Below are 131410 nucleotides of genomic sequence, written 5' to 3'. Positions count from 1 at the left end.
AAAATGTTTTGACCAATCGTGGAGGCTGATTGCAGAAATTGGAATTAAAGCAGTTTGGAATCATTTTACGTTATAGCACCCCAGGGTCACCGCACGTGCGCCGGTGACGTCACGCTGTGACGTTGCCGGTGCGGTGTGAGGTACCCCAGGAGAGGTGTATTAGAACGCACTTGCAAGTTTTACATCTTTCATCACGAAATGTGAATTAGCACGAAGGTCTTGCAAATTTTACAGTAGCACCGAAAGCCCGCTATGAATGAAGGTGAGAAACCAGTGTTGCGTCCCGGGTAGGGCGCATTCTTTGGGTGTTTCCCCTGATGCCATCCCCGTCATCAGCGATCGCCTACCTGGCGACAGTGCCCGACACCGACCATGACAAGCTGACCGTCGCGGAGATGCCACTGATTGATGCGAGGGGCCAACTTCGCAGTTGCGGCAAATGCGAGGGCGAGGGTGCAACATTAGAGGCGCAGTTCTGTGAACAATAGGACCCCTATGATTGGCCGCACCAAGGTCATCAGATTCCCTAGTCGGCTCAACTAGGAAAGACGACTGTTTTATAAGCGGACACCTTGGGTGCAGTGGTGTGTCCTGGTGTGTTATATATATGATATGTGCTCAGACATGTAATGAGCTGAGACATTCAAAGTTCTCTCCCATGGAGTGGGCTTCCATCTCTGGAGCCACTGTGAATACGAGTATGTAGAATAAACCCCTTTTTCTCTCGCTTCTACTCCCGGACGTACTCATCCCTGTGGATGAAGGAACACCGGCCCAAACGCTACCCCGAGTCCCAACACCAGCGAGAAACACACATGCAAGAAAATAAGTAATAGTGGATGTATAAACTGTATGCGCGCAGCTGGATAGATGTACCGATGAAAATAATATTAAGCACTATTACCTCCGCATTTCACTTTGTCACTTGATATTTAACTATTTAATGGAATCTTGCGACATTTAACTCTTTGTTAGCATAATATTCTTTTTAACGATGCCTCAGCTGCCATGACAGCGAGGACAACCCGCATGTGTTGGTGGTTTCTGGCAGTTGATATGACGAGATGTGCTGTTCACTGTGATTGGTTGCGTGATTTCTCACAGTTGACCGCTTAGAGAACAAATATGCTGAAGTTTTACAGTCATCACTAAACGAGACCCGCCGTGGTTGCTTAGTGGTTATGGTGTTGGGCTGCTAAGCACGAGGTCGCGGGATCGAATCCCGGCCACGGTGGCCGCATTTCGATGGGGGCGAAATGCAGAAAACACCCGTGTGCTTAGATTTAGGTGCACGTTAAAGAACCCCAGGTGGTATAAATTAATTCGGAGTCCCGCACTACGGCGTGCCTCGTAATCAGATGGTGGTTTTGGTACGTAAAACACCATAATTTTTTTTTGTCTTCACTGAACGTAAGCACAAGAAAAATCCGAGGACACCTAAGCACTGATGAGTTGTGAATGCAAAAGCATTAAACGCCGCTGATCGGTCCTTCGAGTTATGAACTCCTCGCGGGCAAGCGAACGCTTTGAGACGCTTGGCGCGTTTTGATTTGGCCTTACCGAGGCGCAGTTAGAACGCAGCTTGCACGGAAAAGGCACGCGCGGATAACACGGGCTTCCGAGAGCGATGGTAACGTGGCGTCCTCACGCAGCAGCAGGTGCCCCTTTCGCCCGTTCTGCTCCGTCGAGGCGCGAGCTGGTGACGTGGCGCCGCAGCCAATGGGAACTCCGTCGAGGCGCGCTCGTGACGTGGCGTTGCATCCAACATGAATTTAGGTGTCGTTTCGCTGTTCCAGACTAGAGTTATTGTACAGGCTCCCGTACGAGAGCCGAAACGTCTCGTTTGTTTCCTTTAAATGTTTTAATTCCGTGGTCGGTGTCCGCTTTTCTTTGACCCTCTCTCTGAAGTGAGATTTAGGCTACGTGACTCCAGAAGCTGCACATCCTTTTATTTCTTATAATTAAGAGTAAGCAGCAGAGAACACGGAGTTCTTACCTCTCAGAGACACGTACACAGCGTCGTGGTAACGTCGGTACCTATTCGCCCCCCAAAACGACGCCATTAACAAGTGCGGGCACCGAAGCTTTTGGCACACTCAGTGGTGTATAGTACTTCTTCGTATAAACTTTGAAGTCAGTTTCCTTTGTATGCACTATAATTAGTAATTATTATGTTGCATTGAACTTAAGACCGTAAAAATATTACATTACAACGATATGGTTTCAATAAAATGTCACAGAAACTCTTTCAAGGCAACATATGTTTAATTCCTGACGCTCTCGGAACGTATCTTGCATCAACTCTTTTGTTAATGAACCTGCCAACGAACATTTTCATTGCCCAATCGGGAATCTGGAAAGCACAAAAGTCCAGTTACCCAAATAACAACTTGAGGAGCCAATTGGACACGCCAATTGGTTTCCCCGAACCCAATAGGGACAATCCAACTGGTTTACACAAGTCGGATTGGTTTTCACTTAAACCATTTGATATCCATTCGGAGTCAAATGAAAAACCCAAAGGGATCCAAAGGTCTGGACAGGCAGAATTCCCAGCGGGAGCGCTGCGAAAGCTCCGACTACTCCCTCAATATGCAAATTGTGTTTAAAGCATGAACGAAAGTTTATAAATCCGACTTCCTTCTTTTTGCAGGGTGTTGCGTCAGTTGATCATGCGCGTAGTTAGGGTGCGGCATGTTCTCGGCACAAACAAAAAGCTGCTGCGAATACTCATCCTCCCGTTGCGCAGCAGGAATCAGCTGTGACGAATGTATGTGTTGATGCCACCTCTTTATTTTGTCAGAATTAGTTATTTATTGGACTAACACGCATGCAATAGCGCGTATGCCACATATGCATGTGCGCGAATAATAATTAATAAAATTAACATGTACCCGGGGGCAACGGTGCCCATATGTCACGTATGCTCAAATAAATATTATGCACGCTCTTCCTTTTCATAATTTACTGATAAAATTGACAGTCACTTTAGCATACGCCAAAGAGGGTGTAGGCGAAAGCCTGCGCGCCCAACAAACATTAATAAAATTACTTGAGATTCTCGTTAGAATGCGTTGTTACTTCTTATTGTTTTTCCCGGCCAAAGGTTGGAAAAAGGTTGTTTTCCCGACCAAAGGTTGGTTCGACTGCCTTAATTTGCGTCACCTTAATTAACTGTGCCTTAATTAACCTCGCCCTAATTAAACTAAAGGTCTAGGGTGCGACTCCCACCAAAGGTCGTGGGTTCGAGTGCTTTAATTAACTCTATATCAAATAACTGTGCCTTAATTAACTTCGCCTTAACGCCAAAGGTCGTGGGTTCGAGTGCTTTAATTAACTCTATATTAAATAACTGTGCCTTAATTAACTTCGCCTTAACGCCAAAGGTGGTGGATTCGACTGCCACATAAGCTGAGGGTTAGACTCTCACCGAAGGTCGTGGGTTCGAGTGCCTGAATTAACTCTATCTTAATTAACACGATGACGACGGTGACCCACGCACTATCAAAATTATTGCGTAAGCGTTGTTTGCTTGACCCGCGCACCAGCAGAATTGTTGCGCGAGCGCTGCTTGCTTACTCATAGAAGACGAGAAGACACGGGGCTTTTAACGCTGTAATAAATGGAGAAAGAACAACGGTACGTCGAGAAGACAATAGCGACTCCGCCTGTGAGCTCGGATAAGCCACTGGGCGCAGCCGAAACCTGCAGCCCAAGCTTCAAGATAAGGCGACGGCAGTGCAACCGCAACTTCAGCGTTCTCACAGCCACTATGACGTATTTACAGCTCCTGCAATCACTTTCGATCAGCGTTTGCAGTGCAAGGATGAGCTCATTTACCCCAAAATCTAAGAAAAAAGATTTGCGCTTACCGCTTCTCCGTCCTTGCTCAGATTTCGCAGAAATATCGCATTTTATGGTCCATATCGTTCAGTGTAACACTTGGCCCTGTTACTTGCCTGGCTTTTTTACAACCAAACTTTGAAGTTGTGTTTGGTGGCGTCCCTCGCAGTATATAACGTTTAAAACATGGCGGCTACGTCATTACCCGTCCAGAACTCCCGAGCGTGGTCTATTTCCCCCATGCACTCCTTAAGTTTCGTCAAATCAGCTGTCGTGCACCTTAAACTGCGGTGCGTATTTTCTTGCTAATTTGTGTCGCGCTGTCTTGCATCTTCATTGTCGCGTTTCCCTTACTTAAAGGCTCTGCTGTGCTTTTTTTCATTTTGAGAGAAATAAATAGCATTAGGCTGCATCCTAAACGCCGAAGTAGTCGCCTTTCCTTAAGATTTATGTACACGTCGTTATGCTGTTTTGACGCGCCTGTTGAGTTCTTGCCGGTCTGCTGAGAGGCCGAAGACTTTGAGCAGAACGACAGCGCCGACTGGGGCCTTTGAGAACGCTGGGAGCCGTCGAAGCACTGCGCAAGCGTCGGCGATAGAGCCGACAGGGCGGCGAGCGCTCCCGCAGACGAATCCCCAGACCACGTCAGCCGGGGCGGCCCGCCCACCGCCGCGCTCGGCGTAACTTTCCCGCGAAAATAGCGAAAGTGAAACAATAGGCCGGCACGGCCCCCGGCTCGCTAGTCCATCCTTGGGCACAAAAAGGGACGATTTTTTTCCCCATGGGGAAGCCGTCGCTGCAGATCCTGCACGCTCGATCGCCTGCACATGTTTGCGGGGGCGAGTTTAGCGTACGCTATACCATTTCGTACGCTATAAAACAGCGGGTCGTCACTGCGCATGCGAAGAACGCTATACGACCTATAGCGTATAGCGTACGCACGCTATTTCTCATACTTAGCGTTACCGTCTTTGCGTGGCTCGCGTAGTTTACGTAAAACATGGCGGCGGTCCCCGCTGCCCACTTCGAATTGAATTTGGCGTGGCTTTTGTAGAATTCGCTTCGTTCGTAGAAAATGACTGCGTAAACGGCTTTCGCTTAGTCTCAGGCCGCTTCGACGACAGTGTATTATGAATAACTTTGTGGAGTTTTCGAGATCGCTTCTCGTTTCAAGCCTAACGAGGGAAACTCAGCGCCACCTAACGGTCTGTCTATGTCTTTCTATGTCTGTGGTTCCAGAAGACGTCCCCAAACGCGACGAATCGGCGTCAGAAGTGTGGCTTGGTAGCCAGCACACGTTTGTAAGGCGAAATGTTTCCTCGTTCATAGGCATATCTACCGGGGGCGTATCTACCGGGTCATATGTCCACTCCCCCCCCCCCCCCCCCCCCACACACACACACACACACTTTTGAAAACGGGCCCTTTCGGCGACACGCTGGAAAGTCCAACAAAACTACAGCCGAAGCACATTTTTTTTCCTTAATAGAGCGGCCACCTAAGTAATGCTTTTTGTAGCGTTAGCTACACTGGCCTAGCCAAGCCCGTTTCGCGCGGCACATCAAGAGCAGTGCTGCGCATGCGCAAGGATCAGTGATGTCACACGGCTTGCGCACCGGAGCCACCGGAGCCGGCACCTCTCGCGCACTCCGCCGCCGCCGCGCGCGACTCACCGCCGCCGGTCTGCGCATTCCAGAGGAGTGACGTCGTAGCCGTGGTAGACGCACTGGCGCCGGCGCGCGCTCGCTGTGCAGTCGCCGTCTGACACTGCGCTGGAGCCGCTGCGCTTCTGACAGGCGTTTGTCAGTGTGGTATAGCCATGGAGAAGGAGAGCGCAAATGCTGCTCAACAGCGCAGAAGAACGGAGAAGCTTGCTCATCGGATCCCGAAGTAGTTGCCTGGCAATTAGCGGTTGAGCGTAGGAGACAACCAGGAAAGCTAAGAATAATCAGCTGAACCTTTGCTAACGCTACGTATATCCTGGCATAGCCGAGCTAAGCCACTGCAACTTTTTTTTACAGCGTATCCCCTGCTTGGGCAGCGAGGGTTGTCTTTTGTGTCTCCTCGCGACGCGCTTTAGCGGGCTGCGCGCGGGATTCGCCATACACGCTCGCAATGCGCAGAAATCCTGGCGACGGACAGTTCCCGCCGTAACAAATTTTCGCTTGCGCTACTTTCATGCCCAGTTTTTTGAGACCGCCATAACCACACTTGAAAAAAAAAAAAAAAAAAACAATCGGCTTGCTCTATTTAACCTGCGGGCGAGGGGAGAGGTCCGGATGAAGTATTATCAACCGCGCCCAACGATTGGTGTGCCTTACTGCACGAAATCGTTGGATTATGAAATGCTGGAACTATTGAATCTCCGTCCAAAGATAGTCTACGTAGCGTTGCAGTCTAAATATATTATTACCATTAAAAATGTAAGCAAACCACTTACATGTCTAACTGCCAAATTTCATCGTGTAATCACGACTTATCGTATATGTCTTCGTGAAAATGACCTTGGTCGAACGCGCAGAGCCATTTCAATACCAACAGAACACTGAACTGATTTTTTTGTTAAGGCCTGTTTCACTTCTGATTTTATCGATTTCATTATCAGGCCTTTTCTAAATAAGAGCTACACTTTTACTTGTTTCCTGGCAGGAGCAAGAACAGCAGATATTTTATATTTTGAAGAAATGAAGGCCACCTTTTGGTGACGTGTACCGAAAATTTGAACTGTGTAGGTTGCTTATATGTGCTTGAAAAAATAGTTACAAAATACTCGCTTTCTCCCAATTTTTATGCTTTATATACGGCATTTAGTTGCCCCCCCCCCCCCCCCCCCCGCCTCCCGTATACACGGTAAACTATGTGGGACACGGTGTTTATATTTATTCAAAATACGAAGCAATGTTCTGAGTGACGAGCGATAAATGTTTATTCTGTGTAAGTTCATTACATCCTTCGTAGATAGTTGCATATCAGGGTGTCATATCGCCGCTTTCCCAGACTCCTAAAAGAACTGCACGAAATATGGACTTGAAGTTCCATGAAAATAGGGATAATTTTAAGCGCCGTGCGTTGCGAAACTTTCACTTTCAGTGTTGCCGATAATTACTAAACCCTCGTTCTCGCATGTGTTCTCGTGCACATCATACGGGATGCGTATAGATTGTTTCTCCGGTGTCCTCCGAGCTAAACAAGGCATCTTGTTTATATCTAGGGGAAGTTAGGGGCATGGTATGGGCAATATGTAGGCAATATTACAAATAAGTGGGTTAAATTCGCATTTTCCAATACAGTAGAGGGCTGCGCTGTCATAGTTACAACTACAACTGAGGTCAAATTTCGCTAATATAGGGGCGATGGTAAATACATGTTGATCAAATGCAGCTTAAAAAAAAAAAAAAACTGTAAGCAAGTATTGGAAAGTATCACACTGTTGCTGATGTTGTTGCTGGGTCTGTCGATGTTTCAAGAGAACTCTGCGTTTCAGATATTTTATACTGTGACAGAATAGGCAGCATTTTAAGTAGAATGTGTCACGAAGGTTTAATGTTTCTGGCTTATTTAGAAGCGTTACAAATAATTATTGAACCAGTTTTTTTTTTTATGCGCGATATATTGGGTTGGCCTGGTGTCCTCACTGAACTAAAGGAAGCAGTTTATGTTTTGTGACTCTGAGGACCAGGTAATGTTTGATGTGTAGGTAAAGTTCAAAATATATGGTAATTGGGGCTTTCGCAATAAATTACGTATGCAAGCACTCTATAGTGTTATGAGCCTGTCTAACGAGGGGGGCAGAATTGAGCCCACTGCCCTGACAGAACTATAAACACCACCAAGATCAAATTTAGCGGAAATTTGTGGTACACTGTGAAAACTCTTTGTGCGAAGTTCAAGCGGTTGGATCAAACATAGTCTTTGTAAAAAAAAAATCATATTAAAGTGTTAGAGCGTGTGATATGGCCGCTTTCAGCTATGCTTCCGATTGTGCCGACATAGCTGTTGGTTACAATAGATTTATATTTCGCGGAAAGGGCAGAGGGGTCATGGTAAGCGCGATGTACGACAAAATTTTTACGTTCCTGGTGTAGTTATAAGCGTTGCTAATAATTACTGAGCCGTCATTTTCTCCCCCTATTTCCATGCATTATAAGGCGTTCCTAGTTGGTTTCAACGATGTCCTCAGTGAACTAAACAAATCACTGTTTATATTATTTGGCGAAAATAAAGGGCGTGGTATGATGGGTACAGTGCAAGTAAACTTCAAAGACAGAAGACTAATTGTCATATTGCAGTAAATCACGCAAGCAAGCGATCCGGAGCTTTATGAATGTGTTTTTCGAACAAATCAGAATTTATTCCGCTGCCCTGGGAAAACTGTGAACTCAACCGATATCAAATCTAGCGAAACTTGGGTGGGAGGGAGGACATAATGAAATTTTCTGGTGAAGTTAGATGCGAGTTTGAGTTTGAATTTATTTAACCACATGGCAGGTACATAAAAGTACACATAGACGTGGTTAGGTGTGATGGGAAAAAAGCTGCAATTCACAGCTTGACTGGCCCCATCACTCGGAAAACAAAACAAAATAACAAAATTACAGGCAGCGGAGAGCGACAACACAAAAGGAACACGCATGTGGCCTGTCACAGCAAAGCGTAAAATAAAACTCTGAAATACATAAAAAACATTCAAAAACAAATCAATAGATAAATGAATGACACTAATTAGCCATCACAAAAATGACCTAATATTCATGAATAGCACAATGAGCACATCCTACGTAATATATCAGTTTTAGACAAGATACGTAAACTTTCAATTGTTAACTTCCACTTGTTCAGTACACTCGGAAGACAGAAATGTAATGTTTGGAGTCCGTAATTAGTACGAGGACATGATACATACCAATTCACTGTATGTCGAGTGACGCGACTGGCTGGATTTGGTTGCAAATCGGCCACAGCACGTAAGAGGGTACTTCCTCTGCGTATTTCTGATTTAAATGTTGACAAAAGCTGGTATTCGTAATAACTGTTTACTCTTAAAATTCTACACTTTATAAATAATGAAGCGGTGTGTGCGTTATGTGATACACCTTCAATGCACCGTAGGGCCTTTTTTTATAACACTACCAGGTTATTTAATGATGCTTTAGAGCCTGCGGACCAAACCAGATGACAATAATATAAATGTGAAGAAAAAAGAGCGTTATATAATAATAGTTTTTCTTTTACAGGTAGTATATTTGACACCGACGCAACACAGTTAAGACTCAGCAAATTTTATGACTTATGTGTTCAGTATGGTAATTCCATGCCATATGTTCGTGAAAGAGAACACCAAGAGTTTTAAGTGTTTGAGAAAATGCAATGTGTATTGATGAATCGCTGGCTTCCTTAAAATTTCCGACAAGAAGTGCTCCAAAGCACTTCTTGTCCCGATATAAATCGGGACAAGGTTTCAAACGGAACAGTCATATACAGGTAAGTTTCTAAAGTATGCGATATAATTACAGGAAACTGAAACATTTAATGCAACTGCTCAAAAAAAAAAAAAAAAAAAAAAAAAAGCAGCTTCGTTGGAAAGTGGGTTGTAATGCTACAAGGCCGCACACATCTGCTGTCTTTCTTTTTTTTTTCTTTTTTTTAGTATTGAGAGTAATTTATGTTGATTGTACTTCGTTCTGTATAACCTCGACAATATAACTTAACTAGCGAAACATTTGTGCTGTAGACTTCAACACCAAGTAAGATTATTTTTTAAATGAGTAAAATTGTCTGCAACAAATGTGCAATTTTTTATGTGCGCTGTGCGCCCTTTGGCTGGATCAGGGACCTCTGGGCGCTTAATGCTATTTGTCCCTGCATCACATATAAGATTTTAGAGCGTAAAGAAATAAATGCTAATTGAAATAATGTTTCGGGCCCCCATGGTTCACCATGCGTGATTGAGAAATATACCTATGTCTGGTAAATATACTGTCCTCGTTTCCCTGAAACCGCCCCGAAAGGCGACCAGTCGTGCTTGAGGTGGTCCTCGGGTTTTGGGTGCAGTGCCGGTTACCCGACGCCTTCGTTCGCTACACCCTTGGCGCCTGTCTACTGCTCAAACTACGAGCCGCGTCTAAGTAACGTGTGGTGGTTCGGTGCGTTACCTGACTAAAGCCCGTTTCACATGGTGCGATTTTGTCTGCGAATTCGCACGTGCGAATTCGCAGCTGCGGTAAATAGGCCGCCGGACCCTTCGTGCGTGCGTTTTTTGATGTTCGGCGTGCTGAACTTCTCTGCGAAAAACGCAGATGCGGTGGTAGCCACTGTAGCGGTGGAAACAGACGACCAATAGTAAGCGGCTCGCTCATACGTCATCGCCAGTCAAAATGCTTAACGAGTATGCGAAAAACGCAGCTGCCGTAGATCCATGTGAAACGGGATTGCGAATTTCGCATCTGCGGAAATCGCAGCTGCGAAAAACGCACTGCAAAATCGCACCATGTGAAACGGGCTTGACATAACACACATCCGACTGGGTCACACGCTTGAACCTTCACAAACCTCGGCATGCGTTTGTCACGCCTACCACGTGCGCCTATTCTGAAATCCCTGCAGCCACGGAGGAAGGAAAATCTAAGGAGGGGCCCTGACGTCACTCTTTGTGAATTAAGTGACGCTGTAAGTCAGCGTTACCCTGCCATCGTGTCGGGCCAGATTCTCCTCTTGTTTACATTCCTCGCGAAACCACGCTGCGCGCAACCGAGCTGCACGGACGCGCACGCTCCCCAGCGATCCTAAATTGAAGGATGTAATCGCGATATGTCACCGCATTACCGCTGCCGAAGTCATGTTCAGAGAAGTTCATAATGAACTTCGCAAATTGGACCGTGAGGTCGAATCCGATGCTTTTACCCGCTTTTATGAAAATAAAGATGCTTTATCAGCCGAGCCAAATGAACAGGTTCTCATCAACCACAGGCACCAGCCGCTACCCAGTTCTTGCGTCCTTTTAAAAAGATCATCTTTATCGCACGCTTCTACTTGCTTTTTCTCTGCTTGGATTACCTGGTGGCTATCAGACAGACTTGCGAGCTAGAAGTCCGGGGATACGAAACGATTCTACGCACTCTCACTGCACTGTAAGAACGCACTCAAGACACGTACGACACACCGACCCACTTGCAATCCATCTGAAGTTTATGAGCACAAACACGTGTCTCGCTGTGGCTTATTGAACAAATTTCGGGCGACCGCGCATCACTACCACGGCGCGCCGGCGAGGAGGCAGAGAACGTCATTTCTGTCTCCGCGTTCTGATACACTGCCTATGGCCTTAGGTGCATTCTTCCAAATGCGTAGACGCGGTCTACGTGCGACCATGCGTCTATTGCGAGAAACAAGCAACAGTTGAGCAACATGTGTTTTAATATTGCTACGAAGTTATTGCACCAACTAATATTGCACAAAAGCAAGTTGTTACTGAACACGAAGTTCTAAAGCCAGGATTATGCATTCTTGAACAACGTTCCACGTGCCGCAAATGCATCATCCGCTGTCAAAAGCAGGAATACTGCACGACTGTCACTGACCTGCAAGGCGTTCCTTGTATGTACATATTCTGAAACACAGCGGTTTCGGTCTGCGATGGTGGCACGTCAGCATGATACCGCCGAAGAGGGAAAATTTCCCGCAGATATTCCGGCAAAGTTCTGTCCTTCGTCCGTGGCCATTGCCGTGGCGCGGTACATTGCGTACAGCGTTGCATGCGCGTTCATTTCACGCATTTTAGTCCCTCCAGTCCCACCTGGCCAAAGCAACATCCGGGAGAGCACGGTCCAAATAAGAGCGCGCAACTAAACACGGAGACTAACGCAAACCTGCCCACACGACACGGTGCGAAACCTACGGAGCAACACGTGTGAGCGCACACAGGGCACACAACCATAACAAAGCCGCCATTGTGGCCCGAGAACATCACCGCTGCATCGAAAGAAAACATCCCCGCTGCAGAACTGCAGCGAAAGAAAACCAAAGCAAGCCGACTAGGATCTACCGCTTGCCTATCACGTGACTAGGGCCTTCTCCTCCTCCTACTACTACTGCTACTACTACTACTACTGCCACCCCCACCCACCATAGAGTTTCTCACTATATTATACTTAGAAACTCGATGACTCGTATCTTATATTTTTATGACTAGGCATAGAGTTTCTAACAGTATTATAGTGAGAAACTCTATGTGACTTGGCTTCAAGATTGTCACGTGACACTTTCTCGTAGTATATTCCTTCCTCTATGTGAGGCAGTCTTGGAGGCGCCCAGTACAATACATTGAAGATCAGTAACTACTACCAACATCGAGTGGTTATTTCAAAGTACCGGTGATACATATTATCAAAGTGGAATGTGTCGTGAATTAGGCAGCAAATTGTAGTCCATTATACTCAGCTTCCGCGAAACCGGAAGTCCCGAAACGGAAAAGCGAAAGTGCGGCGAAGTTAAGTACGACTAAAACCACAAAACAATACCAGACGAGCCGCAAGTGTCACATTCAGCATATTCGGGTAAGTGTGCGTTTGTGCAAGTTTGTTTGTTTCATTTGAAGCTTTTTCGTGAAGCGTCCGTACGGATGCGAATTACAGTTTTACTTTAGGCGGGGACATTGTGCCCTTGGGTGAATATTTTTGTAGTTTCAAGTCGATATGTTTCATTTCAGTGGCATTTCCTTCAAGTACCATTAAGCGTACACCGATCATGAACGACGCTGCCTCGCACGTGAGTTGCACACTCTCCGCATTGGGAAAATTGCTATTCGACGTTGTTGAGGAGTCATGGATCAACGCGGCATGGGATAACAGGTACACCGACATATTTCTCCCTGATGTCGATTTGTTAGAATCGTTCGAGGGAAACAGCAATCACCTCTTAGACGCGTTGTCGAATGCGTGCGACGCTTGCCAAAAGTGGTCTCGCTTTTCTAAGACTGACGTGGACGTAGGAGAGGAAGACAGCGACGACAAGCTGTGGAGAACGATCATGGATAATGGGGTGAACTACAAAGCGTTGCTAGGCTTGATATATTTGGGAATCGGTCAGGGCTACTCGCCAGGTGCCACCCTCGTGAAAAAGAAGATAGCGTTGCGCTTTTCTAAACTGTACTTCAATCTCATGGTTGTGCTGGGGAGCTCTGTATTCCATGAGAGCCTGTTCCAGAGCGCGATTCAGTGCGTTTGCCTTCCGAACAAGAGCACCAACCTGAATAGAGATGGAACGAGAAACGCGTCACAGAGCGGTAGTACGCCAGGCAGCGGTCGGAGCAGCCGGCAAAAGCAGTTCGCCACAGCCACTGCTAGCAAAGACGCCAACGCCGATGAGAGCACGACTGTGGAAAGTGAGATCATTTCCGAGTCAATGCTTCTGGACTTAATTACCTGTATGACCGACTCACTGAAGGACCTCGTTTGGGCGCTTCATTCATTCAGCCTGCTCTCGTACAGGGAAGTGACTGAATTCCTCATCCAACATCTGTGTGAACTGGCCCAGCTCGACATTCCTGGTGCAGACGTGTGCTTCAACGTCGGCCTAGAGCAGCAGTTCCGCGGCTGCCACTACAGCCAGCTGACCTCGTACGTCTACTGCACGTTGAACCTACTGTGCCTGCCGCAGCACGGGGAACCTGCCGACAACTTCCGGGTCATCGCCAAGAGCCTGATGCCACACATCCTCATGCTGGCCGCCGGCAACGCGCAGACCGTGGCCCAGCCCTTCACGAAAGTTCGAGACAATGCCGTCGCCTTCTTCTGCTATGTGATGCAGTCGTGCGGCGATTCTATCAGGGAGAATTTCCAGGACGTGGCCCTCATCCTGATCCACAACGTCGCCTTCCATGCAGTGAACCGGATCGACTTCCGGCAGAAGACCACTCACGCTGTGCTCATGATTATGGGCGAGCTCACTGAGGAGCGATTCAAGCGCATCGTCCAGTGGTTCATAAAGCTCACAATGGTGCCGCTGGCCAAACGGCGTATCTTTGCCCTCGAGATGATCCTTGCCCTCATCTGGAACGATCGGGCGGCCGACAAGCGGCCAGACCTGCTGCTTGCTGCCATAAAGCGGTGCAATGACAAAATTGCTTCAGTCAAGACCAAGGCAATATCCGTACTTGCAAGCGTTACGAACGAGCAACCTGAGCTGTGGATACCCCTGCTTAAGGTGTCGAACCCTGTCGAGCCGGAAGACGAGGGTGAAGGGGGACATGGGGCCGTTGAGGACGACCGCCTCTCTCAGCTGATGGAGGTGCTCAAGTATCGTGCGGAAGACTCTAATATGCACGTGAGGAAAGCGGTGCTCTCTGTGCTGCAGAATGTTGTCTGCGCCAGTCATGACTTCGTCAAGGAAGAGTACGTGGAGGTGAGTGTGGTACCTGGAAGCACCCGCTTCCTTGGTGCCTGTGAAACCCTATTTTCATTCATTTGGTAAAAAGAGCTTGATTATTGCCGTAGAAAGTGAAGGCCGAAATTATTTGTATATTTTAAGGCGAAAGCCTTAGATCTCTATGTTTCAAGGTCACGTTGTGAGGTACAGAAATTTACGTGATCCAAGGAAGGCCAGAAGCGTACCAAAACATGTCCAGTCGTGTATATGATTAATGATTAGCAAAGTTAATGATTGATTAGTGATTGGATTAAGGTCGATAAGGAGGATTAGGGTGGATTAAGGTGTTTAAAGGGACACTAAAGAGAAACCGGAAGTTCAGCTTTATTTATTTATTTATTTGTACATACTGCAGCCCTATAACAGGGCTATTGCAGGAGTAGGTTAATATAGGGGTGAAAAAAAAAAGTGAAACTGAACAAGGAATCTTACAACATTAGCAAATTCAAATATTAGTAGAACACGTAAAGCACTGGAAAATTATTTTCTTCAATACAGAAAGCAGCGAAACACTGAAATGCATACACAAAGCATAAATCAAACGTAACTCAAGCAGTTACACACGCTGCTTTTCATAAAGAGCACTTTCGAATTCGCTTATCGGGAGTGAACGAAGACAGCCAGGTAAGGAATTCCATACTTCTATAGTGCGGGGAAAGAAGCTGTACTTGAAAGTATTTGTACGGGCATAGAAAGGGAAAAGATTCAGCTCGTGGAAGTTACGTGTAGAAGAATGTTTGGCGAAAGATAAGCAAACTGTGTTCGAAGTACGATAGAATGTGTTAATTATGTTGTGCAAAAATTTTAAAGATTCCACGTCACGACGCACAGAAAGTAATGTTAGGTTCAGAGAAGGGAGGGCAGATGATGGTGAAAAATAGCGGTCATACCGGCGAAAAATGAAGCGGACGGCTTTCTTTTGAACTGCTTCTAGTTTGATTATGTTGTTTTGGTTATGGGGTGACCACACTGTGGCGCCATAATCGATAATGGGGCGGACAAGTGTTTTATACATTAAGAGTTTAGTATCCTTTGGAGCCTTCTGCATAGTACGACGTAAATATCCAAGTTTTTTTAATGCCTTAGAACATGTTTGATCAATGTGTGCAGACCATGAGAGATTGTGAGTAAATGTTACGCCAAGGTATTTATATTGTCGAACTCTGGTTAAAGATGATCCATTCAAGGAATATGTCGCAATTACTGGCGCTGCTCTTTTTGTGAAGGTCAAAACAACGGTCTTTTTTTTTTCAAATTAATGTTCATTTTCCATTTTTCGCACCAAGCACCGAAGGATGCAAAGGAATCGTTTAGTCGCTTATGATTAGACGCAGAATCAATCACATCGTATAAGACGCAATCGTCGGCATAAAGACGAATGCTGGAAGAAACATTTTTTGGTAGGTCGTTCACATAAATTAGAAACAATAAAGGACCCAGGACTGACCCTTGAGGAACCCCAGAACTTACCTTAAGAATTGATGACCTTGCGGAACTGAAGTCCACGTATTGGGACCGGTCAGAAAGGAAACTAGCAATCCAGTCGACCAGACGGGAATTCTTTAGAACGGCATTTAATTTTTGCAAGAGGTGAGAATGAAGTACTGAATCGAACGCTTTAGAAAAATCTATAAAGATAGCGTCAATCTGTTTACCGAGATCTAATTGATAAGCAATGTCATGGGTGAATTCGGTTAATTGTGTGATAGTGCTGAAACCACGTCTAAAGCCATGCTGTACATTAGTTAGAATATTATTTGACTCAAGGAAATCGATGATGTGTTTGTAAATAATATGTTCCAGCATTTTGCACGAGTGAGAAGTTAAAGAAATTGGTCTGTAATTTGTTAGGTCTGTCTTGTCTCCCGTTTTATATAAGGGGTATTACTCTTGCAAGCTTCCAGGATGAAGGAACGATTCCGCTTTCAAGAGATTTATTGAATATAATTTCAAGATAGCGTGATGTCCATTGTGAATAACGAAGTAAAAACGAGTTTGGAATACCATCAGGGCCATCAGATTTTTTTGTGTCTAACTTTAAAATCAAATTGAGGATGCCATTAACATTAGCTGAAATGTCGGGAATGGAATAAACTGAATGATTATCGAAAGCCGGGCAGATGGGAGCATCGTTTGCGTAGACAGAATGGAAATGTGCATTGAATGCATTGGAGATGCGCACAGGATCATTTACACTTTCATCATTAATAGTAAAGGAAGATGAAGAATCTGTAACAGGCATGACGGAACGCCAGAATTTCCGAGGATTATTTCTTAGCAATCCTGGCAGCTCGACATGAAAGAAAAAATCTTTGGCTAAATACATTTTCAGATTTAGTTCCTCTTTGGCAGATGTGAATCTAGTAATGGCATCGGGGTCATTACTGCGTTTTGATCGTCTCAGCCGTCTAACGCGGCGTGATAATTGCAAAAGTTCTCTCGTCATCCAAGGGATGGCACGATTCTTTTTCTTACTTTTTAACGGAACAAATCGGTTAATGCAGAGCTTTGTAATGCTTTAAAATTCTAGAACTAGTGTATTCACGTCACAATCTTTACTGAGTGTGCAAAATGATTCGAAGCCTTCTGATAAAACTTCAAGAATAGAAGTATCGTCAGAGCGATTAAAGTCGAAAAAAGTTTGAATTTCGGTACGCGGTTTACAGATTGTGCAACTGAGCGATATAAACACGGCCTTGTGATCTGAAATTCCGTCAATAATTTCACACTCGGACAATTTATCAACAAGGTCTGAACTAATAAACACCAGGTCAAGGAGTGCGTTCTGTCTTGTTGCGCCATCAACTACTTGTGTGAGCCCAAATGATAAAGAAAAGTTAATCAGTTCGCTACCTAAAGAACTGCGGTGCGAAAGTGAGGGCCAATGAATATCCGGTGTATTAAAGTCTCCCATTAGAATTAAACTATTTGCATGAAAATTGTGCGTGTTCATATAATCAGTTAGAAGAAAAAGGTTATCGAGGGAGGAAGCAGGTGGATGATAGAAAACGGAGACTATGATTGTTTTTTTGCCCAGGTACAATTTACACCAGACAGATTCGAGATTTGCAGGAGGAGAGATAACCGAAAACTTCAGGTCAGACTTCAAAAAAAAAAAAAAAAAAAAGGGCGACTCCACCTCCCTTGCCAGTTTTGCGGTCTGATCGGACAGCTACATACCCGGGTGGAGTGATTTCAGAGTCATATATGTGATCGTGAAGCCAGGTTTCAGTGACGCCGATGAAATGAGGGGAATAGGATGTTACCAGAGAAAGAAACAAAGGAAACTTATTCGCTAGACTTCTTGCATTCAAATTCAAGAAAGTGAGGTTGCAAGAGTCGCGGTGAATGTGAAGATGAAGTAGCTGGGGGAGTGTTTGACAAGCCTGCAGAGAGACTGGAATTGTTCACTGGGGTGTTTGCAGCGAGACCTGAATCGTCGACTAGGGCATTTTCCGTGTCATTCCACCAATAGCGCACATTATTTATGAAAACGTGGTCATAGCGTAACCTCACCACAGAACCACGGTTACGAAAAGAAGACGTTGCTGTCCATAGCTTCTTGCGAATGACACGCACGTTAGCTGAGAAATCCTCAGTAACATAAAATTTTGTCCCTTTAAGCTTTGAGACGATTTTCATTATCTCTATCTTACCCCTGAAGTCTAGTACTCGTAATATAACGGGGCGCGATCTACCTTCACGTTTGGTACCAATTCTATGACAGCGTTCAATTGGCGGGCATTCAATGTTAAGTTTCTCTGTGAAAAATTGGCGTACACTAGAAAAAAGCGTGTTGTTGTTTTCACCATCATTTTCGTCAAGTCTATGCAAAATTATATTGTTGCGTCTGGAACGATTTTCAAGGTCATCATTCTTTTTCATTAATTCCGAAACGGCCCGAGATAAAGAACGTACATCAGAACCACACTGATCAAACGAGGTACTAAGATCGGCGGTGTTCTTTTCAAGGGCGGCCACACGGGATTCCAGCGCGTCAAAACGCTTGTTGACAGTTTGCTGAAAAAGCTTAATATCAGCGATATCACGAGCCATCAGTTTCTGCCCAGCTAATAGTTCGGTCAGCATTCCGGAAATGCTGTTTGAGTCGTTATCGGTCTTATCAGTTTCAGATGAGCATGAAGCATCATCTGAGTTACTGGTATTACGAGTCCCCTTTCTCATAGGGCCAGGATTTAATTCTACATCACCGCTAAGTGCCAGCCTATTGACGCAGTACAGTGCATGTATAAAACAGGACAGAAAGCTCTGTGGGCAAGAGAGCAGCAGCAAACAACGATCATCTGATCTAAAACAATGGGCGTGTTCAAAATAACGTACCTGCACGAGAAATAAGACGCGATTAAGCATCGTGTCGGTGCTGCTGCCGTCTTGCCCACTGACGAGTGATGCCGGGTCCAGGCCTTTTAAGCGTTGTGTCGATGACGTCATTGTCCAAGAGCATGCCTTGATTGGGCCATCCGATGACGTCACATATAAGTTGGAAGCAAGTGGCGCGCGGATAGGACTACTATCGCACTTGCCGAAGCTGTCACACGGGGAGGTGACAGGGCAGTTCGGACGCAGACCATCATACGCGGGCACAGGCTGTAGCTTCAAATCCAGCGCATGGTCAACGGACGGCTCCATTTCGCAGCATCTCGAGGAAAATACGGCGTTGAAGATTCCAGGTAAACAGCAAAGAAACTGCACGAGAAATAAGACGCGATTAAGCATCGTGTCGGTGCTGCTGCCGTCTTGCCCAATGGTAGATAGTCCTATCACGATCACAGACATACCATTATTACTGCGAACCACGGTGTAAGATATATATTCTTTAGGTGGGGACACTTCTCGGCTTGCTTGCTAGACGCGATCGACCAGATAAAGTTAAAGCCCCTATATTTATTATAAATATAGGGGCTTTAGATAAAGTAGCACGGGCGCGCGTCTATCGGGGCGGTGACGGCAGCGAATACCTATCGGCGGAACGACGCAACTTCAGTTAGAACCACGGAGTAAGATAAGACAGGAGCGCCGACTCGGCTCGTCTGGAAGGGACACTTTCTGCAACGCCGGCTCCTGCTTCATGGCGTGTTCGCCAGACGGCGCTACGAATTATGAAAAACTCTGCAGCAGAGAGGCGGGCCCAACAAACCGAAGGGACAAAGGCGCGGGGACTCCCTCGCGGCACCTGCTTGTAAGCTGCCCCGCGCATGCCCTGAAGCCTGTAGCGCGCATAGCTCTTGCGGTTCACGGAGTGACGTTAGCAGGAGAAACAAGTTATGTATCATTTTATTCAATTTATTTTATACAGGCCAAATGCAGGGCATTTGTCAGGTGGCCTACATGAAACTTTACAAGGCACAGGAACAGAAAATAAGCAAATTACGGAAACTAAGACGGAAAGTAAAGCTATAGCAAATGGTAAGGCGATATAACGGCAGTTCGGGTGGTCTCAAGCAATGACAGACGACAACGAAAAGAAGTTTTTATGCAAAAGCTGACGTTTATTACTTTGTTTATCTGAGCACGCATCAAGTACTAAGATACTTCGCTTGCTTCTTTGTTTGTCGCGGTGCTTTTCGTGTCGCCCGGTTCTCTTGCGAGCAGAATCGCCACATTCTCATTAAACATAATAATTGGGAATTCCTGCCAGTGTTTCCTACTCAATATTTCAGAAGAGAAGCTCTGATTATGTGTCTACATAACTAGGGGAATCATCTCGAAGGCGAGGCTGAGAATTTACAGCGTAGCCAGCCGGTATTTACACTGGCTAACCTCCTTGTCTTTCTTTCCCTTTTTTTTCTCTCTCTACATTACGGCATGTCTCTGGACAAGGAAAGGCATCTGCACTGTGTGTAGTTGTATGGAAATTTAAATTGAGCTCCTCTCGTCCTTCCACATTGGCGTCTTCTGGTTCCTCCTGGCATTCAGCATCATTGAGCTACGCCAGGCTTCCCTAAACAAATTGAAGGAACGGCTCCACTTCGAAGTCGAGGCGCTTTCTTTACATCTAGCAGGACATCGCCTCTGTCTCTACTGCAGTAACTATCAAGCATAAGCTGCTTCTCGAAGTGTCGCGAACATATTTTGTCCATTGCTTTAAGCGCTCACTTACCTTCAGGAATTTTTTACGCCACTGGTGCAGTAGTTGAAGATCAGATGGCGCCGCGAAGAGCGAAAACTTCTCGCGTCCTTTGCCATACCCAGATTTACACCCGGGAGCAAAACACTGTCCTCTTGCTCAGTCTCTTCACGCACAACCATCAAGACACCTTGTTTCGTCAGGCATGAATAAACATACTGCAGACATGGTAAACAAAGCGAGGACGACGGAAATTTCGCACCTTCGCTTCCGCGCAGACTTAGAGTGAAAAACAAGTACTTCTGTTGTGTCTTTTTGTAAAACATCATTTATCGTCTGTTTCCTCTAAAGACATGTAAAAATGTTTCGCATACGTGCATAAAAGCGCTACCACGTGTTTATTTGCGCTTTTATTATTCGTGCGCATATATTTTTTTGTGTTTGATTGCTGTCAAATTGAGACGGCCGAGGGTCCACGTTTGTAGCAGACGACATGCTCTACGGGTGCCGCGCTGCCGGTTCTGCGGCGCCGTCGCCGCCGGTCTCCGCCACTCAGCGCATGCGCACATGGACGCAAGCTGTTGAGTGTTTTCCACGCGCCTCGACAGATGGCGCTACGCGATGTATAATTTGCGTTGCACGGTTTGTCCCGAGCGAATGCGTTGCGCGGCGGCGGAGTCGGCGCTCCTGTTTATCTTACTCCGTGGTTAGAACGCACGCGAGAGCGTGCGCCGACAAGGAACGCGCGCATGCCCTCTCCCCGGTGACCTTCTTTCGTGCGTCACTCAATCATTTCGGATTTCCCGCGAACCGCCGGTTGCTATAACAACGGGAGATTAAACCAATAAAAATCTTTCTGTGAAGTTGCGTCGTACTGCCGATAGGTATCCGCTGCCGTCACCGGGCAGATCGGCGCGCGCCTTTGCTACTTTATCTGGTCGATCGAGTCTGGCGAGTGTCCTCACCTAAAGAGTATATATCTTACACCGTGCTGCGAACAGAGGTTTAATAAGCGGGAAAATAGCGAAAAACTGAAGGATAGGGGCTGACGCCCCTTCGAATTTCCCGCACTACACGTTCGTGACGTCGGAGATCCCAAACGCAGCCCAGCTGCGATTGGTGGAGAGCGATTTATCGCTGTTAATAAAACGCAAAATGAAATATACCTTAAACGTACATAAACAGAATTTGCCAACTTTTTAAGCTGTTTCAAGCGAGAGAGAATAAACTTTATTAAAATATCGTGATCAGTTGTGCCTCGAAGGTGGAGCCCTTAGTCTGGGGCCCCATAGGTAGCAGCCACCGCCTCGGCATGGTCGACGGACGTACGAGTTTAGCGCAAAATTAAATAAGTAATAAGAAAAAATGGCGTGACGCTACATGCGGTCGTGATAGTTTCGTAGTTTCGTTTTTGCTCCATGCATGATCGCGCGCGCCTGTTCCGCTCTATGTTGCAGTGTTTGGTTGCGTGTCGCCTGGCTCGAAAAACGTTGACTTCGCGGGAAACAGCCAGAAAGTTCCTCGTGTGTGTAGTGTTGAGGGCTGTATCAACGGCGCAAGGCGCTTGCTCAGGGGCAGCGGCAGTGTTGACCCGACTGTGTTGTTTCATGTGGTGCCGCGCGATGAGCCCCGGCGTTCGCAATGGCTGTGCTCTGCCGATGATAAAACGGCAAAAGAGCCAGAGAAACCGATGGTGTGCTCTCATTTCTCGCCCTCGGATTATGTATATAATCCTGCCCCAGAGGCCAGTCCTTTCTCGACCAGCTGTCCCATCAATGTCGCCTTCATCAAATCCCCTACTGATGCCCCTGCAGCAGCAAACTGGCGGCTCGGTGAGTGGTGAATGTCATTAAAAAAAGACACGAAAAAACCCATACCGAGTACGCGCGCAACTTTCTACGCTTGTTCTGTCGGGAACATCGTCGCCTCGCGGACAGGCCGCCTCGCCTTCCGTCGACGAAAACGACGCTTCGCTTTCCGTTGGCGCGGCCGGCTGCTCACCGCCATCGTACGCGGAAGCACCTACCGCGCGAGCACGGAGGATCATTTCGTGCTCCGTTTCACTGAAGTCTCTCAAATGCAGTCCTACTTCCCTGGCGAGCTCTTCGTTGCAAAGTTCAGCGTCAGCAACGGTATTCATCGCGGCCACAGAACACCTTAGCAAAAGTCGCAGCAAATGCAGCGGCCATGCAGCCATGATGGAGCGAGCACCTCGGCTGTTTACGCAAGCGGTGACGTATTATGGCGCCCTCTGATTCGCTGAGAGCTATGAAATCTGTGACGACACTGCTTCAGCGCCGATTCTGGGGTGAGAGAAATTGAGTAAACGTTATTTGGTCTTTGTTTACGAATTTCTCCGCTAATAACTCATATTTTTGCACCCAACAAAAACTGCATGCATTCCTGAAGGTCCCTCTTTTATTCCAGCTGAACTTCCTGGTTCTCTTTAGTTTCCCTTTAAGGATGATTAAGGTGGATTAGGGTGCATTAAGGTGGATGAAGGAGGATTAGGATGGATTAAGATGGATTAAGGTGAATTACAGTAGGCTTTCGCCTTCGCGTCTCTTAGGCGATAGCTACGGAGAGCTGGGAATTTTTTTACGCTTCATGTCGGTGCGCCAGCGTGACATAACAAATTTCAAACATTTTCTTGTGCTTGGCTCGTTTTCATGCAGGAAAAGCTTTTGAAGCTTTCCAGACTGATTCTTATGTTCCTTAGAAAATGTGGTAAATTTTTACGAATTGATAATTAACCAGACCAGAGCAGATATATCAAAATCCTTGACTTCATAATGAGTTCGTGTTTAAACCTTAGAGCTAGTTCATCCCCGGTCTATCGTTTTTTTTTTCCCTTACCAAGCCTCTTCTCGCAGTAAAAGTGGCCGTTTATTATTGTCGAAACTAACATACAAACACAGCTTAATATCCCTCTTTTATTGTCCCTCTATGCTCTATCTCACAAGCGACTTGCAGCACTGCCGAAGATACTATAGTCGGGAACAACTTTAGAAGGCAGCGGCATTTGCCCCCTCAAAGGTGGATGCATACGAGCCTCCACCAATGGGCGCGCACTAAAGACTTACGTCATGAGCCGGACGGCCGGTGTCCCCGCTGACGGAGAACATGGCAGCCCGCGATTCAAGCCGGGGCGAGTCGCGTCAGCGGGGCCATTTCTTTAGTCGCGGAGGGAATCGGCTGCTGCGCTTCGGTCATCTGGGCCCCTCTCCTGTCTTCTTAAGTTGTACCCGACTATAGGTTTACACAGGCAATAGACAGTAGACAGTTTTAGTTTAGCGTGGTTACCGGAATAGCGGGCGTACCGGAATAGCGGGATCGAAGTGCGCATGCGCAGAACGCTAACTGACCCATACCGTTTACCGTGCGCACGCTATTTCTCAGAGTTAACGTTACCGTGTTAGCGTGGTGTACGTAGTGTACGTAAAACATGGCGGCGGTCCCGGTCGCCCGCTTCGAACTGAATTTGGCGTTGTTTTTGTAGAATTCACTTCGTTCGTAGCAAATGACTGCGTAACCGGCTTTTGCTTAGTCTCATGCCGCTTCGCCGAGAGAGTGTTATGGCTAATCTTGAGGAATTTTCGAGATCGCTTCTCGTTTCGAACGCGCCTAAGCCTAACGAGAGAAATTTTTTTGAGATGCGAGCGCCATCTGTCGCTAAAGTCGGGAGATAGGCGCGACGACGGCATATGGCCTCTGAGATGGGAGAATTTCGGAGGCTATGGTAGACAGCTTGTACTGCTTGTCTGTTTCGTTGCAGATCGACGGACATGTGAAGTAAAAATACAACGCGCTCCTGGCTTCCATTGCGCTGCCTATCGCACTTTCCGGACGCACACACACATAGAATTAGGTACCCTGTGTATGCGAAATTCAAAGCGTAATGGAATAGCGTCCCGCACGTAAACTACGCTATCACGCTATACTAAAACTCTCTTTCTGCAAAGTTCGTTTGCGGAACGGTAACGCTATTTCCCGTAACCCCGCTATTACGCTAACGCTAAACTAAAACTAGACAGTTTTAGTTTAGCGTTAGCGTAATAGCGGGGTTACGGGAAATAGCGTTACCGTTCCGCAAACGAACTTTGCAGAAAGAGAGTTTTAGTAGACAGTTTTAGTTTAGCGTTAGCGTAATAGCGGGGTTACGGGAAATAGCGTTACCGTTCCGCAAACGAACTTTGCAGAAAGAGAGTTTTAGTATAGCGTGATAGCGTAGTTTACGTGCGGGACGCTATTCCATTACGCTTTGAATTTCGCATACACAGGGCACCTAATTCTATGTGTGTGTGCGTCCGGAAAGTGCGATAGGCAGCGCAGTGGAAGCCAGGAGCGCGTTGTAATTTTACTTCACATGTCCGTCGATCTGCAACGAAACAGACAAGCAGTACAAGCTGTCTACCATAGCCTCCGACATCCTCCCATCTCAGAGGCCATATGCCGTCGTCGCGCTTATCTTCCGACTTTAGCGACAGATGGCGCTCGCATCTCAGAAAAAATTTCTCTCGTTAGGCTTAGGCGCGTTCGAAACGAGAAGCGATCTCGAAAATTCCTCAAGATTAGCCATAACACTCTCTCGGCGAAGCGGCATGAGACTAAGCAAAAGCCGTTTACGCAGTCATTTGCTACGAACGAAGTGAATTCTACAAAAACAACGCCAAATTCAGTTCGAAGCGGGCGACCGGGACCGCCGCCATGTTTTACGTACACTACGTACACCACGCTAACACGGTAACGTTAACTCTGAGAAATAGCGTGCGCACGGTAAACGGTATGGGTCGGTTAGCGTTCTGCGCATGCGCACTTCGATCCCGCTATTCCGGTACGCCCGCTATTCCGGTAACCACGCTAAACTAAAACTGTCTAGTATAGCGTGATAGCGTAGTTTACGTGCGGGACGCTATTCCATTACGCTTTGAATTTCGCATACACAGGGCACCTAATTCTATGTGTGTGTGCGTCCGGAAAGTGCGATAGGCAGCGCAATGGAAGCCAGGAGCGCGTTGTATCTTTACTTCACATGTCCGTCGATCTGCAACGAAACAGACAAGCAGTACAAGCTGTCTACCATAGCCTCCGAAATTCTCCCATCTCAGAGGCCATATGCCGTCGTCGCGCCTATCTCCCGACTTTAGCGACAGATGGCGCTCGCATCTCAGAAAAAATTTCTCTCGTTAGGCTTAGGCGCGTTCGAAACGAGAAGCGATCTCGAAAATTCCTCAAGATTAGCCATAACACTCTCTCGGCGAAGCGGCATGAGACTAAGCAAAAGCCGTTTACGCAGTCATTTGCTACGAACGAAGTGAATTCTACAAAAACAACGCCAAATTCAGTTCGAAGCGGGCGACCGGGACCGCCGCCATGTTTTACGTACACTACGTACACCACGCTAACACGGTAACGTTAACTCTGAGAAATAGCGTGCGCACGGTAAACGGTATGGGTCAGTTAGCGTTCTGCGCATGCGCACTTCGATCCCGCTATTCCGGTACGCCCGCTATTCCGGTAACCACGCTAAACTAAAACTGTCTACTGTCTAGTTTTAGTTTAGCGTGGTTACCGGAATAGCGGGCGTACCGGAATAGCGGGATCGAAGTGCGCATGCGCAGAACGCTAACCGACCCATACCGTTTACCGTGCGCACGCTATTTCTCAAGAGTTAACGTTACCGTGTTAGCGTGGTGTACGTAGTGTACGTAAAACATGGCGGCGGTCCCGGTCGCCCGCTTCGAACTGAATTTGGCGTTGTTTTTGTAGAATTCACTTCGTTCGTAGCAAACGACTGCGTAAACGGCTTTTGCTTAGTCTCATGCCGCTTCGCCGAGAGAGTGTTATGGCTAATCTTGAGGAATTTTCGAGATCGCTTCTCGTTTCGAACGCGCCTAAGCCTAACGAGAGAAATTTTTTCTGAGATGCGAGCGCCATCTGTCGCTAAAGTCAGGAGATAGGCGCGAAGACGGCATATGGCCTCTGAGATGAGAGGATTTCGGAGGCTATGGTAGACAGCTTGTACTGCTTGTCTGTTTCATTGCAGATCGACGGACATGTGAAGTAAAAATACAACGCGCTCCTGGCTTCTATTGCGCTGCCTATCGCACTTTCCGGACGCACACACACATAGAATTAGGTGCCCTGTGTATGCGAAATTCAAAGCGTAATGGAATAGCGTCCCGCACGTAAACTACGCTATCACGCTATACTAAAACTCTCTTTCTGCAAAGTTCGTTTGCGGAACGGTAACGCTATTTCCCGTAACCCCGCTATTACGCTAACGCTAAACTAAAACTGTCTAATATCTTTGCGCAGCAGAATGTAGTTCCGGGCTTAACTCTGATTTTTGGCGGGATTAGAGAGTTTTATTTTTGCTTGACACACGATACTTTACAGCGATACGTAAGATGTTAGAACCTTTGCACATGCACGTAGTATTGGGGGCGAGGAGTTACGGAGTCGCCATCTGTCGGAAGCGCCTCGCTTGCGTATACATATATAGTATGAGGGATAACGCGGCGCGCTCCTCATAGGTTTGGCTGTGGGCGCTCAGCACCACGCGGGCGCCCTCCTGGCCATTTCTGTAAGTACTCTCTAAACGAGGGAAGTTTCTTACTGTAAAAATAATAATCTTTGGCAACAGAAAGCGCAGAATAGTTTACAGGCGCTATCTCTTCACCGAATACGTACAGTGAACGCGCATTGCGCGCAGTCGCCGCGATGGAGTCCCCGAACCAGCTTCTTGAGTGAAAGGTAGGCAATCGCCGAGAACAGTCTATGTGAAATATGTTCTTATATTGAGCTGTCTGTATCGCCAAATGGAGTGTAACAGAATGAAGCCTCAATGCAGCGACCGCACGGGTTCGCAGCGACCGAGTACGCGTCTGCATGCGAGCGCGTCTTCGCACCGTGCCGTGAGCTTTAGGCCGCAGCATATGAACATTTGGCAGTACGCAAGCAACCATCGTTGCGTGGACACTATCAGAACTGTTCAAAAATATTTTCGTTATAACTAGGGACTTCGACGCTATACGGCGACTTGTGATGTTCGCGACGATTCAGTCATTTTTTTTTCTTATAAATTCTTGGACATTTCAATATCGTTATTTCTCAAGTTGCGTCGCACTGTATGTTTATCGCTCTCAGCGAGAAATTTCCCACTGCTTCTTTTTGTTACTCCAGTACATTCGTTATTTGGGGCTAACAAGCATGAGCATATGCCATGCCTTTTTTGAATGTGCTTATCTTACCGTTCCCTTTCCATTCTGGTGAACTTGCCAGTATCTAGCATCAACATGTTCATAGACAAAACCTGCGCGGGCGAGCTTCTCAGTGCGCGCTTTGAAATAAAAGTGCGTTCAAAACATACAAGCCAAGTATACCTTCAAGGTTGATCAGGCCTGCTCTTGCCTGTTCCTGTTCAAAGCCCTGCGCTTTTATTTGGTTTTGTTAGTTTGAAGATGAACTTTATTTCTCTCACACTGTACAATGTTTTTATTTGCTGCTTATTTAAACAGTGGTTATTTGTTCTACCCTAAAGACAAGTTCAAATGTGTGACACATGCATTGGAGTGGGCACAGAAGCACGCAAAATAAAGCATGATTACCACACAGATTATAGTATACACGCAGAGATGAAATTTCAGATTTAAAATATTTGCATAGGAAATTGTGCGCGGAAGAACAAACTCTTGTATGTCATAATGATAAAGGCATGTAATGCAGTAGATTCCTGTTGAGACGAACCCTGTTAAGCCAAATTTCTTTATATTAGGAACAATGTGTCAATATTTGGTTGGTTTCCAATAGACAAAAGAAAGAAAAGTGTTTAACACGAATAGAAAATTTGGTTATATTGCAGCCTCCATAGATGGCTGCTACTCGGCTCAGCGGGAGGCACGTATCGCTCAACTGGGAGGGAAGGACTCTGCCAACTAGAAGCGGATGGTATTTCTGTGGACAACGCTACACTAGTGTAGCGTAGTGACGCGGGAACGTTCACAGCTCACAACATGTACGAGCTAAAACAACACCAAGACAAGAAAGGTTTTGCGGTCCCTTCATATTTGTCAGGAGTCGACTGCAGCTAGGCGTAACGTATGCACCAGAATTTATCCCGCTTGTCGCTGAGGATCCCGTTGAACTTTCCGGGCTACAAATTGAAGTGTTGAGAGAATCGGTACTCCTAACTGTCCAGTTTCAAAGCAGAATGAGAGGGTAGCCAGAACTCCACTACAGGACATAACCTTAGAGGGAGCGAAACGAGCAATCGCATCGTTTACACGGACATGTGCATGTGTTCATGTGCAGATTCTGAAGGAGAGCTGCCTGGACTTGGCTCTGCCAGTGCGCGAAGAGGCGCTTCTGGCCCTTACCAAGTGCCTGCGCGCACACCCAGAGGAAGAGCTGCTGCTGCGGCACTGGTTGGAAGGGGCTCTTCCACTGGTGCTGGATGCCGAGAGCTCTGTCATGGAGAAGGCTGTCGAGACCGTTGAGGAGCTGATCCTGGGGCCCCTGTCCCTCTTGGCACCAGCAGGACCTGATGCTGACCTGGCCTGGCGTCTGCTGGCACAGGGAAATATCTAGAAAGTTGGGGGGAAGGGGAGGTCTCAAAAGCTCTAGAAACACAGCATGCAAACGGGCATTTATTGCACCTTCTATACAATAAGCCTGCTAGCTGATATGCAATGACTGGAACGTGCCGATGCAACACGCTGAGGGATCGAGGATGTTCGACTCCCCACGCAAGCATACCGAGCGAATAATGTTTTCCAATGCCGCGCAGACGACTAAATAATTCGCGGGGTGGGGTATCGCAAATGGAAGCGCAACTGAGTTTCAGTTCTCCCATACCGCTCTGTACCGCGGAGCGCACCAACGAGCGCGCGGATGGTCCGCCCTCAACGTGGAGGAGAAAGTTAAGTGCACCAGGGTATCCACGTCGTCAGGTGGCGCTAGCATCAGAACACATCTTTGTACGATAACACAAAGGGCAGTGCCTTGCTATTTGAGGCTCGAGCCGGTTGCCTAAGGACGAAAACATATCGGAACAAATATTCGGAATTAGATGAGACATGTGTATGCTGCAGTAAAGATCCAGAGACCACTCAGCACATCCTAATGGAATGCGACGGGATCCACCCAGCGAGAACCGTAGGTAACATGCAACTCCCAGAAGCGCTTGGGTTTAAATTGGAAGGAAACATAAACAGATCAGCCGTAGAGATCAGCAAGAGACGATTAGAGTACTGGTGGAAAAAAAGTAGGGAAAAGATGGATGCGACCTGATCTCTTAAAATCATAGGCAGCGGTACAAGGTAAATTTTTGAAAAAGAAAAATAATGATAGGTATACAAAAATGCAAGATAAAGAACATGTATAGTATACCTGATTAAATCAAGCAGGCTAGGTGACTATTTGTCGCCGCCCCGTTTCAAAGGGGATGCCAATAGATCATCATCATCATCATCATCATCATCTCCCCTCGCACTGCGTAGCTTAAGCATCATGGCCTCCGAGATTGGGTGCGCTGGCAGGTTTTGCTCCGGCCGTCTCATTCGCACGTAGTCCAGTGGTGGGCTCTTTAGCCGCACGCTCGCAATCGAAGGTTTTACATGCATGTGGAAGGCTTTTGGGCGCTCCGGTACTGCTGCTGTGGCTTGGATGAGGCGAGGGAAAAAAATGATTTTGCGGTGCTATGTGATCTCTTACTGATTTTGAGATGACCGCTGGCGGTCTGCGAGGGGCACAGTGCATGCTGGTGCTGATATATTCTCGAGTGCGCGTTTCTTTTTATTTTACACACGAATACCAAGGTAAATACACCTGGTAGCGAAGCTTCCATAGAAGCCCATACGTTCAAAACATGGCGGTTCATCGGCGGTTCATGGGGCTTAGCGCCATCTGTGTGAGGAGGGAACACGTCCGGCGGAAGAAAAAATAATGTGACGCCGTATCCGTTAAAAACAGAAGTGACGTCATTTTGTTCTCAAAGGCGCGAAATTTGTTTTCGGGGGCCAGCCATTAGAGCTGTATATTCAAACGCCCCGCCATTCGACGTGATGGACATTTCGAGCTTTCAGCGTGGAAACCGACGCAGGAAAAGTTCAGCCATACGGGTGTCGAAACCGCACCCTTGCGCAGAACATACTTTGCTTGGAGGCCGACGAACGCTTTGGGCGTAGAGTGCTCGTCCTTTCGTTGGACGCCAAGCCCGTCGGCCAGCGATGTCCCACGAAAACAACTAAAGTGAACAATTATCTGGCGGTCGCAACTCACTACTTTTGACTGAACAGGTTAAGAAACAATGAAACTACACGCGTCACCGAATTCAGACAAACGTCGACAAGCAAAGCAACACAACATATGAGGGGGGCGTATTGTAACAGGTGAACTTTACGAGTGCCCCTAGCTTTCTGCCCACTTCAAAAGCTGCATTGCATTGTAAGTGATAGTGGCGTCAACGCCCGCCGCTATCGGTGGGCGCTCTTACGGTGGGCGCTCAGAAAATGTATTTATTGATAATGATCAAGTAAAATAGAGTTGTTCTTTTCTGGCCATGCGTATGTAAAATTGATTAGGAACTTTATTTTCGTTGAATGAATCTAACTGTGTATCGCTTTAATTAAAAAACGCTTTTTTTCTTTCGCAATGTTTGTTCCCTTCAAACATAGTCGCGCTTCAATCGCTGCTCCCATAACCACGCTTGCTGATGTCGGTGACAATTCGTTCTGAACCGCTTTTCGCCCGAAGCTTCGCGACCATTTGGATCGACCTTGCGAATACTAGCTCCCACTACATTCACGTTGGTATCTAGAAGTGGAATATATCTGCAAGAGTAGTCATGTGCAGGAAAAACACTATACTTCACAGCTTGCGGGTTATATGGATGTTTATAATTTTTTTATTTGCTTCCAAAGCTTTGGACGAGTCACCTACAGCACTTATTTCGTCAGTGCATTTCGCTGTCGCGACAGGGCGTGAAGCAAGACACAGCATCATCTATCTGGAGTTTTACGTGCCAAAACCAGTTCTGATTATGAGGCACGCCGTAGTGGAGAGATCCGGATTAATTTTGACCACCTGGGGTTCTTTAACATGCACTACAACGCAAGCACACGGGCGGTTTTGCGTTTCGCCTCCATCGAAATGCGGGCGCCGCAGCCGGAATTCGATCCCGCGATCTCGTGCTCAGCAGCGCAACGCCTTAGCGAACTGAGTCACCGCGGCGGGTGTATCTTGTCGCCAAACAATAATCGTCATCTGTCTTGTCCGCATTTCCTTTCTTTAACGCTGCGAGCCCGGCACTTCCTAGTCACGAAAGGCTTGCGTGTTATCAGCGTGACACAGCATTCTCGGCAGGAAAGTAGCGAGCGCTGAGTTTTCAAGAAACGAAACGCAAGCAAGGCAGATGACGATTATTGTTTGGGGACAAAATGCGACCCAAAGGGTGTAAACTTTTTTTAGAGTGTAGGCATAGAAATGCTTACGCATTTGATATTAAACAAACATCCCTGCACTACAGAATATGCGTAAAACGCAAAATTAGCCATATCAATTGCTTAATCACCGCAATGCAAAGTGAAAAAAAAAAACAAAAAACAAACTAGGCAGACAACATTTAAACTCTGCCAGCTACGATAAAGCCATCAGTTCAGAAACAATGAATGGTGTGTGTACCCACACATGAATTGTTAAAAAATTATTAAACAGAAGTACGGACTATAGATGGATACTGCAAGAGAGGGAAAAATTGTCATCTACCCTAATTGTAGCACGAAGCTGCAATTGAAACCCGTACGGGTTTCTCAGAACAATGGAATAATAAACATACTATAAGTATGGACTATAGATACTACAAAATCAATGTATAAGGATATAGAAATGCACGGTATAAAATAACGGCACAAAAGGGCTAAACGGTTCAGACTGCAAAATGCCCGAGGCCGAGCTGAAAAATTGCCTGAGATAAATACTGTAGAAATCTTCCGCGACACGTGAAAATAGAGGCAATGCGCACGTTGACATCTAGCGTGGTCAGCCTTCTACGGCCGCTTCTACAGGCGCCCTCGGCTAATAGCACTACCTCAGAGCATCCAAGCGCGCTTGCACATTTTTTTTTTTTTTTTTTTTTTTTTTTTTTTTTTTTTTTGCTGGGGAGCTCACCGAATGAGACGGCCGGAGCAAAATCTGCCAGCGCGTGCATTCTCAGAGGCCACGCCTTGATCGACGCACTTCCGAAAGAAAACGTCATGAAGGGGCTTTATGCGTAGCTATATACGATACCCACTCCATCCGTCACTTGTGTACTATGCGGGGAAGCCAGATGCTAGGAGACCGAGAAATAGCCGTGGGCCCCCACAAAGTAACAGTGCCTCTGAATTGGCGTAGTGGTCGTTGTAAGTTATTAGACGTTTTAGACGAAGTTAGTCAGCAGGCAGCTTGTTAGTGCCGGCCACTGAGCAAGAAGTGCCCTGCTAGGATACAATGGCGCAGTCGTTCTTTTTATGGAGAACACTTCCAGTTCTCTGGCATTGCTGCAGGTGACACTGAGTTTTGATTTTGCAATAACTTAGGCACACAACCTTAGTTATTGTTGAGCTAGGGCGAAGAGTATGTTGTAGTAGGGCAGCGGTCCGATGGTACCAGCCGGCATGCAGCTTCGTGTGAAAGAGACACTGCAGTGACACCCCTTGGCGTCTGTGTGGCGTCACAGATTGGCTGTTCACTACGGCATTCTCGTGGTGATGTTGGCTTGGTAGTTTTTTCTCCGTGGCCTCAGGTTGGCAAGTGAATAAATTTGTTTGCATGCATTCAGCCAAAAAGTGAGACTTTTTGGCTCAGCCCATGCAAACAGTACCATGCAACAGTCCCCAACCATCAGGTGCTACCTTTGTTGATATCGTGGTTTAGTGCAGGGGTGTATTCTGTAAGAGTCCACCTAATGGACTGTCCATTTCGGCTGTCGCTGATTGGCTGCAGCTGCACGAGCGAGAGGGTGACAGGTGCCCTGAGCCAGTCTCCTCCTCGCTCGTGCAGCTGCAGCCAATCAGCGACAGCCGAAATGGACAGTTCACTAGGTGGACTCTTACAGAATACCCCACCAGCTTTCTAGGGCGCTATAACGTAAAATGATTCCAAACTGTTTTGGTTCCAATTTATGAAATCAGCCTCCACGATTGGTCAAAACATTTTCGGGCCACTCCCAACTTCGCCTGTCTGTCACGCGACGTCACGAAAACCGCGATAGCTCACCATCTGATATGACGTGTACACACTGATTATGCATGTTTAAACCGCACAAAAGAAAAATAACCATTCCTGACTCGACGCCTTTTCACCATTAGCCCTCTGCTATTGGTCCAATGTTTTCTGGCTACGCCCGCTTCGCCTGTCTGTCACGCGACCTCACTAAACCGCGAAAACTCACCACGTAAAAGTGACGTGTACGCGAAAAAAATGCATTAATATGCCGAACAAAACTGAAAAATTTTCTGAATAGCCACAGACTGCCCCGTTCCGAAAGGAATAGAAGATGGCTGCCCACCGATCGCTCAGGCCCTCGCTACTCGCACCTGCCGGTGAGCATGTATTTATTTGCGCATGAGAAACCGTTTTGCGTGGCAGTAAAACGTTATCGAGCCCTTTCGGCATGCATACGACATCGCTCTGCCAACTATTCCTTGCTGAGGATCCGTTTTAGCGGCATTCTTATCCTTCCGTTGCACACCGCCACGATTTTCGACCAGCCACCGCAAGCTAAGTAAGGCGAAGCGGACCAATCGCAGAAGCCGGCACCACCCTCTTCATGCGGTTGTCTATTTTCACTGTGCTGGCTCGGCCCCATCGGAACCCTCTCCACTGGAGCGTGCTCCTCGCCTCATGTCAGCCAATTAGATAAGAAAAACCGCTGAGTGTAGACAATGTTATTGGTTTTGAAAAAAAAAAAATATGGGGTTTTACGTGCCAAAACCACGATCTGATTATGAGGCACGCCGTAGTGGGGGACTCCGGAAATTTGGACCACCTGGGGTTCTTTAACGTGCACTTAAATCTAAGTACACGGATGCTTTCGCATTTCGCCCCCATCGAAATGCTGCCGCCGTGGCCGGGATTCGATCCCGCGACCTCGTGCTCAGCAGCTGGTTTTGAAAGCGAACGAAGGTGACCTCCTATAAGCGAGGAGAGTGTTTGATTGGGTTGTTCAGACAACGCTGTGGGTCACCACCCGATGCTTGCGTCGGTGGTTACGTAAATTTGACGTCAGGAGTTTGGAATCAAAACAGTTTGGAATCATTTTACGTTATAGCGCCACTAGTGTAGCTTTGTCGTTCGCGTTGTTAAGCGTTGGCTTATATTTTAATAGTGTACTCCAGCCGTAACCGCATAATAATTTTTTGGTATTACTGCCCATGTTTAGATGTCTCAAGGCCCGTTTCGTGAGCACCACAAGTACCTCCAGCAAGCTGTGTTGCAGCTGCATCGTGCTGAGAAGTTGCGGCCCGACAAGCTGAACGTCCTGAAAACTTACGTTGGAGGTCCCAATGATGCATCAGTCTGGCTGCTGCTTTCCAAGCTCTCTCTCTACTGTGATCTTGGCCAGGGCGACTTCGCCTACAGCTACTGGAAGCAGCAGTGGGACGACCAGCCGGAGGGGTCAAATAACCCGCGTGCCTCCAACGAGACAGTCAACCACGTGCTAATTGTCCTGAAGAGAGTTTCTCGCCACTTGCCTTCAAATGCACTCCGAGAGATGATTGCAGATCTGGAGCAGCGGCTATCTCAGCTGCGTCTCCCCGTGGAGGTTATCGCTCACATGGTGGACTGCTTGCACATTCTCAAGCGTAACGTGCACCGAGATCAGCCTAAAATTGGCGAACGTGCCATCAAGGTATGGTGCAGACAGATGTTGGACAAGTGCGAGACGTTCCTTTACCAGGCAGTTATGGGAGTCAAGGATGAGGACAGCAAACTTGTGGAAGAGCAATTGGTGCGCCATCTCGTGCTTCTTGGAGAGGCATCTCAGCCCGCACCTCACGCTGTCTCAAGCCAGCTTCACTACCTGGTTCAGGCCTGCATGACCAGTTCGGGGAGCCCAGAGCCCACGTCTGAGCCCGACGCCAAGAGAGGTGATATAAAGAAGAAACGAACCAGGCGGTCCCGGGCACAACGGTCCGGTGGTGGCCTGCGTACTACTCGATGCGTGCGTGCCCATGCGGTGATCGTGATGGGTATGTTCTGCATACAGAATGAAATGCTTGCGAAGACCGTAGTGCCAACCATGGGAAATTCCCTGTCGTGCAGCCAGGATCCAATGATGCGGGCCAACCTGATAGTTGTACTGACTGACATATGCAAGCGTTACGCCGTCTTGGTCGACCCGTATCTACCCATTGTGACACGTTGCATCAAAGACTCGGTTCCAGCTATTCGCAGTTTGGTTCTCACATGCCTGTTGCAGTTGCTGCAGCAGAATTTTGTGAAGCTGCACGGATGGCTCTTTTACCGGCTACTTTCAGCCCTTACTGACGATGAGCGAGAGATTCGCGAGCTGGCAGAATTCGGGCTGGTGGACTGCGTGCTCAAGCGAAATACGCATGTCTTTTATGACCGTTTCGTGAACTGCCTCTTCTACTTCAACGCTTACCGAAGTTCCAGCGGCGAGGCGTCACAGGAAAGCGTTGTTGAGGTAACCGAGCGGGACCGGCGCCTGTTCAGCCTCGAAGGGCACGGGCGGCGGGACCAGCGCATGGCTCTGTACCGCTTCATGTTGCTCCACATGCCGGATGAAGATAGGTTCAAGCTGACCCTTGCGCTGACCCAAAGTGTGCTTGTGCCGTGTGCGGACACGACAAACACTGGCCTCGGTATGGAAGAGGAATACCCTGAGCTGCTGCATGACGCATTGTCGGTGATGGGCTCCGAGGAGATCCAGCTGAAGACCATTGTAGCTGCAGCTGAGGATGCAGCTACAGAGGAGAATCCTGAGCGGGCCTTGCTGCACACCACACGCAAAACAATTCTCAGCTTTGTGGTGAGTACTTAAACCTTTAACGCCTTAGCTGTAATCATCCTACCAGTTTATGGCAGTTCTGTCGAGTGTACTTCCTAATCGTCCATGCTAAAGTTTATATTTTATTGCGATAGCAATTATATGGACACTCCAAGCGCATTTCTGCCATCGGCGTCGCCGTCACCGTGACGTTCCGTATAAAGTCCAACCGCGATAAAATCGTCGCCGCGCGCCGTACGCTGTGTGTGCGAGTAGCGTACGAGGGTGAGCCGGCAATCGCGGCTCAATGCGAGGGAGGAAGGCAGGCCGGAAGCGCGTGTTATTTCGTGCGCGGGGCACGGGGACGAGGCGACGGGGGGGGGGGGGGGGGGAAGCGTTCGTTCTTCTCTGTCGGCTGCTGCTCACAGCGCGGCCGCGCGGGCGCCGTATCTTGAAAGCGATCTGCGATGTGGGCGAAGTGCGCGCACGCGCGGGCCTCATCTTCAAAGCGATCTGCTATGGGGACAAATTGCATGCGCCGAGTGCCGGTAGCTTCGTATGCGCTGTGCTTTCGACGTTTAGTTCGCGCTGAAGCGATACGAGAGACAGCGCGAAGGTCAATTTGCCCGCTGCTGCTGGCGCGAGTTTCACAGCGAGTTTCCGCGGTCATCGAGCGAGATGTGTTGATATTTACCTGTGCGAGCGTGACACTATGCTTGTCTATTTAGTTAGTAAGCGAATGTTTACAACTTTATACGTACCATTGAACTGCTATCCTTGCTTCGCCTAGCTCTCTACTAATTTGCTGTCGCAATCGATGCTTCGCCTTTCGGGCGAAACTGCGACTTTTTTCTTTGCTGACCTGAAACTTATCATACACATCGACATATTTTGCCATGCACTGCGGAGTTAAGGGCATGTGTGCAAGTTCATTGTAGTTTTTATTCGTCTTGCTGTAGCGCCTCTAAGGAAGCTACTTTCCAGAAGTGTGGACGGCTGGAGAGCAGGTGCTTTTATCGGAGGAAACTCTTCTGCATTGTTGACCTGCCAATGATTTTACAAATCACCTGTACAAGTTTGGGGCACGTGGGTATACAAATGAATATCCATTGCATTGCTGAGGGCCAGCTGTGGTTGTGCACTTTCACTGCATGTTGATGTTGCAAGGGTGGCAGTTGGTGAAGGTGTCTATTACTTGCCCGTTGGGACGATGCGGCGCAGCTTTTGCTCTGCTACATCTGTTACTACAGCGTGAACATGAAATATGGAGCACGGAAGAGAAAATTTGCCGCACAAGAGCTTGTTGTGGTGCGTTCTCTCTTCTGTACTCCTGTCTTATGTGTTCACGCTCTAGCTAAAGATGCCGCTTTGTCAGCTCCCCAACATGCTGGGGTTTTTATTAAGCTTCTGCGCATTCTCCTGTGCAGGTGCGGTCAAATTTGGTGGATAACGTGTTTCCTGTGGTCATTGCTCTGGCGAACAAGTTGGAAGCAGCACGCTCACCACTGCTGCGCTCACTGCTCATGTACTCGCGTGAGCTCATGCGCGACTACAAGGCGCAGGTCGACGACATGCTGTCGGCGGACAAGAAGCTGGCCAGCGAGATCCCCTTTGACGAGCGGCGCCTGGAACGGGAGGAAGAGGAGAAGGCCGCCGCCAATGGACGTGCGGTCGCAGCACCAAAGACGCCTGCACGTGCCGTGAACTCGGAGCTCAGGGAACTGCTTGAAACAGCGCGTAAGCTCAAGGAAGAGGCCCTCAAGCGGCGCTACAATGTGGCGCTGCCACAAGTGGCATCCGAGGAAGAGACCACGCAGCAGCAGAATGGCAATGGCAAGCCTACGCTCCAAGGTGAGAGACTTGTCCACTTCTACTTGCAAGCTTTCAATACAAGGTTATCACCACGCGTTTTACTATGCCATTATTGCTACAAATCATGTCGGTAGCTGCAGCCATTCTAGTTCTTTAAGGGGCCCTGCAGCACATTTTTTAAACAAAAGCCCACGTTATCGGTCGCAGAAATGTCAAAATACAAGCAAAATGAGAGTAACATTGAACTCTAAATTTCGCGGCTCTCTCTGCCACATTTCACTCTCCTATGACGTAATGGGTCTCCCGGCCGATAAGCATAGACGTCGATGTTACGTAAAAGAAGTTTGCGCGCCATGGTTGGCCAAGCCTGCTCAGCTTGCTGATGGCGTTCCCTTGGCCTTCGCGATCGGGCGGCGAGCGGTCCGACCTCGGTCCGAACAGCTTCCGCGAGGCAGACGTTGGCGCGCAATAGGCTCGGAATGCTGATGCGTCGGTCCCATGGTTGCAACATCTTCCTCGTGGCTGTGTGATAATTAGGCGATACTTAAAATGGCTGTAAAACGTAATGCCGTAGGTTCTTTCGCAGTATTCGCAATATCATGCATATTTAAATCGCGCATTGCATTTTTTTATAGGGCCACACTTCGAGGCCACGTTCGTCGCACAATATTGCCGCATCGTGATGCTGCACCGCCCGACAAGCTTTCTCGGGAGCGTTGCAGGGCCCCTTTAAATGGCCCCTAGAGATAAAAACATTTTTTTTTGTATTGTTGAAGGATAATTTAATAATACAGGTCACTCTTACCGTGAGAAGAGGCTTGGTTAACCAGAAAAGGCGCGACAACGAAAACTACGTAGGTGGCGAAGACGTGGATTTCGACTGTTTGCTCGGGCCTAGCTAATTTGTTATCGGTAAAGATGGATACATTGAATGCCAAAGGAGCCATGGACTGAACTTAGCAAGTTTCAGGCACTCTTACTGAACCGCAACAGCCGGAATACGTAAATTTGCTTGGAAACCTGTGACATCACGTTGATGTAGAGGCACTAGGGTTTCGGCGTGAAAATATAAAAATAGAACTTTGACCTTTATTTTCTGTTCTAGTCATCAACCTATTACTGTGAAATTCCGAAATTAGGCTTATGAAAGAGCTTTTCAAAACTGATAAAGTTTTTCTCCTTAGTTGTCCTTCAACCCATTAAAGGGACTCTATAATAACAATCAAATACCGGTTGTGCAGCGTGTTTGATGACGTATTAACGACTTCAGGAATAGAAGTTCTATTTCTGGCAACGTTCGATATATTGGTTCAATGTTTTTCACGTCATTTCTTACTGCTGTTTTCTAAACGTGCTCAATAAACGCATTTTCAGCCTAAATTATTGACTGAATTGCCTTTGGTAATGGATGCATGCTCGTATCAGACGGTGTGTTGATGTTGGCTGGCCAGTGCTTCTGCTTCCGCAATAACAACCTTTAGCGAATTTTTGGCATTGTATAACTGTTTTAGTCTCCCAGTCAGTGACACCCCTCATACATAGCAGTGTAGCAGGTTCAAATATCTGGAACTAATTTGCCACATCGACGGTGACATTGCCGCAGAAATTCACAGCCAGCCACACTTGGGATGCTCAGGCCCTGTGTGAAGCAGATCCGTTACTTAGGAGTGGCGCCGAAGGACCTCGTTTACCGAAAGCCCCACTGTTGGCTCTTCTACATGAGGCTGCTCAGCAATGACCATAGTTGGTTTTTCAGGCTGTTCTATGACCATTGTTGGCATTTCAGGCCTCCCACTGCTGGAGAATCTCAACTGCCCAAACAACCATTCGCAGCGCTTATTTCTCTCTCGCAGATGACAATTGGCCTGAGCTCTTGTCTCTCCCCGAAAACTGATTTCGCCACACTCAAGAAGGTGGCAATTTTGTAATCACTGTGATCGGCGTGTAAGGCGACTAGGATTGCATGCGGCTTCATCTTTCCCGAGCATATCTCACCCCTAGTTTTTAAGAGCGGCTATTGACAAATTCAGGTTGATGAACGGGACCGTTAGAAAACTGCATTCGTCTTTCCGGACGGTTTTTACGAGTTTCAAGTGCTTCCTTTCAGCTTCTGCTCTGCGCCAGCTACTTTCCAAGGGATGATGGCTACTGTACTGGCCGTCCTAAAATGGCAAAGCTGTCTCGTCTAAATGGATGACGTGGTCGTTTTTTCGGGCAGTTTCGCCGAGCATCTTACGCGGCTGCGCCAAGTACTTCTAGCAATTCGATCGGCAAACCTGACACCGAAGCCGCAAAAGTGCTTCGGCTACGAAGAGCCAGTTTCTCGGCCATGTCGTGAGTGCGGAAAGCGTTCACCCTGAACCAGAGAAGACATCCCCCGTGGCCACTTTTCTAACTCCTACTAATAAGAAAAGTGTCCGACGCTTCTTGGGTCCTTGCGCCTACTATATCGGCACTATCGGCAATTTTTCAATGGTTGCCGAAACCATTACGTGTCTCACCAGGGATGATGTGCCGTGCACTGGAGTGTAGAGCATAGGCGGAAAGTTTTCATTTTTCCGGGGGGGGGGGGGGGGGGCGACCCGCTTTCTGGAACCCACCCATGTATATATATATATATATATATATATATATATATATATATATATATATATATATACCCTCTGCTAACAATTGTCTCTTTCTCACTTTATGGCGCAAGCACTTATATCGACACTCCGGGCAAATTTTCGCTATTGTCGTCACCGTGATGTTCCGTATTAAATCCAAAAGCCATATAAATAAGCGACCCATACACTGTGGGTGCGGGAAAAAGCACGTAACAGTGAGCGGAAAGGATGGTGGCTTGATGGGCATTATCTTCCCATGCGCTCAATATTCGAGTTAGTTGTATAGGTCACGTAATCAAACGCGAATGGGAAGGAGAGTACGCGTCTTCTCCTCTAGCCCTGCCGTAGCTGTGGATGACTGTGGGCGGTTGACGATTACGCGGCCCGCGTGCCATATCTAATTGTTGGTAATCATTGGTGGGTGCAATGATAAAGGGCGAGCAGGGATGACTGCTTACATGCGCGCTGTCTTCCTTGCCAGGTGGTCTTTCCGCGCCCCTAGTGTTGCAGAGTTAAAAGACAGAGGTCATTGCAGATCACTGACAGAGGCCGTCTGTAGTGGACATAACAAGAGGCAGATAATGATGAATCTAATTTTTTGTGTTGCGGTGAATCGCGCGGCAGTACGAACCGTTCGCCTCCGCTGCCGGCGTTCTTCATAATGCTTGCGTTGTGAAAGCGAGTGCTCGAGGTTATCCAGTGAGGTATTTACAGGTTTGCATGGTCCGTGCATTACACTATGTTTACTATTTTAATTTTATGTGAATGTTTACTGCAATTTATATGGCCACTATAACTAACATATAGACTCGTGTAAGGGCCGCACTTTTCTGTCGAGATTTTGACGGGCCTTTCATGGGGCCGGGCCATTCGACCTCATTTTTCCTATACGAGTATGAAATCCGCCGTAAACCTCCGTGATCGCCTCCTCTCGACATCCAGTAGCGACGCGTGAAAGTACGCTGCTCGCGACAATTGGCTGTTGAGTCCGATCAGAATCAGCGCACAGAACGCGAATTGCTTCTCGGTGGGATGTCTCTTTTTAAAATATTGGCGGTCAAGTTGAGGGTGCGGCCCTTACACGGTTGCGATCCTTAAACGGATCTACACGGTAAGAATCTTCCTTCGAGTAATTGTCTTCTACTTCGCTATCACTAATACTGCTTCGCCTTCCCGGCCAAACTGCACTTTTTTTGTTCTTTAGTACTTTCAGTCCGAGCATAAGCGCTGCTGCGCATGACATCCAGACTTCTATTTATTCTGATTTCGAGTGAATCCGGCTTGGCATCATTTAGGTTACTAAGTGAATTCTATATACAAGGTGTTTCAGCGAACACTTTCAAAAATTGTGCTGAATTGTGTATGTGCCTGTGGCAGATAACACAAGTCTAGTTCATGCGATCGTCTACTCGAAGAGGCAGACATTACTTGCACAAAAAATTTAATGCATAATCGACTAATTAACAGAATTAACCAGTTAAGTTTTTAGCTAATTACCTTATGGCCCATGTTGCAATTTACAAATTCTAGCCGAGGAGTTTTGATCCACTTGGAAATAATTCTAAGGCTGACACCGGTGTTGAGATATTATTTCTCTAACTTTGCGGAGAAATGCATTTGCGTGCCAGTCGCTTCCTTAACAAAACGTCGTTTTATGCATCGAAGCACAAAAGTATGAATATATATATATATATATATATATATATATATATATATATATATAAATTATGGTTATGATTAGCTGATTATGAGGCACGTCGTACTGGAATAATTTAAACCACCTGGGGTTCGTTAACGTGCACCTAAATCTAAGTATACGGGTGTTCTAGCATTTCGCCCCCATCGAAATTCAGCCGCCGTGGCCGTGATTTGATCCCGCGACCTCATGCTTAGCAGCCCGACACCATAGCCACTAAGCAATAGCGGCGGGTAAGCACGAAAGTAACTGGAACACCAATTAATTTCTCCGCAATGTTGGGGAATTAATGTCTCGAAACTGGTTCCATCCTGAAAATTAGTTCTTAGTACATCCGCGTTGCGAACTTCACGGCTAGAATTTGTAAATTGCAACATGGGCCATAAGTTAATATGTTAAAAACCTAATTGGTGAACTTTTGTTAGTCGATTATGCATTTCAATTTTTGTGCAAGTAATGTCCGCCTCTTTGAGTAGATCTACCAGCTCATGAACTAGAATTGTGCTATCTGCCACAGGCAACCTTTAACTATTTTTTAAAAGTGTTTGCTGAAACACCCCGCATTTATGGACTGTGCATGCAAGAGGCGACGTTTCCATCCCTAATGCGTAAATGTTGTAAATAATTTTAAGAGCTTTTTTTCTTTTTTTTTTTTTTGTCGCCAGTCATTAGCTTGCCTACTGGAAAGAGAATCAATATTGAGACGCATATCACTCACGTGCTTTTCACACGCCGTTGATAGGAGACTCTGCTGAAGGGGTCACTGAAGTCTGAAGGTTTTTTTCAGGGTCAAAAAAGCACGCACAGTAACTTGAAGTGAGGTGAACATACATCAACATATTCATTCTCTAGGTATAGGCTATCCGTTTAGTTGGCTACCTCCTTCTCTTTAAAAAATATAATAAACTTTGTCCTGTGTATATATTTAAATATATTGTGTCTGTGCATGGTTTTCAGCGGAAATTAAAAAAAAAATGTTGAAGTGAGGAAACACTGATGAGGTAGCCGCCGTTGGTGCTTCTAATGCGCTTGTCCTCCTATTGTCAGGATTTGGCGAAATAAAGCGAAAGAATAAATTAAAAGTCGTGCACTTCCACGCCAACAATGATGCAGTAAGCTTTTAGCCAGAATAAGAGAAAATGTAGAGGCACATGTAGGTAGAAACCTCAAATACGGTGGAGAACAGAACTTCGGTACTGACACTCTAGGGGCGGAGGACCCCCCCCCCCCCCCCCCCCCCCCATGAAAGCTCTGGAGGGGGCTCGAGTCCCGGAGCCCCCCCCCTCGTAGTCGGCGCCTAGAGCAAGGAACAGCTTTCACTGAGCTCCGACACCGCCTAACGACACCATCATTACTTGGACACTTCGACGAGGAGGCCGAAACTAAAGTTCGTACTGACGCCAATAACGTCGATCGGTCTTGGCGTGGTACTTTTACAACGGCATGAAGGCACTGAAAGAGCGATCGCTTACGCAAATCGCACTATAAAATGCATGCAGAGGCCAACTCAACCACCACGCAAAAAGAGTTCCTTGCTGTGGTGTGGGCGCTTGCCAAGTTTCGCCCTTACCTCTACGGCCGCCCATTCAAAGTCATGACAGATCATCACTGGTTGTGCTGGCTCGCAAACTTGCGGGAACCTTTTGAACGTCTGACACGGTGCAGTCTTCTGCAGGAATACGACGTGACCATCGTGTACAAGTCAGGCCGCATGCAAGAAGACGCTGACACACTGTCGCGCGCGCCTATCGATGCTGGTGACTAAGACATTGAGGACGACAGCGCTTTCCTTGGGGCCGTAAGCGTGACCGACTTGCCTAAATGTCACCGCGCAGACGACGCACTACGAGCCATAATCGAACCCCTAGAGGGGTACAATGGATCTATATCCCAGCACATTGCATATACCTCCCTCATGACTCCTACAGGGAGAGGCCTTCGTCCTGCAGTGGACATAAATATAGGCCGATGATGATGGTGATAGCTCTATTGTCCCTTTGTTTGCTGCAGGACGTCTTGCCCAAGAAATCTTCTGCGAACAACAAGACATTTTGGTCGTTCCAGCAGATTTCCGTGGCACCATGTTGTTCGCCTGCCACGACGAGCTTCCGTCTGGTCACTTGGGTTTCACCCGAGCCCTTGCTGAAGTGCGATAGTCCTACTACTGGCCGAAACTTGCCGCTTCGTGAATGCGCGACTTGAATGCCAGCGCCGGAAGTCACCAGCCGTGAAGCCTGCGGGAATACTGAATCCGACTGACTCACCATGCAAACTTTTCGACCAAGTCGGCATGGACCTATTGGGCCCGTTTCCATTGTCGTCTTCTGGATAGTCATCGCCACAGATTATTTAACGCGGAACGCTGAGGCAAAGGCGCTGCCTCAAGGCACAGCTTCCGAGGTTGCCCAGTTTTTCACGGAGAACATCGAACTACGTCATGGCGCTCCATCGTATATTATCACAGGCCGAGGCGTCGCATTTACAGCCTATAGCTCATTGAAAACTTCTTTGAACTCAGCTACACGACCCATCGAAAGACAAATGCCTATCACCCGCAGACTAACGGCTTGACCGAAAGACTGAATGAAACGATGAACGACAAGCTTACGCAGACGTGCAGCACAAGACCTGGGACGAGATATTGTCCTACATAACGTTTGCATACAACACCGCTACGCAAGAAACAACACGCTGCACGCCGTTTTACCTGGCTTATATTGGTGAAGTAGAAACTATGCTGGAAGCAATGTTCCCGTGTGACAACGTCGATCATCTTACCCAGGACGCCGAGCTTTTCGTGCAACGCGCAAAAGCACATCAACTCGCCCGACTGAACATAAAGAAGCAACAGTGCATCGGTGCACGACGTTACAACCTCCGCCATCGGCAAGTTGCGGTTCAACCAGGTAATCAAGTTGTGGTCTGTACCATAGGCGCCGACTACGGAGGGGCGCCGGGGCCCGAGCCCCCTCCGAAGTTTTCCAAAAGCCCCCCCCCCCCCCCCCCCCCTCCCCCCCATAAAGTGTAATACCAGAGTTCTGTTACCCACATCACTTCAGGTTTCTTTTGAGTTGCCTCTATGTTTTCTCTTAAAATTTTATTCTGACTAAAAGCTTGCTGCATCATTGTTGGCGCGGGCGTGCACGGCTTTTAATTCATACTTTAGCTTTATTTCTGCAAATCCTGACGATAGGATGACAAGCGCACTAGAAGCACCAGCGGCAGCTATACCTCATCCGTACATTTTCACTTCATTTTTTTTTTTTTTTCACTGTGAACACCATGCATAGACACAATATATTTAAACATATACGAGGTGTGTTCAAAAAGAAACCGAGCTTTTGCTATAACATCTTCATTGTTTATTGTACAACATTTTAAGCACTGTCCCCCTTAAAGTAGTCCCTTCTACTGGCAATACACTGTTCCCATCGTTTTTTCCATTTTTGGAAAGCCTCCTGGAACGCACTTTCTGGGCTGTCGCGCAGGTTTCTTGTGACATTGTTCTGAATCTCCTCTATGGTTTGGAAACGACGTCCTTTCAACGTGGCTTTAAGTTCGGGGAACAGGAAAAAGTCTGCAGGGGCTAGGATCTGGAGAATACGGTGGATGGTGCACAACGGCAGTGGGAAGTTTTGCTAGATCGCTGCGGAGAAGGAGCGACGCGTGAGCCGCCGCATTGTCACGATGCAACATCCAAGTCTGGTTTTCCCACAGTTCAGGCCTCTTATTGCGCACAGCATCCCTCAAACCTGGTAGACTTCCTTGTTTACCATCTGACCACGTTGCACAAATTTCTGATGGGCAATGCCCTTTGCAGAAAAAAACACAAAGAACGTCATCCTGAACTTTGGCCGACTCATGCGTGCTTTTTTTTGGACGAGGAGACCCTTTGCCCACCCGCTGCGACGACTGCACCTTCGTTTTAATGTCATAGCCATAAACCCACGTCTCATCGCCTGTTATGATGTTCTTAAGGAAATTTTGATTGTCATTGGCAGTGGTAAGTAGTTTCTGGCTGATTTCAACACAGGGGCGCTATAACGTAAAATGATTCCAAACTGTTTTGATTCCAAACTCCTGACATCAAATTTACGTAACCACCGACGCAAACATCGGGTGGTGACCCGCAGCGTTGTCTGAACGACCCAATCAAACACTCTCCTCGTTTAGAGGAGGTCACCTTTGTTCGCTTTCAAAACCAATAACATTGTCTAGACTCAGCGGTTTTTTCTTATCTAATTGGCTGACAAGAGGCCAGGAGCACGCTCTAGTGGAGAGGGTTTCGATGGGGCCAAGTCAGCACAGTGAAAATAGATAACCGCATGAAGAGGATAGTGCCGGCTTCTCCGATTGGTCCGCTTCGCCTTACTTAGCTTGCGGTGGCTGGTCGAAAATCGCGGTGGCGTGCAACGGAATGATGAGAATGCCGCTAAAATGGATGCTCAGCAAGAAATAGTTGGCAGAGCGATGTCGTATGCATGCCGAAAGGGCTCGATAACGTTTTACTGCCACGCAAAAAGGTTTGTCATGCGCAATTAAATACATACTCACCAGCAAGCAGGTGCTAGTAGCGAGGGCCTGAGCAATCGGCGGGCAGCCATCTTCTATTCCTTTCGGAACGGGGCAGTCGGTGGCTATCCAGAAAAAAATTCAGTTTTGTTCGGCATATTAATGCATTTTTTTCGCGTACACGTCACTTTGACGTGGTGAGTTTTCGCGGTTTTGTGAGGTCGCGTGACAGACAAGCGAAGTGGGCGTAGCCAGAAAACACTGGACCAATAACAGAGGGCTATAATGAGGAAAAGGCGTCGAATCAAGAATGATTATTTTTCTTTTGTTCGGTATAATCATGCATAATCAGTGTGTGCACGTTACATCAAATGGGGAGCTATCGCGGTTTTCGTGACGTCGCGTGACAGACAGGCGAAGTTGTGAGTGGCGAGTGGCCCGAAAATGTTTTGACCAATCGTGGAGGCTGATTGCAGAAATTGGAATCAAAGCAGTTTGGAATCATTTTACGTTATAGCGCCCCAGGGTCACCGCACGTGCGCCGGTGACGTCACGCTGTGACGTCGCCGGTGCGGTGTGACGTACCCCAGGAGAGGTGTATTAGAACGCACTTGCTACATTATAGCTACATTACTCTATATTACTCTCTATAGCTACATTAATATCTCGAAGCTGGTGGCATCCCGAGATTTCGTTCCAAGTGGATCCGCCTTGCAAACTCCACGGCTACAATTTGTAAATTGCAATATGGGCCATCAGGTAATTAGTTTAAAAGTTAACTAGTGAATCTTTGTTAATTATTTGATCATGCATTTTAAGTTCTTGTGCAAGTAATGTCCGCCTCTTCGAGTAGGCCAGCTCATGAACTAGAATTGTGCTATCTGCCACAGGGAACCTTTAAGAATTTTTGAAAGTGTTCGCTGAAACACCCTGTATATTGACCCTTTTCGCGGTGATCCCGTGGGCGCTGCCATGTTTAATCACGTGGTGACGCGTCCATTGCTTGCCTCAACTGCCTCCGTTGCCTCCTTGTTTACAATGGAAGTGTATGACGCCGGCGCGGCTTAGAAAACCTCTGTTTTCAGAGATATCTTAGACGGTGACTAGGTGGACGACACGAAGCTTTGATCACAGCTTCAGAGAACATGAAAAAGCGCTTTCGAAGCTGATTAAGCCATGTCCAAACGGCGCAAGCAGCGTATATGGTGCTTGTTCTAAAAGCGGGGCTAAATATGTATTCCAAGCTATCCAAACATTCCGCTCATGAATTCAGTCAGGCTTAGTGCGTTTTGCTCTTTGTTCTTTATTCGGCAAATATTTTGAAGCAGTGGCTTGTCAGTTTCTGACTCAGTGAAGTTCCTCGGTGCGGCCACTATCAGGATATTTTCTGCCTAATCGCTCGCGGGTGCCCTCAATTCCGATAGATTTGTTCTTGCTGCGCACAAGGCTTCAAACGTAGCTGTTTTGTACATTGTAATACCTTGTAGCAAATATATATTACAGCTAGTAGCTCGCTTACTCTTGTGGACCGTCACGAAACATTCAGCTTCGATTCGTGCGCCGTTGGTGTAGTCCGTCATTTATTGTGCGTATACAGTGCGCATATATTCCAGTGTGCGCCCATTCACTTATTCTTGATACGTCGTCCATAGAGTGGGTGTGAGTTTTCCTGCCATTTGGAACAGATGTGTATAGATAACGTGCGCGAAACTTACTATGACAGGAAGCGGCCGGCGCTACTCGCTTTGGCATTGTTTAACGAGTGGTACTCACTCTTGCCGACATTCTGGGGATGAAGCCCTTGCTTTGAAGGTTAGCGATACAAGTCTGGCGGATGAGCAAATTTCTGTATCCTCGAGGAAAGCCGTACATCAAGAAGTGCCGGTAACACGTTCGGACAGTTGCAGCAGCGGTCCGCGAACTTGGCCACACACATTCATTCTATTCCTTAACATGCCAGTCACTATTTTTGCAGCCAACTACTGCACACGTCTTCAATCCACATGATTCAACCTAGCATGATTGGAGCACAGTGTGTTAGCGAAAACTCAGTTGCATTTCCTACAGCTGATGGCACAGAAGCAAGGTAGAAGCGCCAATGGTTTCGTATGCGTGCGCGGTCGCGTGAACTACGGTCGCTGAAAAGAGATATGGCGCGCCGCCGTGAGCGCCATCTCGTTTCTCTAAAACAAACAGCTCCGCGAAAAGGGTCAAATTTTAAGAAAGCGCCGATGTCAGGTAGCATAATTCTTGTTTTTGAGCTACAGTATTATTCGAAGAGGCGGACATTACTAGCACGAGCAATTGAAACACATATTCAACTAGTTAACGAAGTTTTACTAATTAACTATTAATTAGTTACTTTACGGCACATATTGCAATTAATGAATTGTAGCCGGTGAGTTTGCAAGACGTATACACTTGAAATGAATTTCGATGAGGACACCAGTTTCGAGATGATATATCCTAAAGTATTCGACGAAATACATGGGCGTTGCGGTTACTTTTGTGCTTCAATGCATAAAATAACGTTTTGTTTAAAAAGCACGTGGAACAACAGGGCATTTTTACGGCGAGGTTGATGGCCCATACCTCCAAACTGGTGTCATTCTGGAAGTTCATTCCAAATCAATGCGCCTTGCGAACTGACCGGCTGTCACGAATTTCGGCAGACTAAAGACAGACAGGCCTGGACAAGTCGCACGTTTAAGACAAACATTTATAATTGAAAAAAGAAAAGAAAAAGAACTTCAAATTGAAAAAAAAAAAACTTCAAAGAAAAGAACACGAAACAAACAAGGTACAGCACGAGCTAATTCTACAAGTTCCCCAATGTCCTCAGATATCATGCATTGATAAGCCTCAAATATTTACATTGCATCCATCGACGTGGCCACGTCACGTCGTCGTCGCTGCTTCCGGCGACACTTCGTTGGGCGCAGCGATGGGTCGTAGACTCGACGTCGCTGTGTCCGACGTTTGGCCCACGGTTGAGCTGGTCAGGGAGTCAGGAAGGTGGGGTGACCGAGGCGCCTGGATCGCCCGGTCAACTCCGCTAGCCTGCGGATCGAGGCCGCAGGGAATCCGGGAAGCGGCGCCGTCAGCCTGTAGCTGCGGCTTCCGGTGGGACGTCCACTCAGCTCGTGGGTCGTGGCCGCGGCAGCTGAAGAACAGCTTCCACTGGGTTGCCGCCGTCTCCGCGATCCACCCGTCCTGTTCGGCCTCCAGCTCCTTCTACCCCTCGTCGTCCCAGAGCGTAGCTGGGCCGCTCTCTTCGGCTACGAGTCTTTGTCTTGTCTTGTTTCTTAAACTTTGGCTCATACCCACTAGGGGGGATTGGCCAAGAGGCAGGCGGTTTCAACTTCGCATCGTTGGCCACGTATCTCCGCGTGCACTTTTGCACTTCTTTCATATATTGTATTGTTTTTATTTGGACGCTCTCATTTTCTAACTTCTTTTTTCTTTATTTTTCCGCCGACTCTTCGTGCTTTCTTGTCTTCTGCTTTTATTCTTCTATCTTTATTGGCTCATGACACCGGCTGCAGTTCGTAAATTGCAATATGTGTCATAATGTAATTAATTAGTGAATTTTTGTTAATGAGTTGAAAATGTGTTTCGAGTTCTCATGCAAATAATGTCCGCCTCTGAATAATCCAGCGCAAGGAATAGAATTTTGTTATCTGCAACAGGCAATTTTTAAAAAATTCCGTAAAACTTAAAAATGATTGCCCTGCATGGGTGGGTTTCGAAGAGCTGGTCAGGCGCCAGCCCCTCCCCTCCCGTCCCCCGGAAAAATGAGGACCTTCCACCTATAGCCAAGTGTTGCGGCGACTTAGTGATGAACTATGATGTTCTTCCTGACGGAAGCCAGCCGCCCCGACATCGACAACCGCAATTCGAGATTTTGCACGTTGTACGATTTAAACCGTACTACGCTTTCTAACAACCGATGATTTGGGCAACTTAGGCCAGCTTTTTTTCCTTTCTTTCGTTTTTTTTTTTTTTTTTCGTCCAGCAGTGCCTTGTCGCGTACTGACGTGTGTGCATCTGTCTAGGTGCGTGTTCTTCTTTCACCCTTTGTGTCCGGCCTTTTCAGCATCGAGTCGATGTTTCTGGTTTTTTTTTCTCTTTCATTTTTTGGCGGAGGGAATATTGCCACATGGTGTGGCATAGCAGTGATTTTAGAAGAGGAGAACGAAGTTACTTGGGACCGCACGTAGACGGCAAGCGCTACGTCTTTGTCTTGGGCTGCCAAGTTTTGCGGCTAACGATGTGCTTTTTCTGGAGGCTGGACTTCTTCCGTTTGAGTCCAGGTTTAAGCAGCTTACCTGACCTGACTTTTCTGAAGCTTTACGATGCATCCCTCTCCCGTTTGCAATCCGTTTTCATTTGTCAGAACACGTTGGTGGCGTTATCGCCAACCACAAGTTATTTTTATTCAGACGCTGTTAACAAAACTTTATGCTCGTCTACCGTGCCTTATTTCTGCAAAAACAAGTTCGTTAAAGGTCAAACTGATTTTAGATGATATTTTTCCAAAACACACAAAACTTCTTCCAGCGCGCATACTTGAAGCTCTCCTTCAAGATCATCTTAGTCAATTTCCGTCTCACTTGGTTATTTCTACGGACGCTACACAAAGTAAACTTTGTGTAGCGATAAGGCCGGAGTGGGCATCTTTTCAAATCAGCTTAACTGGTCTTTTGTTCCCCGTCTCGCTGATTACACCCCAATATTTCTTGCAGAATTTCAGGCAAAATCTAAAGTAATAATTTTCACCGTTGCGCTTTCAGTTTGTGCACATCTAACTAATAATAATCGTAATCGGTCACACCTGATGAGTATATTTTCGGCTCTTGCCCCGGAGAATTTGTCTGAAGTTCGCTTTGTCTGGGTCCCCGGTCATCGTGGAATCTTTTGTTGCGATAGCTACATTACGCCAGGTTTTCGCCTCTTCGCCGTCGCCGCACTTTGAGCCGTGGCCGCACTATGACGTCACACCACGGCCCTCGATTCTCCAGCAACTCGGCTTGTCACGGTCGCCGCGCGGCCACCGCTCCTGCCGCTGGTAGCCGCTGGTAATCACTGACTGCGGAATCACGCCTAGACTGAACTATCCTGGAGCTGACGTGTGCCCTCGATGCGTGCATCCCCCTCCGCCGCCGTGGCGCAGTGTGTACAGGTCGAGGACACCGCTGCTGGGCGCTTCACGAAACGCGGCGCTCTGGGTGCTGCGGCAGCCGCAAAACGAGCACCAATGTGACGTCACACAAGAATCATAATGCGGGCCTCGAACAGTGACGCGCACGCCGTTCTTAGAGGCCGGTCAAGGGGGCGTTTTTGTTAAGCGACTCGACTCGTCGCAATGCGGTTCGCGGATATGCGTGCCTCTATGACGCGATTTTAAAGACGGAGCTGCCAACCCGCTGGCACATGCGGGAAAGCAGTTCCCCTGCCGTGTCCCTGTACCGCCATATAGGCGCACCCAAAACTTTCTCGTCCGCTTTCTGGCACGTCGACACACAAATCACAGTCACCAGTCTGGTAGGGTTCCTCGATGCGTGCATCCCCCTCCGCCGCCGTGGCGCATCGAGGAACCCTGCTGGGCGCTCGCCGCGCTCTCTGTGTGACGTCACACCACGGGCCTCGATTCTCCGGCGACTCGACTCGTCGCGGTCGCCGCGCGGCCACCGTTCCTGCCGTTGGTTGACCACAACGTCTCTCCTTTCTTAGTCTAGTGGGAAACCACTAAGTTTAATACATGTCTAACTACAAGCGAAGCCTAAACGCAGCCGGGGGCTATCGCTACTCGACTAGGTTTAACCAGAGCTAAACCACAGCCAATTTTTTAAATGAATCAGCTGACTCGCTCGCATCGTCGTCACTAAATGGTCCAGTCTTGAATATTCTTCCTGATTTCGCTTTTATAACAGGAGCTAGATTTAAACGCCTTTTATTTCTAAATTGTAATGAATCATCCCTACTTTCCGCAGATGATTTTCGACATCTAAAGTTCCGGTGGAACACGAACAAATTCCTTTCACGACAATGCGAAGTGACCTTATCAAGCTTCCGTTGTAGAGTTCCCCGCCTAAATTTTTAGCTTCATAGATCTATTTTATCCATTACTAACCTCTGCTCTTTTTGTAATGTACCAGAAACTATGGACCATTTCTTTCTTTCTTGCCGCCACTTCTCCATCCGCAGAATTTACCTCATATTTCGAACTAGTAAGCTGGGGTTAGCGCTTACTACACCAAACATTTTATCCTTTGGTGCCTGTCAATTACGCACAAGCCATGGGTCGATAATTATTGCTCTACATGAGTTCATTAAGGCGTCGGGAAGGTTTCGCTGCTAGGATTTACTACAGCGAAGCTGTATGTGGCTAGACGATTCGTCCGTCTGCCGTCTGTACGCTGAAAACTATCATCATCAGCAATGGCTCGAGCGTCGTCGTCGTCTTCCGCAGCTGGCTCGTTGGCGCCCCTCGGCGCAACCGTGTGAACGCGCTCGTGACACTGCTCCTGCGTTAGTCGTCGTCTTCTTCCACAGCGGTGTTGCTGCTCATAATTCCAGCGTAGAATTTCACTTCTCTTCTGTTGTCGTAATGGGGAGGCCGCGTTTACGGGGGTATGAACCATTGCTTAAGGGGGTACGAGCCATTCATTGTCTTACGTGACGGACAGATTTAATTTTGAGGCAACTTAATTCTGAAGAATCGCAAGCGGCAATGGGCGGGCGAATGCTGCTAACCCCACCTCTGAGCAAACGCGAGACATCGAACGCAAGCGACAACGGCGGACTGCGGGCATAACGTCAGTGACATCGTTCTCTCCGTCGCAGCCGAACAGTGTAACCTCATTAAGAAACACAAAGACGTAACCAATCATTGAGAAATACTTTACTGAACCGTCGGGATTAACCCAGTGATAAAAGCCGGGGAGCACGTTTCAGTTTCGCTGGCTAACCATCTGTACGCAGAGCTTGGGCATTGATTTATTTATATATTGTTTCTCCCTAAATTTATGGATAAGCCCTATCAAATGTTCTGTTATGATTTAGTTGCCTAATGCTTCGTTTTCAATGTTTAACTTTACGCTTTTTGGTATTTTCTTTGGCGCACTTTTCAATCAACGGCCAATCCCCCCTGTGGGTACGAGCGATGGTTTGAGGCAACAACAGCAACAACAAAAACGCGTACGCTTTGTTCAGTGCTCACGTCTGAGGACTCAACGTGTACTTATACAGAGTACGTCACATTTTTACCACAACAAACTGGATGAGTTCTTGAGACGGGGAAGGTGAGGGTTAGGTGATCCTACATTAGGGTAGGGTTTTATATGGACAATCCCTCCTTCCCCTCAATCGTTCGCTGAGCACTTGCATTCTTCTCACCGTTGCCCTGAAGGCTGCCTTGAACGAAGTGCATGGGGAAAGTGGCATGGAGTACATGCATTATAGCACCAGCAGGGCGGATGCGCATGTGCTCTCAACGTGGCGAGATCTGTCGGTCGACACAGAATACTCCATTTCAAGAGCTTTGCTTTAGAACGACCACAGAGAACCCTGCTAGCTTCAGTTGCCTAAGATGTTTCCTATACGGCATTAGTGGCAGACCAAGCGGTGTAGTGCGTTTTTATTCAGCGTCTCACATAGCTGGCTTCACCAGCTACCATTTTTATTGCACATTTGAACGTAGCCTCGCATTGCTGACTTACTGCATACTATATGCACGTAGCGCACGATAACTGCACATTGCTAACTATAACTGTACATTGGCAAGCATCAGTGGTATCCATGTTTTGTCTTTACCAAGACAGCCGCGTTGATATGCATGTTCTTATAATTCTTTTAAACACCACGGGAAAAATGGGCATGCATGGCACATGTTATTTCTAGTACAGTAACGATTAAATGGGGCATATAGAGCATATACGTGTCACAAATATGGCAGTATAACTATGGTTAGCTGCGAAGGCTGGCTATCGTGCTTGAAAGCACAGTTTAGAGTTGCTTGTCATGAAGTGATGAACAGGCACTTTGATCAGCCAGTGCAGCAAATGCATGCGCTGCTTACCGGTGTGCTGCATTGTACTTAGCTCTCGACTATTTGCATTTGTGAATTGTCAAAATCTGTAGAAAGAAAGTAGTGCATAACCATGTCTCTTACTGTAAAGCTTTACCAAAGCAACCTAATGTCAAATGACCTTCATACTAAAGCGGGGCAGACTGTTGCAGCATCTCTTCTAACCGGCAGGTCTTGGTGAAAGTGGTGTTATGCATGACGTTCTTGCAGTGTCTTCTGGAAGCTTACTTTTTTTCTCTTTTTAATACAGTACACGCCGCCTCAACTAGAGCTGCAGAAAAGGGCGTTAAGAAGATTTCAGAGGAACCAGCTGCTGACCAGTCTACTTCCAAGCACACACCCAGCAACGCATGGTTAATTAATCAGGCTAGCTCATCGGCTAGCCTCGAGTCTGCATCCAGCAAAGGTGGCTCCAGAGCCTCGCCTTCTGGACGACCAATGGACTCTTCACGAAACCCTGCAGCGCCTGCAGCCAGCAAGTCTGCTTCCGAAGTGATGCCACGAAGCCGTTCAAACAGCTGCACCAACTCAACAGCCCGAAAGGAACTCGTGATGGACGTCACTGACAGTCAAGTACAGGAACAGGCGAATGATGTTTCAATGGAAGAGGCTGCTCCGGATTCCCCGCAGACGTGGTGTTTCAGCTTATCTGACCTCAGCGACGACATCAGCGCACTGTCCATTGAAGATACCACAGACGAAGCTAAAAAAATAACAAAAAGGAAAAGCCGCATTCGCATGCCTCCTTTGGGAGTTCCCATTCCAGGGAGGCCCCAGTCGCAGAAGTTACCAATCAAACTTGGCGAAACTGACTTGGTACAAAGCTCGCCACTACAAAACCTTGCGACTTCACTCGCCAATACACCGGCACATTCCGAGACAGATGCTGGTGAGTTAAAAAAGCCAGCAGAGACTGGTTAAACCAACCAAATTTCTTTATCGGCTGCAGACAAGCCCAAGCAGTACTCAGACTAGTACGTCTGTGCTCGGCGACCAAAGATAAAGGATCTGCAAGTCGTCCTGAGCAGTTATTTATTGTACTTTTAAGTTGTTGTACAGTTATTGTACTTTTAACACTTTATTCAATGTTTCAGCATGTAAACGTTTTTATGCATATTCATTTTCAACGAATATTAAAACATGACTGATGTTCGGCAATCCCAAGCAGAACTCAGACTAGTACGTCTGTGCTCGGCGACCGAAGACAAAGGCTCTGCAAGTTGTCCTGAACAGTTATTTATTGTACTTTTAAGTTATTGTACAGTTATTGTACTTTTAACATTTTATTCAATCTTTCAGAATGTAATCGTTTTTATGCATGTTTATTTTCAACGAATAATAAAACATGACTGATGTTCGGCAATGTTCCTAGTGTGTTGGCGTCTTGAATCCAGCCTTCTTTTTCTTCCCTTCTCCACCAAGTTTGTGTGGTTGAAGTAACAAGCGATGAGGCCTATGATAATGTTCAGAGGTGCAAGGTTGATATCTTCTTTCAAGGTCTGAAATGACAGTGAAGTCATCAATTCAGTGTGTGCACGAACGTCTTTGTTGATGAAGCCATGTTGGGCCATCAGTTTGTTTTTGTCACTGTCAGTGCCTTGTTGGATCAAATTGGAGCGAACTTTGCACACTTACCACTGCCTACAAATTTATTACTTGTTCAACGTTTTGTGACATAGCAAGTGCCTGTCATTTAATCTAATCACAGCTACTCTTCAACAGGGCTTTTTTCAGTCAGTAAAGAGCCATTAGTTACAACAATGTAAGCAAGATATTTTTAAGTCATTTGGCACTCGTTATCGGTTCATCTCTGGTCTAAATACAGCGCAGTCGAACCTCGATAGAACGAGTTATTCAATATAACTTTAAATTGTAATGTTTCCCACGATATTATCCCATGAAGCCACGATATTATGAGGCACACCGTTGTACGAGACTCGGGATTAATTTTTTGAACCTGGGGTTCTTTAACGTGTATCCAATGCACGGCATAAGGTCATTCTTTTTGTAGAGCACAATATTCAGTGGTTTTTGTTATTTTCCTAAATGTCTTATATTTGTGCTACACCCTTGGGCCACTGGGTATATGTCGCCGGATACTCCAGCCAGCACGCAAGTTTGACCGACAAACTGCTCTCAGTGAGAGCACCTCTGCTCTATTTAACCAAACAATAAATCACAACAAACAGCTGTACATATAGTCAGCCAGTGGCGTAGGGGGGGGGGGGGGGGGGGGGGATTCAACCCCTCCACATTTCCCCGCCCTTTGTTTTCGTCGCTTCGCGCTGACATAATTCATGCAATCGGTGCTACTATCACAATTTCATTCCTGGGCGCTTCCGTTTGGTTGGTAATTTACAGCGAATCGTGTCTGCATATGGAAAAAACTGTCACGGGTGTTTGTCAAGGCTTTGTGGCGCTCATTATCGCATTATGTCGAGCGGTATGTTCATTCTTTGACCCACGTACCGTCATCAAAAGCGATCATTTTACGCAACTTCGCGTGTCATCTGCGACCTTCGGTAAATTCCTCGTTGCCGTTCCGTAATTCTCCGCACACGGGCGCGGTAGCGCTGAGTCACAGGTTGGTGCCTAGGCGTGAGGATATTTCCATAGAGAAAGAAATTCAATAAGAGGGGACACTCCCATAGAGCCCAGCGGCCAAATTGACTGCAGCGTGCCAAGCGGTCGGTGTCGATCACTTACATCACTTCCGGTTTCGGTTTTGGGCGCGCGTATTTTGAACGCAAGCTAGCACGCCAGCTGCGCACCCCCCCCCCCCCCCCCCCTCCGCTTCCTTTTTTTTTTTTGGTCTTCGTGCAGAATCGGTTTATTATTTAGTAAAAATGATTGCGAACGATCTCGTACAGTCCCATCGAATCTGTGCCACGTGCAATTTCACAAAGTAGACGCAAGACCTTTTGTGCAATGAGGAAATATTTATTTTGCTCTATATAAAAGCTCGTTCCGCGCTTTTTGTGCGTTCATCCAACGTTGTGACACCAGCAGGTAAGGCAGTAGTTCCTGTATGAAGCTCCGCCGGACGGCACCAGCTGAAAAAAAAGTAAATCACAAGCATGTTACATTTGCAAGCACGTAACAGCATGTTACCAGCATGAGTCATATTGGTATTTAGACATAGGAATACTGCGAGGGGAAACGTGCGAAAGCGGTGAATGGGCGGCATTACAAACAAAAGCAATTCGCTTTTACATACATGGCGTAGAAAATACCCCACTCATCCCAAACATATATGAAAACATCTGATTTCCAAGCGTTCCCCAATTTCCGGGCATTATTTCCTGCACTTAGGCAGCACAAATACACGAGCGACTTCGCGTTTCCAAAACTTGGCCTCGGGCGACGCGACGGTACGCGACATACACAGAGACGGACGCAACAGGCACTCAAGATAAATGCGTGGGTGCAATGCCTTTTTTCAGACCTTTAGAAGACGTAATTTTCGAATTACAAGTTTCTGATATGTTCGTCGTTCGCGCGTTCTGCCGGCGCCAGCAGCACACCCCATGTTATCATTCTTGGCAATCGCCCATCGCGTTTTCAACAGGCGTGAGTACCGAAAGAAGGTATATGTTGTTGCGGAGCCACAAAAAACGTCACAGACTTGTCCCTCTAAGATTCATTACACGCCAAACTTTATCACCACGGCCGAGCTGCTTATCGCTAACTGCGTCACAGCGCGCTGTGCGGCCAGCGTGCCTCAAAAGTACCCCAGAAAGTAACGAAATTACTTTTTCAGTAATGTCTGGCGTCAGAGAAAGCGGCACAAACTTCTAGCAAGATGCACTAGACTACACATGCACCACGGCTGAGTTCTCGCTAACTGCGACACGGCGCCCTGTGCGGCCAGCGTGGCTCAAAAACCGAAATAAGTTACAATAGTCCTATAGGAAGCGTCGGAAACATGTCTCAGCACGATTCATTAACTCAAATTAACTGCGCCAGGATGGCCGAGCTGTTTTTCGCCAACTGCGTCTTAAGTCTCGGTCCCGTGCCGTAAGCCTAATTGCGTCGTAGACTGTGAAACAAGATTTCTCACCTTGCCGTAGTCCAATAGTGCAGTGGTGTCTTGTCCCAGTGCAGAAGGAACGCAAGAATACGCCGAGAGCCCAATAAACCAGGTTACAGTTAAAAAAGAAAAAAAAAAAAAAAAAGGAGACAGACGGGTCACCGCGCACGAGCGCACAAACGCGCGCGCAGCCATCCTCGCTGGCTTCGGGGGAGTGTCTGGCGGATGACGCACGTATCTGGCGCGTCATTGACCTGTGGCTAGGTAAGGCAAGGAAAATAAGTCGCAAAGCTTAAGTTCATTTATACGCAAAACGTTTTAGTTTTCGCGGCAAGTAATTAAAAAATAAATCAATGCCTGGTAACTTAAGTTCACTTTCTTTTTTTTTCGATGCTCGCGGCAGCTAACGTTCGGTGTCAAAAGTATAGCGTGACGTATAATGACGTGTTTCCTGTTGCCAGTTTTTGCCGAGTGTCCCCTCTTGTTGAATTTCTTTCTCTATGATATTTCTTTAATAGTTTTCTAGCGCAAAGACGCAGCGAACGAGCTATTGCTATGGGAGTAGGTATAGCCTGGCCACACGTGCATTTTCACGCGTATAGCCGTCCTTGACTTGTGAAACGCACTTCGCCCCGACGAGGACGACGCCATCTATACGCTTAACGGAAATGAACAATTAATGATGTTTTCTCCGATCGCAGGGGTCGTCTCAATGATGCGTTTTCGAAGACTGGTCCATTCAGTGGCGCGATGAGAGACCATTGCTCCAAACGCCCACTGTACCTGTCGTACTTACTGTATTTTACTGAGCTTACTTTACTTTTTACTTAATTTCTTCACAAGCACACGCACACGCGAGTTGGGGGGGGGGGGGGTTCCCATGTCTTTGATATACATGTATAGAGTGTGCTTAAACTACCGACATTTATTATCGATCACGGGACCTAGAGGAAAGCAGAAGCTTGCCCCCTCCCCCGGTCGGGCCGGTGACCCCCCCCCCCCCCCCCCCCCCCCGAAAAAAATTTCTGGCTACGCCCCTGTAGTCGGCTGAAAGGTATCTCTAAAGCACACATACCTCCTAATGGAATAGCGCATGCTATTCGACGGCTTCATTGATTTTCTTATATTTCGGTTACCCCATTATTGGTTCATTGTGTGTGTGCCACTGGGTATGTTCCCATTCTTGGTCAATCCTCCAAGATGGATATGTGCCCTTGTGACACAAAGATGATACAAATGGTGCTTTTGGGTGTTTAGATACGTGTAGTACTTCTATGTACATAAACCTCGTCATCACCGTTATTCCTTTCACAAGCATCAAATATCGCCTTCGTCTTTGTGACATCGCCTCGTTGATGTATAGCACTGTCCGCCTGATTTGGTGTTTGAACTTTGGCATAGCTTGTGAACAGTGTAGTATCAGCATAAACATTGCATGAGATTGTAATGCGACGTCAAAAAGCAAGGGTCGTTTGTGGTCTCTTCAATAAAGAAAAGGCTACTACTGCCCGTAACAACATTTGAGGACTAAGCTGAGAAATGTTATTTTAAGGTATACGGTAAGGTACGTTTCCGATATTTCTGAAAAATAAATTATGGGGTTTTACGTGCCAAAACCACGATCTGATTATGAGGCATGCCGTAGTGGGGGACTCCGGAATAATTTGGACCATCTGGGGTTCGTTAACGTGTCCCCAATGCACTGGACACGGGCGTTCTTGCATTTCTCCCCCATCGAAATGCGGCCGGGATTGGATCCCGCGACCTCGTGCGTAGCTGCGCCACACCAAACTCGCTAAGCCACCGCGGCGGGTCACTCGTATACCTACGAGTGACCCGCCCGCGCAGCAAGCGCTCAATAACTTAAACATTCGCCATCGACATCACAGCAAATTACTGTCTACTAACGCTAATACTGCAGAAAACTTCGCTTACACTGATTTTCACAGTGAGTGGGATCTGCATAATGTTTTAACGACCAGAAACTATTGCGCAGAAGTGACCTGCTCAATGCCTTCTCTCAGAAACTGATGCCTCTGCGTAGCAACCGTGGCTGCAGCAAAATGATTCTGCAGACGGCAACATTTACTATCCCTTATAATATTCAATAGAAACTAATCGACAATTTCAAATTGGTAAATGTTGAATCGAATATGAATCGAATAATAAAGGCTATTCGATTCGTAATTTTGAATATTTGCGCCACCCTGATTAATATGTAAATGCTGGTCCCATCAATTGAGCACATTGCACGAGCAGGGTAGAGATGAGCTCAAAACATTATTTATTTCCGCGCAATGGCGTTAACTGCCTCGTAAGCAACTAAATGAGTCGTGTCCCGCTCTAGTCTTCAAACCGCCATGATTTATAGCATATCTAGCGTTTCATTCTTGTATACTTGCCTCGTTTCGTAGACTTTGCTGCTGAATTTGGCTGACGGTGACAAGAACTTTAATTGGTCCTGAGAAACTGTGGCCAGGGTAGAGTTACTGTATAGGCTCCCTTTAGGGAGCTGAAGTCAGGGGAAGCTGAAGGCTCAGGTCGAGTCGGTGGCTCCGCCCACGATGGCACTGGGCACCTCAATACCTCTCCCTACATCTCCAATCTGGTTTCTTTTTCGTTCTTTGACAGCAACGAGTTCTGTTTGGGTCACTGGTGTGGGTTCACATTTTTTGGTTTGGTCAGGTTCAGTTCCGGAACGAAAATTATAACGGTTCTAACTGATTCGGAACGTTTTGAACCGGTTAATTTAGGTTCAACCCTCTTGATTTCTCGCCTCCACGAAGTTTTCCCCTCCAAGGAGCACTGGCACAAATATACGCTGCCCTGCATTATCCCATTTCGAATGAGGAGAAGCGCAGATTGAAAATGGAAATTTATGCAGCGTGCGTCCAGCTTTCGGCGCCCGGTCACGCTAGGCTGACTGGCGCATGCGTCAATGGTTTGTGATACTATGTACACTTTTGAGATTTTCGTGACATGTAGAGAAGCTCTTGTAAACAAATCCTATGCCAAGAAGTCGCGCTTCATTTAGGGCGAACTTTGAACAGGTCATATTAAAAGAGAATATAATTTGTGATTCCTAGCATAGTCTACGAATTCTATCATCATACTGTAGTTCAAGGATTGACAGCTATGTAATAAAGCAAAATAGGCCAGACACAAAATCTTTGTGCTACACACCTTTAATGTTGCTCGCGCTCCTAGTTCATATTGTAGAAAATTATATAAAATGCCTTACCTAACGCTGATAACCTAACGTTTAAACGCCGGAAGCTGATATCTGCATTATTGCTATCGGCTGGCGAAAACAAGCAATCATTAACTTTTTCCCTTTCCCTCACGTTGACGTTCCCTCACGGCTGCACGGTGTGTTGAGATCCACGTGCCTGAATGCGAAATTAGCTGTCTGAGTGTTAAATTTGATGATGAATATCTCGGAACAGAAGCACTCCAGGAGAATCAAACAAAGTGAAATTGACTTCAAATATGATTGTGAAATATATACATATATACCATATTCGTGTAGCAAGAAATTAATTAGGAAGTTTTATTAATTATACGTTTGATGATTCTAATTACTGGGGAAAATTGTCTTCGCCAAAGCGCATAAATTTCCTGGGCAAGCAGATTTTGCTTAGCTAGCAGCGCGCTTTTATTAAAATTACCGTTAGTTTAACTTTGAAGATACTGTATAATATTTTAACTAATGCGCGTAGCCGTCGCAGAAATGTAACAAAGTTATTTATACTTCTTGATATGTCGACTCAAAACAAATATATAAGTGTGTAGTGAGGACATTCAACAGAACTCCTTAAACATCGTGTGACATTTCTAACGGAATAAGGGAGGAAATCTCGAACAAATCCAAATTCTTTTTTTTTTTTTCGCATTCCATAATGATGCATGTGCCGTCCCGACTTCTTTCAGAGCGCGCGCGCAAACTACCTCGCAAACAAAAAGGATTAACGCCTAAAAGCTATTGAGACAGCTTACAACTACATAATTTCGCGATTTCGCTTATAAATAGCCGAACACTTCTAAATAAAATCCGCACTCCCTCCTAATATATTGAGTTCTCGCAGCCTATACTTGTTGTGGATAATTCCCGCGAAGCCCCACTCACGCTGCAGACGTAACAGCAGTCACTGAAGGTACAGTACAAACCGCAGCAGTGCGTGAACACAGCACATGCCCCCGAGCACAAGCAGCATCATTCAACTTTGTCGCTGTGTCGATATATATATATATATATATATATATATATATATATATATATAAAGGGTGTCCCAGCTATCACGCAGCACGATTTTAAAAAAGAGGAACGGCGTTACGCGAAGCAAACCTAGTGCGTATTGTTTCCAGTACAGTGGAGTAGCCGCCAGTAATTTTTTTCGTTACTGTGATTTAATTAGGTAACTGTAACTAATTATCTAACTCGAGAACTACTGTCCTAATTATCAGAGTGTCAATGAGAAAGTTGTAGAGCAACATGAAAAACTCCCGATACAGCTTTCTGTTGCTCAATACGTGCTACATAAAAGTGTTTTTCCGAGCGTGAAAGAAGATATATATATATATATATATATATATATATATATATATATATATAGTAGTAACTGGATTTTTCAATGGGCCAAGCGTATTTAGGAAAATCAGAAGCACAACTTCGCGGTTATCTAGGGTTTATTATTTTCCCAACAGTTTCGGTCGGTGGACCGACCTTTTTCAAGGGATCCTTGAAAAAGGTCGGTCCACCGGATTCAAGGGTCCAAAGGATTCCACCCTTGAAAAATGTCGGTCCACCGACCGAAACTGTTGGGAAAATAATAAACCCTAGATAACCGCAAAGTTGTGCTTCTGATTTTCCTATATATATATATATATATATATATATATATATATATATATATATATATATATATACTATTCAGAAAAAAAGGCGGCGGGCCTCTAGTTAACTACAGTGATTTTATCCCCGGATTTAAATACGCTATCAAATCGCGCAGTCTTCCACATGTTCGTAAATGTGCTTGCTTTTGTAGCATTACCAAATATGAAAATTCGAACTTCTCTGGAGACCATAGTCCTCATACCCCTTAAACATAGCGAGCGACATGCCATCACGACCACACAACAGCGAATGCTTCAACCAGTAATAATAATAATAATAATAATAATAATAATAATAATAATAATAATAATAATAATAATAATAATAATAATAATAATAATAATAATAATAATAACATACATGTATAACAGGTGAAGCTGAGGGAAATGTGATGCAAAATCACGTTAAGCATATTGATGCATTAAAGAAGCGTGATAGTCAACTGGTTATATAACCATGATTCAACATGTAAACTAAATTAAAAAATGGGACTGGACTGATTATAATCTTTAAACGTTACCCTATTTACAATATGAAGGGTATTTTGTTTCACACATGTGTCTGCTCAGTTTAAGCACGCTAACACATCGCAAGAAACCAACGAATTTCTCATTCTCTAAATGGAGGTGATCGTCCATACAGTGCATTACCGTTATGTTGTCACGTTAGAAGCTTTGCGAACATCATCTACGCTCTGTAACTTTCGGCCAGGAGACGGTTAGGTTGAACAGCTACACCGTGGAGAAGTAGTGAAAATGGAAGAAGCTCCTGATTCGCCAATGTGCTGAGCAGCCGGAATGTGACGTTGATGTTGTATCGAGGATTCCACCTGCGTTGCAAACCATTGCGTAGGACGTGAAAACGCGGTTGCACCAATGCGGCTAGCGCGAGCGTTGCTACTGGCAATTTTATTGCCGCACGGTGACCGTAACTCTGACCTAGAAGAGGGACAGCTGTCTGAAAAGCGACAGGGGCAACAATGCTGGCCACCGCGACTGCGTCACAGCGCAGGCAAAATATGGCGCCAGCGCTTGTTATGACGCAGGGTCCTTCCAGGAATGGCTCCTTCGATGACCATTGGTTTGATAGGGCACAACGGCGTAAGGCAGCCGGCCGTGCACGCACGACATGCAGCGGCTGCGCCCAGCGAACACCGCTGCGGACAGTGTGAGTCCGAACCATACTATAGGCGACGATGCATGTGGGTCGTCATCGACTGCGCGGACAGCGTCCTCTGGGGTCTGGCGAACGCGACGGTCCTTCCGAATCCCCGCACAGGCCGGAGGCTGCCGCTGCTACTGGACGAGGAAACGCTGTGCACAGACACGGTTCGGCGACGTGCCGGTGCCGCGTACACAGGTGCCACCGCCAGTGATGGCGCCACCGAGACCCGCGACGGTATAGCGTAAGTAGCCGGGTAGGCCTGGCGGTAGACCATGGTCGACGGTCGGGCAACTGCCATCATGCTGGCAGCCGGCGGCGCAACCAAGTTCAGCTGACTACCTCTTGATACGGCTGTAGTGCGCGTCAGCAACCTGGCGGAGGGCACGCTTGCCTGAACAGGTATGGCCGCTTGGACGGGAACGCTCGCTTGTACGGGAACGCTCGCTTGTACGGGAACGCAGACCGCCTGCGAAGGCAAGCCGGCCAAAATATAGCAGTCACAGTTGTATTTATCGATGCCAGCCTGTCTCAGTGCCGGCGCAAATACCGCGTGTTTCTGCGAAGACTGCCTTAAATTAATAAATATATAGGCGATACGAGACAAAGTAATCTTTGCTCAGCAGCGGCGGACATGAGTTTCCACATTGTACATAAAAAATTCAGTAAGAATATATGTTAACTGGAATATCAGTGCATTTCGTTGGCACATGTTCAAAACTCCCACTTCCCGAATGTTTCATAAAGTTTAAGAATTAGGGCTCGTTCTACGATTTTATGAAAGTCTCGTCCAATTTGACGAAAAAATTTGTTCGCGGTAAAGGTTTCGGTCTTCGGTCTCCGAAGACATTCTTGGAAATCTTCTGATGGTGATACGACCCAGGAGGTACTTGCTTCGAGCATGATTATTCAGACATGCTCCTACAGCAGCAAAAATCGGTAACCGCAATGTCGCTGCAAAAATCATTGTTAACACTGCGCTGCTTGTCTGCTCTCCCAAGTTCGTTGCAGCTTGTGTGCTAGGTCTAAAAGTAAATCATAGTTCATAAAGAGCGTATGTATCCCACAAGAAGTACACTTTTGTATGTATCATACTCCTCTCTACTTCTCCTCGGGGAGGGGGAGGTAGCAAAATGTTAGGCAATGTTTTCAGTACTGACTGACTTCAAAAATTTTGCATTTATAACGTGCCCTCTAAAGTCCTTATTTAAAAACTGAAGTGACATTTTGTTCATCGTATTGTAGGTGGCCGTCGCTGCTATGAATGGTCCGCGAAAATTATCATTTTGTTTCGAATCCTCTATCTTTAATCTGAGAAAGCCGTCAGTAGATGGCAACACGAAAGTATGGTGCAGCCATACCACCCCAGCGCTGGTCGAAAGCGGTAGCTGCAGTCATACCGGAGCACTTGGCACTACGTTGATTCGTTAATTTGGCGTCGTATCACTGTTTCAAAGCCCGACAGTGCCCATGCGTCAAAACTGAAATGCCATCCAGGCTCAGCAGCTAGCATGCGCAATGATCACCATCTCGTCGAATATTTACATACACGTATTGCCTCTGCCGTCACAGAATGACGCAGGAGCAAGCTGCAGTGATAGCATGACATGTCGCGTATAAGTGTTATGCGACATGCTTCGTAACTTGACACTTTACTCTGCTTACACTTATTTGCGCGAAGATCACATTACTGATAGTTTTACTGACAGTCAGTCTCTGTTGGCAGACTATTTATTTGTTTGATTTGTAAACATATACACAGGAAAGAGAAAGCGAGGAGCAAGGCTGGCAACTGCCACCAGAAGGGGCACAACGCCTGCCGTTGACTATACTGCGCGATTCATTCAGCGTTTTCTCGGCCGCGCGAAAATAGGGCTTAGTAGCTGCGTTAAATTGCCCAAGAACGTCCAAGTTGTATTTTACGCACCAGCAAACATGCGCAGTGGCCATGTGCATCATCGTGATGCATCTCCCTTTGCTCGTGCTCTTCATATTTTGTCTTGCGACCACTGTCGTTGCCTTTTCACCACTGAAGCGGTTTTTATCGAGGTTTGATGCAGACATCCGGATGCAACGGAAATTGTGTCATCGCCTGAGGTTGCAGCATTTGGGCCGCTTCAGGCCAAACAGCTGGTCGTTTGTAAACTGTTTGCTGCCTATACATGCAGGGGAAGTGAATGGTGTACTTTCGCTACGCTTTATCTCACCTCGGCAGCAAAGTTCAGGCGTGATTTCTTGGGAGTGGTTCTCGATATCAAAGGATGAACGTCTAGTTTAAAGACTAGATGGATAACCTCGGCCAGGCAACGCCGCTGCGCCTTTGGTACAAGTGCCCCATGTTGGGAAAAATTCTTTTTGGTGGTCGCACACGGCGCTCCGTTTGCGGCTTGTTTACATTGCAGCTGCGTGCTCTTTTTCTTTCTCTCGTTCACAAGAAAGACGAAAAAATACCAATTAAGAAGGGTGTATCGGACAAAGAGGCCAGATTGATAATAAGTAGGTGTAATAACTAACTGTGAATATATCTCATTAACTGCAAATATATATAAACAGCTTATTGTTTGCTTAAATGTGTCGTGCAAAATGGGAGTGAAGTTTTAGCATCGTACCTACGCGTGATACCCTCCTCTCGTGATATAGATACACGAGACGACGTACGATACGCCGGTTGTGAAAATGGCTGCGTGAATCAGGTCTCTGGTTATACAAGATATTTTCCTATATAGCTAACCCCGCAAACGACATCGATAAGATCAAGTGCGTACGCGATGAAGTCGCATTCACTTGAACGGCAATGACAAACATCACCAGCTTCTTTCTGGCGTCCTCACTCTCGCTGTCAAAAAAAAAAAATGTCACAGTTTCTCCCTAAGGGCGAAGAAATGAATGCGATAGCAACACAGCAATGTCATACGAAGTAAGGTGAGCGGCTTTGGTAGCAATATGAATTGTAGTAAACATGAGCTGATTAAGTAAGCAGGTGTGCTGCGGCGTAAGTAGACCGACATGAAGAGAGACTCGATGACCACGAGAAGGCGCGTGTGAAACGGTGGTGTTGATGAGAAGCGCTTCCCGCGGGCAGCGCGTGCGAAGGGACACACCTGTAGCGCTGCACTGCCGATCCGGGCAGCATTGCATGTGTAGCATGCGTTGGAAAATGTGGCCCGACTATTACTAACTGAATGAACAAGCGTGGTGCGAGCGCGCACAAACAAACATGAATAGATCACACTGAATGACTGCAGACAACGACTGTCAAAACGCTGGCAGCAAGCGCAAACGCCGCAGCGGCGAAGGTACGTGCGGTCTATCGCTTCAACGGAAACTGAGCGGCGAATGCCCGGCGCATAAAGGTCAGAGCCGTGGGGAGATAAGAGACGGTGCGGGCGGAGCGACGAGCGCGGTTGTTGGCAGAGGAGAAGTGCGCCCCCCCCCCCCCCCCCCCATGCTCCCTCCGGCGCTGGCTTCCCGCTTCCTTGCTTGCGCGTGGGAGATTGAGTGCGTTCGCTCTCCGTGACAGCGCGCGTCCCCGCACGCTTCCGCTCGGGCATACGGCGCGCGGCGAAGATTTTATCTATAGGGAACCTCACGGCGACGGCGACGGCGACGCCGACGGCAGAAATTCGGTTGAAGTGTCCATATAATTGCTATCGCAATAAAATGAACTTACGGGGTTTAACGTCGCGAAACTGCACAGTGGATTGTAAAGGACGCCGTAGTGAGGGGGGCTCTGGGTTAATTTCGATCACCCGTGGTTCTTTACCGTCCACAATTTAAACGCACGGGCGTCTTTCGTTAATTCCGCCCCCGCGAAAATGTAGTCATCGCCCCAGGTAATCTAACTCGCAACCTCGTGCTCAACAGCGGAACGCCATAACACTGAGTCACCGCGGCGGGTACTTGCTGTAAGCGAACGCTACACTGACGGTGGACTAAAATGTCAGCTGCATTGCGCATCAATTCTGTCGTTATCCTTATCAGCCTAAAGCACGACAAGCAAATCAAGTTTAATATAATTACTGTTTGGAAACGAACTCTGTATCTTTAAAACGACCAACACTTTGATCTCATGAAATAGTTCTTTTTGCACTCCCTGAAACACACCTATGCAATAACATTCAGCGCATAAATGCTACTCGACAGGAAAGAGCACCGTGTAAGCAGCTTCCGTATTTAACTGCATATTGCTCGAATGATCGTACAAGCGTCGCTTCTACTATGTAACAATGTAAATCAATGATTAGGTTTAGGACTGCAAGTAGAAGATAAGCAGACGCGTATACGCGTATACTATGCCTACTACGTATTGTTTACGCTCGTCCTTCTTTCCCGGCCGCGGCGGCCGTATTTCAATGGCGGCGGAATGCAAAAAACGCTCGTGTACTTAGATTTGCGTGCGCGTTAAAGGGGTGAAAATTAATCCGGAGCCCTCAGCAATACAGAGTCTCTCGTAGCCCCAGTGTTTTACTTTGGGATGTTAAACCCTACGAATGAAACAATAAACACTGCTATTTTCTATCTATGTGTAAGTCGCTCTAGAAATCGAATAAACGTTGCTTTTAGTGGATGTGAGATTTTTGCTGAGTAGTTACAAGGTTCAGGGCTGATGACGGGTAAAGAATAGATCGCTTTATAGTCTTGCTGACCAAGATCGACCAAGCCTTGTTTGAAACAATACCCGGAATAAGCAAGTTAATTCGCCCTCTCGAAGATAGCTGCACACCAAACCAGTGGCATACGCCCCCCTCTCCGATGAGGTGCCTGCCAATCTGATTTTCTTGTCTTTGTTAATAGTTGCCCCCCCCCCCCCCCCCGCCGCTTCGATTCTCTCCTTTATACCAAACATCTTGTGGCCCTCTGAAATCGTGAATACCATCCTGTTAGCGAGCCGCGAATCAAGTTCTCCTAAAAATTTTGGCACTTTATCAGACAATCTGAGCAATGAAACCACGTCAGGCAATACAGATGCACTCGCCGACGCGACACAACCATTTTTATGCTGCCTCAACTGAACATTGCCTAGTGTTTTCTCTTGCGGCAAAAATACCATGGAAGTAGAAATTATTTTTTCAAATGGAAAATATATATCTTCAGTTATTTGCATTCCTAGCTCGGTTATTAGAACTACATGTTCTTGCATACCTTAAGCCTGAAGGGTCTGCGCCCGCTTTGTGTATCAAGATTTCAGCCAACAAGCGCCAAACTGCTTTAACGAAAAAAGTTGGGAGCTCACGGCACGTGAACAGAGTAGTAAAGTCGATAATAAAGAAGATTAGGTAAATGGACGCAAGTTTCTTATACGTTTCCACCAAAGTAAGATATGCGCTGCAAATAAAGATATCGCGGTATTAACCAGCTCTAAACTTTCAACCAAGGAAATGGTAGCATTATAGATAACCTCAGCCATACTGTTTCAATAACAACAATAAAATAAAAATAAATAAAGTTAGAAGCCCCCGCCCTGGGTAAAAGAAATCGGTATCCCGTATAAACACCTGCCACGAGCGCCTTATCACTCCAGTGCATCTTCAGCTCTGTCAAATGCACAGGAAGCAGCAACTCACAGACATCGGTTGCGCCACAAAGGAAGGTTGCGACTGAGGCAAGGCCACAGGAACTGGAGCCCCATACATCAGCGGTGCCTGGACCGGTTGTACCAGAGACTGATGGGACGACGACGCCAGGTTCGTGCAAATATGACTGTGGTAGTGTGGCTGGACAAGCGTAAGCGAGTCAGCCCGGTGCACGGAGGCGGAAGCCACGTGGCCCGCAGGTGCCGCGACCAAGTGACCGTGAAGCATTGAGGGCGTCGCCGGCTGCGCAGCCACAACCGCGGCAGGAATTCCGGTCACCACACCACCTCCAGTGGCAATGATGCTTGTAGAAGAGTGTACAGCGTGGAGGCGCTTTGGTGTTTGTGTCACCCGGGATGAGAAAGAGGCCATCTGATGGATAGGTGGCCCCAAAGTGGGCAAGAGCGACGTGTTCTTTGTTGACATGGCGACGATCCTGCGCGTTGTGCCAGGTGGCAGCTCGCTGCCCGCGTACATCTGCAGAAGCCTGGTCAGCGGGTGCACCTGACGGCCCCCGTATTGCTCGGGAGTTTGCTCACGTTCTAGTGATTCAGACAGAGAGTGCGCAGGCATTCCCTTTCGAGACTTTCTCGGTCTTCGGAGTACACGGATGAGTCGCTGAGTGCAGAAAAAATACTTGGCCAACATAAAACAGAACGGAATGACCATTATGGCGAGAAAGACTGCCAAAAGTAGTGATGCCCAGTAGCCAATAAATTCGAGGACGTAGGTGTAGCAGACGACGTCCATGAAAGACTTAAGGATAGCACGTAGGAGAGAGCAGCGCCCAGCGACTGTGTTTCCCGTCGGTTGCATAGCAATGCTCACAAGGTCTGTTACAAAATGGTTGTAGTACGAAGGAATCATAGGGAGTAGGACTTTCTTGATAACAGTCTTGTTTACCATTGGGTCACTGTCTTTATTCCAAAAGTCAGACCATTTGTTCAGGAAACTCGTGGCGTTCGCTCGGTTCCCGTTGAGGAATTTTGCTTCAGCTGACAAAGCGTTCTGAAAAGACGGTATAGCGTTGAGGAATACGTCTGCTGTGTGCGAAAATGAATCTTTAGCTCTCTCACGCTCAGGCTGGGAAGACAATTCTTGCAACACTATCTTCAAGTTTAAACGCGGGAGAAACACTCCTTGTCGGCGAGAAGTTCTTCCGTGGCTTGGTTTCGGACCCAAGTCGAGAATGGAAATTGATTCATTTTGGCAGTTTTCCATGACTTCAGAAGGCACGATCCTGGACAACAAATGACTACGGTTGCTAGCTGGCCATAGCCTTTCCAAGGCGTCATCCAAGATGACGTAGTTATTACTGAGGTAGGGCTCGCAGAAGTAGGTATACCCCAAAGTGCTTTCGATAGTCATAAACATTGACTTGATTATGCCTACTATAACGAAGAGGGTAAAAGCGTAGGCTGTTAAGGTGAGCTCGCAGCCTACAAGATGAGATAAGCCACTCCTCTCATGCGGTTCAATGTTTCTGTCGTGTGTGCAGATACCCATCAGAAGTCCTACGACGAGAAGACATAAGCTCAAAGCATGCAATATGACAACCCAGAAAAGATCAGATTCAACGTAATTTGCTAGGGATTTGAACGCACCTTTGCTGTCTTCAAATGCATTCAATTCTTTTTCGAGTTGGTTGATGCTGTTATGCGATGGTACCACGTTGCAATCGCTCTCATCCATCATAGAAGCGTAGTCACTTAGGACTTGAAAAACCTTTTGGCGATCCTTACGTGTTGCAGTGGTCACCGCATTAGAGACGTCCTCAAAAAGCTGTTCCTGATAGCGACGGAGATGAGCGCACTGATCTCTCATTACTCTGAGCTTGGCTTCCAGCCGGCTATATCCGCCTGTGTTTGCCATGCGACCGAGGTATTGTAAGTTACTTGTGCATTCCTGACTCACGTGATGCAACGGAATCCTGACATCTGCCATTGCGCTACTTGCGACGAAGGACTTGAAGGCAGTGTCAAACCCGTCTCCTAAGACGTGCCCCACTTGAGGCATGCGCGCGGTCCTCCTGTTTTGTGCGATCTGAGCCACGGTCAAGTTGACGAATCCGCGAAGACCTTGGAAGGTGGACGCCACCACGGCGGGTACTTTCTCCCTTACGCTGTCGACCATGCTGTCGCGTGTGCTCACGAGTGACACTAGCAACACAGTCATAAGCATGAACAGAATAATGAGCACGACGAAAAGAAACACAAAGAATGCCATGTAGCTGGACGTCACTCGGTGCCTGTACTCGCCGGTGCAGCAAACCACGCAACGTTGCAACGTGTTCACAACCGTGATGATGCAGAAGAATACCATGGCAGCCCAGAGGAAGGTGAGGAAGCTACCGACGCTTTGCTCATTGTAGGTGATGTTCTCCTTAACGGCGTCGTACGTAGGAGTAGCGACGGCTTCTTCAAGCAATGAAGAGTCGTATGGAGGATGCGCGAGCCTTGCGAGGATACCGGTACCGATGTCAGTCATAAAAGGGGAGGAACTTTCCTCTTCCACACTGTACGTTTCGATGTTTTCGCTGCTGCCACCGCTGGTGGCCACAGTGCTCAGGTTGTAGTCTGGCTCGGTGGTGTTGGCCCAGACGGATGGGACCAGCGCCGAGAAAAGCGCCAGGCCAATACTGCCCGGCGACATGGCGGAGCAGCGGCTCCTGGCTGCGCTGTGATGCTCACGTCAAATCTCGGGCTCCCGGGCTCGACAGACGCCAGGGCGGCGACATATTGTCGAGAACTTCTACTTTCTCAACCACTGAACACTTCAGTTGAGCTGAAGTATTCATGCAAACTGAGGCGTTGGGTTCAATATTCCGTTTGACATTTTTCTCATAACGCTAAATTAATGCCCCCAACACATTTGAGCACTATTTCGCAAGAGTATCTGTCCCATAGCTAAACGTCATAGCGACTAATGCTTCCTGATTACACTTCTTTGCCACTCCCGCCCAATTTTCTATTGCTGGCTGCTGTTGTCCTGCCAAGTAGACAACATGGACCACTGGGTATGGGGCACTGTGTATGTGCTCAAACAGGCAAGAAAAAGCCAGCAACAGAAAATTGAAGAATCCGGCAACAGAGAAGTCGGCAACCGAAGCAGCCGACTGTGGAGAAAAAAAGTGAACAAAATGGAACCATTGCTTGCATTGAGCCAGGAGCGTTGAAGTATACAGAAGTGAACAAGTGAACAGCAGCAGCAGCAGCAGCAGCCGAGTGTGGTGGAAGAAGTGAAGTGAACAAAATTAGCCATTTTTCTCATAAAGCTAAATTGCTACCCACAGCATACTTGAACGCTCATTTTCAAGAATATATGGCCCATTTCCAAGTGATCAGGATGTGTAGGGTTAGTGGCGCAAGGGCCAGGTCTCACCTAACAACGCCAAGATTTTCCATTTCCAAGTAAACGTATAGCGAGTGATGCTTCATGATTCTCATTTTAATGCGATTAGCATTCAATGGGACGTTCACCCTATCTGCGGTATGTCTGTATGTATGTTTGTTTATCTGTACCTAATCACTTTCCTGCTAACTTGGGTCAATGGGTATTCAACAAGGACGTTTAAAAAAATTTGCTGGAGTGGAGCTGCCGTCTCAAAAGTGAAGCCGGAGCGCCGCCATCTTACCATAGGCACGAAATAACGTTAGCAAATAGAGGGGAATATACGAAGCGCTTTCTTTCCACTCTGTGCTATTTAGGATGGCCAGTTTCGCCCTACAGATATCGTTCGACGTCTTTCTATCTGGCACTGGTTTCAGAAGGAAGCATAAACGTCTTTTAAAATTTTATGGTACATCATGATACCAATGCTCAACCAAAGATAACATTTTAGGCAAGACCTTCGAGATTTTATTTTAAAATTAGACTGGCATTGACAACAAATGACCAAAAGGACATGAGCTGTCAGCAGATTTTAACTGTCCCGGCCCTCTTTGAGAGAAGTATAGGTAAACTCTGGTTACACTTGTGCTGGTAAGAAACTGCGGGGGCAGCCACTCCAGCAAATTTTTTTTAAACCTCCTTGGTATTCAATGGTCTTGTAATGGGCAGTGTGCTGCCAGATTGCTGACGACGACGAAGATAGTTCGGGAGGCTTGACCAATCCCAAGAGTGGGTACGTGCCATGTTTTAAGAACATCATCATCATCATCATCATCATCATCATCATCATCATCATCACCAGGCTCTGGTATGCTAACTATCTATAGTAGTCTAGTTATTTCGATATCTCTTTTATTTTGTTATTCCACTATCTCCTATCTCCACCCATCCGTCGGACCTCTGGTACCTACGCGACATTCTGCGAGCGCCTCCACCCATGGACCGGTGTGAGAACTTAAGGCGAGATCTGCATCACCGACTCCGAGTCGCATCAGATTCAGCAACTCCTGTCATCAGATGAACTTGGTGATCGAAAAACTGACGGAGCTGCTTCACCGCATGACAGAACTACTCGGAACCAGTTCATCACTCGATTCGAAAATATTCCGCGAACTCTTTCTGCAACGCCCGCCGCTTCAGGTACGAATGATTTTAAGCGCCTCACCGGCTACGAAGTCTCTCGAACCACTGTCAACGATGGCAGACCAGATCATGGACTCCAGCAAATTTTTTAAAAACCTCCTTGGTATTCAATGGTCTTGTAGTGGGCAGTGTGCTTCCAGATTGCTGACGACGACGAAGAGAGTTCGGGAGGCTTGACCAATCCCCAGATCGGGTACGTGCCATGCTTTAAGGACATCATCATCATCAGGCTCTGGTATGCGAACTGTCTATAGTAGTCTAGTTATTACAATATCTCTTATTTTGTTATTCCTGTTGTATCGGCGTGGCGGCCATGCATGTCACGCCGGGCACGCCGGGACGGTGGTGGAGCAACTGACGCTGACGCAGACAGGTACCGAAACGAAGAACTGTTTATTAACGGAGACAGCTTCTTATATAGGCGGGCGTAGTTGCAAACAGCGCCCCTTGGGTGCGGATTATGTGGGTTTCAAAAGCGAAACCTCTACATCACAATTACACTATCTCCTATCTCCACCCATCCGTCGCACCTCTGGTACGCGACATTCTGCGAGCGCCTCCCCCTATGGACCCGTGTGACAACTTAAGGTGAGATCTGCTACAGCGCATCACCGACTCCGAGTCGCATAAGATTCAGCAGCTCCTGTCATCAGAGGAACGTGGTGATCGAAAAACCAACGGAGCTGCTTCGCCGCATGGCACAACTACTCGGAACCAGTTCATCACTCGATTCGAAAATATTCCGCGAACTTTTTCTGCAACAACTGCCGCTTCGGGTACGAATGATTTTAAGCGCCTCACCGGCTACAAAGTCTCTCGAATCACTGTCAACGATGGCAGACCAGGTCATGGACGTTTCGCTACCCGCGATATCGGCCACCCACGCCTGTAACGTACCAGCTTCCGATCAGCCGCGGTTTCAGCAATGTCTCGACGACTTAGTAGCTTCCAACGCGCAGCTTATCGCTCAAGTGGGCTCGTTAACCACGAAGCTTGCTGCCCTACGCTATGGCGCAGGTAGCCGCCTGTCATGTCATCATCGCCCAGTTGATCGCTCACATGAACGAAATGAGTCCTGCTCTCCGTCACCCTTCACCTGTTGGTTTCACACCAAATACGGCTCTCGTGCTCGTCAGTGCCGTCCGCCTTCTCGACTCCTCGACTTACCTCTTTCTCCAAGCGTCACCACGTCTGGGCCACCTTTGCGTCTCGTACAAGCCCACACCAAAGTGTCCGCACCCTGGTCCACCATCATAGCGTAAATTCCAGAATTGTTTCAGCCTCTTGCGCCAGATAGTCCCATCGATCACGACGTCACGCACCACATTGTCACGAAAGGACCTCCGGTATGTGCCCGGCCTCGCCGCTTAGCACTGGACCCCCTGAAAATCGCAAAGCAAGAGTTCGAACATATATGCTCGAGCTGGGTTTCGTTCGTCCATCCTCTGGCCCTTGGTAGTCCGTTTTACACATGGTGCCCAAGATAGACAGGAGACTGGCGGCCGTGCGGCGATTACCGCGCGTTGAACAAGGTTACCGTTCCCCAGATCGCTATCCTATACCTCACATTCATGACTTCACCGCACAAATTCATGATTGCTGCACCTTTATCAAGATAGACCTACTCAAACCTTACCACCAGATACCCGTCGAGTCGTCCGACATTCATAAGACCGCAATCATTACCCCTTTTGACATGTTTGAATATGTGCGCATGCTATTCGGGTCTCCGGAATGCCGCTCAAGCTTTCCAGTGGTTTGCCGACCAAGTGCTCCGTGGCCTGACTTGTTGCTCTGTCTGCTTAGAAGACATCCCTGTGTTCAGTCACTCTTCTTTTGAACACGAATCTCATCTGCGTCAGGTCACACCTACGTCAATACGGCCTCGTCAACGTGCTAAACAGTTAGTTTGGCGTAGATTGTCTGGACTTTCTCGGTCATTTAGTTGACAAACACGGCATCCAACCCATCTCAGACTGTGTCCAAGTCATCAATGACTTTCCGCGACCGTCAAACACACAGGAGTTGCGTGAATTTTTCGGCCTCATCAGTTACTATCGCCGTTTCTTTACCCACTGCGCTTCACTCTTGCAGCCACTGCAGCGTAGTCTTCTCTGCGGCAAGGCCATACGAAACGCGCCATTATTATGGGCAGACGCCTCAGAACAAGCTTTCCACTCTGCCAAGCACGCCCTTGCTACCATCACTCTTCCTTTTACCCGAAACCTGACGTGCCATCCGTTATGGTCGACGCCTCTGACGTAGCTTTTGGCGCTGTACTTCAACAGCTGGTTGCCAACGCATGGCGGCCTATTTCCTTCTTCTCAATAAAGCCCGGTACAGCACTTTGAGTCACGAATTGCTGGCAATCTACCTAGCAGTTTGCCACTTCCGTCACAACCCCGATGGTAGTCAGTTCTTGATTGTCACCAACCACAAACCGCTCATTTACGCTAATGTTTACAACATCTTTTTCCATACTCCGCGTGAAGTTCGCCAACTTGCCTATATACTATATATTTCTGAATTCACCACTGACATTCGTCATGCTAGTAGTACCGAAAACTCTGTTGCTGATGCTCTTTCACGGATGCATGCCAACGCAACCAACGTAACTCGTCCTGGCATTGACTTCACTCGCCTCGCTGCTTCCCAACGCACAGTCAACTAACTTCCAACACTTCACAAGGCGAACAACTGCCTGCGGTTCGAGGATGTCTTGCTGCCTGGCTGCGACATCGCCGTAATATGCGATATGTCTACTGGTCGTCCTCGCCCCTACGTTCCGCTCAAATTTTGTCGGCAAGTCTTCGGTGCTCTCCACTTCTTGTCACACCCAGGAGTACGTGCGACACAACGCCTTGTCATATCCCGCTATCTGTGGCCATGCACGAACGCTGACGTCCGTTGCTGGTCGCGGGAGTGCCTCCAGTGTCAACGCGCCAAAGTTAACCGGCACACTATGAGCTCTCCTGGCCACTTTCCTCCACCGGATGCCCGTTTCGGCATTGTTCATGTCGAGATCGTTGGTCCACTACCAGTCTTCGAACCAGCGATACACTTGCATCGACCGATTTACCCGTTACCCTGAAGCAATACCTCTCTCTAACATTACCGCCAAGTCTGTGGCCCGGAGTCTTATAGATGTATAGATTGCTTGTTAATGCATACCTTACCCCACAACGACAGACCGCGGGAGACAATTTAAATTGTCGCTCTTTCGAAATCGGTCTCGCCCTCCTCGCGGTAACGCCCTTACTAACTACAGCCTACGACCTAAGTTCTAATGGCATGGTAGAACGTTTTCACCGCCATCTAAAGGCGTCCCTTCGTGCACAAGACTCATCAGTTCCATGAACGGAGTGACTTCCTTTGGTTCTTCTTTGTCTTCACACCTTTGTCAAGGAAGACGCGCAGTGCTCGTCAGCAGCGCTAGATTTTGGTACGACGCTTCTCGTACCTGGCGAGTTCATCGACACGAAACCAAGAGCTACTGACGTGCAGGCGTACGCTAGCCGCCTGCGACCTACAATGGCTACCGTCGTTACACCGCCCGCTTCGCCACAACCCCAGAGCCACTTACATGAGCTCATCTTTACTCCACACCTCCCACGTATTCATCCGCCACAGCGCTATCCGCGCTCCGTTGCAAGCACCATACGACGGTCCCTTCAAGGTCCTCAAGCGCGACCCTGAACACTTCATCCTTCTAGTTAAAGGGACACTAAAGATAAACCGGAAGTTGAGCTTAAATGGTAGATCATCCTTTCACGATCACAGCCATACCATTCTTACTGCATACAAATGTTTAATAAGCGAGAAAATAGCGAAAAACTGAAGGATAGCTGCTGACGCCCCTTCGAATTTCCCGCACTACACGTTCGTGACGTCGGAGATTACAAATGCAGACCGGTCGCGATTGGTCGAGAGCGATTTATTGCTGTTAATAAAACGCAAAATGAAATACACCTTAAACGTACATAAACAGCATTTGCTAACTTTTTAAACCGTTTCAAGCGAGGAAGTACAAGTTTAGCACAAAATGAAATAAATAAGAAAAAATGGCATGGCGATACATCCGGTCGTGATAGTTTCGTAGTTTCGTTTTTGGTCAATGCATCGTCGCGCGCGCCTGTTCCGCTCTACGGTGTTTGGTTGCGTGTTTCGTGGCTCGGGGGGGGGGGGGGGGGGAACGTTGACTTCGCGGGAAACAGCCAGAAAATGCCTCGTGTGTGTAGTGTTGAGGGCTGTATAAGTGGCCCAAGGCGCTTGCTCAGGGGCAGCGGCAGTGTTGACTCGATTGTGTCCTTTCATGTGGTGTCGCGCGGTGAGCCCCGGCTCCCCGGCGTTCGCAATGGCTCAGTGCTCTGCCGATGATAAAACGGCAAAAGAGCCAGAGAAACCGATGATGTGCTCTCTGCATTCCTCGCCCTCAGATTATGTGTATAATCCTGCCCACGGAAAGTATCTTGACGTGCCCCAGAGGCCAGTCCTTTCTCGAGCAGCTGTTCCCTCAATGCGGCCTTCATCAAACCCCCTACCGGTGCCCCTGCAGCAGCAAACTGGCGGCTCGGTGAGTGCTGAATGTCATTAAATAAAGCCACGAAATAACCATACCGAGTACGTGCGCAACTTTCTACGCTTGTTCTGTCGGGAACATCGTCGCCTGGCGGACCGGACACTTCGCCTTCCGTCGACGAAAACGAAGCTCAGCTTTCCGCCGGCGCGGCCGGCGGCTCACCGCCATTGCACGCGGAAACGCCTACCGCTCGAGCACGGAGGATCATTTCGCTCTCCGTTTCACTGAATATCGCTGAAATGCAGTCCTGCTTCCCTGGCAAGCTCTTCGTTGCAAGGTTCAGCGGCAGCAACGGCATCCATCGCGGCGAACGCAAACGCAGCGACCATGCATGCAGCCACGATGCATCCAGCGCCTCGGCCGTTTACGCAAGCGGTGACGTATCAAGGCGCATTCTGATTCGCTGAGAGCAATGAATCTGTGACGACACTGCTTCAGCGCCAAGTCTGGGGTGAGAGAAATTTAGGAAGAGATATTTGGTCTTTGTTTACGAATTTCTCCGCTAATAACTCATATTTTTGCACCCAACAAAAACTGCATGCATTCCTGAAGGTCCCTCTTTTATTCCAGCTGAACTTCCGGTTTCTCTTTAGTGTCCCTTTAATGCACGAGAAGGGACAGTTTCCGTGGATCGTTTGAAGCCAGTCCACGTTGAAGCTGACAACGTCGTCCCTTCAACCCAGCTCACCGCACGTCTATCACCCCCGCGAGTCCACTTTCTGGACGACTCTTTCCTCATGGACAATTTACACCACCACTCATGAGTCACTCAGTCCATATGGCTCTCTCGCTAGGGGAGGAGCCTTAATTGCAGTGGGAAGTGTGCTGTCAGATCGCCGACAACGACGGAAAGAGTTCGGGAGGCGCTGGCCTGCGAACTGTCCTTGAGCGCCGCTGAGGTGCAGCCACGGTCGATCCAAATAGGTCGCGAAGCTTCGGGCGAAGAGCGGTTCAGGACAAATTGTCACCGACATCAGCAAGGGTGGTTATGGGAGCAGCGATTGAAGCGCGACTATGTGAGGAGGGAACAAACATTCGGAAAGAAAAAAGCGTTCTTTAATAAAACGAGATACAGTTTGATTCATTCTACGAAAATAAAATTTCTAATCAATTTTATATACGCGTGGTGAGGAAAGAAAAGACAATGGTATTTAATTTATCATTATCAATAAATACCTCTTTTTTCGCGCCGACTATAAAATGGGGCGTTGACGCCACTATCAATTGCAATGCAATGCAGCTCTTGAAGTGGGCAGAAAGGCGCGCGTGTGACACGCTCCCCTCACATGTTGTGTTGTTTTGCTTGTCCACGTTTGTTTGAATTTGGTGGCGTGGGTAGTTTCATCGTTTCTTAATCTGTTCAGTCAAAAGTAGTGAGTTACGACCGCCAAATAACTGTTTACTTTAGCTGTTATAGTGCGGCTACGCTGGTCGACGGGTTTGGCGTCCGATGATGGGACCAGTACTCTACACTCAAAGCTTTCGTCGTCCTCCAGAAAGTATGTTCTGTGCAGGGGTGCGATCTCGACACCCGTGCAACAGACAATTTGCTGCATTGCTTTGAGCACTGAAAGCTCGAAATGCCCATCCACTCGAATGGTGGGACATTTGAAAATACAGCTCTAATGGCAGGACACCAAAACAAATTTCGCGCCTTTGAGAACAAAATGACGTCATTTATGTTCTTCACGGATATGACGTCCCATTATTTTTTTTCCGCCGGAAGTGTTCCTTCGTCACACAGATGGCACTAAGCCCCATGGAATGCCGATGAACCGCCACGTTTCGAACGTATGGGCTTCCATGGAAGTTTCGCTACCAGGTATATTTACCTTGGTGTGATTTTCTACTAGCTACTAGCTTAATAAACGATAGTCGCCCTGCACCTTGTTTCCCTACAGATTTAATTGGTAAGGCATTGGGATGCTGTGCTGAGGTAACCGGATTCGAAACCACGCGTCGGAACAACTTTGGTCAGTGGGTGTGTGACACTGAGTATGTGCTGCTCTTCAATGAACCTCCTTCACGCCAACTTGGCTCACTCGGTATGCGCGCTGTGACAAAAAAATATCTTACAATTTATCCGGTGCTGGGCGGAATCGAACCCGCGTCATATATATATTCAGACAACCTTGTCTGAATACATATTTATACACGCACCACGTGCAGACTTTGCGGCGGCGCCACTAGATGCAGCAGGCGTTTCCAGAGGTAAGCGCGAGAGAGGAGCTCGGCTGCAGTACACGCCTCACGCGTGACCATCGTCGCATGTGATCTAATTACCTGAACCCCTACCATTTTATAGGCCAAATGGCAATCTCGTTTGTAGTAAAGATGTTTCATTCAATTATGACACATTTAGGCGGTGGCAATACGGTGTGTTGCGTCGATATATTGCCTCAGTGCCAATCGCATTAACATCGATAGTCATGCTGAGATGGTTTCTGCCGAAATGTTTTAGCGTAATACTGTTGCGCGAATGAGGGAGTAATTATAATGAACACTATCTACAATATATAGTTACAAAATCAATTGCAGCGCTGACCAGTTGTTGCTGTTGTCGCCTTTAATATAGCTCAGCTGATAGCTCGAGCCAAAAGGGCAGTTCGTCGTCTTCGTCGGGGCGCCCACGGGCATCGTCCAAGGGACGCACGCAATATGCACGTTGCATTATACCCGGCGATAGAAGCGCCGTCCCGGTGCGTCTAAATATCGATGTTAACAGCAAAGCAATAAGGCAAGAAGCGTGCAACATCCACGTCACTGGACAGCGGAGCAGATGAGGCAGTGGGAGTGACGGGGTCGATCTCGTATGTAACTCAGGTCATGGCGCGAAGCAGTCGGTATGGACGTGTGCAATGACACAGGCGCTTTTCCGACAGCCAAACGTGACGGGACGGGGACCATAGCAGTATTAGACAACCCAGGCGAAAAGTGCACGTCTCTGTCATCGATCCTACAAACGCCATTGGCTCTCTTGGGATGTCTCCTTAATCTTCTCTCTCTCACTCATCTTTCTATTGCCCCTTTCCCGTCCTCCAGTCTAGGGTAGCCAACCATACGCATTTCTGGTTAACATCCCTGACTTCTTTCTTTCCTCCTCTTCTTATACTTCTTCATATTCCTATTCACTATGAAGCTGCGAACAACGCTGCGATTCACAGGTAAAGAAACGGATCTAGAAGTGCGAACTGTCTGTGATTGCAGGCCCGGGCACATTCGTTATTCAATTTCTAGCTTCCCCCCGAGGCTACTAGCTAGAGGGCACTATAGGTGCAGTTCGGACGCAGCTCCCGTGTTTCAATTACTTCGGGTATGCGAGAAGTGATTTTTGAGACTGAATCGAATAAAATCGAACAATTCCAGAGGCGAATCGAATCGAATACTTTTCGAGTAGTTTTTGAATAATAAACAGCCGTTATCACAATTAATATAAAACGATGTTCACATCCTAGTATTCTTAATGTTAGCAAGTTTCTACCATTACATAGTACGTTATGAAGCGTTGTTTATTAAAAGCACAAATGAAGCATTAGGTGCAAACAAGTAGTTTCCTCACATGCACAGGACTCTTCAGTAAGCGCGAATGGTCGATGTATAGCCTGTAAAGGCTCTACTACGCAAGTTCTCATGTTTTATTTCTATGCTATGCCCACGGGGGCGAAAATTTACCGTACTTTTGTTCCAATTTTATGTTTAATTGACTGCAGTTGACGTTTTGAAATATTCGAAAAGTATTTGAAAAATATTTGCATTTACAAATAATGACTATTCGATTCGAAGCCCGAATCGAATAGGACACTATTCGATTCGTTATTCGAAAGTTTCGAATATTCGCACACCCCTACCAATTACTGTTATCCCCATCTATACATTACAAACTGCAGGAGTCATGAGAGAGGTAGTGGCCGAATACTGCACCAGGGAGGCCAATTCCTGTTTTAGTGAGGGAGTGCCTTTGTTGAAGCTTAGTGGGCCTTCCTAATTTGGTTGCACCTGGACTAGTATTGCCCCACTAGCTCTCGGCAATATTTTTTTTACAACAAATGATTGAGGACCTTAACAAAGAAAGTGTAAAAGTGGGGTTGAAGATTAATATGCAGAAGACAAAAATAATGTTCAATAGCTTTGGCAAGGGAACAAGAATTCAGGATCGCCAGCCAGCCTCTAGGTCTGTAAAGGAGTACGTTTATCTAGGTAAATTACTCACAGGGGACCCTGATCATCAGAAGGAAATTTACAGAATAAAATTCGGTTGGAGTGCATACGGCAGGCATTGCGAAATCCTGACTGGGAGCTTACCACTGTCGTTGAAAAGAAAAGCGTACAATCATTGCATTTTACCGATGCTAACATATGGGGCAGAAGCTTGGAGTTAAACAAAGAAGCTCGAGAACAAGTTAAGGACCGCAAAAAGAGCGATGGAACGAAAAATGTTAGGCGTAACGTTAAGAGACAGGATGAGAGCGGTGTGGATCAGAGAGCAAACGGGGATAACCGATATTCTAATTGACATTAAGAGAAAGACATCAAGCTGGGCAGGCCACGTAATGCGTAGGATGGATAACCGGTGGACTAGTAGAGTTAGAGAATGGGTACTGTTGCGACCGGGGGTCCGTAGATTTGTGGTATTCATTCCGCAGGAGTAAGAGGCACGTGGGGCTGGGCCCGACACTCAAGACGTTTACATACAAGTTTATATTACATTATTTACATGCGTTTCTCAAGAAATACGGAACATATAACCATGGTTCGTGTTCAAGTTCAAGCTGTCGACGATCTTCACCAAGCGTCCGTCCCCTCTTTTTAACCCCTTCGTTCTCTTTGTCCCGTCGCCTACCCCCAATCCGGCGTCAGGAGACGGATGTCACCACGTCCCGCCAATCCGGAGGGTGGTACTCGGAAGAGAGGCTTATTACAAGCACAGTCACCTCACTGGGCACGAACAGGGGAGAGGGAAGCACATTGACCCCGTCACCGGCGCAGCAGTGTGGGCGGATGACGAGTGACATGAAGGAAAGTGCCCTCCTGGCAGAGCCCAGCTGCCGGCCGTGAGTCGTCATGGTCGGGGATTGCTCAGGCGGGGTCGTCGGTTCATTTACCATTATCTCCGCCAGCGACTGTTTTCAAGGGTAAACGGGCCGACCACAACAGCCCGTCCACCGCCAGGAAGAGGGCTCGCAAGGGGGCAGTTTATCGGTGCCCCTTGAAGAGGCCTTGACCGCTCAGCGGGCTCAGCTCCTGCTCGAAGTCCGTCGCTCGCTGGAAGGATCACGTCCAAGAACAATGGCCATCTCGGACGGCGGGTTCACTGCAGGTCGTAGGCTAGGAACTGGCATCAGCGATCAAATCCGCACAGCGAGCAGCGCCAAGGCAAGCACGCAAACCCTCTCCGAGATATGCCAGGTAATCATACCCTCCCCCGTCACTAATCCCGATATTAGAACCAGCGAGCGCCAGAGAGGCAGCCACGGAGGAGAGCTGCCCAAACGGCCCTAAACAAAGTTGAATTGGTAGCGTGCCTAACGTTCTGATCAATTTTGTTTCGATCATGTCTCAAAGGAGGCACAACTCACGCAGCTCTGAGGCAAACAACGAACAACTAGAGATAGTTAGAACATAAACAAAAACAACAATACAAGAAAAACACTTTATGTTCCTTATCGAGGAATAAGGAACTTACCAAATTACACAGCGCATGAAATGACAGAAAAAAAAGAATAACCCAACGGGCTGAATGAGTCAGCCCTGCCAATAAACTGCAAAGCCTCAGCTGAGGACATCTGCGTTTTAAATTCACTGCCCCGCTGTGCAATGAAACTCAAAGTTATGCTTGACTGAGCCTCACTGTCGCATTAGGCGACCATGTAGGAGTCATACTTTGCAGCTGTCACAACGGGCAGTTATTTGAAGCGCGTGTCAGTCAAGTAGCGCGCAAGCTTCTGTGTAGCCTACAATTAGCATTGCACACTTTCTCCCTCAAATGTCAAAGACATCCTTGTGTGCAGCGAGCTTTCGACACTTCAAGCACAGGCTACTCTTGGTCTCCTTTGTCCCTCCTTCTCGAAACGGCCCAAAGGCCGCTGTTAATCGTGCCACACGATGCGGATAGGCCAAAATTTGCAGAAAGAATAGAGATTCTCTCTCGGTAACGTGTCCCGCGTCTTCAAACTCTGCCTTTCCGACCTAGCAATCGATCATCCCACGTGGCGCGTGATTCGCAAGTCGCCACAGAAAAAGAAAACAAAAGCGCATTTTTGGAACCACGGGACCCGTGACCGTGATCGAAATGGTCAAAGGGATCAGTGCCGCGTACTGAGTAGCGCGTTTGGTCAATGCCACCTGCCAGTACCAGCGCCTCTAGTGCGAAACCTACTGGGCTATGCTGACCTCTTCAACTCTTAATTAAACTCATTCATAGAGTGGTATATAAAACCTAAAAAACAAAAAGCTACACTCTATCTACGTGAGAAAACCTTGAACAACAACAACAACAACAACAACAACAACAACAACAACAACAACAACAACAACAACAACAACAACAACAACAACAACAACAACAACAACAACAACAACAACAACAAAATCTTTCTCCAAACGCGCTTCAGCATATCAAAATTCTGCAGTGGTAACCGAAAGAGCACCTACTCTGAATTACCCAACAATTGTTTGTCTCTCCAAACCTCCAAAGTCAATGCATATCTACAAAAATCGGCGCGACCACGAGTCACCACTGTCGCAAAACTTGCTTTGCACCTTTAATTCGCGTGACTGGCTTGGACAACAAAACAACACAAAGAAAGTGCGCCTAACGCGAAACTATTGAAATTAAAAGTAATAAGCGCTTAATAAGAAACAAAAGACAAAAAAATGCATCACGCTCAATTTATAAAAAAGAACTTACAAATGCGCCTAATTCTACAATTACTCACGCTTAATGCGCACTCGATTGGGTCAAAGTCTGAAAACTTTTGGGCTACGCCGAGAGCAACAAAGGGCGCCATACATACACTGCTGTATGCAGTCACCTGCCACTTTGTCTCCACGCGGCTTCTTTTCTCGTCTCTGAAGGGGAGGCCGTAAACGTGTGAAAAGAGCCCTTTTGCCTTTGTCCTCATGGTGCATTCCACTTCAGCGACTGTTCGACTGGCCCGGGTCACGGGCGCATATTTCAGCCAGGTTGAACCTTTCGGCCGCACCCTTACTCGCAGCGACGCGCCCTGTTCTGTTGCCATCAGCCTTAGGCGACGCCTCCGTTTTCTACACCGCCACGCCGACGCCTTTGAAGTTCTGCGCGATGGCCTGTTCCCTTGTCTTACGGGCTGCGGTGTGGCGTGTTTCGAGAGTTTTCTTTGCGCCGCACGCTTAGCTATTTTGACCCTGCGCCGTCTGCAAACCCCGAGCGTCGGGTTCCTGCCCTGCTTGGCGGCCATGGCATTCTCCTTTCCTTTTGATGATTCCGGAAGATCGCTCACGTGCGGAGGTACGAGGAAGGTTTTCAGCGCCTCCTTCACCTTGTTAGGGCTGTTGAAACAAACCTCGTCCACGCAAGGAACGTCCTCCGGAATGGTCACTGTTAGTACTGTAGGCTTATGCCTCAGGAGCGAAGGAAAGACACGGCTGACCTGAATCGACGCCAGAATAGAACTGCGAGCGGTGGCTTCACGTGCCACGTCCAGGTGCCATCTTTATTTTCTTTCCATGCGGGCGCACGCTATCCAGGTTCTACGCGCCGCCCAAGGAGGAGCGCTACAGGGCCCCCCGCCGTAAGGTCCCGGTATACAGGGATAAAATACAGGGACCTTACCTCACCGAGACTGGTAGTCGAAACCGGACGGAGGGCCGACTGTGGCACTCTAACACGAGGTCGGGCGGCGATACATTACAAAGGCGCTCGGCGTTCGAGATTGTCATCGAAAAGGGTTTGACGAGAGGATGAGACACGTGGAGGCGAGAGAGAAACGAAGAGGGAAAGGCAGGGAGGTAAACCAAGGACGTGCCCGGTTGGCTATCCAACACTTGGGGAGGGGGAAGGGAGTATAAAAAAGGTCAAGGGTGAGGAGGAGTAGTGCGCCGGAGAGGAGAAGACAGGCGCAGCGAATACGCCTAAAGCCCCTCCATAGTACTATGCCGCCATAAAATGCGTGAGCTGATGGAGGGGCTTTAATTACGCCACACGGTGATTACGCGAGCGTCGCAATGGAGGAGCGCAGGTGGCGCGAGGCACGCGTATGTGACTGCACCCTCGTGGCGCCGCCACCGACCGCAGCGCTGTGCCAGGCACGCACCGATTGCCTCATCCTCTTCACTCGTTGGGTTGTGCCTGTAGCGGCGCCAATTGTATCATACTCTACGCTCAGTGGGTCGCGTCGGGCGCGTTGATGAATACACCACCCTCTCTGCTGACTCTGCAAGGTATCCACGACGTGGGGCGTGGGCCTGGCCAGATGGCAGTCACGTCCGAAGAGGAGACGGCCGCTGCTGCGGCGGAGAGGCCATCGCTAGGGCCGAAGCAGCGCGGAAACGTCGGGCCGCCAAAACGCCAAGACCAACGCGCTGCCCCCTTGAAATTTGCTCTCGCATCGATCATGCATCGTTTTAAAAAGGCGATGGCAGAAAGACGCCAAGTAGTAAGGCAGAGGCTGAAGGGAAGCGGCGTGAACGCGAGAACCCAGAGCAGCACGAAGAGGTTCATTCATGATACCTCAGTGTAGTGTTCTGGGGATACTGTTTATTTTGTATAATAATTATGTCTCGTTAGTGCAGTTACACCCAAAACGCAAATTCGATTGTTTGCACATGGTTGTGTGTTGTTTCTCGAAATTAAATCTCCGCATGATGAAGACGAACTGAATTCTAATATAGAAAACGTCATCGATTATTACTGCATGAGTTCGCCAGGGATATTAACACCGATAAAATTGTCTGAGAATAACATGCAAAAAGAGTCCACTGGAGTATGAGTATAAACTGGGAGTATTACTACTTAATCAGGTCAATAGCTACAAGTACCTAGGCGTAACTATTCACTAATAATCTCTCCCGTAATCCACACATAGATAACATTTGTTCTTCCTCATTCTACAAGCTGTGCTTCTTGAAGCATAAGCTTAGAAATTCTCCATCAAACGTAAAACCGCTAACGTAGTTTACATGCGTCAGGCCAAAACTCGAGTACGTTCCTATAGTGTGGAACCGTTATACTAAACTGAACATTAACAAACTAGAACGTATTCAACGGAATGCAATCAGGTTTATTTATTCCGAATTTAAGACAACCGGTTCTCCTATAGAGCTTATGAAAACTACCCGCCGCGATGGCTTAACGGGTATACGGTGTTGCGCTGCTGAGCACGAGGTCGCGGGATCAAATCCCGGCAGCGGCGGCCGCATTTCGATGGGGACGAAATGCAAAAACGCCCGTTTCCCGTGCAATGGAGACACGTTAAAGATTCCCTGGTGGTCTTAAGTTAATCCGGAGTCTCCGACTACGGCGTGCCTAATAATGAAATTGTGGTTTTGGCACGTAAAACCCGAGAAAAAAAAAGCTTATCAAAACTAATAACATTGAAACACTTTAAGTCCGAAGCAAAAAGTGCAGCCTTGAGTTTCTTTGCCAGCTTCCTAACCACACGTTAGCACTCGACACCTCTGTATGTTTAACCTCTTCAAGGTACAGCTGCAGCGGACAAAGATTAGCACAAGTGACCAATCATCCAAGCACATAAATTGCGGCACGCGACGCTGCTGTTCTCTAGCACGCCGAAAACGAGAGTGCCAGGCACCCCCTTTTTGAAACATGAATCATGTGGCACCTTAGATACCAGTGTGCGCGGGAACAAAAGCGCCGCGTACCGCATATTCCCTGCTCCGGTAATCGGCCACTAGAGCTAATATTTTTCCGCTGCAGCTGTACACACGACATCACAGGGCCCACTCACTAACACCTTATTGTGCACATACTGATACCTATAATTTTTTTCCCGTACAATAGCTGAGTGTGATCACCTCAGAGAACTTTATTCAACACTCACCCAGTAGTACATTTTTACATTCCTTCTGTAGAGTCAAACGCCTCTATGACGAAGTGCTTGGGACCTCCAAAATCCTTCGTTATACCGGTCGCTTCCTTGTAAAATCGCGCATCGTACCGCTCACACTAGAGCAGGCTAAGCACGTTAAACAAGAGAAAAGCTTTACTTAATATGAATTAAACAGAGACTTGGTAAAATTAGCCGCTAAACTTTTTGTGCACATTTCATCTCACGGAATGTGCGACTGCCGCCGGCCTCATTACAACAAGGTACACGGCATGCTCCGCAGCGAAAAGCGACGCAAGTTAAACCTGCAGATCGTCGGGTGCCGCTATATCACCTCCCATTGCCGCGAAAATTCTCGGTTCGTTTAAAGGTTCTTCATCACTGTTGCCTTCGTTGATATTCGCGTCCTTTCCGCCCTAGATGGTTTTGAAGACGTAGTCCGTCGTCAGTTCCATTTACATCAGTACACCGCTAACTGCGACGTATTCGTGAGCCGTTGCACCCACTGATGCGTTGCAGCAAGCAGCGTGCGAGTAGAGCGATTCCTGGAGCAGTGCAGCAGGATTGTACACAAGCTGACATCAACACGCTTGTCTAGTGCGCCGCTACATACCGTTAGCGTTAGTGCAGAGCGCAGCTCAGTAGCGTCTGCTGAGGGCAGTGGCGGCATCGGTATATACACGTAGTGTACGCTGTAAAGCAACAAATCAGCCATGGGGGAAGCCTAAATTCGTTCGCTGTACAGGCAAATTCGTTGTAGACGTCTTCGTTGTAGAGGTGTTCCAAATACATATGAAAGATAGGAAATCGGCCGTGACGTAATCAATCCTTCGTTATACAGGTCATTTCGTAGTAGAGGCGTTTGACTGTATTTATTTACTGTTGCTCTACCTTTCGTACTTTGAATGCCAGTTGCACCTGGCATTCAAAGTACGAAGTGGAATTGTATTTTCGCTATAATGTGTCATTTAGTTCATTACAATTCATCATTGTAATATTTCTACTGTGCATTTTTAATATTTTTGTGTATATTTTTTATATTCCTGCATCCTCTGTATTTATGCTGCTAATAACATAATTTAAAGTATGGATAATTTGTTTGCTCTGATGTGTCCGTCCATACATCACATTATTTATTGTAATATTTTCACAGTGACGTGCCTGTCTTGCTTGCACCCTGTTGTGGTCGGCAGTATGTGCTAAATGAATTCAATGCGAGTATCTGGTGAGAGATTAACAAAGGCCACAATCCCCCAAATAATATCGCAGTGCATCTTTCTCGGGTGATAACATGAGGCGGTCGTGATTTCTTTTCGCCTTTTCATCATTAATTGCAAGAACAACAAAAGAATCACTCTTAATAGTATACATTTCAGCATTACGAGATCTCGGATACGTTCTATTTATAGGGTGAGTAGTTTTTTCTTAAATGACAAAACATTGACAGAAAATGCGCTGCAAGTGCGATAAAGCTCTGTTTCCAGCAGCGACATGAAAGAAAGTGCGACTTTTTGCATGAATTGTGAACCGCAATATAAATGTAAACAAAAAAAAAACATTGGCTGTGGTTTAGCTCTGGTTAAACCTAGTCGAGTAGCGATAGCTACAGACCCCCGGCTGTGCTTAGGCTTCACTTGTAGTTAGACATCATGTTATTAAACTTAGTGGTGTCCCACTAGACTAAGAAAGGGGAGACGTTGTGGTCAACCAACGGGTAAAACTATTTTTCACACCAATGAATACGCTTCTATGATCCGTAAAGTAATAGGCTTTTGTGGCGACATCGTCAATGGCGTAGTTAGACTTATCAAAGTTCCGCTGAAGAACCAGGTTCAAACTACTACCCCACTGCGTAGTGGTACTGGGCTGCGATGGAGCGCGGCGACCGCGCGATGGCGACCGCTCGGTCGTCTGTGCGGCGACCGCGACGAGCCGAGTCGCCGGAGAATCCAGGCCCGTGGTGTGACGTCACACAGAGGGCGCGGCGAGCGCCCAACGGCTAAAGCCAACGGCTAAAGTCCCTACCAACAGCAGGAGCGGTGGCCACGCGGCGACCGCGACGAGCCGAGTTGCTGGAGAATCGTGGGCCGTGGTGTGACGTCACAGTGCGTCCACGGCTCAAAGTGCGGCGACGGCGAAGAGGCGAATACCTGGCGTAATGTAGCTATCGCTACAAAAGATTATGCAGACAGAGACTTCTTTCGCTTCACACATTCAAGGTTCCTAAAGCGCAAAGATTGAAAATGAGAGCTAAAACGAATTGCGTTTGACAATGTATTTCCCTTAGTTATAACACTATCGACCATCTTCTAAGATTGAATAAAATGTCAGAGGCATTCTCGCAAAGCATACGACAGCACTCGCAAGATGCACCTTGAAAAATGTGTAGCCCGTGAGCGCGTTTGCAATGTTCTTAACTGTGCGGGCCATTTTTATACCGTCATGGCTAGTTCGTACCATCCCCGCGCTTTCACACACTTTCGCCGCCGAAAAGAGAATAGCTTTCACGTGCAAAATGAAAAGCCCTGCCTTCCTCGCAGCACTCAGCCCAAGGTTGGGTGCAGCGATCGCACTCTGGTCACGGAAGAGACGCGCATAGCGGGCTGCACTGCAACGGGCGCGCTCGCCGCCACGGGCACAGTCACCGCCGGTCTCAGCAAGGTTGAGGGCAGCGTACGCACGGAGCGCGTGCTGGACAAGCTGGCCGTGGAGATGGACTGCTGCGGCATGGCGAACGCGTACTGGTATGCAGCAGCAGCCTGGCCGGTAGGCACAGGGTATGTGATCGTGTGCGCGGTGGCAGGAGCGGCGGCAGGTGTGGCTGTTGCGTACGCGACCGGCTGTGCTACCGCCGGTGTGGCAGCAGGCGTGGCAGCGGCGTACGCAGCGGGAGCAGCGGCGTAGCAGTAAGGCTGGCCGGCGGCCGTTAAGTAGCCCGCGGCTGGGTAGCCCGCTGGGTAACCAGCCATGGGAATCCCGAAGGTGCCGCCGGCTGGGCTGCCGTAGAAGTTGATGGTCATATGTGCTGTGGCGGCTTGCTGGTTCTCGGCTGGACCCGTTCCTATGGGACTCGCGGCGACCTGCGCGTAGCCGCAGAAAATAGTGAGAACGTTAGGTCCTTGGGTTCGTTTGCACTAGTATTTAATACACGCACTGTTGTGGAACGTTCTGCACGCATAGGCAACACTAGAGAAAGCCAAGGTCGCAGGCTGGTCGGTCGATCTTGACATGAACAGGGCCGCCCGTTGTCTTCGCTAGATGAAGCTAGCAGGGAAGCTGATGAAGGGAGTTATAGTGCAACAAAAGACACACTGGAAGGGGAGGCGAAGACAAGCCGTCGTATCAGCTCAGCAATGCCGGCGTGCGGGTGTTATGAATTGCACTTTTGCCTCATCTTCGGAGATGCGAGGCGAAGATCTGTATGGTTCAGTAAAATACCAAGATGGCAAATCAGTTCTGCGGAATTCCGCAGGTGTAGGAAAGTTCATGAAAGGGGAACGAAAAAAAAATAATAGAACACGGTAAAGGCAACCAAGTGCACCAGAGTGGTGTAAAATATGGAACGCCCCTTCCCATGGATCATACAGCACACTTAAAACTGAAAAATTATTGGTTAAATTGTCTTACAGTGTCACACACCCGTGAACGAGGCGCCAACGCCGGGCCAAATTCCAAAGCCGACTTATCAGCTTCCGAAAACAACCCCACGAAAGCAAGGACAATTAGTAAGGGGCCCTCTGGTGCGCCAGCGAACCCTGGTTGTGGTCCAAAGACCGAGTTAGAGCCCAGAGTTGTCAAAACACAACAAAATATATTCTTCAAACAATGCAGTTACATACACACGTGCACACTTCGGCTAGACACATCACAATACAATTCAGATGAGTATTAACAAAACACTGGAAAATAAATACCGACAAGCACTAAGAGTCCAACACATAAAGTACAGAATGAATAGGAACACAAGTGTCCAATCGTATTCACCCGTGCTGGTCTTGAACCGGACGATCTCGGCGTAACTCGAGGCAAATCTAGAAGAAGGAACTTCCGGAAATGCAGACGCTCGATGAACTCGTCGGTTAGCTTGCCGGGGAATTCCTTTCTTCCGCAGACGGTCAGTTTAACGTCACATCTCTTCACCGGCGCGGTCTGATCCTCCTTCCGATTCCCGCACGGCTCTAGTAGCCGTCGCCGGCACTTCTCGGACCTTCCTATCGGAGTCGTGATCCCGTAGCATGAACAAAGCCTGGGAATCTTCTAGTCAATTGTCGCATTTCCAGCCGCGTCCGTCGGAGCCCGGGTGGTGACTCATCCGTTGGCGCGCGCTCGGGCTTCTCCCCCCCCCCTCTCTCAATTCTCCGTTTGTGTCGGGGTCTGAGAGGGTGTTTCGGCGCTCTCTCTCTTTACCATCGCCTTCGCGTATCTTGTCGTAGCTTCTAGACTCCGTTGATCGCGTCGGATGTCTGTGGCGTATGCGTTCTCCCCCTCTGTCGAAGCTGCCGCGGGACCATCTTGTTTGCTTGCTGGCTTGAGTGATGCGCGGCGCGCGCTTCGATTATGTGCTCTTTTGTGACATATAGCAAAGATCTAGATCAATAAGACGTGTGGTGACCATGCCTCGACTCTAAGTTGATTCTTACATATTTATACTTTATTTTTCTTATTTTATAGATTAGCTCCTTTGCTAGTCTACTTGCCCCTGCACATTTATTCTAGGAGAATGGTCGGAATTTCACGTAGGGGTTCCGGAGTTTTCTTAGTCGATTACGTTCGTTATTAAGTTGACCTATCTTCACTCCTGCTCGTTCCAGAGGGGCTAATTGTTTCCCTAAAATTTTGTCTTTGTAACTATGCGCAGCCAAACTGATTATAAGAGGAGTCCTTTTTTATTTATTTATTTATTATTATTATGTCTTTTTTGTCCTTTTTTATCTTAAACACAGTACGGTGCATATCTCTTTGTTATGCATGTGTACATAATTTTATCTATTTTTTTCTGCATGTACCCAACTTCCGCACGTAAAGAAAGTACACATTGTCGCTCTATCTATCTCAAACAAAATAGCCGTTCTCCCTTGCGCCACATACAGTGTGTGATCCAGTCGGGTCTTAATAAATGAGTTACCGGTTGAAATTAAAGAAAGCCTGGGTTGCTTGGTAGAATGACTCCAAAACTATAAAGCAAGTAAAAGATAACAAGGGTGATTTCTTGATTCACAGCGATTTACAATAATTTTTCAACAACGTTGCAATGCTCTAGCATTCACACAACTTTGATCCTAATTGTTTAAGCTGCAAGTTTTTATGCTCAAGATGTGACATGCGCATGAAATAATGAATATTGCAAAGCTAAGCTCAGAGTTTGTTGAGCATTTTTGCAAAACAGAGTATGGAAGTACCTTTTGTGGAAGATCCCCATTTTTATTTGTGGGCTTTACTGCGAGACAAATTTCTTCATTTTCTGCACTGAGCATGTGATCACTGCCACCTAAAGCTACTTCTCTAATGTCAGACCTCTAGCGACAGCGTGTTGGTGGCCGCAATCGTTCGCGAAGAGCCTAAACTCAGTGTAAGGCAAATATCTGAAAACAGAACGTGCACCTCTGTATGCTAACGAAAGAAAAAAAATTGGTTACCGGTGGTGCGGATGGAGGCGTTTGCACGACCAACGGCACAGGTGGCGGCTGCACGGCGACTGTCGGTGGCGTCGTCAGGACAGTTGTCGGCTGCGTGATGACGGTCGGAGGCGGCGCCACAACCGCTGGCGGTGGCGTCACAACAGCTGGTGACTGTACAAGAACGGTTGTGGGCGGCACAACGACGGCTGGCTTTGAAGGCGCAAGTACGACTGAAGGCGAAGGCCCTACACGGTCAGTTGTGGCCACCACGGTGCCGGACGAACGGCGGCACCTGCCCTTGGCGACAGCGGTGTGCGAATGTATTCGATGCACCGTTAGAGAACTGCGAGGGCCGTGCAGCATAACTGGGACAGTGGGAACGCTCAAGATGCAAGACGGCGAGTGCACCGGCGAGTGCACCGGCGCGGTCATCACGGGCTGTGGCGGATGGTAGTGGTGGTAGTGTTGTTGACTGTGGTGGTGGCACACGGCATTCCCAGGCAACACCAATGGAACAGGGCTGAAGGTCGTTGATGAGTGTATTCTGCGGATGTGCTGCAGTGGGATCCTCGACAAATATGATGTGAATGAACTCTGGCGCACAATAGATGGACTGATAAACGTGTGAGGATCGTAGGTGCGAGTTGACTGAGACTGATAGATCACGCGACGTGTGACTTCGGGAGGAGTCTCCTGCTGCGTAGCAAACGTTAAGGACACGCTGAGCCCACCCGACGTGTCCTCTGCCGGTAGCGACTCTGCCGTAGCGCTCGACTCCTCGTACAATTCTATTTGACTCTCTTTTGACTTTTTTCTTCTGGTGCGGAAGAAGTATTTGGATAGCACGAAACAGAATGGTATGGCGATTACGGCGGCGAAGGTGGCCAGCATCAGCGACGCCCAGTAGCCGACTAACTCGAGGACGTAAACGCAGACCACGTCCATGAACGATGATAGGATGGAGCGCAGAGTAGAGCAGCGTCCACCACCTGTGCTGGCCAAGGAATTAACTGTGTTCACTAGCTGTTCCACGAAACGGCCGAAGTAAAACGGCGCCGCACGAAGCAGGGCTTTTTCTGCGTCAGCCCTGTTTAGTCGGACAGCGGTATGCCTTAGTCTGGACCATTTCCCAAAACTGTTCTTAGCGTTTTTCCTGCAGGATCTGACGGACTCTAGGTCCGACAACGACGCGTCTGGATCACATAACTCATCGTGCAACGGCGCAATGTCCACGCCAGCAATGAAATTGTCTTGTTTAGACCCAAATGGGTTTTCGTACGGCTCGTAGTTTGTCTGCAGACGTTTTCCCGCACGTTGGTAGAAATACCGCCCCTGAGATTTGTGACGAGTCAAGTTTGGGCTTAAAATGATACTCGAAATCGAGTCATTTTGGCAATTTCCCATTATCTTGGAAGGTGTGATCTTAGATAACAGAAGCTGCGGTTGTTTGACGGCCAAAGCCGTTCTAAAGCATCGTCCAAAACCGAATACTTTTCGTCCATGTAAGACTCACAAAGATAGCTGTAACCGAGCGTACTAACAATAGTCAGATACATCGTGGTGAATATGGAAATGACTACAAACACGGCAAAAAGAAAAGCAGTAATAACAAACAAAAAACCGATTATGTGAGACAGGTTGCTCCTGCGTTGCGGTTTTACTGTCTTATCATGAACAGCGACGCCCATCAGCAAAGTTATCGTCAAGGCGATCAAACAAACCAAGAGGAATATATTCAACCAGAAAAAATCATCGCGAGCCTCCCCATAAAGGGTGCCAAAAGTACCCTTGCTCTTTTCGTACTCGTCAACAGATTTTTGGAGCCGATCGATGCTCTCAATGGAAGCTAGCACCGTGCTATCATCCCTCGCCTCAGCCACGAAAGTGAGGTCGCTCAAGATCTCTGAAAGTTCTCGGCGGTACTGGACGGTAGAGACCGCCACGGATCTCGCCATTTTGTCGAAAAGCTGCGCTTGCATATGACGAATACGGGCACAGTGCTCGGCGGGCGCACTTGATTTCTCGGGAAGCCAAATGTCACCGTCGGCAAGCTGCGCGTTATTGAAGCGAGCATTTTCGGTGCACTCCGAATCCAAACGAAATACCGGTCCGTCGCCGTTTGCATTCGCAATTTTCGCAACGAAATCCCCGAATGCCTGGCCGAAACCATCCCCGAGCACGCGTTGCACCTTCGGTCTTCGGTCTCCAGCGACACTCGATTCCGTCGCTGTCAAGCGAACAAATTTGCGCAGGTTGTCGAAAGTCAAGACGTAAACTGCCGGCACTTTGTCCGCCGCGCTGTCGGCGAGAGCACCGCGGCATCCGATGAGAAAAACCAGGAGAACAATCATCACGATGAGCAGGGTGGAGACGGCGATGACGCAGAAAATGTAAGCGCCTGTATTAGACTTGGCCACGAAATGCTTGAACGCGCCCGTACACATGATGTACAGAACTTGTATGATAGCCGCAATCATGAAGATGCTGAATAAGATGACCACACCCCACAGGACAGTGAGAAAAACGTTCACGCCTCGCTGGTGATATGTGACGAGCTCCTTGACAGCCCCAGCGTTTGGGTTCTCGGCGGCCTCTTCGAGCACGTAGGCGTCGTCGGGCGAGTCGGCAATGCCGTGCAGGATACCGGTACCGATGCCGGACATGAAAGGGCACGGGGAACCCGCGTCGTCAGCGCTGTACGTCTCAATAGTGGCGCTGCTGTTGCCGTCGGTCTGGTTGTGCGTGGATTCCGAAGCAGCAGGAGATGCCCGCCACAGCAGGAGAAGAACAAGCGTCAGCCGGCGTCCGCTCCGGCTTGCAGTTCTGCGTGTCATTTTGCTGACCACACTGCGACGCCGAAGGGGACCAAGGGCTCCAATGACGACTTCGCTTTTACAGCAGGCGCAAAGCGAGAATAAGCATGACGCAGAGAAGTTGATGATGATCACCTTAATGTTATTGATGATGATGAAGCCTCAATTAATGGCACAAACGCACTGTGGGGGATAGGCCACGAACCGGGTGGTAATGTTATTGAAATATAAATTAGTTAATAAATAATTAAGTAATAAAAAGGGAAAATAAATGAATAATTCAAGATGAGAAATAAACTGATTATAAAGAAATAAAGTAGTCTATACTGAAGTAGTCAGCCTTACGTAAAGAAGAATAGTAATATGAACTTAATAATAAAATAAATACAGTAAAGGATAGACGTAAAAATGTGTAAGTTAAATTTTGAATAATCATATTAATAATATTATAACCGGAAACTTGTGTTTTTACTTTTTGAATTTTCTAAACTTAATTTATTAGAGGAGAAATAAATAAATCATGCGAAATGGGAAAATATCAAAAAGGCAATCTTTTTGTGTCACAAAGGAAATTATAAATGGCTCGGCAAACGTTCCTGTGGCTATGTCCCAATACCGTTGCTCCAAGTGATTGCTGCTGCTGATGATGATGATGTCCTTAAAGCATGGCACGTACCCACTCTGGGGGATTGGCCAAGAATTGGGCACCTGAACTTTTTGATACTGTTACTAGAAACTACAATTACTGTGCAACTGACCTGCCCAGGCTATGCTTCTTCGTCGAACGAGCTAGAATCTGACCTCGCGGCTAGGTTGGCCTATGTTCGGAAATCGCAGTTTGAATGCGAATCACATTCTTTGCCTACTTCAGGCGTTTTGAGCCAGCCAGCCAGCCATTTCGGTGCGAACCACGAGTCCAGTATACCATCTCTCCATAAATTAATTGCTGCGTCCGGAAAATTGTACTGCCTAGGGTGCTGATCGCAGTGCAACTTTATTTTCTTTATTGAGCATGCCTAATCTAAATTCTACCGCCAATGTACCAACTAATGCTCTCTTTTTATTGTTCCCTTCATTTTTATTTGCTATGCATGGTTTTCATCTCCTTCTGTGAGGCCAGTTGCTTTTGTGGGTATAAGCCATGATATAAGGAAAGAACAGCTCAAAAACGTTTCGTTGTTTCGAGCTCATTACATGGGGTCAACGATTATTTGTTGCGCCGAAAATGGGGACACAACACGAGTGCAAACCATGGCATGCGGAAGATGAAAATCCACTGAAAATCAAGTTAGCTAGACATGATACTCCACGGTAGAGGTAAGAATAATAAAAAAAATATGCAGATCCAACGCAGACGCACGAACACATTTTTTTTCTATTTCAACACCTACCACACATGCCAACCCCCTTTTAGCTTCGCGGCCATTGAATTTTCGCGATACAAAAATTTCGGGAAACTCAAGGCACGCGACAAGTTTGAGGCAGCCATATTGCAGCTTAAGTTTCTCGCTGAGGTCTGCTAGTTGTAGCTTTAAAAGAGCTATATATGCGTATGCGAATTACTCTGCAGAACAAACTTAGAAAAAATGAAATCAAATTCGGGCGGCTTTGCGTGCCAAATAAGGATCCGTTATAAGGCACGTTGTAGAGGGGACCCCAGATTAATTTTGTACACCTGGGCCTTTTTAACGTGCACCCAATGCACGGTACACGAGCTTTTCGCATTACGCCCCCATCGAAATACAGCCGCCGCGGCCGGCATCAAACCCGCTAGCTCGCGCTACGCAATATAGCTACTGTGCTACCGTGGCAGGCCTCGTCAGGCCTCGCACAAGGGTTGGAGAGGGGGCGGCAGGTAATCGCGCCTCTAGCACAGCCTTGCGCCACCACGCCCTATTTTGGAGGTAATCTCCGACAGGGACAAAGTTTGGGCGAGCCGAGATGGCTGGTGGCTGTATGTGCGCTATCTCCACGCGCGTGTAGTGCTGGCGGTCGCATAATCTCAAGTTCCGGAGATTGGTTGGAATGAGAGGCAGCAGGAGCGTTCGCTTCCTTCCGTTTGCGCTGATCACGCCTGCGTTGCGACAGCGTGCGCTCGCGATCGTCGAGCGAGATCGGTTCATGTTTGCCTGTGCGAGCGTGACGCCATGCTTCCTATAGTGCAATTAGTAAGCGAACGTTTACTGAAATTATACGACAGATAAAACTACGAGCCTTACTCCGTGCAGTTGTGTAATACTTTGCTATCGCTATCAATGATTCACCTCTCGGGCGAAACTGTGAACTTTTTCTTAAAAATCCTGCCTGCGCGATGATGACATTTACGCGGAGATTTATTCCGTCTCAGTTGGAAAGATAAAAATTGTTTGCCAGTCTCCAGAACCATTTGAAACGGCTAATGAAAGTGATAACGTGTTCCATTTATTTCTTGATGTGCTGCAGATTCACATGCACTGCACAACAGGCGGGCTAACCTCACACGTCGCCAGCTCAGCTACCACTGGTTTTTGCACAATGGTACCGACGCGATCACGAAGGCCTTCATGAAATCGTAAAGGCGGTCCTCACTGTCGCTTTGTTTGTCATAGAAAATGCCGCTAAGTAGAAGAAAAAAAAATTCATTGTCTCCGAGCTTGAACTAATGATTTTTCAGTTTACAAGCAAGGTGCTCTACTCGCTACCACATAATGGCAATGGCGCTGAAGTTGGAATGACGGAATAGCGGGTGCATGTTACACAGTCGACACGCCCGAGCGGCGAGGTAATTAGACACACTTTGTGAATGCTTCACGGACGACAATAGAGCATGACGTTGCAAGCAATGGAACGCTATACGCGACAGTGAAAAGGCTGATTTCTTTGTGTGTGCAGCCAAATTTCTCATGATGAATAATAACACTGAAACATTCGTGAGAGGGAATGTCAGTGAATGAGCAAGTCTCTACATATTGTAACATGGCGCCAAAACATTGCAAATGGCATAAATGCGTTTTGAAGTGCTTGTGTATGCACATTTAACAATAGAAAAGTGGATTCTCCTTGGCTACTGCCATTACATATCGTTCGCTTTATAAGGCGTTTATAGCTTTAACAGCGAAGCTGTTAAAACCAGCCGTAACTTGTGGTGCGTAGCCGTAGTAGTCATGGCAACCCGAAGGAGGAGGCCTCCTCGCCAGCAGCGAAGCTGGCCGATTGATATCGAGCGGCTAGCCTCCAACGCGTTCGGCATCGCGAAGCAGCAGCGTTTTGTCACTGTGCCAACCTTGGTTAGCCTGCCTGCGTTTGTGGCATGCCAAGAGCGCTGTCGCTCGTAGGCGCCGACGCGTCCAGCGCTAGTCACTCGAAATGTCGCCAACGCGTTCGGCGTCGGCAAGCACAGCGTTCTTGGCACTGTACCAAACTTGGCTGGCCTGCCTGCGTTTGTGGCATGCCAGGAGCGCTGTCGCTCGTAGGCGCCCACGCGTCCAGCGCTAGTCACGCGAAATGTCTGTAATCACGCCTGCCTGCCCGCCCTGCCCGCCCTGCCCGCCCGCCCGCCCTGCCCGCCTGCCCGCCCGCCCGCCCGCCCGTCCGCCCGCCCGCCCGCCCGCCTGCCCGCCCGCCCGCCTGCCCGCCCGCCCCGCCCGCCTGCCTGCCTGCCTGCCCAAATATACGCGGAACGCCACGATGACGCCGACGCCGAAAATTCACTTGGAGTGCCAATATAATTGAGATCGCAATAATAGAACCTTTAAATTTAGGTTGCACGATTCTTTTTTTCTTTATTTGTTGAGTGACGCAACTGTTGTCGCTGAAAGTTGGTTTGTACGTGACATGGCCTCTTGCTTGTAAAGGGTGCATCTCCTCTGACATGGTTGCTTTGAGGTGAAACATGACATTCTGAAAGTTGTCATAATGCGTGCGGGTGCGCGCGCGCACACGCACACGCACGCACGCACGCAAGCACGCGCGCGCGCGCTCGTGTGCAAATAGAACACATGGATGTAGGTTGCATGTTTTATTTTCTGCGCTTAATGACGCATCTATTTTCGCCTCAAGTTGGTTTGCATGTGACATGTTATCTTGCCCTTAATGACCTCTGACAAGGCCGCTTGGAGGTGAGAAATGACATTCTGCGAACGTTGTCATGGGCGCGCGTGTTGGCACGTACGCACGCTCCCCTTGCCCCTCCCCTCCACGCGCACACACGCACGCACGTACACACACACACACACACACACACACACACACACACACACACACACACACACACACACACAAAGCACGCGCGTGAGAGTAGTTGCTTGGGTGTAGGTTGGGCGTTACTCTTTTATTCCGATAGCAATTATATGGACACATCAAGCGGATTTCTGCTGTCGTCGTCGCCGCCGTGAGGTTCAGTATAAAGTCCAAGGCCGATAAAATCGTCGCCGCGCGCCGTATGTGCGAGTGAAAGCGCACGTCAGGGAGAGCGAACGCACGACTTCCTCCGTCGCCCGAAAGGCCGTGGGGGTATGGGAGGGAGGGGGGGCGACGCTGTGCTGCAGCACCAAATGCGTATCTTGCAACCGGGCGCAAGGGGAACTGGCGACGCAATCTCCCACGCGAAAGGAGGAAAGTGGGAAGGCAACGCGGGAGGGAGGTGGGGGGGACTTCTATTCTTTTAACAACTGCGTACTTTGCGCCGGTGCGGGCTGTCGCGCGCACCGTATTTTGAAAGCGATCTCCAGACGGCTCTAACCTTTGTATATATGAGCTGTGCTTTCGCCGCTCAGTTTCCGTTGAAGCGATAGACCGCACGAACCTTCGCTCGCTGCGGCGGTCGCGCTTGTTCACACCAGCGTTTTGACAGTGGTTGTCTGCGGACATCGAGTGTGATCTATTCATGGTTGCTTGTGCGCGCTGACACCACGCTTGTTAATTCAGTTAGTAAGCGAAGGTGTCCAAGTTTATGCAGCCGATAAAACTACTATCCCTACTCCGTATAGCTCTCTACTAATTTGCTATCGTAATTGATGCTTCGCCTTTCGGGCGAAACTGCGACATTTTTTCCTTGTGTGACACATCTGTTAGCGCCTAAGCACAAGTTGGCTAACGCGTGGCATGCCATCTTGATATGTGTGCAAATAGAACTCGTAAGCGTAGGTTGACACCACGCCACTTAAGAGCTAGCACCAGTATACGGCCGGCGACGCATTGGCTACCTCTGGATAAAGTTGGCTTAAACCACTCGCAGCACAAAACATTTGGGATGGTGGTTACAGGACATTCTTTGGTGATCATTTTGCCGCAGGTAGTTGGTAATAAGTAATTGGAGAGCGATTTTGTAGCGAAAAGCACGGCAGATGTCAGCCGAGCGTTACTTTTGGGAACGACTGTTATTTTTAACCTGTGCTTGAGTTGTGAAGAATAAACCTAGCACAGCACGTCTACAAATGTTAACAAGTGTGTTTCAGTATTTTCAACACGCCGAACGACTAAGATTATCCGTAAATAGATTAACATATTGAGCTCCGCTTTTATTCTTACCCCTTCAGAAAGACATTTGGTGCTTACCGATTTTTTCTTTGTGCTGAAGTTCCCCAGAAATCACATTTTATGGTCTGCGTCGCTCAATAAAACACTTAGCATCTTTGTTTGCCCGACTCGTCGGGACTCTTTCTTACCGACAGGCAGCTAAATCAGTTACAAATCACTGCAGCAGCTTGCTTCTCCGATAGACGGTTGCGCGTAAGTCGCTGGTTTTCGATTACTTTTCTTCAAACGAACCAGGGAAACAAAGATATCAAGTGTTTTATTTACCGAGCTAACGGAAGCCTATCTCATGAAGAGAAGCACAGACTGCGCCAGTAAAGCTTGCATTATGCTGCATTATACGGATATCCTCTTGGATAACTGGGTGTCCCAATTGGCGTTGACTGTGCTGACCTTTGCACGTCATTTCAATATTGCTACCTGCGTATGTCACCTCTTTGCGTATAGGTATATTCCTGCGTTGTGCCCCAAATAATCTAACTGCAATGTTGGCACCCGTGTCGGCCTCTATGTTTCTTGCTCTTTGTCGTCTGTCCAGAGATGAGTCATTTAGCAAACACCAAATAGGTCGAGAACAAGTTCTTTCTCAAGTAAATCTAGCCATAAGCGATACTAAATGCTGAACTGGAACGTCACGACACTTACGATACAGATGAATAAACGCACCGAAGGGCGACCGTGTATACTCTGGACACTGGTGTTCGCCTGTTGTTCTAGCCCATCATAACAGAGAGCGCCAAATCATAACTGAGTTTGTAATGACTTTATGTAACGCCCATAAAAAGAAGTAATAGCCGAAGTTTTGTACTACCGATTAGCCAGAAACATTAAATTGACCAAATTTTGTAAGGACCTTAGTGTTCAGTTAGTTCACGGCTATATTGGCACCTGCAATGCAACAAGAGCAACTTCCGTGTACACCATCGCATCAAGTTGATGGATGTCCTCGCGTGCCGTACTGTTGCAAGACGAAAATATGCCATCAAATTCACAAAGGTACAAAGTATTTCTCAGCAGATGTTCAGTATTCAAGGGGATTGCCCAAAATGTGCTAATGTTATGTTTAAGCACATATATATTAACTGGAAATGAAGAGCGACATTTCTCAAATTTTAAACTCGTTTTTCACATCTTGAGTTTTTCTGGATCGAAGTCCGAATAGAGAATATCGTTTCCGTACGACTTATTTTCTAAAAGAAAACTTCGGCCTCTTTTATTGAAATAAATTTTTTACACGTGGTGGAAAAACTATTGGGATATAGTGTCACTTGAAGGATTGTTCTTGTTGCGAAAAACAATGTTACAGAAAATTAACTCCACAGTTACGCCATGCCCTCCTTAAACAACCTAAGACATTAATTCCGCAAATCATTCTTTATAAATAATAGTTTTACCAGGAACGCCGTGATTTAACGCGTTATACGAGCCACAACTTTTCCCGAAATTGACCTACACTTTTGAAATTTGACCCAAGCAAGTACTTACAATTAAATAAGCAAATTCGCCCTCAAAGTTTTGTTCAAACCTGGCCAATGCTTCAAAATTTCATTTTCTTACGCCGTGTCACCCAACCCTCCCCATTTCCCGTTTGAAGGACGCTGCATGGTGAGAACACTCCCTCCATCTGAAGCGAGCAGTACAGTTGTCTGCAGAATGGGAATGTGCAAGACACCGTGCTACGCCTCACTGCCTCGAGGACGGCCTGCGCCGCCACATTAAATTACGTTTATTTATGCCGGTGTCACACGGGCATTCCGATCGCGACTGGCTACTTTGTGCAAGCTCGCGAAAGGGAGCAAATTACGATGTTTCGAGAAATTCAATTCCGCTCAAGCTCGATCGCGATCGAAAGTGCCCGTGTGACACTAATATTACTCATCCGCTACTCTGCGATAATTGACCAATGGCCAATCGGCGTGTGGAGATGTCGCAAGTACCAGCTGACGTCATCTCGACCTGTGGAGAACGGTGCTAACGTCAGACAGCGCGCACGCCTTTCCTTTCTTTATTTCATTTATTCGGTCGACAGGCAGTCATCACCACCGCCCAATACACAACTTCCGAAACAGCAGCAGTAAGCACAGGCCAATGGCACAGTAGAGCCGCGATTTCGTAGCGATGCCTACCGCTCGATTCTATGCCACTCTAATCATCCACCGTTCAAGGCCGGCTTATTCCATAGATAACGCGGGCGAAACGCCGCTTTCACTAACGAAGAAGCGCGAAAAGCATGAAAAGCGTCGGAAAAGGCACCACTACGAAATCGCGGCTAAGGTAACGCACGAACGATGTGCATTAATCAAACGGCAAGTCGTTCGTAGACAACGGTTTATTTGTCCAGCATGGTTCCATGATTCCAAGCCACATTTTTCATTCTCGCGCGGTGGCTGCGCTCAACAAAGATAACAGTGATCTCATCCCCTGCAAAAGACTGCGCATTACAGAAAGAAAAAAAAAAGACGTAAATTACAGTGCGCCTCCGCAGCACAAGCAGCAATGAAGACAGCAAACAGCGCGCGCACAGTGGACATGTGCGCGAAAGCCAGAATACGGAAATGTTTCAAACGCTACCCATTCTAAGGCACGCACTAAGCACTTGCGGGGTCGGGAAATCGAGACACAATGTAAAGATGTGACAACGCTGAAAAACGATAACACCGCTAACACACATGCACCGTATGCGCCACGTGAAGATGGTGTCAACCTCTCGTGCATGGTTGGCTGCGCCTGTATAATTTGTCCGTATCCACGAGGCGCTTTCTTTTAAAGCTCAGCAAAACTCTGGGACGTTAATTAGTCAACTTAGGTCTTCGACAGCGCAATGCAGCTTCACTCTTAGTTTCTTGATTTTGACACTTTGAGAAGCACATCGTTTGTATTGCGGTCCCCCGCCTTCGGACTACGCTTAAAACATTTTCAGACGCTTCAGACAGAAGGCGATCATCGTTTCCCTTCAACCTCACGGCCGGTGTATTTAGCTGTTAAGTTTCGCAGCACTTTAATAGATGTGAATAGACAAACTGCGTCCTATAACACGGCAAACTCTGACGGACGGCCCTTAGAGCTCACACACAAGACTCGGTAAGCGAGCGTGGAGTTATATAAAAATGAGAAGGTTGGCCATAAAATGGGCCACAACAAAAATAACAGCGTGATGTCGCACGGGTTGACACCATCAATACGGCAGAGGTCAGAGAAGGTGGCCAGAAAGGGCGTGCCTGTAAACACCCGAAATAGCACGGCACATTTGCAACCGGCAGCAAACTCAATATACCGGTGCATGAAATGTAGTCATCTGGTTTTAATGTTAGCTATAGGCGCAGGATGTTTTGAAACGCCCCTTCAAATGGCGACTGCAATAGCTGAAGCTTTTCCTTTGCTTTTTGTTGTTAATCCTAGCGCAAGCAGAATTCTCGCGCTAGCAGGCGCCAAGTGTTACGGAGCTCAACTTGCAATCGGCTGCATGGACGACGTCGACTCAAGCATGCGCCTGTGCCTTGGGCGCCAGGCTAAGTGCCCCAACGGCTGCTTCAGACTCGCAAAGCGCCGACTCGTGCCCCGGAAGGCACGCGTCAGCTTCGGCTTTTCGTAAGGTCTCATGAGCCTTACGAATATTGTCAGCTGGGAATAATCATTCCGAATACTTTATTGACAATTTCTAATAAATGCGAAGATGGGCATACGCGAGCAGTGCCGTTACAAGCGTTCATGTAAAGCCAATCTGTTGGCGCGAAGTGCACTGAGGAGTGACACCGCAAACCTCCCAGATTGTTTCGCCGCAGTCTTCGCTGGGCAAACTTCGCCTCACACGATCTCGAAAACGCCGAAAGCTCAGTCGGGGATCATGTGACATGCGCTTAGCTCTACACACACAGCTCTAAAGTTGCTGTCCAGGCGACGCCGGACCTCGTTAACACACCAGCTCTGCACGTAGCCGAGCCGTCTAGTAAAAACGTGGCGACGCTATCCTACTGCTCGGCGGAGGCTCCTACAGCAACCCTATCTGAGGCGGTATACAAAGCTATCACAATCAGCTTTGAACTTCAAAAGTCGGTTGTCGCCATAAGTCGGCGCAGTGTCTTCGTCACTACAGCGTCACTCGAGAGAAGGCTTGGTCTGACAGCGCGGCGTGCCTGAATCGGCGCGCCAACGAGCACTGTGAGCGCACGCGAGTATACAGAAAGCGAACCGCACTTGCGTCCCGCGATGCCATCGCTGAACACGGGCCGAGTACGAGGCTTCTCACGTGCGACATTTCACTCGCGTACCTTCGTTCAGAGCCAACAGTGAAGAAATGCCGGGATTTCCCGGGGGTTGCGACAGGGAGTAGCCACATCGTATACGGTTTCTGGGCCTATATTTGCAAAACGTGTCTTACGTGGCGGGCGCGGAAACCCTCTAACGTAAGAGATGATTTGCCAATAGAGGCCTTGATACGCTAGGCTCCAATGCTTTAACCGTCTTCACAGTGTTAATATTGCTGAATACCTCGCTAGCGTCCCTTAAGAGGTGAGCGCCACCGCGCCTTTCAGATGCCCATCGTCTCAACCAAATAAATATCAGCACTCAGAAGAATTAAAAACAAAAATTGTTCGGCCATTAGTGGTGTTCACACTCTACACATGCATGAAAAGAGCAGTGCGTCTGCACCACAGTTTCTGAATATCGACTTCCCGACGCTCCGAGCGTGCGCCTCGATAAATGCATGCAAACTTTGAAAACAATCACGCATTGTTAAGTCGTCGAAAATTGGCACTCATTTTCTCTTATTCCTTCAGGGTCGGGAATAGACGGTGCAAGTGTTCCCCTATTCCAGCGGTACAGACTGGCTGATCGCTACTGAAGATCGTTCCATGGGAACTCCGAGAGAGGCAAAAGGCCCTCGCTCACGCGCCACCGCAAGCACGTGTTTGTCCAGGGGTGGTCTGCTTGTACGTTTTACAAGAACATGCACACATGTATGTGTCTATAAAGGTTTCGAATTGAGATCTCGAGCAACGAAGTTAAATTGCTCATAGGTTTGAATGAATGATCGCACGCCCTACGTCCTCCCATATGGTATCGGCGAACACATCGCTTACGGCAGACGATGGTGAATCGACCTAATCCCCCCCCCCCCCCCCCCCCCCCCCCCCCCCCCCGCTTTTTTTTTTTCTTTACCGTAGCGTCAGTTTCACAGACAAGTGCAAAGAATGCAGCGCCCGAAACAATTTTTTAGAACAAGCTTGCTTTTTGAAAACTTCAGGGATGCGATGAGCATCCTCGGCAGTTCCGCGCGTTTGCGTATCGAATTCGGCAAATAAATGTTTACGATGTACCTCATCACAGGTAAACAATGTAACAGTGTACGACAGCTCACACTGCGTTTCCGCATGGCTTCACAAATGTTCAAAGCATTCCTATCGCATCATACGCTCAATGAGCGAGACGCATCTGCGTTCATTCGTCCGCGAACGCTCGTCCTGCGCACGGACCGCGTTATGTACTACACCTTTGTCAAGACAGAAAAGCTAATTTTGTAGACGGCGCAGCATTTTATTCAGCAACACATTATTAGCGGCGACGGGCAACAGTATACGCTTGATAACTTATACGTAAGTAATGTATCATTTTCTAATTAACGTTTTAATTACTTGCCTCAGAGCATCAGGTGGCGACTGCGGAACCTAGGAACTCCAGGCTAACCCCCGTTTCGAGAACTTGCCAGAAAATGCTTTCGCGCTCCACTTATTTTCCCTCAAATATCTTCATTGCGTGTTCCCGGACGAAACTATGCGGAACACCAATGTACTTCGTGTATTTACTCGACCAAATATCTCGAAACTGGTATACTGGCCCAATAATCATCAGCAGCCTATATTTATGTCCACTGCAGGACGTAGGCCTCTCCCTGTGATCTCCAATTACCCCTGTATTGCGCTAGCAGATTCCAACTGATTCCAACTTGCGCCTAATGCGAAAACACCCGTGTACTTAGATTTAGGTGCACGAACCCCAGGTGGTCCGAATTTCCGGAGTCCCCCACTACGGCGTGCATCATAATAAGATCGTGGTTTTGGAACGTAAATCCCCATAATTTAATTTTCCAACTTGCGCCTGCAAATTTCCTAACTTCACCCCACCTAGTTTTCTGCCGTCCTCGACTGCGCTTCCCTTCTCTTGGTATCCATTCTGCAACTCTAATGGTCCACCGGTTATCCATCCTACGCATTACATGGCCTGTCCAGCTCCTTTCTTTCCTCTTAATGTGAACTAGAATATCGGTTATCCCCGTTTGTTCTCTGATCCACACCGCTCTCTTCCTGTCTCTTAATATTAGGCCTAACATTTTTCGTTCCACCGCTCTTCGTGCGGTCCTTAACTTGTTCTCGAGCTTCTTTGTTAACTTCCAAGTTTCTGCCACATATTTTAGTACCGGTAGAATAGAATGATTGTACACTTTTCAAAGACAGTGGTAAGCTCCCAGTCAGGATTTGGTAATGACTGCCGTATGCACTCCGACCCAATTTTATTCTTCTGTAAATTTTTTTCTCATGATCAGGGTCCCCTGTGAGTAATTGGCCTAGATAAACGTACACCTTCACAGACTCTAGAGGCTGACTGGCGATCCTGAATTCTTGTTCTCGTGCCAGGGTATTTAACATTACCTTTGTCTTCTGCATGTTAATCTTCAACCCCACTCTCACACTTTCTCGGTTAAGGCCCTCAATCATTAGCTAATCCCTACTAAATGGAAAAGCATTAAGCAGTCACTGGCTTCAATTCCAAAGTTGTAATGTGTGCCCTAAATAAACGCGCTCGTAAATTGGTGAATTTTGTACGGTTAATTAAACAAGTGAACGGTCCACTTTACTGATGTCCATCGCAGCCAATATGGCGACAAAAAAGAAATAATAAGACACTTCTACAGATACGTAAAAAAAAAAAAAAAAAAAAAAAGCCGGGCGCCGAAGCCAAGCCGTGCTGAGCGTTATGGATGCAACGACGCGCTGCCGCCGGAACACGGCTTCCGCTAAATGTCTCGCTTATATCCACCCTGCCATGCGTGGCGCTCGGTCGCAGCGTCCGCGCGTGACTCTATGCGCATCGCGCACGCTTAGGCTGAGCGGAGCGCGACTGGCTTCAGGCATTCAACAGAGGAGAGAGAGTGCGCTGGTCTGGGCTGGTTGGTACATCATTAGGACGGCAATAAATAAGCGCTCGGACGGGACGAAGTGAGCGCCTTGTCTGTAGTGCTCACTTCGTCCCGTCCGAGCGCGGTTTGTTCCCGTCCTAATAGAGGAGAGCGAGCTCGGCGGCTCGGCCGTTGTTCTCGCCTGTGTAACTGACGCCACGCAACGAATACGGGGCCCGGAGAACCAGCGGCGCGACCGCAAAATGCTTGCAATACGATCGAAACCTCGGGAGGTGTAGGGTTTCTCCAAAACTTCCTCGTGCTATATAGTGACAGAGCTGAAAGCTTTAGCCCGGGCCTTCCATGTTCTGAGACATGTGAAACGCAGAAATGGCCTAAGCAAGACGTGAACCGATTGAATGAAAACTGTCGCAATTAAAACAAAAGAAAAGCGAAATTCCGACGGCCATCTAACAGACTGCGTTTCTTTATTTAGTCCCCCAGAGTCTTTTAAAAAGATTAACGAAAGCCGCAAGATTTCAAGAAAAATAAAATGGATCATCAAGCTTACGATTGATGCCCCATGTGTAGCATCCAATTATTTCCGAAAGCCAAACTTTGGAACTAAACGTAGCAAAATAAATTTCTAATTTTGCCACCGAGATTAAAAGTCATGTAAAACGTCTGTGACAAAACTTCTGTATACTTTACACAGTTTTGATACCTGTTTTTGTTGTCCATTTGTCAATTTGATATTTCAATTTCTCTCCACCAATTATGCAAATAAATATGGAATAGTCGCCGACCAATTTTACGGACACGGGAGGCAGCCGCAAGATAAACGAATAATCGGACCCCCCAGAAAAAAAAAAAAAAAAAGCGGATTTCAACGGTGAAATTAATTTTTTTTTTTTTTTTTTTTTCTGCTGCTCTGTTCTGTGCTCCAACGAAGAAATACCTACTTGAAATTTCGTGATGGTCGAGGCCGCGGGGGTGTTTTGGATTCGCCCGTCCCGCAGGCCCGTTATGCGTTGCCCGTCGTCCTAAGTTAAAAATACTGCACGCGTGACCTTGACAGCGCGATGTAGTAAATTGGGCGCTGTCGCGAGGAACCAGTTAGGGGGCTTTCTGTCTGTAGGCACGCTTACGTGCACTCGGCGACCAAACTTGGCAGTCATTCGCGGTAGCTGTGGGCTGTCAAAGGGACACTAAAGGCACATACTAAGTCGACGTGGGCTGTTAAAATACCGCGGCGCTTGTTTCGTTTACGAGAAAATCGCGTCTGAAGCGTCCGCATACATTTAGCGGAATCCAAATCACCCACCCCCGAGCGGGGAGTGGTGACTTTGCATACGCCATCACCGCCCTTTACTGTCGTCGGCTAGTAAAACGGCGCCCGACAGATTGCGCTAGTTTTTTGCGCAAAACAAGCGCGCGGCCATGGAGATACTACGCCAATACATCGCGTTGGATTCGCCACTGCAGCTGCTCGTGGTCAAGTGGCGTGGACCGTTCGGGAATTCCGCGTCATCTCATGGACGTGGCATTCTCCGCTACTTGCAGTTGTGAATTTCGCGAGCCAGCAGAACCAGCGCAGCACTACGCGATAACGAAACTATACTGAAACACGAAAGTGCGGGCGGCGCGGAGTGGAGAAAACGAAACCTTTCTACCGCCGGCGTCGTTGTCAAGGGTAATGTCGAGTTGTATTTTTTTTTCTCTAAAAATCAATTATAAATGGTCAAATAGCATTTCCTTTCGTCTTATAATTCAATACAATAATCTTTTTATTAGGAGTGGTTGAGTAGTAGTGACAGAATTATAGTGAGGTGTGCCTTTGTCATCGGGCTAGAACGTGAATGTCTCGCGGGAGTCTCTAATTGTGTCCTGCATTTACCTCAATTACTAAAGCTCTGTTCACGACAATATTCGCCTTAGACGTTCTCGAGCACTAATCTGTCATTTTAGCTCGACTTAATATTTGCCTATAGAGTCCCTTTAAATTATACGGCCGTCAGTTTATGGCCTGCGCGAGTGATCTCCTGCCCGATGGCCGTTTAGTGGTATGAACGGGGCGGATTTCCCGCGACTGCCCGCTACCACACCCGGCGGCGCCCAATAAAACAGCGTCGCTTGGTCGGGAGTCGGCGACCACAGTTGCGTTTTGCTACCGAATCGCTGAAATTTTTTTTCACAGCGACCATAGGGCATTAGGAATGCCGAGAAGTTGCCTCGACAAGGATAGTGAGAATACGGGCGACAACCTCAGTGGCGGCAACAGTGTTCACGGCAGCCATGTTTGCGACATCGCGCGAGCCGATGCCTGAAAAAATCGAGCGACACACCGTGCGGCGTCCGAAATTTTAGTCGCTACACTGGTTCTATGGTGTAGGTGGCGGTGCCGCGGGGACATCGGGATAATCATGCAAATCAGGCATCCTAAAATTGGCTGGCGACTATAATGCTTCTGCTCCAACTGGTCTAAACAGTTACCAAAAATACATTTACTTAAACTAAACACAGCCGTTGCTTAATCACAGCACTTCTGTGTTTTGACATGTACTTTAATAGGCACGGCAAAAGTTAAAGCCTGTCCTTGTAAGCTGTCAGGAATGCTTTCTGCGATGGCGTGAAAAGTAATAATCAGGGATGTAAAATGTGCAAGCAAACGCCCCAGGAGTTATATCCCTACAGGAGCTAGCTCCCTCAAGATAATGCCTAGAATTCTTACTGTTCACACCTTTTAGAATAATTATCTGCTGGTATTTGAAACGAGAACAACCTACTCAAGCTACCGGTTACCCTAGGGCTCAAGCTAAATGAAGATATGTGTCAAAACACGCACAAGACTTTACAAACAGTGCTCACACATACTAACATATGCAGCAATGGGGGAAAAACAAATATTAATGTCAGAGTTATCTCCTATCAAGCATTCTTCTGCTCCAACACCGTTTACTAATTAGCCAATTCATACTAAGCACATAACTGCACACAAGCTTGCTACAGTCCAGACAGGTTTTAAGCTTAGATGCGTGGCATAGTTGTCCCAAGAACACTACTGAAGCAGTGTATAGTAAAAGAATACAAGTGTTAAAATGACATGTCCAAGGTGATGTCAAAGATGCAGTATGTGTTCTCTTCTTTGTTTAAAACATCTCTCTTGTATTCTGTTGAACAATCAGCTTTGATTTTTTAGGCCTGGCTTAGCTACGAACTCTTGAGTCATTTCGTGTGCATTATACAATCTAGCTCTTCACAGAGGCACAAGTGACCGCTTATGTACTGCAGCTATACTCCCAACAAGTTAGGTATTCTTCAAATCATGTACTGCAGTTATAATTAAATCCAATGACACAATATCAAAAATATGTTGACACTGGAAGCCTAGACTAAATGATTAAAAAATCCTTCAAGCACATAAATTAAGAAATGTATCTCTAACAGGATGGGCCCAGCCTAACTGGCAAGATGCTTCATGCTTTAGTGGCAGAACAGCAGTTGCACTTCAGTGAGAAAACCCACAAAGAAGTGCTGTTAATCAAATGCATAAAACAACCTGAAGCGAGAGGCTAAATTTATTTAGACGGCATTAAAATACCATCTGCAGCAAGAAACTGTGCATACTAAGTGGTTTGGGCCAAAATGTTAAGTGAGTATCACCTTGACATTGACAATGATGTCCCACAGCTGCATGCTTAGCCAACATAAACCAGCTGTCAATGTAAATATGGAGTAATGACAAAATCATGTTGTACTACCAGTCACTTGCAAACTGCTCCTAAAAACAAAAATCAGTCGTCCATTTGAGCTTTCGAGCTCATACAAATTTTATCTTCCAATTTTCTGAACTTGTCTAACACACACTTTATACCTATAAATTCACACCTCACTTTGCACATGTTTTTTTTGTTAAAGTCAGGTTTTTGTTTGCACTTCAACCATTTCATGTTCCTCATAATTGAACAACACTGACAACTGTCCACACTACCTGTGGAACTAGTTACGTCTCTTAATACATGTCATAATGCTCAAACTCCACCATAAATGAAGACAGTGACATGTTCTAAGCATTCGATGCATGAACAGGGTTGATTGATGACTAGGCGGGAAAACTCGTCGTTCACACTGATTGCAATGAGTTTCTGGCTTTTCTTGCCAGTTCACAGTATGTGAGACGAGCGTTGAAAACATGCAAGGTAGAGGGGGCACTACAGGACATTGGCAGGAACACTTTGTCTTTCTGCCTTACTGGCACTGCTGGCATGGTGCCAAGCTAATTATTGCCTGTGCACAGCACAATTTATGCTCACATATGGCACAGCAAAATGGCATATGGTGAAACATAAAAACACAATAAAACAGAAGCAGCAAAGCACAAGCAGCCACTCACTGCTACACAGCCAGAGAGAATTAAATGTCTTGTCTCAACCCTTGCACTGCAGGCGATCAGTTCAATAACCAAAGATAGAGAACTGTACTGCTCCTAGGAAAACTGCAGCTGTGAATTTGGTCCAAAGAGTTACATGAACAAATCATAACTTCTAATTGCAAATGTAGTCAAACATTGGCAAATGTAGTCAAACAAAGACCCTGTGTGTGCAAGCACACACAGGGTCTTTCAAACAAAGCACTATGCAGTAAAAGAAACATGTATGCACCATGGCATTACCAATGTTCTTGCTTTTGCTTAGGTCATGGTGATGCAGGAGTGAAGTTTAAGAGAACGAATCTGCATTTTTGTTATTAGCAATCTGAAATTCCCAAAATTCACAGCTGCTACAAAGTTTGTCACTTTAGACAAGAGCATCAAGTAAAGAAACAAAAGTATGGTAGAGAAAAAGAAACAGTGTGCAGAAAGCATGAAATTTGCTGATATCCAACTGACAATCCCAAAAGCTTAAACATAGGCTCATAGAATGTCCCACTAAACACTTTGAGCATGAAGAGTGTAAAATGATGCATCATTGCACAATGTTGGTGCTGAAATCTGACAGAACATTCTCCTATCTTCCGAGGTATACAATGCTCAAGGCACACTCCCTTAGATATCTAGGCATGCAGCACTCAATGTGTATCATGGCTTGGCAATACTGGCAACAGGATAAAAAAAAAACAAAAAAAGAAACAAGAAGATAGTGGCAACCTCCTTTTTTATCTTGAACACTATCTTAAAAGTGGCAACAAAGTTAAGTATACGAGATGGCTAACTGTTGCCATCGATCTCACACAATTCACAACTTAAAAAAGAAGACGTAATAGAAAAGGAAGCAAAAGGCAGCTCGTAAGATTCAAATTGACATGTCTATGCAAGATGCAAAATCAGTAATGTATGATCACAAAATATGCAATTAAAGGTCCCTCAACATGCTTCTCAACGTCACGACCCCTGTGGATTGGGTGATATACATTTTGAAGCTTCCTAGTGAAAAGAGCGCAATTTTTAAAATAAGTTGTTGTGCAGAACGCATGCCACACACCAACTTAAGAGCCTGGTGCTATGTGACTCTGGTCACTTGTTCACGAGACTAAAGTTGGTCCCAATCCTCAAGTTCCCTGTTAGCCGTTCTAAAAGGCCTTTAACTGTCTTCTGGAATGAGGTAACGTGCACTCAGTGTAAGCAATGACAAATAAAGAACAAAGGAAGAAACATCATGTGCATTGCTCTAAACTCCAAAGAGTGATAAGATATTTCACATGCCACATTGTTGGGTCTTTTGGAACAAGTATATCACCGTTTGACATCTGTCTGTCTTCCGATTTTGTGTCTCAAGATGATTCTTTCATTGTACCTGTCAACCTCATGCTACAGGTATAGAGTATACAAGGAGGAGAAAATTGTTTTACTAAAGAGAGTTGCACTCATAGTTTGGCATGATTTGACCTTAAATATAGCACTCACTATAAACACGTTCTATGTATAAAATACTATGTACAGTTATTAACACCAGTGAGTGCCCCCCAAAACTCTCTCAAAAACAATAATGCTAAATAAAATAATCCTCCAAACAACATTCATTCACACACATAATGAGTGCATATGTGCCATAAAATAAAATCTTTCAAAAGAACAGAAAGATCCTATATAAATAACAAGAAGAAAAGCTACAAAAAAGCTGGAGGTAAACCTGATCAATCAGCTTTTTTAAAGTGCCTCAGATGTGCAGCACATGGAATTAGTAATGTACACAGTATATTTACCAAAAGGTACTACGTGTTTTCCTTTGTAAGTCTTAAGGTACAACACTTCCAACCTGTAGCAGCCTGTTTCAAACCAGCTTTCTAAGCTTACAGAAAACCTGGCCAGCAGTGCTGTTTGCTTGAGATTTAGCCGATGGTTGTGGCCTGCAATGCTGCTAACTCTAAAAGGCCCACTACCGGCTGGTTATGCGCACCTGTTTCTATTTATTCGATTGAATGTCGCCTTTCCTGTATGCTGTAGCCCCATGGTAGGATTTAGGTGATGCACAGAACCTTATGTGCCTAGGTCACCACCCTTCTGTACTGCCGTTCGATAGCTGTAACGATCTTGTGCTATTCGCTTGTTTCGCGCAGCCGTTGGGGAGCTTCGGGGAGAACACGAACTGGCCACTGCTGGTGCAGCAAATGTGGGTGAGGATGAGCCAAGTGCAGGAGAGCTGGGCAGAGCCTTGTGGGAGGGTGCAGGCTGCTTAGTCCGAGATGGTGATGGCGGTGGTGGGTTGTTGGCACAGCCATGGCTGCTACCATGATTCTGCTCTGGCTCATCCACTTCGCCAATGCTTGTCTCGACGAGTGCTGGTACAAGCTCAGGATACTGCGCCATCTTGGAGCGCAGCAGGTAGGCGTAGGTGCGGTATCGCTTGAGCTAGAAGTGAGGCCACAGTTGTGATCAGTGGGGCTAGCTGGGCCACATGCTCCGGACATTGTTTTTGTTTTCAAAGAGCAGCTTTATCCATGAAGCACATTCTTAAAAAACGGACTATTGTACAATACAGGGCACAGGGTGAACTTCTCCATGCCCTAGCTTTGCCTGCTCAGCACAAAAACTGACACAAGTATGGTCAGCTATACAAGTGAAAGAGGCATTCAATGATTACAACACAACTAATTTGCCAATTAGCAAAAATAACACAGCCAGTTCCTTCTCTGCTATCTTGACTAATTACTAAAGCTTCTAATATGGCAATAAGAAAATCTTGTGCAAAAGTGAGCCCAACTCACCTCACTCTGCAAGAAAGACTCCTTCTCAACAAACTCGGCGACAGTTCTAGACTTGGCACCTTTCTCTGGAGCATTAGCAACATGTTCCTCAAGCTCCTTCTCGAGCCACACAATGCGATTCTCGTGGTCAGTCAATTGCTCTCTCTGGAATAAACCATAAAATAAAGAAGAACGTCCTAGGTAAGAAAGAGTGAGTGAAGAAAAACTGATCTGCACCTATTTTTGTCAAAGGACAAAAACTTGGCAGTCTAACAGTTGCCACAGTCATACCCAACTTGAAAATGAAAATCGTATGACAATAGGCTGAAGATGAAAAACTTTCAGTTTGAGATAGGATGGAAGTCTGTGGAACTTATGGCAAGCAATGAGTGCATGAACTCAGATGTGAATCTGCAAACAGGAAGCATTAATGTGAAAGGAGATTAAAAGAAATCAATAATATGCAAATAAAAGAAATAGTTCTAAGTCCTACAAGGCAGCATCTCTCTGACTGGACAAGGAAAACAGTTTTCTTACTTGTGTGCTGGATAATACAGTAGATTTCCATTAATTCAACCCCAGGCAATTCAATTTTTCGATTATTTCGATCCAGACCGAACGTCCCGACTGGCACCCATGCATTTCTACGGGCTTAAACTTTTCTTATTTCAATCCTAATATTGGCCTGCACCGGATAATTCGAACTTGACCAGTCAACACGCACGCGCCCAACTCCTATGATGACCTCAATAGCGACCTCTTTAGCCGCAGCATCCGTCTCACTGGAGCTTAGAAGACAGTGAATGTGTTGAAACAGACGTCATTTCCCATTGAAAGGGCCTATTTTGGCCTGCCCTAGGAAGATTTTCAAGCAATAACTGTAACCCACAATGTCCGCCACAATGTCCGATTATGGTATTTACCCGATTCCAAAGAGCAGCTTATTTTTTGTTGTCTTTTTCAAGAAAATTGGGCTGAAAGTTTCCTGCGCTAACGAAACCAAAACCGTCTTCGTGGCAATCATATGCCTTACCGCATAACACCAGTGTATTGCGGAGAGGCAGACTAAGAAAAGAGCCGCCACTGAGAAACCCATATTAGACCCTTGCGCATTTTTCTTGCTGAAAAATTGGGTGCGCGTTAGATTTCTACTTTGTTTAGGCGCTTTAAGTAATTTCTACATTAAGTTTTCTACTTTGGACACATAGAAAGTGGTTGCATGTTTGATTCAAGGATGCATCGGGCAAATATTGCCAAATGAATCAGCGGTGTTTTCGTGCTTTTCTGCATCTTGTTTAATTTGACCCACCAAATAATTCAATCACTTTCGTCGGTCACATCAGGGTCTAATTAACGGAAGTTGACTGTATTAGTTTTCTCCATTTGGAGTGAATGGTAGTTGACAAGCATCAAATGTTATGGCGTCTTGGTTTTGCATATGCTTTCACAAAAAGTGCTGAAGCACACGACACGTCTGCCCTTTATGCTTTTGTACTGTTCGTTTAAAGGCTAAAATAGGTGTGCCAGAGTCGATGTTAATGGCCTCATACAAATTCATTGTTAACAATGAATAGGCAAGTACTTATCCTTTAATTTTTGCTTAGACTGAATCTCCTGGCGTTCTGTAATGGTGCATAAAAGCCACAAGGTAGTCACTGGTGAGTAACAGTTTCAGCCACAAATAACACATGGGATAAGAATAGACACGGCCAAGTGCACACTTCCAATTCATTTAATTTCCCGAAACTTCACTACATATAACCACAGACAAATGCACAACACAACAAATGACTTAACAACAGGTAGACACCAAATTATGATATCCTATCACCGAGAAAATTAAACTCATTCACATAAAGCGACAACAAAGGAACGCTGACGCACCGGTCACCGAATATTTTTATATAAAACGCCTCCGCCAGTTCACGTGCCATGGTATACCTACTTTTCAGTAATTATATACGTGTGCTCGCCAGCAATGGTTCACATGTGCACGCTTACAGTGCAAGATACCGTAGCACCTATCTTGCTGGCAAGCAAGGTAGTAAGGTAGTCCCTCGCGCGCATATTTTTCATGATTTTCATTGCTTGAACTAAACCCTCGCGTTACAGTCGCATAACATCAAAATAACAAATGCTCTAAATCACGCGATTTCTAGTGCTACGTTGGCAACCTGCAACTTTACGTCTCTATCCAATGCATATACAAGTCGACCGAAGTCGGAACTTGTTTTTGATTGGAATCGACGCTGTTTTCACTGTGCTTGTGCCTGGTTACGATGCTACAATACCCTACAACCTTTTGTGGTTTGACTCCGTTCATTCGCCACGTTATGGCGACGAAGTGCATTCGGTATGACGGCCGCTTCCAGATATGAGCAATTTTGATGGCCGAGGAGCTGGGAAAGTCTGCCGTGGCTCAGTGACGGTCGACGAAGCGCGAATAGCGGGACCAGCGCCAGGCCCTCTTTAAGTGCGAGGCCAGTCGGAAAGGCTCTGTGGAACCTGAAGTTGCCTGTTACTGATCCCGAATGAAATGTTGTGCTGTCTTTGAAGAAGTACTTTAAATCTCGAACAAGCTCGACGGCACCGAAGATGACTTGATTCTCGGGCGATCACTTCTGGAGATAGTTTCGGTTTCGCGAGATTCTGCTCGTCCCGGCACCGAACCCCTTGAAGTATACGGCTGACGAGTGCTCTTGGCGCTGATAGCGTGCTTAGGACAGCGGCAGAAACACTTGGTGGGGACGTTTTCAGTGCTGAGTCACTCGAAATTTCGCGAAAGTGAAACTATCCACGAAAGTGATCGGTCCAAGAATATCGTTCAAGGAAAGCCCCGCCCCATCTCCTCTTCGGACGACGATGATGAGTGAAGAGAACAAGTTTCCAAATTACGATTCCTTGAATAAAGGTACCATTTCTTTTTCCGCTCATCTCTCGTTACATTCGTAGTTTTATTTCTATTATTTCGTGTGACTGGAAAGTCGGCCCTCCCGTTACAATCGTGGTCGCGTTACATTCGGGTGAATACGGTACTGCACGCCCGTTACCAGCCAGCTGCAGTGTGTTCACGCGCCAGCCTGTGTCTGCTTAGGACTTTTTCTCCTTTCTTTTTTTTTTCTCAGACGGTACCGACGGAGGCGTCGTACGAGGCGGGGTCGGCGTAAAATTGCGTCGTATAATCGAGGTTTTTAATGCATTATTTCTATGGGTGTTTTACCGGGACCAAACCAATTCGTCGTAAAATGCAGATCGTCACACAACCGGGGGACGTATAATCGAGGTTCCACTGTACCATGTACTAAGCCATGTACCAACTAGCCCAACAACGGACGTTACTAAGTAGTCACTGCCATTAGTTAGATATTAATGTTTTGGCTTAGATACTTGGCATTTATATTTGCAAAAGTGCAACAGCACTCATGTGTGCAGCCATGACATGAGGGATGCTGATGGATGTTGCCTTTCTACCATTCCACTCGTTGCCATGAAGGCAGCACCACTTGTAAATGTAAACTATCTTTATATCGTAATATGTATTGGAAAGTGCACAAGTGCATATAAAATGCAATGAAAGCGACATAAAAAAAAAAAGGCACAGTGCACTTACCATATTTATCCAAATCTAACCAGACTTTTTTTTTTTTCAGGGAAATGGATCCAAAAATTGCCAGTACATTCAAATTGCATATGAAACTCAAACCCCATTTACGGAGTTGGCAGCAGCCTACCATCAGAGCTGTCAGACACAGCATCATAGCCAATCCAAAATGGCGACAGAGCACATTTTCATGAAGGCTGCTGTGGGTTCATTTTGTGCTCAAATACGACCTGGAGCTGCATTCTCGCTCAATCACTTTCAGAGATACTGTTAGTTTCGTGAGATTTCGTGCGACTTGGCATTGGATGTGTCAAGCTCGCTATTTGTGTGCAGTGCCATGAACGCTGTCAGCCACATACTTTGACAAGTTCGATGCAGAGTCACGTAGAATATTGCAAAAGCCGTAGTAGTATCTCTAGAAGTGAACACCCGAGAATACCGCCCCTGTATGCTTGGTATCTGTGGCCAATGAAGCGCAAATGGCGACGACGGTATGTCGCTTTCATTATGAAAGCTCATTAAAAGGAAATCCAATATGTGAAGGGAAATTTTCTTTTATAAATCCGGGACATGTTACATTCAGGTGCGCTTTTAATTTTTTACTTTCCACCCGCAAAAACTGGGTGCGCGTTAGGTTCGAGGGCACATTAAAATTGGGTAAATATGTAATGACAGCTAACTTGCATACACCAATTACTGATCACATGGACCGACTCCAACAATGTTACGCTTCATAGTAGAGTGTCGAGGTACTGGTGATGCAAAACTATTGGTAAATTGACTATAGAAAGCATCGATAGTTTTTTAAAACTATCAATAGTGTAAAAGACTATCGATAGTGCAATTGATAGTGCAGTCTACTATCGATGGTACCATCAGCAGTATAAATGCCGATAATACTATCGATAGTGCTATGAATAATTGCGCTGTTGTTGGCCGGCGATATTGCCAAAACATTTGTGATGGCCTACTATCAGCAATTTTTTGGTGAATGAAATAAATTATTTTCGCAGTGAAAATGCTGGAATATGTCCACCAATAAATTCATACTCAAAAGTAACCAGTTACACCTTACCAACAAACTCATTTCTTGACATTTTTATTTTTAAATCACAAAATGCAATATAAATTTGAAGCCACGCAGTTCTATCACATTAATGGCTTCCTTTCTGCTACAGCTGAACAGCTCAGCTTAATTATCATGTGTCAGCCAAGCATTCTGGTGAAGGAACACAAGCATTTCAATGTTCTTGCCCTTCAGCCTGCTGCTCCTATCTGAAATGATCTGTCCAGCCGCTGAGTATGTAGGGTACATCTGCAGAGCTCGGTGACGGGTAGAATGCAATAACGAAGAGTTTTGTCATAGTTACCACCATATACACGCACTCGGGGAACCAAGTTTATGCTACAATGAGTTTGCATGGTTGATTTTATACTATCGATAGTATTATTGAAAGTACAATTGATAGTACAGTTAAACCTGCTTATAACGAACCTCCATATAACGAATTCTTGGATATAGCGAAGTTTTTCTATTCCCCACCGTTACTCTATAGAAGCACATGTAGTATTTGAAACCTCTATGCAACGAAGTGGCAGCGGGAGACCCCCTCGAAATAACGAATTTTCCCCGCCGACAACCTAGAGTTTTCGCCCCAAATTTTGTCATTTTTGTGCGAGCAGCAACCGGAAGCACCTTCTCTGCCGCGACGGAATGCGAAACGAGCGCACGTGTGCGTGCGTGCGAGCATGCGCGAGGCGGGCCTGCATCCCTTGACCCGGCCATCTTGCCACCCGCAGGCGTGACCTCTCCCCCTCCCTTCATTCAAACCTGATCCTGCCGCTTGCTGCAGCTGGCCTAGCCTGCCAAGGCGGCACTCTCCTTTTCCAGTTGATGTTGCCAACATGCTGGCAGACGCTGTGACACATCACACTTGATGAGCGCGGACATGCGCTGTCAAACGCTGGCGGCGTGTGGAAGCGCCGCTGCAGAAGCGAGCGAAGTGACCTTCGTGCTGTTGTCTATCGCTTCAACGCAAACTGAGTGCTGAGAACACACAGCATGCACAAAGCTACGAGCCGCCGACGCACCTACACTGCGTAGACTTTCCCCCCCAACGCAGATCGCTTTCAAGATACGGCCCACGCGCCACCGCGCAGTACGCAGTTGATGCCAGAGTACAGTACAACGCCGCCCGCTATCCCCCCCCCCTCGCCGGTGCCTCGAGCGCAACGGAAGAAGGCGCGCTTCCTCCCTGCTTTTCTTGCACGCGCGAGATTTAGACGCGGTCGGCTCCCCTCGCACACTTTCACTCGCACATACAGCATACGGCGCGTGGCGACTGCGTTATCGCCCTTGGACTTTATACGGAACATCTGTGAGCCAAAACCAATTTTAGGGCCACAAAGCGTCATAGACACCATCTTTAGATAGCAAATACGGATCTCAAGGGCCATACTTTTGCTGGCGGAAACCGAAAATACGTTATAGTTGTCGCCCCCGGCACTTTGGGCGGCCAATGCCATCGTCAAGCCACCAAGCCAAGCGACACGAAAAGTCAAAATGGCCGCTCGGGCCCACAGTTGCGACGCAACAGCGGGGTTACCAATGCATTCGGTTCTATGGGAGCTGTGCCGGAACCGGCCGAAAACAACGTAACAGCCGGGAAAACGCAGCACCCGGGAATGTAACAGCGGGCTTCTATTGTAACACTATACGACGCTACGACGTCATCGTGACACTCGCTCTTGGTTTTCGATGCCACGCGCTTGTGCGAAATGACATGCGTCCACGCATCTGGCCAGTACCTGGTGTGATATTCCAAGGATGAGTGCTTTGACGAAAACGGAAAACGGGTGCGCGTTACAATCGAGTAAATACGGTAAGCTTTTCTTTTTCGAATTTTTATGCCTAACCTGCATATAACGAAATCCTCTTTATAATGAAGTTTTTCGGAAATTTGTCGATTATATCAGGTTTAACTGTACTATCGAAATTACTATCGATAGCACTAGTGATGTTTTTTTTACCATCGATAGTTCAATAGTGACTCAACTATCGATAGAATCGATAGTACTATCGATAGTTCTGCATCACTACGAGGCACACCATTCTATGCAACTTTCACAGCTGATTTAAAATTGTAATGCTTCTTTCAACTGCTAACATCTTACTTGATTCTATCAACACAAAGCACTTTTTTTTCATTTCAATCATAGTTTCATGACACATTTTGGTCAGTTGTTGGTTCCTTTAAAGCAGGTCACCTTTTTATTGAGCCTTGAGACACAGTACCTTGGTGTTTGTGCTGCACAGCTGCACCAAACAATCGCATTTCGTAAAGCTATCCATATCTCTGAGAGGCCATCGTATGAGGCAAAGTGTGGATAGTGTAGTGTCCGTAACTGTTACTGCATTATTTTTGCAGGCAGTTTTGCTGAGATGAAGTTAATTTGTCATAAAATGTAGACAACAAATAAAATGGAAGCTTCCAATACAGACTATACTGTGGAACCCGTACTGTAGATCGATGACGTGCACATTGCTTTTCCACTTCGTTATAACCTTCCACAAGCACGAGAAAGATACAAACAATGAGGAAGAGTGGCTATAAATGAGTAAATATAGCGAAGAAAAGAAAGGGGTGGAGGCAATGCCCATACCAGATTGAACTTGGTATGGCTAACAGGAAGCAGAGGCCTCTGGAACCTCTTCTGGCTGCCCACTGCACCGGCAAGAGGAGGTGCCGACAAACTGGCTGTCACAAAATTGAGAGTGTCTACCCAGCTTTGCAGCTCTTTGGCATCTCTGAAACACAGCAAATAAAGGCAAAGTTTAAGCTAATAAGGAGAGCACCAGAGAGAAGGAAGAGAAGTATAAAATGAAGGCTTGTCTTGAAATTCAGATGTGTGTGCCCTCAAAATCAAAATTTATGCTAACTGCAGCTGCCACTCTCTGCAATGAAGACAAATAAGGCAGGCATAATAAATATGAAGCATTACTGTGCACAGAAAGTTCTGCTACACACCTATAATGTACCTGTGGTTCACCATCTGCTGCAAAAATTATGCCTGGCAGCACAGTCTGCTGTTTAGCAAACTTACACTTTGTACCTAACAGCAATGTTCAGTTATGAGTGGAATCCCTGCGTGTTCTTGCTTTCAGCTTTCATGGCATAACATAAAAAAAAATGAGATACATCATAAATGTGCAAAACAAGCTTATATTATCTGGCTTATACAGCAGTATGCAAGAGCAGCCTATATTTTAACATTTAGCTGTTGTCGTGGTGGCTCCACAACAAAGGCCATAAATGATAGCAACAGACAAAACCAAATGCTTTTGGGCAACAATACACAAGTCCTCTTGCTTTATCATTTAATTTTTTCCATGCATCTTAACCCTCCTATCTGTTATCCTTTAGCAAGTTAAAGACAATAAAGAATGAGATAAACATGATTGCAGCAATATTACAAAGAAAAAAAAAACTATATTGAGCAACCCCACTGACAGAGCAGGTGTTTCTTGATGGGGGTAGTTCTTGCTGTATTACACAAGGCATTTATTTATTTAAATTTATATCTCAGTTTTGTTGTACAGCAGAACCTTGTTACATCTTCAATACACAGTCGAATCTCGATAATTCGAACTCGAAGGGGCCCGAAAATTTGTTCGAATTAAAAGAAGTTAGAATTAAAGGAAGGACATATTTTTGAAGTATTCGAGCACCATAGTACGATGCACGAACGGTGCGAGTCGTGAAATATTGCGCCGCGCACACGCATAGCAAGTGCAACCGCCCACGCCGGCCAACGCTCGGTTCCAGATAACGGCAGAAAACGAAACTTCAGGAAGCGGACAGCGCCACCATGGCGACGGGCGCGCACACGGAGACCGTCGCAGGTGAGAGAGGAGGGCGGCAGGGAAGCGAATTAGGCTTCAGCAACTCCGCCGCTTCGGTGGCAGTGGCTTCGGTGGCTCTCCTCGCCCTCTCTCTCAACTCCCTCGCAGCTCCCTCACCTTCGACTGTCTCCGTGCGCGCCCTTCGCCCCGGCTCGGTGCAGATTAGCCCGCTCCCTGAAGTTTCGTTTTCTGTTCGGCAGTTTAGTTGGCCGGACTGAACCTCCGCCGTTGCATTAAGGGGTTTCTCCTAAGCTTTTGCTCTATGGTGGTGTCGGAGCAATGCCGGTCGGAGGCGCCACCGCATTATTTGGCGCGCTGCTGAGAGCACTGTCGGTCCGCGGTATTTTCGAATTAGCCATCGCAAATGCGTTCGCATTAGATTTACCGAGCGTTTTCGCCCATAGAAATACACATAACTTTGACGGGACCACAGCGTCAGTTCGAATAAACCGGCAGTTCGAATTAAGCGTGTTCAAGTTAACGAGATTCGACTGTAATATAAGCAAAGATACTGCTCTACCGAAGACATCCCTTGAGTCCCAATTTATCTCTGATAGGTGTCTGTGTATTTTTCTTAAAATATATTGAAGATTACTACAGCAAATAAACAAATACCTAAGAAAGAAATAAAGTTCTCGAACTATATTCATGACACAATAAATGTTTATGCTAGCTGGTAACCTTTCCTGGTCAGTTCCAAGTCAGTTTTTGTCCGAAACTACAACATGCAACCTTCAAACACTTCATGAAGGAATCAGTCACTCATGTAAGGTGCACTGTTGTTGTACTGTAGTGCTTACAGTCCAAAATGGAGCTCACAATGGTTTACTTGTCAAAAGCTCTTATAACACTTAGCCTCCATGGATAATGTTTTACAGCCAACCGTGGCTGCTTGCTTCTTGAAAGGCTGAGACACCTGCATTCATGCTGCTTTATCTGGCTGTGAGAATCATGCCATGGTGAATAGTGATAGAGTAAAACCTTGTAAATACGTAACTGGCGGGCAACATGGATCAAGTATGCACTAAGCGATGTAGGCCTACTAATTAACGGACAATGACAGATGAGCGGCTATAGACTTACCGGCACGAAAAGAAGTACGTATTAATTCTCATTTAAACACACACGAAGACAAGTTTTATTTGCGAGCAGGGCTCAAAAAATCTCATTTTCCTTGCTGCCGTGGCGGCCTTGCAATGACCACAGCATCCTCAAACACGGTAAGGCCACGAGCCATGCAGTTCCTTCATCAGGCGCAACTTCTTTGCGAACGTCCTCATGACGGTAAATGCACACGCCGCGACAGAGACGGAAGGACCATCAGAACGACGTGGAAGTGCCAGATGCTATGGGAGCAGGAAACACATCATGACTACCCCGTTTTTATGTCATGTAGTAAGCGACTACGGCTTAAGCGGTCAGCCAATACATTAGGTTCAACGGCGACAGCATGGGCAATTCATCGCGACTACATTTAAACCGGAATTACTTATTAGGCGGGTATGTATTAACAAGGTTTTACTGTAATTCATGAGGTGTCGAGCTTATTTTGAATGTGCATATAGAGGGCTCTTGTTGTTTTAAGGAATTAATACAATATAACAATTAAGTCCTATCGACTGCCATAAGGTCAGATAATGATGTGTAAAAAATTTTTCATGCACCCATCACTACTGAAGATAAGATCAGACAATGAAGACGAGGTGATTGAGCCCCAAAACTCTGATTGGATCAGGTCACATGTAATTTATAGGTTGATTAAACAGACGAAAAAAGAGGAAGGTTGACTCTGGAGTGTAAAGGCGCGTTTATAGTCGGATGTTCTCGGCGCGCGAGCGAGCGTTGCTTGCAGTCAGTCACGCTACGCCGCTTGCGCTGCACCAGCCGAAATGCCATTCCCTCTATACTTCGACGCACACGTCGTCGGCTGCTCTATTCGGAGCATGCTGTTACGACTGGCATTTAGGACAGTTGTGCCCGGCAGCTGTTTTTGACAAAGAATGCTGCACCGACAGACCTGCGGCAATGAAATGCCATTCATGCCTTTCGGTGGCCTTCGGTGCCGAGAACGTCACCCTTCGTGGAAACGCTATTTAGCATGAAGGCCTATCTCTCTGTCAAGCTGATCTTCATGAAAAGCCCCATCATTCTTGCAAGGGGCCAACGGCAAGACTTTCCATGGGAACTCATCAAAGTTGAGGTCAACGGATCGCCCAGCGGTTGCCTGTATGTGGGGGCGGTTGCACTGCACAACCTTGGGAGGCGTAATCCGGTGGAACGGTGCAATGTCAGGGGTGAGATTTTGCGAACGTTTCGGCGATTGGAATGTTTCGGTGAGAGGCGCGGGTACTGGCTGGTAGCAATGACCGAAAGAGCAACTCAATACGCGACGTTTGTCCCTTTGACCTTTTTCGATCGCAGTGACGGGTTCCGTGGTTCGAAAAGGCGTCTTTTTTTTTTTTCTTATCCTGTGAAGACTTGTGAATCACGTGCCACATAGGCGAATTTTCAGTTTGGAAAGGCAGAGTTAGAGGGTCCAGATTCTTTCTATCCATGCTGTGTGACATGATTGACAGCGGTCGTGGAGCCGTTGCGAGAGAGGGAGGGACAAAGGTGGCTTAGAGCAGCCTGTGCTTGGGGTGGTCAAAAGCTGGAATGCGACGCGAGGATGGCTATGGCATATGAAAGAGAACTTGTGCAGTGCTAAAGTAGGCTACTCGTAAGCTTGGCCACTACTTGGCTGGCACGCAAATTGGAATGCAGATGGTCTGAGTCGTTGCCCCTAGAGTAGCGAAAGTCTCATGCCCACTCTGGTTTCTGTGTCATTTTAACAGCGAATCTGTTTAAGCCAGCGGTAATTTGTGGTGCGTAGCAAGAAATTATCAAGAAAGAAAATAAAATAAACTTTCTTGCCAAGGCAGGATTCGAACCCCGGTACCCCCGGTCCCATGATGAGCGTCGTAACCACTAGGCTATACAGCCACGCCTGCAGAGCAAGCATTTATGCAAACCATATGATTGCGTTCGAGCATCGTCGTCTTCGTCCACAGCTGGCGCGCGTTCGTACGCTCGTGCTCCGTGAGGTGAAGGGGTTTTGCGCACTACGAGAGCGAGAGGGAGACGCATTCACGGAGCGGGTCTCATGGAACGCGGTGTCAGCATTGGAACGCAGTGTCGGTGTTGCAAGCTGCGCTATGCAACGCGCAGTGACAGCCGTAAGTCCGAGACGTGTGAAAACAATTATCATCATCATTATAGATAAGACGAAAAGTTTGCGCGCACTTCCAGAAAATGCTGGGCTACGATCGCGCAGCTTCACTGTTTCAAGCGTATGTTGGTAATTTTTTTTTCATACATTTTTTTTATTATCGCATAGTTGTAGTTGATTGTTAGCTGATTTGGTAATCACTTCTTGGAGCTTTTTAGGAAATGGCTGTTTTGGTGTCTAGGGGCGGAAGAAGCGCGAAAGGGATGGGAAAGCAGCAGCGGTTATTTTTTTTTTTTTTGTAAAGCCTGGTGCGTCTCAGAGAAGGGTGGCCTTGTGCTCGCTTGCTTTGTGGTTGTGGGTCTGGCACTGTTCTGGAGTGACTGCTTATCAAACAGGAGATGAAAAGATTTCGAGACCAGTTTGCCAGTGCAGCTTCCCCAGACCGGCCCAAGGAGAAAAAGAAAAGGAGCACCACGAGGCCTGCTGAACGACTCCAGAGAATCCACGTGCTACGAACAAAGGGTTTGTCAGAATGGAAGGAAGTTCCACTGCTGAACACTGATCCCTCGCCCAGTGGCTGCTGGCCCCTGCGCGTCGGGATCTTCCTCCCCCGCTGGAGATGCTGTTACGACTGGCATTCAGCACAGTTGTGCTCGGCGGCCGTTTTAGACAAAGAATGCTGCACCGACAGACCTGCAGCAATGAAATGCCATTCATGCCTTTCGGTGCCTTGCAAGGCCGGGGAGCTGGCGACGTGACCAGTGTCACCTAAGACTAATGGACATGCCATTATGTTTCGTATCTTTGGCTGTCCCGACAGCTTAGAGCTGAGGGGCGAGACGAATTCTGAGTCATCAGTCTTGTTCATCATTTAACGACATCATCGCTCTTTTCTGTCATGGTATGGACTGTTACAGTCAAACAAAACAGCTCATTTGAGATTACGACAATGCTGCCCTTCATGGAAACGCTACAGTTAAACCTGCATATAACGAACCTCCATATAACGAATTCCTGGATATAACGAAGTTTTTGTATTCCCCGCCGTGACTCCATAGAAGCACATGTATTTGAAACCTCTACGTAACGAAGAGGCAGCGGGAGACCCCCCCGATATAACGAATTTTCCCTGCCGACAACCGAGAGATTTCGCCCCAAATTTTGTCATTTTTGCGCGAGCAGCAACCGGAAGCACCTTCTTCGCCGCGACGGAATGCGAAGCAGCGGCGTCGCGCTTGGCGAGCTTGAATTCATGGCGCGAGAGCGAGCCCATGTGTGCGAGCGTGCGCGAGGCGGACCTGCATCCCTCGACCCGGCAATATTTCCGCCGCGGGCGTGACCTTTCCCCTTCCCTTCAAACCTGAACCAGCCGCTTGCTGCAGCTTCACTTCACTAACTTGACACTGTGCTACGACGCCATCGTGTCGCTCGCTCTACGTTTCCGACGCCTCGCGCTTGTGCGAAACGACACGCGTCCACGCACCCAGTACCTGGTGTCACATTCGAAGGACGAGTGCTTCGACGAAGAAACGCGAGATATTGACCTTGTCTGTAGTTCCCTTTAAAGATAAGCCCGCGC

General features: G+C 47.2%; 2 protein-coding genes and 1 long non-coding RNA gene across 7 annotated transcripts in view; 1 reads left to right on the top strand and 2 right to left on the bottom strand.

The window, feature by feature from the left end:
* Positions 1–12548: 12548 nt before the first annotated feature.
* Positions 12549–56642, top strand: LOC119435819 (condensin-2 complex subunit D3). Its single transcript, XM_049655262.1, has 5 exons — positions 12549–14241; positions 28667–28924; positions 34776–36389; positions 37775–38198; positions 55316–56642. The coding sequence occupies exons 1-5, from the start codon at positions 12586–12588 to the stop codon at positions 55984–55986; spliced, it is 4623 nt and encodes a 1540-aa protein (XP_049511219.1). The 5' UTR covers positions 12549–12585; the 3' UTR covers positions 55987–56642.
* A 1342-nt stretch (positions 56643–57984) lies between these two features.
* Positions 57985–59358, bottom strand: LOC125940930 (uncharacterized). Its single transcript, XR_007464089.1, has 2 exons — positions 59126–59358; positions 57985–58118 (listed from the first exon to the last, which is right to left on the bottom strand). It is a non-coding gene; the product is annotated as an uncharacterized LOC125940930 (long non-coding RNA).
* A 55142-nt stretch (positions 59359–114500) lies between these two features.
* LOC119436408 (PH and SEC7 domain-containing protein-like) overlaps positions 114501–131410 on the bottom strand; it is a 297543-nt gene continuing 280633 nt past the window's right edge. For all 5 annotated transcript variants that reach the window (XM_037703249.2, XM_049657507.1, XM_049657503.1 and 2 more), the window contains 3 exons: positions 125384–125528; positions 118141–118284; positions 114501–117784 (listed from right to left, as the gene is read on the bottom strand). In XM_037703249.2, the coding sequence (XP_037559177.1) occupies positions 117413–117784; positions 118141–118284; positions 125384–125528 (661 nt within the window). In that variant the 3' untranslated portion in view covers positions 114501–117412. The remainder of the gene's footprint in view (positions 117785–118140; positions 118285–125383; positions 125529–131410) is intronic.

The sequence above is a fragment of the Dermacentor silvarum genome, chromosome 1, assembly GCF_013339745.2.
Source record: "Dermacentor silvarum isolate Dsil-2018 chromosome 1, BIME_Dsil_1.4, whole genome shotgun sequence".
Classification (NCBI taxonomy): Eukaryota; Metazoa; Arthropoda; class Arachnida; order Ixodida; family Ixodidae; genus Dermacentor; species Dermacentor silvarum.
Note: the sequence above shows the minus strand (reverse complement) of the source record. Positions and strands in the feature narration are given on the sequence as shown.

Bases quoted from the DNA above. Each gene is read 5' to 3' on its own strand.
- LOC119435819 (XM_049655262.1), top strand. From the start codon at position 12,586: ATGAACGACGCTGCCTCGCACGTGAGTTGCACACTCTCCGCATTGGGA. The intron at 36,390-37,774 runs GTGAGTACTTAA...TCTCCTGTGCAG, and splicing joins AAACAATTCTCAGCTTTGTG to GTGCGGTCAAATTTGGTGGA. The intron at 38,199-55,315 runs GTGAGAGACTTG...TTTTTAATACAG, and splicing joins TGGCAAGCCTACGCTCCAAG to TACACGCCGCCTCAACTAGA.